Here is a 121,896-nt window from a genome sequence, read left to right as displayed (position 1 = left end):
ACAAGTTGTCGGCATCAACAGCTCAGATGTTCCATTTTGTTTCATCCATCTCTCCCCAAACTCGCTGTTCTTATTAAATGCCTTTAATCTGAAACATTAACCTTTCAGCTTTCCATGGATGCCACTTGATTTTTCCACATTTTGTTTTAATTATTCTCTATTGTGGAGTTAAATTTCACTATTGCAGTATTCTTCCAGACAGAATTATTGCACTTCTTGGAACTAGCGTCCTTTTTTGATTAAAATGAATAAATTTTCGATTGAAATAGGTACTTCAGGTAAATTTGACAATTTTCATAAACCCATAAAATCCAAATATAGATTTGATCTCAAAGGAAGCACAGCTGACATGAAAGGTGACACTGGAGGAATGCGCAAGAAAAACATTTTCTCAATTCTACATTAGAAACAAAAAAAACCCAACAAAAACAAATATAGGAAGTTACAATATGAAAAATAAGCAAGGCAAAACAATTAATCCATTGTACTAATGCTACAAATGTTAAGCTACAAAAATGTTATGCTACAAAAGGTACTGTCACACAATCTATAAAAATCCAAACTACTATGAAACTCATACATCCATGTTTAGCTTCCTTTAATTTTGTTTGGCATTTTACAAAAGGGTATTTAGAAACTTAAGAGCAAAACATCACAAAATGTACTTAAATTTGATGCACAAGCCCTCACTGTTCCAAATTCCTATAACAATTTTTTGAATAAAAATTAGGATGATATCACATTTGGATTGAAGTGAAATGCCAAAAACAGGGTTTTCAATTCATGTTGAATTGGTTATTACTTGAGGAAGATTAAAAACTAACGTTAAACATACTTCTCAGAATATCTGCAAGTTCCAGTTTATTATTACTATAGTATTCTATCAAAACCCTCCAAATATTTCGTCAACTCTAGTTCTAAACCACAATGTGGTAAGAATTAGGTGCAATTCCAGACAAGATATTAAATACACATTTTACATGAAGTGGAAGAATGCTGCATTAAAATTTTTCACATTCAGCAACATTTTACTGTTATCTGCAGGAAGTAAACTCGTAAAATAACGGACTTAGGTTGTATTTTAGTGAATGGGAAATGAATAAATGATAGTTAAAAATGAAACGTTAGGTGGGATAGCTGTCCATTGCAAACTTTAGTTCACACAATGTGATGCGTATTTAAATGAACGTAGGGAAAATTTTATACAATGATTTCAAAGACATAAAATGTAGGTCATCCTAACTGAGTTTTTCTGAAACCACCTCCATCCAGTCTGTACTCATCTGAACAGTGAGACATCACAGTATACTGTTCCATTCACTAATTCCCAAGCTTTGCCCTTTAATCACGCTTCAAACCAAATGTTTCATACATTAATTCCTACCACTTTGATCTATATTTTAATTAACTGTACATAGAAAAAATAGTAAAAGTATGATCACATTGAAATCTTGATAATATGAAAGAAACTTTGTCGTTGAATCCTATTTAGCACTGATGTTTTAAGTACAATTGATCTCAATGGTTCCTTTTATTTTATTTTCAATACTCTCGCTCATTGTTGTTAAAATAATATGTTGTGAAGAACATTACTGATTTTTTGTACAAAAGTGAACACCTTAAAAAAAGCTAAACTTAAAGACTTCATTGATAAAGTATATGGAATGTCAATTTATATGTGTACCATTATACATTTCGGGACCAACTGCCATTTTAAATACATTGATGATATGGCACTATCTTGTGAAATAAAAGAACATACTCGACAAAAGATGGCTCAAAACAAAATAAGAGCATAATAAATTAATTTACACAGAAAACAATGTTTTTATTAAAGTAACATATGCCTAATGTTAGATATGTTTGTTTGGGGAACTTCAGCCTTTCAGAAGGCAAAGGAAAAAAACAGGGCAAGCTCAATCTGGTCTAATAGGAAATTACTTCACAAATGGTTTGTGCATGCATGCAAACACACTTAAACTGCACAGCCAGCTATGGTAATAAAATGTAACCACATCAATTAGAAAATAAAATAAAAAATACTGAGTATCTAAATGCAGAATTTCCACAGTTGTTTTGACACATTAAAATAAAAAAAATTGGCAAAGATTTTCTGGCTAAAGGTTTTTGCTAAAGCCCAAAAAAATGTCAAAGTACTTCATAAATGTTCTAACCCTGTGCTGTTGGATTAGAAGCATTTGTTTAGTTGTAATACCATGGGAGTGTGTTTAAAAAAAAATTCAAGTAAAATGATAGAAAGTTTCAATTGATGTAGTTCCAAAAGTTCTTAGCATTCCAGTGATTGGCTTCTGGTGACCACAGCTCAAATTAGTAGGGAAGTTTCTGTAATAGGATTTTGTGAACCATTTGATTTGAAATTTAAATGGCTCTTGGCCGCTTCGGATTGATTTGCCGACTAGCCTGTTCTTCATCCCGAAGAGTTGTACGAAAGGCTTTCACTTTATCTGGAATACAAAAAATATAAGTTAGCTGTATGCCAATAAAATTAAATTGTGTTATTGGTCATGGTGGGAGTTGAAAAAGCAAATTAGGCTAATTTTGTTTCATACCATCAGCAAAACTAAAAATTGAACCCAATGTATTCAGTAATGTGTGCACGAGCAAACTTACATTTGATAAAACAATGACATTAATTAATTAATTTGACCTCCCAGGTCTGAGTGTGGCCTAATCAATCGTTTATATAACAGCTACACAATGGCTAACTCTTGTACTCATTGCCTCAGCTAATGAGGGCAAGCATACCAGAAATATGACTTGCCAACCTGTGTACTTGCTGAGGGAATGATGTACTCATATTCCAAGGTCTCTGTGTTCAACAACACTCCCCAAGGCCCTGCTAATCACTGTGTATGACCTACTCTGGTTTAATTTCCCAAAATGTATCCACCATAATGACCTACATTGAATTTTGACCGACAGTTCATTCAGTTTGTTCCTCCTGTACATGTCTTGGAATAAGGAATCCTTATTTGGGTCACACGCCCTAATTTGTCCTGGTCCAATGTTTTATGTGGGCATTTGGTATTTCTCTCCTTCTAACATATATCTAACATATTTTTCAGTCTTTTACCTATAGTACTCAAACATCAGCTGTATTATTAAGTAGTACTGATGTTCATGTTGGATTTTATCAGGACCATTCAAGTAGTAGATTTTATTTCAGCAAAGAAAGAAAGGGGACTTGATTTGAAGCAAACAAGGAAATGGGAGTTGATGTGCTGAGGGGGACAATAGTACAAAGTATTTTTTGACCTTGTGGCACTAAGTAACCGTAGTTTACAGACAACACCACTGTTGAGGACAGGATCTCAAACAATGACAGAAGGGAATATAGGAAGGAGATAGAAAGGATTAGTATTATGGTGTCAAGACACAACCTCTCCCTCAATGTCAGCAAGATGAAGGAGCTTCAAGAAATATGGTGAAGTACGTGCTCCAAAGAGCATGGATGGTGCCGAAGTGGAAATAGTGGAGAGCTTCAAGTCCCTTGCCGTAAACATTACCGACAATTTGTCCTGGACCAACCATGTTGAGGCTACAGCCAAAAAAGCATGCCAATGCTTGTCCTTACTCAGGAGACTAAGAAAGTTCTACATGTCTGCAACAATGCTTCCCAACTTCTACAAATGCACCGTAGAAAGCATACTTCCGGGTTGCATCACAGCTTGGTTTAAGAACAGGTCTGTCCAAGAGTGCTGTGGATACAGACCAGCCTCCCCACCATCAACTCCATCTATCCTTCGTACTGCCTTGGAAACGCAGCCAATATAATCAAGGACCTTTTTCACCCTGACCTTTCCCTCTTTATCCTCTCCCATCAGGCAGAAGATACGTAAGCTTGAAAACACATAACATTAGATTCAGGATTAGCTTTTACCCCCTCTACTATCAGGCTATTGAACGGATCTCCCGTAAGCTAGGGCGTAGTCCTAATCTTCCAACCTACCTCATTACGAACATTGGACATTCTCTGTAACTGCAATGCAACAATGCTGTAAAATTATATTCCACATTTTGGTATTTTTCTCTTTGCACTTCCTGCAGTACTTGTGTATGGCTTGATTGTACTAACAATCTTTGTTAGAAATCTATGGCTTGATTGTACTAACAATCTTTGTTAGAAATATTGTAGAAATTACTTTGTAAAATGATTTGTGATATGACATGGAAAAACATTGTCTGATGCTGACAATTTGAAACAGAAATACAATAATGAAGTCAAACTGCATTTATCAAGAGACCACATCAATATTTCAGATAATGAACCAGTCTCATAAATGGAAATGGCAGGGATTTGAAAACACACACAAGTAAGTGCATATGAATAGAGCCAAATAGCATGTGAATTGCACAAAATTGACAAAAAATACCGATCTGATCCAATCTAGTTAAAAATGTTAAGCAATGGCAGTTTAATCTTCTGGTGGAATGTTGCAACTTTTCACTATTAATACTAAATTTCATGATAGACTTTGATGTACACCATTTCTTTAAAATAGTAGTGTACCACTGATGTGCTGTTATTTTAGAAGATTGAAAGGGGAGAGTGGTTAGGTACTTGGAATAGATCACAATCCCTTTCTTCAGAGAGGTCTGCATGTATCCAACCTGTTTTTTTCATTATACCACATAGTTCTGCCACATTGTCATCCCCTTTTATGTTTGTAATTGGCTTCCATATCTTATCACTCATTGTTCTTTTGTCTCATTTTTCATTATTTCACCATAACACAATCATGTATTCCAACACATTAACTGCATCCTCCAAAACCTGTTCCAATCAGAATATTGCAAGTTTTGTTTTAAATTGAAAATGGACTTTGTTTAAACCTACCCCTCAGTTCAGTCAGAATTTCAATCTTTTGATCTAAAATTGACTCCAGTTGTGTGGAGTATGCATCCACATCATAATCCACCTCTTCAGTCATCTCCAAAAGTGCTTTTTCGTCCTCCAGCCATCGGATAGACTCCTGTGGATATAAATAAAGTTGCATGTTGGTAGTACAATGACCAAAGCATGTGATGTATGCTACGTTTCAGGCAGGCCTTCTAAAATAATTCAGTCTTTACACTGATTTGTTTTTATAAATATTTAAATAAAAGTAATTTAAATCAAAATAATTCAACTAATCTAGCTGCCCCATTACATCGCCTATCTATAATTACATATAAAAAAGCTTTTGGAAGCAATTTGAATTTTCAAAATCTATATACTGGGGATGCTACCAATTTATAATAAAAGCAGCAAGCGTCAGAAATGCTCAGTGGGTTAGGGTTAGGCAGCATAGGACATTTTGAAATGGGAAAGTGTTAAGGAAGCACGCATTCGTGGAAATTCTAGAATGAGATTATTATCCAGATATTTGCTAGAGTTACTTCGGAGTGTTTAGACTAGCAGGAAGGGTGAAACCCAAAGAAGTTTAAAAAAAAAGCTAGTTCAGTGGACAGGTCAGGCAGGAGGGAAGTCTGATGGTATAAACTGCATTTATTTTAATGTAAGAGATATGTCGGGTAAGACAGATGAACTCGGCATGGATAGGAAAATGCGACTGGATAATACAGCCGTTACAAAAACGTGGCTGAGGGAGGTACAGTTCAATCTGTGTTTCCACTTTGAAGGAAATTACCCGAAATTCAGGAAATTCTGGTTGTCTTCGGGTAATTTTAGGGAAATTAAATAATTTTGGGAAATTTTGGCATCGCGGGATGATTTGGGGAGAAAAAGTATATATACGACCATCCGCACCTGCGCAGTTGGGAGAGGCCCGCCCGTCAGCCGCGTCACAATTGAAAATGGTGCCGGTGACGCAAAATGACGCCATCTCCCCGCGCGTGCGCAGTTGGGGCGGCAGTCGGACATGCGCAATTGGGAAATTTCAGGAAATACCATCAAATTCCAGGAAATTTGGGATTCTATTTAAGGAATTTTTTTTTTTTTTTTGAGGTGTGTAAGCACTGAGTTCAATGTTCACGTTACAAATGCTACAGGGGGGGGGGTAGAGGTGGAGTTAAGAGAGGAGGTTATTTTACTGGGAGATATATAAAATAATGAGCACAGATAAAATCAACAGCAACAGGGTAGGGATGTCAAAAAACAGAGGGCATGTGTTAAGATGAGAGGAGAAAGATTTAAAAAGGATACACAGGGCAACTTTTTACATAGAGAGGGTGGTGAATAATGGAACGAGGTGACAGCGGAAGTGGTAGAGACTGGTACAATTATGGCAGAGGTACATGGATAGGAAAGATGTGGTGGGTAGGAAGGATTGGCCAGGTGCAGGCAAGTGGGACTATTTTTGTTAAGCAATAGCAGGCTTGGACGTTGGGCTAATGGGTAATGCTGTACACATCTGGAATCTATGACTCCAACTTCAACATTATTATAAAATTCATATAGAAAATTCAGCAAAATTAATATTTTACCTGAAATATTGCCCTGTGCTCTTCCACAACCTGTTCCTCCATTTCCACCATTTGAGACACAGCTTCATGAAAAGTAAACAACTGAGGTGAAACTTCCTCCTCCTTGAAACAAGCAAAGGTCTGAATCAGCCATTTTAATCAAAAGAATATCGGCTAGAAAATGTGCATACTAACATGCATATTATTTCAGAGATGACTATGTACCTCTGGAACTAAGACCTGGTCTGGGAGGTTGTATTGGCAACAATCTCTAGTCCTATAAATTTTTTAATTTACAATTACAATTTATTTCACAATTTAAAAACTGACATGCTTGTGCATTTCAGTTACCGTCAAGAAAGAAATTCAGAGCCTGAAAAACAAAAATATTCCAACCGACAAACACAAACTATGCACAACTCACATGCAGCATTTCAATACAAGTTTTAACATTTCTGGGAAGCATTAACTTTCCATGTTGTGTTGAAGTTTGCTTGCTGCGCCTTGCTGGAATCTTGGGCAGAGCATCCAGAAAGCAAGCTGCATTAGCTCAGTCCAGTCACAACACCATAAACAAAAGAGATATTTAAGTGAAACTTTAAGTAATGCAGGTATCAGATTCTAATTTTAGTATCCTCATTCCAGTATAATTTGTGAATCACGCTAATTCTGTGCATTTATGAACAATTATACTTTATTATGTATTTTCAAGAGTGTTTTATTGTCATATTATGTCATAAGGTCATGTGATATGAGCAGAATTGGGCCATTCAGCCCGTAGTCTACCAGGCCATTCAATAATGGCTGATCTATCTCTCCCTGTTAACCTCATTCTCATGCCTATCTCTCCCCATAACCTCTGACATTTGTACTGTCCAGAAACGGAAAAATGAAATTATTTCTTACAGCAGCACAGCAGGTATGTAATGCTGAGGGTCTGTAAGGTGCTGGTCAGGCTGCATTTAGAGTATTGTGAGCATTTTTGGGCACCATATCTGTGGAAGGATGTGTTGGCTCTGGTGATGGTCCAGAGGTGGTTTACAAGAATGATCCCAGGAATAAGTGGGTTAACACATTATGAGCGTTTGACGGCACAGGGCCTGTACTCGCTGGAGTTTAGAAGGTTGAGGGGGGGCATCATTTAAACTTACTGAATAGTGAAAGGCTTGGATTGAGTGGATGTGGACAGGATGTTACCAGTGATCGTAGCCTCAGAATTAAAGGACGTTCCTTTAGCAAGGAGACGAGGTTGGAATTTCTTTAGTCAGAGGGTGGTGAATCTGTGGAATTCGTTGCCACAAAAGGCTGTGGAAGCCATGTCAGTGGATATTTTTAAGACAGAGATGGATTCTTGATTAGTATGAGTGTCAAGGGGTTATGGGGAGAAGGCAGGAGAATGGGGTTAGGAGGGAGAGATAGATTAGTCATGATTGAATGGCAGAGTGGATTTGATGACCAGAATGGCCTAATTCTGCTCCTATCACATGATCTTATGATCTATGTAAACATAACACTCAGTAGATACCATAATAAATAACCAAAAAGTAATAAAAAAAGTAAAGCTCGAAGTCCATAGTTCTAGAAGACTGTCCCTAGAAGGTAGTTTGTAGTTCAGAGCTTAGTTAGAGTTCGTAGTGTTCAACAGCCTGATGGTTGGTATGAGATGTTCCTGTTACAGTTTTCAGTCTCCTATACTTTTGTTCCCAATGGCAGGAGTGAAATTAAGAGCGTGGCCAGGGTGATGTGTGTCAGGGAAGATGCTGGCTGCCTTTGAGGAAGAGCCTCCTGTAGATCACTTCAATAATGGGGAGGTCAAAACCCATGATGGACTGAGCAGTGTTCACCCCTTTTTGTAATTTCCTTCATTCCTGGGCGTTCAGGATGCAACTAGTCAATATGCTCTCTACCGCACACCTGTAGAAGTTCAAGAGAATATTTGTTTATATATCGAGTCTCTTCAATCTTCTAACAAAGTATAAATGTTGATGGACTTTCTTTGTGATTGCATCAGTGTGCTTGGTCCAGGACAGATCTTCGGAGATATGCACACACAGAAAGATTAAGTTGTTGACCACCAACCCGCTGATGAAGACAGGTTTGTGCACCCTCGGCCTTCGTCTTCTTAAGTTAGCAATCAGTTCCTTGGTTTTAATGATGTTGAAGGCAAAGTTATTCTGTTACCATTCAATCAATATCCCTACTATACTCTGACAACATTATTCATTCAACGGCAGTGGTGTCATTTGCAAATTTAAAGAGTTGGAACTGTGTTCAGGTATGCAGTCACGGGTATAGAGCAAGTAGTGCAGGGGGCCGAGCACATTGCCTTGAGGTGCCTGCGCTGATGGTTATCGAGGAGGAAGTGTTGTTGCCAGTTCGTGCCTATTGTGTACTGTTGATAAGCAAATCGAGAATCCAGTTGCAAAGGGATGCATAGAGACGCAGTTCCCCGAGCTTGGTAACAAGTTGAGAGGATGATGGTGTTGCATGCTGAGCTGCACTGTATGAGTAGTTATTGTCCAAGTTGTCCAGTGCAGAGTGGAGAGCCAGCGAGATCGCTTCCTCCATTGATCTATTGTAGTTGGTCCAGATTCTTGCTGAGTTGGGAGCACCATAACCAACCTTTCAAAGCAATTAATCACTACAGACATCAGCGCCACTGTCTGGTAGTCTATGGCCTTTATCACATCATGCAATTTATATGATCATCTACAACCATGAACTGTAAGAGACAAACCTAAGCGTTCATTTTTAAGACATCAAACATGAAAAAACTTAATTTAATTAACTGAATCTTTTAAGCGAATTTGAGTTAGTTCAGGCAATCACAATTTACATATATTTCTACCCGTCTTCACCGATTCCAAAATGGAAAAAAATTCTACATTTAATTAAGATGCTAATTTATAGCAGCTGTTGGTCTCAAATTGGTCCTTGATTTATCGCAGAGCAATATATTCTGGTTATTTGTTTTCCTCTTTTATTATGTGGTATTAAATATTGGTTCCAAAATAGCATTTATTTTAAAGTAATATTTCCAAATGCAAATATACACAAGTTTTTGTAAATGTTAATTCTATTAATCCTAATGATAACTATTATATTCACAAAAGCAGGGAGATTTAGTAGCAAAACACATGTTACAAACATACTTCAACACAGAAGTTTTCAAAAAAGTAACATCCCACTTAGGTCACCATTTGAAACCAGTCTCTCATCCTAATTAACACTCGGCAGGTTGGTTTGCAAGATGAGTTAGATTTAGCTCTTAGGGCTAGAGGAATCAAGGGATATGGGGGGAAAAGCAGGAACGGGCTACTGATTTTAGATGATCAGCCTTGATCATATTGAATGGCTGTACTGGCTCAAAGGGCCGAATGAACTACTCCTGCACCTATTTTCTATGAAACTAGGCCAAACAGTGCAGGACTTTTATTTTACCAAAAGAACAAATAACAATGCTTTTTAATTAAGAACTAAACAGTAGTCATTTGATATTACAGATACACATAGGATTGTCAAATTAGGAAAACATTTCAGGTTAATAACATTTTCCTGCAGTAATGCCAATATTTAAAAAGGACTCATTTAAAAAAATAAAATAAACACACTTACATTTTGTTCACAAAGCAATTTTAGATCATCCCGTTGAGGAGAGCTTCCAAGTCCCCATTGCGCTTCTAATGCATCAAGCTGACTTGGTACCAGGATATTTGCCCGCCCTTCTCCAGAACCATTTTGATCCACAACCAACTCTTTCACTCTAGATCCAAAAATAAGTGAGGGAAGAAGAGAAAAAAAGATTATTGTTTCGAATAAATTCTCAATTCTAGATTTAACATTTATGGTTGTTATAATCTATTTACTAATGTCCTGATAAAGTTATAAAATCAAGATGATGCATTTACTGTATACAGGTGCACAACCTTTTATCCGGTGTTCCAGAAACCGAAAAGCTCCGAAAACCGGCCATTATTTCCAGATGTCGTCTGCGCACCAAAGCTCGCGTTTGGCGCCAAACTTGACCCAAAATGACCCACGGTCAACCCAGGTCTGTACTACTGTAGCGGCTGCCTCCTCCCTGGAGACCGGGAGACGCTTAAACATCTGTAAATCATTGCTTAAATGTTAGTCAGTTAGTTTGGAGGGCTTTTATGTGAAGGGGGGTGAAGGGGGGTAAACTTTAATTAGTCCCCTACCTGGTCGGAGAGGCGGGGAGCGGTCAATGCCTTACCGGGTCGCTGTGCAGTAAGCTCCGCAGCGCTGTGGCCGGTCTGGCCGCGGGGCGGCGGCGCCGGTTGTAGCTCCGACCCCGGCAACTCTACCCCTGGCTGCGAGGCGCTCCAAATCCAGCGCGGCCCGCGGCCGGGACGTCCCAGCTCCGAGAATGTCGGGAGTCGGCGGCGTCGCGAGCAATGCCTTACCGGGTCGCCGTGCGGCAAAGCGCTGAGGCCGCCGACACACAAAATCGCGGAGCGTCGCTGGATTTGGAGCCGCGCAGCCAGGGGTAGAGTTGCCGGGGTCGGAGCTCCAACCGGATCCGCCCGCGGCCGGAGGAGCCCCCAGCTCTTCCAAATCCCCGACGCTCCGCGAATGTCTAATGCATCAAGCTGACACGGCGACCCGGTAAGGATATTGCTCGCGATGCTGCCGACTCCCGACATTCTCGGAGCTGGGACGTCCGGCCGCGGGCCGCGCTTTTGGATCCACCACCAGTTGCTTTCAGCTCCAACCGGCGCCGCCCGCGGCCGGACGGAGCCCCCAGCTCCGCGAGGTTGGGAGTCGCCGACCAGGTAGGTAGGGGACTAAGAATTAAAGTTTCCCCCTTCACCCCTACACCACCACCACCACATAAAATCCCTCCAAACTAACTGACTAACATTTATGCAATGATTCTCCCAGTCTCCGGGGAGGAGGCAGCTGCTCCAGACTTTTCAAGCCGCCCGTGCTACCTACCTAATCTACGCTAAAAATCTTCCATTCTGAAATCCGAAAATGTCCGAAATCCGACAAGTGTCTGGTCCCAAGGCTTTCGGATAAAAGGTTGTGCACCTGTACTACAATCTTGATTTAACAAACAGAGAATACCCTGTTTTTCCATTGTTTTGGATGAAGTTTTATCTCCAAATACAAATGTGAACTTTCAGAATTTCAAGAAATGAGAGAAAAATAATCAGGGATTATCATTCATGTCTTTGCAATGTTCATCAAATTATCTTTTTATACTAAATGCCATTTAACTAGCCATATTGGATCGACTAACCCTTTCATTTTGTAAACCAGATTAATGCATTGCTTTAATCTACCATTAGACAAACTACTGACTGGAAATAATCTTCCCTTCAGCTGACAATGATCCATTCTACATTTTCCTTGAACTTCATCCCCTTTGATCTCTCCTGTTCACGCCTTACACTTTGCATATCTCCATGTCTCCCTCTCGCCTGACTCTCAGTCTGAAGAAAGGTCTCGACCCGAAATGTCACCCATTCCTTCTTTCCAGAGATGCTGCATGACCCGCTGAGTTACTCCAGCATTTTGTGCCTATCTTTTGGAAATAATGTTATGCCTGCTTCCTCTTCAAAACTTGCAGCTCTTTATTTTACCACAGGAGGAGGAAATCAATACCCATCTTTTGGATAGTGTCTACTCTCAATTAAGGTTACCTCCTCGAAGTCATTTTGCCTCAGTCACTTCACCTGAGAAAGTCCGATCTGGACCCGCTACAATTTGCCCACCGCCACAACAGATCAGCGATCTTGCTGGCTCTCCACTAGACCATTTGGACAATATGAACACACAATCCAAGCTGTTGTTCATCGACGACAGCCTGGCTTCAAACACTATCATCCCATCCAAACTTGCAACCAAGCTCAGGAAACTGGGTCGCTGCGCATCCCTGCAATTACATCCTCGACTTCCTCAGCAACAGAAAACAATCAATATGAATTGGCAGCAACACTTTCACCTCGATAACCAACAGCGCAGGGTCACCTCAAGGCTGTGCGCTCAGTCCTCTGCTCTACACCCATGACTGTGTAGCTGGACGCAGTTGAAAGTTAATCTTTAAATTCACTGACAACACCTTCATTGTTGGAGGAATTATGTGTAATGAGTCAAGGTAGAGGACATCAACAACAACCTTCCTCCCAACATCTGCAAGACCAAAGAGCTGATTGTTGACTTTAGAAGAGAGAGGACACCAAACCCACTCCATCACAGGTACTGGCCTCCCCACCATCGAAGGGATTTATAAGAGGCACTGCCTTGAAAAGGTAGCCAGCATCACCAAGGACCTACACCTCCCTAGCAAATGTTCTCAATTCACTCCTGCCATCAGGAAGAAGACATTGGAGTCTAAATGTTTACAGACCAGCTGCCGCAAGTATGAATTTAATTGCTCCATTTTTCTGTAAACCTATGCCCTTTAGTTCTTAATTCCTCTACCTTTATCTATTCCATTTGTGATTTTATATACCTCTTCATTTGATGAGGCATACAAGTCCCCATGATAGTTTGATTCAGGAGATACATGGGGATTAACAGTGACTTGGTCATGTGGATTTTGAATTGACCTACTGATAAAAGGTTGTGGTTGAAGGACAATATTCAGGCCAGAATTCTGTGACATTTGGAGTTCCCCAGGGATCTGTGCCGAGACCTCTGCTGTTTGTGTATTATAGATCACTTTTGGACAAACGTAGAGGGATTGGTTAGTAAGTTATCGGATGGCAGCAGGAATGCTGGGGTCAAGGACCGTGAGGAAGACTGTCAAAGTATACAGCAGGATAAAAATCAGCTACAGAAGTGGGTGGAGAAATTGAGTTTAATCTGAGCAAGTCCTGCACTTTGGGGGTTCAAATGTAAGGGGAAAATATATACAACAAATGACAAGACCATTAGCAGTATTGAAATTCAGAGGGATCTTGGGGAGCAAGTTCATGACCCCCTGCAACACAGGTAGATAAGAGTGGTAAAAAGGCATACAGTACGCATACCTTCATTGACCAGGGCATTAAGAATAAGATTCGGGCAGTCATTATGCAGGTTCATTAGACTTTGGTTACGTCGCATTTGGAATATTGCATGCAGTTGTGGTGTCCTCACAACCAGGTTTGACAGACTGAACACAGACACCCCCTCAATAGCCCCCTGCAACCCCACGGACACTGTCTTTCAGGTGACACCCACACAGGTCCTGAAAGCTCTGAGGCAGGTGAACCCCCACAAGGCTGTGGGACCAGATGGCGTCCCTCCTAAAGTTCTGAAGGCCTGTGCAGAACAACTCACTGGAGTGTATGTAGACATCTTCAATCCGTCTTTAAACCAAGCAGTGGTCCCCCGTATTTTTAAATTTTCCACCATTGTACCAGTTCCAAAAAACCCAAACCCATCCACCCTGAATGACTTCAGGCCAGTGGCACTCACGCCAGTTGCCATGAAGTGTCTAGAAAACCTGGTTCTCACACATATCAATCACATGGTCCCGGGCACGATGGACCCCCTCCAGTTCGCCTACCGCCCCAACCGCTCAGTGGACGACGCAGTGGCCATTGCTCTACACCACATCCTGCAACACCTGGACAGCAGAGGAACACACGTCAGAACGCTGTTCCTGGATTACAGTTCGGCCTTTAACACCATTCGCCCGGGCAGGCTGACTGAGAAGCTGACAGACCTCGGCGTCCCGACTCCCACCTGTAACTGGATCTTGGATTTCCTGACTGAAAGACCACAGGTGGCGAGGATGGGAAGGAGGGTGTCTGCAGAGCTCACCGTCAGCACAGGATCACCACAAGGCTGCTGTCTCAGTCCCAAACTTTTCACCCTGTACACACACGACGGTGTCTCCACCCAGGAAAATACCATCATTATTAAGTATGCGGATGATACCACCATCCTGGGCCTCATCAAGGGGGGGGACGAGTCGGGCTACAGGAGTCTGGTGAACGACATTCTTGCCTATGGTGAGGTGAACGACCTAAACCTCAACACAGACAAGACAAGAGAAATAATAATGGACTTCAGGAAAAATCCACCCCCCCTGCAGCCCCTCATCATCAAGGGGACTGTGGTGGAGAGGGCTGACAGTTACAGATACCTGGGATTACAAGTAACATCAGATCTGAACTGGACTTTGAACACTGCTGCCACAGTGAAAAAAGCCCAGCAGAGACTGTACTTCATCAGGCTGCTCAGAAAAGCTGGTCTGCACTGTCGCCCTCTCACCCAGGTCTACTAAGGACTGATAGAGAGCATCCTCACCACAGGCATCACGGTGTGGTATGGAAACACCACACAGACAGAGAGGAAGGCTCTGCAAAGAGTCATTAAGACTGCAGAGAGGATTATCAGAACAGAACTCCCCTCCATGGACACAATCTATACACAGCGCTGTCAAAAAAGAGCAGAGAGAATCATCAGACACACTACATCCAGCTCACTCCCTGCTCAAACACAAAAACTGCACATACAACCTCAGGCACAGACGAGCGGACAGCATCGTCACAAACAGAACACGCTTTTTTTAAGAGCTTCTTCCCTGCCACAGTGAGACTCTTGGCCAAAACAAAATGAACTGATGTCCTGACCTACCTCATAGCATATCATATTATATTATATTGTCTCCTGGGCCTGCGCAATTTACAATGCAATCGACACTTTTTATATAGGGTTTGTGCAATTTACAATGCTCTCACTTTCCCCTTTATATAGGGTTTTAGGCATTTTCTTTCCTTTTTAGTTCTAGAGAAGTATATGTTTTTATAGATTATGTGTCTTCTGTGTGTCTTTTTAACTTGACTTGACTCTCTGAACAACCGCACAAGAGTTCCTATGTGTGTAAGCACAAATGTCAAATAAAGTTTTTGACCTTTTGACCTTTGACATGAAGGATGTGGAGTTTTTCTAAAAGGAGAGGTGATTTACCAGAATTATGCCTGGATTAGGGGGCATTCGTTACAGGGAGAGGTTGGGCAGATTTGGATTGTTTTCTTGGGAACACCAGAAGTTGCAGGGGGACCTGATAAAAGTACATAAAATTATGAGTGGTATAAATAGGGTAGCCAGTCAGAACCTTTTTCCCAGGATGGAAAAATCAAACACTAGAGGGCATAGCTTCCAGATGAAAAGGCCAGAGTTTAAAGGAGATGTGCATGTTTTTATTTTAGAGTGTAGTGAGTGCCTGGAATGCACTGATAGGGGTAGTGTTTGAGGCAGATACGAGAGGCATTTAGATGGCATATGGATATGCAGGGAAAAGAGGGATATTGATTATGTGCAGGCAGATAAAAGTTGGTCTTGGCATCAAGTTTTGCATGGATATTGTGGCCGAAAGGCCTGATCTCGTGCTGTACTGCTCTATGCACTAGAAGATCACTCCTCAGTCTCCTCTGCTCCCAGGAATAGTCCTAACCTGCCAAATGTCTCCCTATAATTCTGTCCCTCGAGGCCTGGCAACATCCTCATAATTTTTTTCAGGGCGACCAAAACTGTACATAATACTCCAAGTACAACCTCATCTACGTCTTGTATAACTGCAGCATAACAACCTCTCTCTATAATAATAATATAATAATAATCTTATTTATATAGCACATTTTTAGTCAACTTGCATTGACCCCAAACTGTACACATAATTACTCCAAGTACAACACAACGACAGTATGCACTCCAAGCGGGATTCGAACCGGCTACCTTCCGGTCGCCAGCTGAACACTTAGCCCATTGCGCATCTGTCGTCCCACGGCCTTACTGCGCCATCTATAATCCCTTGGCCTTACTGATGAAGGCCATTCTGCCAAAAGCCTTTTTCATCATCCTATCTACCTGTGACTCCACTTTCAGAGAACTCTGTACTTGTATTGTTAAGTCCCTATGTTCTGTAAAATTCCCCAAAGCCATAATTGTGAAAGTCATATCCTGGTTTGGTTTCCCAATATGCAACACATCACATTTATCTGATATTACCTCAATTTGCCATTCTTTAGTCTAGCTGTAACACTATATTCTGCACTCTTTTGTTTCCTTTCTCTTTTTACAATACTTGCTGTACTCATTTATGATCGAATGGACTCGCATACAGAATGATTTGCCTGGATAGCATGCAAAACAGTTTTTACATTCTTTCAAACCTCAACGATCCAGTAATATCTCAGCTGGGCTATACACTTAGCCGTTAATGGCCTGAAAGTTTACATTGTCATGATAATCAAGATGTTTTCTTGTTCAAAGTGAGGAAGGGATCCAGGAAAAAGAAATAAACAGTTAAGGGCCTGTCCCACTTGCCGATTTTTTTGCCGACTGCCAGCATCATTGACTGACGTATCAGGTCACCGAGAAAGTTGCGTCGAGATGCAGCGGTGAAACACGGTGTTTTTGTCACCGCTGGATTTTGAAATATTCAAAATCTTTGGGCGACCCTGATATGACGCCGGCAATCGCCGAACAAAATTGCCAAGTGGGACAGGCCCATTAGTCAAAAGCTCGTTCTAAATTTAGCTTTCCATGATGGTTCTCGACGACATAAATCAACTAAGTCAACTGTGAGACTGTATTTTCACAAACTGAAGAATTGGAAATCAGGTTTATATAATTGCATTTAGTTTGTTGCTGATACATAGCAGGGTTGCAGTGAGAATTGTTACGAGCTTGGTATGAGAGGGAGAAGTGCCCTTGGGTGAACTGGATTTACATTACATCCTGAAAGTTAATGCACTAATACAAGCAATTTGGAAGGTACATAGAAACATAGAAAACATAGAAATTAGGTGCAGGAGTAGGCCATTCGGCCCTTCGAGCCTGCACCGCCATTCAATATGATCATTGCTGATCATCCAACTCAGTATCCCGTACCTGCCTTCTCTCCATACCCCCTGATCCCCTTAGCCACAAGGGCCACATTAACTCCCTCTTAAATATAGCAATGAAGTGGCCTCAACTGTGGCAGAGAGTTCCAGAGATTCACCACTCTCTGCGTGAAAAAAAGTTCTTCTCATCTCGGTTTTAAAGGATTTCCCCTTTATCCTTAAGCTGTGACCCCTTGTCCTGGACTTCCCTAACATCGGGAACAATCTTCCTGCATCTAGCCTGTCCAACCCCTTAAGAATTTTGTAAGTTTCTATAAGATCCCCTCTCAATCTTCTAAATTCTAGAGAGTATAAACCAAGTCTATCCAGTCTTTCTTCATAAGACAGTCCTGACATCCCAGGAATCAGTCTGGTGAACCGTCTCTGCACTCCCTCTATGGCAATAATGTCCTTCCTCAGATTTGGAGACCAAAACTGTACGCAATACTCCAATCTCACCAAGACCCTGTACAACTGCAGTAGAACCTCTCTGCTCCTATACTCAAATCCTTTTGCAATGAAAGCTAACATACCATTCGCTTTTTTTACTGCCTGCTGCACCTGCATGCCTACCTTCAATGACTGGTGTACCATGACACCCAGGTCTCGCTGCATCTCCCCCTTTCCCAATCGGCCACCATTTAGATAATAGTCTGCTTTCCTGTTTTTGCCACCAAAATGGATAACCTCACATTTATCCACATTATACTGCATCTGCCAAACATTTGCCCACTCACCCAGCCTATCCAAGTCACCCTGCAGTCTCCTAGCATCCTCCTCACAGCTAACACTGCCCCCCAGCTTAGTGTCATCCGCAAACTTGGAGATATTGCCTTCAATTCCCTCATCCAGATCATTAATATATATTGTAAATAGCTGGGGTCCCAGTACTGAGCCTTGGGGTACCCCACTAGTCACTGCCTGCCATTGTGAAAAGGACCCGTTTACTCCTACTCTTTGCTTCCTGTTTGCCAGCCAGTTCTCTATCCACATCAATACTGAACCCCCAATGCCTTGTGCCTTGTACGTTACATATTGGACTTGATTAGAACAGGACTTCAAGTGAAGAACGTAGATGGCACACTGCAATTAAACGGGGCCTTGCTAAATATTCTATTAATCCACCCAGCGTGTGTGGGAAAGCCTTTTGGGACCAGTGACCACAGTTCGATTAGGTTTAAGATAGTTATTGATAGGGACGGAGAGGGTCCACATGTTAAAATGCTCAACTGGGGTAAGGCCTACTTTGAGGGTATGAGAGAAGGTCTCGCTCAAGTTGATTGGAGCAGGTTATTTGAGGCGATAGGAACATCGGCCACATGGGATGTTTTTAAAAGTGTACTGAAGAAAGCTCAGGATGTGTATGCCCCCGTTAGAGTGAAGGGAAAGCAAGCAAATGTAAGGGAGCTTCTGACGAGGAAAATTGAGACATTAGTCAAAAACAAGAAGGATGCATGGGACAGGTATAGGCAACTGGGATCAAGTGCATCCTTGAAGGAGTTACGGGAACTAAGGAGTAAACGAAAAAAGGAAAGCAGAAGGGCAAAAAAGGGCCAGGAGATTGTTCTGGTGGGTAGCATTAAAGACAATCCAAAAGATTTTATAATTACATAAGTGGGAAAAGGGTAACTAGAGAGAGAGTAGGACCTCTCAGGAATCACAGGAGATGGGCAAGGTCCTCGATGAGTATTTCTCCTCTGTATTTACCGAGGAGAAACACAGTAGGACGGAGGAAATTTGAGCAGTAACTGGAAGTGTCTTGAGGGCAGTCAGGGTACTGAAGGTATTTTGTTTGAAGGTAGACAAATCTCCAGGGCCTGATTAGATATATCCGAGGACATTGTGGGAAACTAGAAAGGAAATTGCAGGAGCCCCGGTTGAAATTTACGAGTCGTCCTTAAATTCAGGAGAGGTGCCAGAAGATTGGAGGATGTTGTGCCTCTTTTCAAGAAGGGCTGCAGGGAAAATGCTGGGAACTCTAGGCCGGTGAGCTGCACATCTGTAGTATTCTGTGGCTGGAGAGTATTCTGAGGGATAGGTTATACAGGCATTTGGATGGGCAAGGGCTGATTAGGAATAGTGAGCATGGTTTTGTACCCAAAAAGGTTGAGGGCAGAACTGTAGATGTTGTGTACATGGACTTCAGTAAGGCGTTCGACAAGGTTCCGCATGGTAGGCTGCTCTGGAAGGTTAGATCACATGGTATCCAAGGAGAGAGAGCTGAATGGACAGCAAATTGGCTCCATTGAAGGAAGCAGAGGGTGATGGTGAAAGGTTGCTTCTCGGACTGGTGGCCTGTGACTAGTGGTGTGCCTCAGGGTTCGGTGTTGGGCCAGTTACTGTTTGTTATCTACATTAATGATTTGGATGAGAACATATAGGGCAAGATTGGCAAGTTTGCTGATGGTACAAAAGTTAGTGGTTTTGCAGATAGTGAAGATGGTTGTGAAAAATTACAGCAGGATCTGGATTGAATGACCAGGTAGGCAGAGGAATGGATGATGGAATTTAATACAGAAACATGTGAGGTGTTGCATTATGGGATGTCGAACAAGAGCAGGACCTACACAGTAAATGGGTAGTGTTGTAGAGCAGAGGGATCTAGGAGTACAGGTGCATGGTTCCTTGAAGGTCGAGTCACAGCTACAGAGCCCTCCATAATGTTTGGGACAAAGACCCATCATTTATTTATTTGCCTCTGTACTCTACAATTTGAGATTTGTAATAGAAAAAAAAGTCACATGATTAAAGTGCACATTGTCAGATTTTAATAAAAGCCATTTTTATACATTTTGGTTTCACCATGTAGAAATGAAAGCAGTGTTTATACATAGTCCCCCCCATTTCAGGGTATCATAATGTTTGGGACACAGCAATGTCATGTAAATGAAAGTAGTCATGTTTAGTATTTTGATGCATATCCTTTGCATGCAATGACTGCTTGAAGTCTGCGATTCATGGACATCACCAGTTGCTGGGTGTCATCTCTGGTGATGCTCTGCCAGGCCTGTATTGCAGCCATCTTTAACTTGTTTTGGGGGCTAGTCCCTTTCAGTTTTCCCTTCAGCATATAAAAGGCATGCTCAATTAGGTTCAGATCGGGTGATTGACTTGGCCACTCAAGAATTTACCATTTTTTAGTTTTGAAAAATCTTTGTTGCTTTAGCAGTATGTTTGGGATCATTGTCTTGCTGTAGAATGAACTGCCGGCCGTGGATTCTTCTCCATGGATTGTCACCTTGTCGTGGTGGAGAAGCGTGTGTGGACCTGAGATACTGAGAGCGATGCTGTTAGGAGCTATGCTCCTGGTAGGGCCACCCAAGGCAGTAAGATCGAGGGGGAGGTCTCTGACAGAGAGCAGTCAAACCAAGACCTCAATGGTGGAACAGACAGAGAACGATGGCCGACCTCAGTGGAGCGTCACAACAGCTGGGAAGGCGGATGAAGGCTGCAACAGAAAAGGGTCTCCGGTCGTCTTGGACTCCATGCCACCGGATCCTGACTCGGATCTTTCAATGACCGTGGGGTACCAATCTCCCCACGTTAAACGTCACGCACATGCGTCCTCCATATAGCACCCTAGAGGGGTGGAGGAAAACACCAAATGCAAACCTCCACTGCCTTGTGGCTATTAACTTATTCAGGAAAGGTGAAGACTGGATCCAGCTGAATATGCGGTGGAGACCACCATTTGACGGGTAGGAAGGTGGATCCAGCAAAGCCTCATGGAGCGCAATTAGGGCACAATGTTCATGTAGAACACTGGTGGCCATCCACTACATCCTGAGCTATCGCCAGCCATTTTGACGATGTCTTGTCACTGGATCCTGATAAGCCGGGACGAGAGAGTGAAGCTGACGATTTGCGCAACTCTCCCTCACTTTAATCCAAGTCAAGCGCAAGTCATGACTTCAGGTGGTATGCTTTGCGAAGCAAGATCACCACAGGAGTGCGTGCAGCTGAGAAGAAGCGCACCGCAGAAGCTCAAAAGAAACGCACCGCAGAAGCTCGAAGGAAACGCGCCGCGCGCAAGGCTCGAGCCACTTCAACTTCTACTGCAGCACCCACCCACTGTGTCCCATATGCGGGCCAGCCTTCTGGGCCCGGATCAGTCTCACCAGTCACCTCCGGACCCACAAACAAAACCACTGAAGTCAATAATAATAATAATATTGTCATTGCATTGCACATTTGTGCAGCGAGATTTGGTATGCAGCTTCCATCCGATGTCATAACTTAAACAACTAATAAAATTTAGATTTAGATACCCCGAGAAACATGATTTATAAAAAGAACAGTAAAACAGTCTAAAGGTCAAATGTGTCTGTGCCGGGTCGATGACCATCCGAGGGAGACAGTTCACTAAGCAGAGCCGGTTCATAGCAGCTATATCTCTGGGGATGGTCTTCTTCGACTATGAAGGACGAACAACAACAACAAACAACAAGAATAAACCGCCAGCCAATGAGATTTGAGGCATTTGTTTGAAATTGAGCAGATCGGATGTGTCTGTACACTTCAGAATTCATTATGCCACTAACATCAACAGTTGCATTATCATTGAAGATAAGTGAGCCAGTACCTTCAGCAGCCATACATGCCCAGGTCATAACACCCCCACCACCATGTTTCATTGATGAGGTGGTATGCTTTGGATCTTGGGCAGTTACTTCTCTGCTCCATACTCTGCTCTTGCCATCACTCTGATAAGTTAATCTTTGTTTCATCTGTCCACAAGGCCTTTTTACAGAACTCTTCTAAGTACTTCTTGGCAAACTGTAACCTGGCCATCCTAATTTTGCAGCTAACCAGTGGTTTGCATATTGCAGTGAACCCTCTGTATTTCTGTCATGAAGTCTTCTGCAGACAGTGGTCATTGACAAATCCACACCTGACCCCTGAAGCGTGTTTCTGCTCTGTTGGACAGGTGTTTGGGGATTTTTCTTTATTGTAGAGATAATTTTTCTGTCATCAGCTGTGGAGATCTTCCTTGGCCTGCCAGTCCCGTTGCGATTAGTAAGCTCACCAGTGCTCTTTTTCTTCTTAATGATGTTCCAAACAGTGGATTTTGGTAAGCCTAATTTTTGGCTGATATCTCTAACAGGTTTATTCTTATTTCTCTGACTCATAATGGCTTTGACTTTCATTGGGACTACTTTGGCCGTTATGTTGATAAACAGCATAAAAGTTACCAAAGGTGATGGAATGACTGGGGGAAAGACAAGATGCTGAGAGCTCTCTTATACCTGCATTAAAGAGGCAATTAAACACACCTGAGCAATTACAAACACCTATGAAGTCATGTGTCCCAAACATTATGGTGCCCTGAAATGAGGGGGACTATGTATAAGCACAGCTGTAATTTCTACATGGTGAAAACAAAACGTACAGAGGCAAATAAATAAATGATGGGTCTTTGTCCCAAACATCATAGAGGGCACTGTAGATATGGTGGCCAAAAAGGCCTTTGGCATTTTGGCCTTCATCACTCAGAGTATTGAGTATGGAAGTTGGGTGGTCACGTTGCAGTTGTATAAGACGTTGGTGAGACTGCATTTAGAATATTGTGTTCAGTTCTGGGCACCATGTTATAGGAAAGACATTGTCAAGCTTGAAAGGGTTCAGAAAAGATTTATAAGAATGTTGCCAGGACTACAGAGTGTGAGCTAAAGGGAGAGGTTGAGCAGGCTGGATCTCTATTCCATGAGCACAGGAGGATGAGGGGAGATCTAAGAGGTTTACATAAACATGAGAGGAATAGATCGGGTAGATGCACAGTCTTTTACCCAGAGTAGGGGAATTGAGGACCAGAGGACATAGGTTCAAGGTGGAAGGGAAAAGATTTAATAGGAATCCGAGGGGTAACCTTTTCATGCAAAGGGTGGTGGGTGTATGGAACAAGCTGCCAGAGGAGGTAGTTGAGGCTTAGACTATCCCATCATTTAATAAACAGTTAAACAGATACATGGATCGGACCGGTTTGGAGGGATATGGACCAAGCGCAAGGCAAGTGGGACTAGTGTAGCTGGGACATTGTTGGTCGTGTGGGTGAGTTGGGCCTGTTTCCACACTGTATCACTCTATGACCCCTATCAGGATACATCCTCACAAATTTTCACCCAAGTTAGTTGGTCATGACTTTTCCTTCACAGGTTTCTGTCTCATCATTGATTTATACAGCCTTTAATTTTTATTTTCAGTGATTTGCCAAGCACTGATGTCCAGCTAACAGTTTATCACTTCCATCATATTTACACAATATAAGAATTATAAAAAGCAAGAGCCCTTTTTGTCTATATTGCTATTCAACAAGATCATGGCTGATATTTTATCACAGTATTTTCCTGTACTATCCACATATTCCCTGAATGCCTTAATGTGCAAAATTTGGAAGCCTCCGTCTTAAACATACTCAACAATTAGTCCCCCGTTGTCTTCTTGAATAGAGAATTCTTAAGACTAACAAATGGAGGTATTCTTCTTATCTTAGAAAATAGATGCAGGAGGAGGCCATTCAGCCCTTCGAGCCAGCACCGCCATTCATTGTGATCATGGCTGATCATCCCCAATCAATAACCCGTGCCTGCCTTCTCCCCATATCCCTTGACTCCACTAGCCCCTTGAGCTCTATCTATCTCTCTCTTAAATCCATCCAGCGACTTGGCCTCCACTGCCGTCTGTGGCAGGGAATTCCATAAATTCACAACTCTCTGGGTGAAAAAGTTTTTTCTCACCTCAGTCTTATGTTTCTCATCCTTCTAAACTCCGGTGAATACAAGCCTAGTCTTTTCAATCTTTCCTCATATGACAGTCCCGCCATCCCAGGGATCAATCTCGTGAACCTACGCTGCACTGCCTCAATCACAAGGATGTCCTTCCTCAAATTAGGAGACCAAAACTGTACACAATACTCCAGGTGTGGTCTCACCAGAGCCCTATACAACTGCAGACGAACCTCTTTACTCCTATACTGAAATCCTCATGTTATGAAGGCCAACATTCCATTAGCTTTCTTCACTGCCTGCTGTACCTGCACGCCAACTTTCAGTGACCGGTGTACAAGGACGCCCAGGTCTCGCTGCACCTCCCCCTTACCTAACCTAACCCCATTGAGATAATAATCTGCCCCCTTGTTTTTGCCGCCAAAGTGGATAACCTCACATTTATCTATATTATACTGCATCTGCCACGCATCTGCCCACTCACTCAACCTGTCCAGGTCATCTTGCAACCTCCTAACATGCTTTGTGTCATAAACTTGCTAGTGTTGCTCCTAATTCCCTCTTCCAAATTAATACAATACCATATGCTCTAATGTTAGTCACTAGTCTCCCGTGCGGGACCTTATCAAAGGCTTTCTGAAAGTCTAGATACACTACATCCACTGGCACCCCTTCATCCATTTTACTTGTCACATCCTCAAAAAATTCCAGAAGATTAGTCAAGCATGATTTCCCTTTCATAAATCCATGTTGGCTTGGACTAATCCTTTTACTGCTATCCAAATGCCCCATTATTACCTCTTTAATAATTGACTCCAGCATCTTTCCCACCACCGAAGTCAGGCTAACTGGTCTGTAAATCCCCGTTTTCTCTCGCTCCTTTCTTGAAAAGCGGAACAACATTTGCTATCCCCCAATCCACAGGAACTGATCCTGAATCTATTGAACATTGGAAAATGATCACCAATGCGTCCACTATTTCTAGAGCCACCTTCCTGAGGACCCTGGGATGCAGACCATCATGTCCAGGGGATTTATCATCATTCAGTCCCATTAGCCTACCCAATACTATTTCTCCCCTAATGAAAATTTATTTCAGTTCCTCCATCCCCTTAGATCCTCTGTCCTCCAGTACATCTGGGAGATTGTTTGTCTTCCTTAGTGAAGACAGATCCGAAGTACCTATTCAACTCTTCTGCCATTTCCTTGTTGCCCATAATAATTTCACCCGTGTCTGCCCACATTTGACTTTGCGACTCTTTTTCCCTTAACATATCTAAAGAAGCTTTTACTGTCCTTCTTTATATTCCTGGCCAGCTTCCCTTCGTACTTCATCTTTTCAGCCCGTATTGCCCGTTTTGTTTCCTTCTGTTGTCCTATGAAAGTTTCCCAATCCTCTGGCTTCCGGCTACTCTTTGCTGTGTTATACATCTTTTCTTTTAGTTTTATTCTATCCCTAACTTCTCTTGTCAGCCACGGTTGCCTCCTACTCCCCTTAGAATCTTTCTTCCTTTTTGGAATGAAATGATCCTGCGTCTTCCGGATTATGCACAGAAATTCCTGCCATTGCTGTTCCACCATCAATCCTGCTAGGATCCCTTTCCAGTCTACCTTGGCCAGCTCCCCTCTCATGCCTTCATAGTCCCCTTTGTTCAACTGCATCGCTGACACTTCCGATTTAACGTTCTCCTTCTCAAATTGCAGATTAAAACTAATCATGTTATGATCACTACCACCAAACGGTTCCTTTACCTCGAGTTCTCTTATCATATCTGGTTCATTGGACAACACTAAATCCCGAATTGCGTTTTATCTGGTCGGCTCCATTACAAGCTGCTCTAGGAATCCATCTCAAAGACATTCTACAAACTCTCTTTCTTGGGGTCCTGAACCAAACTGATTTTCTCAGTCTACCTGCATATTGAAATCCCCCATCACCGTAGTGGCATTACCTTTGTTACATGCCAGTTTAACTCCTGCTGCAACTTACACCCTACATCTGGGCTACTATTTGGGGATCTGTAGATAACACCAATTAGTATCTTCTTGCCTTTACAATTCCTCAACTCAATCCACAGTGACTCTACCACGTCAGTCCCTATGTCTTCCCTCGCAAGGGACTGAATTGCATCCCTCACCAGCAGAGCTACCCCCCCTCCTCTGCCCACCTGCCTGTCCTTTCTATAGGATGTATAACCCTGAATATTAAGTTCCCAGGCCCGATCCTCCTGCAGCCACGTCTCAGTAATCCCCACAATGTCATATCTACCAACCTCTAACTGAGCCTCAAGCTCATCTACTTTACTTCTTATACTTTGCGCATTAATATACAATACTTCAAATTCCTTACGCATCTCACCTTTCACATCGATCCCTATTACACTTGGCCATACTCTCCTATCCCTTTGTGAGCTTCCTTTCCCGTTAATTCTGGAGTCATTAAACATCCCTTTACTCTCTTTCCCTTTAACTCCGTCCTCGACTATCCCATTTGACACCCCACCCCCCTTATTCAGTTTAAAACCACCCGTGTAGCAGTGGCAAACCTGTCCTGCCAGAATGCTGGTCCCCCACCTGTTAAGATGCAATCCGCCCCTTTTGTACAGTTCCCCCCTTACTCCAAAACAGATCCCAGTGGTCTAAGAATCCAAATCCCAGCCCCCTGCACCAGTTCCTCAGGTTCACATTCAGGTCCTGTATCTCCCTATTCCTGCTTTCGCCAGCACGAGGAACTGGAATCAAACCGGAGATAACAACCCTGGAGGTCCTGCTTTTCAGCATTTTTCCAAGCTCTCTAAAGTCACGCTGCAGAATATTCATCCCCTTCTTTCTGACATCGTTTGTGCCGGCATGCACTACCGCTTCCGACTGTTCACTGGAAGTATAAGGCACTCAAGCATCTGCATATATTCCATAGGTTCATATATTATGATGAACATAAGTATATAACAAACGTATAATACTTTACGAAAATCAATATTGAAAATAAATTTAACCAATGGCAATGAAATTAAGCACCTTTAAAGAGTTCAAAATTAACATTTTAGATTGAAACAAGTGAATATAAGAGATGATGAATGGAGTTGGACTGTTACCAGTTTAATTAAGGGGTAAATACAAATGCAATTTGTGCAAGGAGGCCCTGTCCAACAAACGTTAAGCAATGTCTTTAACATAAAGTAGAATTTATACACTCTCATAATATTCTATGAATATAGCTTTTTTTTTAAAACTATTATAGCAACATACAAGTTTCTGGTCTTATTTAGCATTCAGTCTTAATTTTGAGTCATGTAGAAAAATTAATTTGATAAAATATAACGCCTTGAAAATTACATTACAACCATGCATCACCATACAACACTGCAAAAAAAAAAAAAGGAAAATAGGAAGAGTATTTGAATATTTTACAAATATTTATTCAATAAAACCAAGGCACAGTTTGGAAAACTGAAGATTTAAATGATCCAAAATGGGAAGGCTGTATGGAAGTAGGAAAATGGGGTTGGAAGATGAGCGTACGGAATGGAATTGATAGAAAGACATAGACCTGGTCGGTGAAGGAGGGAAGTCATCATAGTCGAGGTAGGTAGGAGAGAGGTCAGAACGGCTCCCACCACCTTGCTGAAAGGGAATGTCCGAGGGACTTATTCCAAACTCCTTTACTCTGTAGTATTAAGCAAACGTGTGAACAAAGAGGAAGGAGGAAAACTCATCAGGAAAGAACAATACAGTTACAATTTGACAGATTACCTGCCTAAAAATACTGCGTTTTAATTCAAAAAATAAAATTTCTGTGGTGTTCTCCTTTCAATCGAAAAAAACTACAATAAACAGTCGAGTCAATTATGAAAATGAAGCCAGTAAAATTGTACTGAACATTCAAAATAGCCACAATTGCAATATGCCGATTTTAACAACAGAATGCCCATGAACAGCCCACCATTTATATGCCCCCACAGACAACAGCAGAACACAAACAGACATTAAATATTTAATTGAGATTTCAGTGGAGTCCTGACAGAGAACAACAAATGGAGTACCTTTATCCAAGATGAGCAGCAGAGAAAGGCCACATATTTGCAAGCCTATCACTAACATCATCAGCAGGGATGCTATAGGGGGGAGGGGTGGGGGGGGCAAATGAACACTTAGGAAGGTGGGAATTAATAAAGGTAGACAGCATGGCTTTGTAAGGGACGAGGGGATGGGGACGACGACGACGACGACACCACCTGACTAATATGATTAAATTTCTCAGACAGAGCGTGATAATGGCAAGTTGTTTTCATGATTGGAAGCTTGTTTGACCAGTGGTGCATTACGGTGATCATTGCTGGGACCTTTAGCATTTTATAATACATTAATTATTTGGATACAAATTTAAGATACTGTTGATAGTGAGGCTTTAGGGTGATATTGCTTGATTGGTAAAATGGACAGCAGTGGCAGATAGAATTTATTCCCATGTGAAGTGATGCATTTTGGAAAGCTTAACAAATATAGGATAGATTCAAGAGAAGAATATTGGTATACATAGAGGAATACTACGTGAATACCATCAGCTGATACATGAGATTAGCCCAAAGAACTTCTGTTTCCCACTCATTTAATTAAAAACAGAATGCACATACTCACAATCATACAGTTGTTTAATACAACTTAAGGGCCTGTCCCACGAGCATGCAACCTGCATGCGGCAAGCGCGACCAAACCAGAAGCGGAGGCCGCGCGGAGGTCGAGTGATCCCCGTACAGGGCCGGTCCCACCAGCATGCGCCTGCATGCAGCGAGCGTGACCAAACCGGAAGCGGGGGCCATGCGGAGGACGAGTGAGTGACGTGAAGTTCGAGCGAAGTCCGCGGGAAGTTCGCGCGTGACGTACGGCGTCGAGGCAGCCGCGGGCCGGCAGGCCGTTGCCGTGCGGAATTTTTGAACACGGTCAGTTTTTCGGAGCCTCGCGCGATGTCTGTGAGTTTTTCGGAGCCTCACAACTCCATACGGCTCCAGCGATCGAAGTGGGACCGGCCCCGCGAGGCCGTACGGCTCAAGCGACCACGTTAGGTTGCGCTTGCCGCATGGTGTCGCACGCTCGTGGGACAGGCCCTTAAATGGTTTGTCATTTAAAAGAATAAAATTCAATGTCGATGTGGTTTGATAATGGCTCGACCAGGTTTGCCTTCCTAAATTACATCACCGAAACAGTTATATTTTTTAACCAAATTTATGTTTTAGTGATTTTTACTGAAAATAGATTTCATTTCCGATGCTTGTATTCTCAACTTACCAATAATTTATTAAATATGCAAATGTAAGGCCCTCGTTTGATTCAAACTATTGATCCAATATTCAAATGTGCCATGGTCCAAATGAAAAATACATTATAACACTATCAAGACAGGACGTGGCAATTTTTTACAGCCTAAATTTAAATTATGTAAATAATTTCAAAGAAACACAAATTATAATTTTGCAATTATTAAAATATTGGAGATAGCATTTTGATTCATATATATTGCAATTCAAAATCATACCTATTTGCATATCTAAGCGTATTTAGTGTGTTCTCACAAGAGCCCATCCCTGGGGAGATAGTGGCAATCTATGAATAAACACAAAGATTTAAGAAATGCATAAAAACATGTATACATCAACCATTAACATATCATTGAATATTCATGAGTCAATAGTTTAAGATTTCTTTTAGAATTAAAGATTTAGAGGGAAATGGGCCAAATGCAGGCAAAATGGAACTAGCTCAGGAAGGCACCTTGGTAGTCATGGACAATAGACAATAGGTGCAGGAGTAGGCCATTCGGCCAGCACCGCCATTCAATGTGATCATGGCTGATCATCCCCAATCAGTACTCCGTTCCTGCCTTCTCCCCATATCCCCTGACTCCACTATCTTTAAGAGCCCTATCTAGCTCTCCAGAGAAACTGCCTCCACCGCCCTCTGAGGCAGAGAATTCCACAGACTCACACCTCTCTGTGTGAAAAAGTGTTTCCTCATCTCCGTTCTAATGGCTTAACCCTTTTTCTTAAACAGTGGCCTCCGGTTCTGGACTCCCCCAACATCGGGAACATGTGTCCTGCCTCTAGCGTGTCCAAACCCTTAATAATATTATATGTTTCAATAAGATCCCCTCTAATCCTTCTAAACTCCAGAGTATACAAGCCCAGCTGCTCCATTCTCTCAGCATATGACAGTCCCGCCATCCCGGGAATTAACCTTGTAAACCTACGCTGCACTCCCTCAATAGCAATAATGTCCTTCCTCAAATTAGGGGACCAAAACTGCACAGAATACACCAGGTGTGGTCTCACTAGGGCCCTATACAACTGCAGAAGGACCTCTTTGTTATGAAGGCCAACATGCCCTTTGCTTTCTTTACTGCCTGCTGTACCTGCATGCTTACTTTCATTGACAGATGAACAAGGACCCCCAGATCCCGTTGTACTTCCCCTTGTCCCAACTTGAAACCATTTAGATAATAATCTGTATTCCTGTTTTTGCTACCAAAGTGGATAACCTCACATTTATCCACATTAAACTGCATCTGCCCACTCACCCAACCTGTCCAAGTCACCCTGCATTCTCATAGCATCCTCCTCACAGTTCACACTGCCACCCAGCTTTGTGTCATCTGCAAATTTGCTAATGTTACTTTGAATCCCTTTATCTAAATCATTGATGTATATTGTAAATAGCTGCGGCCCCAGCATCGAGCCTTGCGGTACCCCACTAGTCACTGCCTGCCATTCTGAAAGTGACCCGTTAATCCCTACTCTTTGTTTCCTGTCTGCCAACCAATTTTCTATCCATGTCAGCACTCTACCCCCAATACCATGTGCCATAATTTTGCCCACTAACCTCCTATGTGGGACCTTATCAAATGTTTTCTGAAAGTCCAGGTACACTACACACACTCCCTTGTCCATTTTCCCAGTTACAGCCTCAAAAAATTCCAGAAGATTAGCCAAGCATGATTTCCCCTTCGTAAATCCATGCTGATTCGGACCAATCCTGTTACTGCTATCCAAATGTGCCGCTATTTCATCTTTTCGAATCGACTCCAGCATCTTCCCCACCACCGATGTCAGGCTAACTGGTCTATAATTCCCTGTTTTCTCTCTGCCGCCTTTCTTAAAAAGCGGGATAACATTCGCTACCCTCCAATCCACTGGAACGGATCCTGAATCATCGAACATTGGGAAATTATCACCAATGCGTCCACGATTTCTAGTGCCACTTCCTTAAGTACCTTGGGATGCAGACCATCAGGCCCTGGGGATTTATCAGCCTTCAGTTCCATCAGTCTATCCAATACAAGTTGGCTGATAAACTAATTCCCATGCTGTATGATTCTAACACCAATAGCAAACTATTAAAATATACTGTAATTCCAAATATAAATTCAGGATAGTTTAATTCAATAATTATAAACTGATCAATAGTGGTTAAAAACTGAGACGAGATGCTGATTGATTAAATAGATTTTAAAACAAAAAATGTCTACCAATATTGAATAATTAAAAGTTTAAATGTATTAAGCTATAGCTGGCTATACCTATGTTTCTATAAAGATAGAAAATATCAGTTATTATTATTTTGCTGTTTTGTGGGACCCTTAGTGCTACTGCCATTTTCCTGTTTTATAATCATGACTGCACATCAAAGTATTAAACTTGGGCCAACTTGACATTGCGAATGATGCTTTTCGAAATACAATTCCTTCTTTACATAGAAATCAAGTGGATAACAACACAACACAATAACTCTCAAAGATAAGAAAGATATTGCTGATGTAAAGATTGTTGCACAGCAAAATATTTACATTGATGGAGCAGAGGAGAGAGATGATGATAGAGGAGCGGGGAACGGGCAAACCAAGGGCTGGCAACTGCCCATCTCCTCTCTATTCCATTGTCTAAATAGGGTCCCATCTGAAATGTTATATGTCTTTTTCCTGCACAGATGCTGCCTGACCCACCGAGTTCCTCCAGCAGTTTGTTTTTTCAGCATCTGCAATCTCTTGTGACTCCAAAAAATTTACATTGTGCAGTAATTGTAACGTTGCTATATATTACTACTGAGTACCAATTATTTGTTTTCCCCATAATGTTAAATTCAGCTTGCTTAATGCAATAACGAGGAGAATGCCAAATTTAAAAAGGTTACAGAATTGTTATTTTTTGTTAATATTTCTATTGTGATCTATTAACATAAAAAACAAGTTATGTTTACGAGTACAATTGAGTTTTTCTATGTACCATTTACTCAATCTTTAATCTAGTTTCCCATGTGCATAATGATCATCTGTATCGAACAATGGAGGGCCAACAACCTTCTTCAATCGTATCCCAAGTTATCACTGGAAAACAAATTAAATTTCAGATGTTGGAATACGAAACAAAATCAGCAATGCTGAAAGAACTCAACCAGTCAAGCAGCACTGTGGATAGAGAAACCCGTTAACGTTTTTGGTCAAAGACCTTCATCAGGACTTCCCAAAACCTTCAGCAAAATACAGTGAATGAAAATAAACTGATTAGTTAAGTCCAGTCTGGTGGAGCATACTATCTTGCTTTAAATGGACAACAGGTGGAAAGAAATGCAACTTACCATGCAAGTTCTTGAGTTCTCTCCTATAAATGAATCCCTAAGCACTTGAGTAAGTTTACTGGCTCTGAAAGGGGTATGAGGTTTGTTTCGACCCAAGGCTCGGATACATTCCTAAAATTACACAAAATGCATTTTTCCATGAGACAAACAGACAGCACAGAAGAAGGAATAAACATGCAAACCCCATGCATTCATGTCGAGCATTCCTTGTCCTTCTCACCTGACAAATCTGGCATCAATTAAACTTTAAATTACTTATTTTTAAAGAATGTTGGAAGCACTGTTGCAAGCACTGAGTTGAGAAGAAATATCTTGATTTGTGAGTCTTAAGAATTCTCCATCCGATGACAATAGGGACAAATTGCTCAGTATATTCAAGGCAGGGTTATATATTATTCACATTAAGGGTTTCAGAGGATATGTAAAGGAAATTGTTACTCAGATAAAATATTAGCCATGATCTTGTTAAATGGCAGAATAGGAACAAGGGACACTATTGCTATTTCTAATTCTGCTATTATTTAAACAGGATGAAATAGGAAAATAATCATCTGGGGCAGCAGTGCTAAATCACTAGAAAAAAATATCAAAGACAGTATAAATCAATGACAAGAGGAAAGTCATGTCTGGGAGGGGGATGGTGGACTGGTAGAATATTTAATGCAGGCCAGATGGATTTTAACAAAATGCTCGGCTAAGTTACACATGATGTCCTGGCTCAAGACTTAATCAGCTTGCAGGTAGAACAAGAATTAGGAAGGCAAATGAGATGTGTCTATCTAAAAGTCTCTTACATGCCACTTTTGATCAATTTCCAGATTAATTTATTAAACTGAATTTAAACTCCCCAGCTATTGCTAGGATTTGAATCGATCAATGATATAGGACTCTGGCTGCTGCTAATTCAATGTTAACCATTGTCCTTTATTTATCAACTGTACCCAATTGCCCTTAAGGTGGTGGTAGTGAGCCACCTTCTTAAACTATTTCAGTCCTTCTGAAGGTCCATAATGTTTCCAGGAGTTCCAGGATTTAGAACTCGTAATGATGAGGGAACTGCAACACATTTCCATGTCTGGATGGTGTATGTATTATGAGGAACACGTGAATGTGGTGGTGCTCACATATGACTGCCACCCTCATCCTTCTTGATTGCTGAGGATGCGGATTTAGATAATGCAGTTGGAGTAGCTTGGGCATAAACCGCAGTGTGTTTTGGGGATTTGGAAAATGCAGTTAGAATAGCTTAGGGAAGTAAATGCAATGTGTTTTGCAAATTTGGAAAATGCAGCTAGAACTATAGTGCGTTTTATTAACAAAATATCACTTTGTGATGAAGTGAAGGGAATTAATGTTTAGGCAAGTGAATGCGACATCATTCAAACAGACTGCTTAATCCTTGATAGTGAGGCCAAAGATTGCTTGCCAATTATTAGCCATGAGGGAATACTGTCTTGTTTTCCTGCCTGAGTAGTTGTACATGGTACTGAATGCTATGCAAATGTTTGCAAATTTTGTGGGCGCAAGATACCATCTCAGGAACTACTGCAATGACATACTGGGCTGAAGTGACTAACACAACCCTCCCATGCCAAAACACAGCAGCATCTTTTCTTTATGCAAGGTATAACCTTCCTGATGCTAAACTCAGTCAAAAGACAAAAGCTATAATGAGATCCAGAGCCAAGTGAATTTGTGCAAATAAGAAAGTATAAATTCAACTGGTCAGGCAGGCATAAAAATAGGAAATAAAATTCAGTCTAAAGAATAAAAGGCAATGCATTTGAGGAGGAAAGCAAACAGGACAAGGAACTCACAGTGAATGGGGGTGAACTATGAAGTACAGAGAAACAGAATGAAAGAGCATGTTTGCAGACCCCTTAAGGTAGCTAAAACAGATAAAATGACTCGGGCGAATGGAATACTTATCTGTTAAGGCAAACAATTTAGAAGCAGAGGATCTTACCAGAGTAAAGAACCATTGAGCTATTGATTGAACCATTGAGTAGTTCCAGTCAACAAAATATAGGATGTATAAGGTGCTTAAAAGATTAGTGAAGATGCTGTTCAGAATGGAGAACTAGTTACAAAGAGAGATTGACAACATTTTGGTTATATTTTCTTTGGAATAAAGATGACAGGGATTAACTGAGGTGTAGAGCTGAAGATGTCTAAAAAGTAAACAAGTAGTGCAAATATCACAGGAGCACAGATTTGTTAATAAATAGGGTGATTAGAGGGGTGTTAAGAGTTATTTTTAATCAAAAGTAGAGTTAAGTCAAAAATTCTCTGGTCAATAAATGTGGAGGAATAAATCATCATCCCCATTTAAAATGTCTTGAAAACCTTATATCCCACAAGGTTTTCAGCTGTAAAATGGGGTTGGGTGCATTATGCCCTCTGTGCTGTTTAGTTCCACAATCTAAGAAGTTCAAACAAAATCTTTTAACCACCTTGGCTGGCTTGCATGATACATTAAAATTTGCCATGTTTTAGGTGGGGAAAATAGTTTTAATTAATACTGAAATTGTTGCTTTACATTACCTTTAGTGCTAAAAGACTCTTGTTAATTTCAGCACCTTCAAGACGCGTCTGTCGATCTGCACTAGAGGTGTCTGCTCCCCTCTCGTTTCCTGCCAGGTCTATTAAAGAAAACTTTCCATGCATTTTCCCTTTTCTGCGAAGAATTATCTGGAATACGGCATGGCTTCTTGAAGAGTGAGCGTTTGCAGAAGTCTGACCTGATGTTCTATGTTTGAATAAAGAATTAAAGAGTATTTCCAAAACACTTACTTGCAGCATTTGATGGCAAGAATAGGCTGCTAAAACATATAGAATTATTTAAAAGACCCAATATTCAAAAACAGAATAAAAGCTTTATAACTTTCAAAGAAGAATGCTGTTCCCAAATGTCTAGGTGAGGGAAAGTAAAACTAATTTATTTCCTCCTCCAGCATCACTACTTTTAGATCTGCCACATAAACCGTGGAAATGCAAGACTAGTTATACATTTTGTACTGATTGCAAAAAATATTTAACAATGACCTTTGATCGAACAGTAGCTCTGTTGTTCCAATAGATAATTATACTGCATCATTTAGCAACACATGGGCACTTTATAATCATATTAAAATACATATCCCCGGGTCATCGAATTAGCTTAATTGCAATAAGGGAGAAAAATACTTGGTCATTTTTTACAAAAGTACCCAACTTCTTTCTAATAGTCAATAAACTGATGATTAAAATTGTATCAAGTAAAGGACTTCTAGATGATAAGTGAACCTGGTGAAGTCAGCATCAATGTTAAGAGTTTTGGGTGTGAGCTCACATCCAAACACAGTTCCTGGTGTTTGAGCAGAACTTTGAGCAGCAGTTTTATTTTCCTCTCAGGGTTACATAGATCCGAGGATGCATCTTCAGAAAAAACGAACTAACTAAAAGAACAAATTTTCAACCAAGCACCCTTTTGACATGACCGCAATGTGTTGGGCTGTCATCAAAAAGCTAGACATGTTTTAAATATATATATAATGTAAACATTTATCACCTTTAAAAAGTTTAAAGCAGGAAAACATTTCAGAAATGCCAAACATTGTATATGTCTAAAAAGTTTAGATTTTAAAACATAAAAGTAATGCATGTAAGGGAGACTCACCTGCAGCTATTACCAACTTCAATTAGTTTTAAAACATCTTCTGTACATTTAACATCTCGTTCTGAAAGCCCTACCACCTGAACTTGTTGCTTGCCATCCTCCAGTACTCTTAGCTTAGTTTTTCTGTTAAGCAAGTCAAATACCTGAATAATACAATACATCAGAGTAAGTGTAGGAAAGAACTGCAGATGCTGGTTTAAATCGAAGGTAGACACAAAATGCTGGAGTAACTCAGTGGGACAGGCAGCAGCTCTGGAGAGAAGGAAATGGGTGATGTTTTGGGTCGAGACCCTTCTGTCTAAAGTTGAGGCCAAGTAAACAAAAACACTATATAATCCGTGCAAGAATGGAATGGTTTTAAGAAAGGTGTTATGTTACTGATGCCTCTCAAATCTGCTTTTTTTTTTATCCCCTTATAGTTTTTAGATTATACCTCTTCGGATAGACCCACAATTGGATGAAGTGTAGCTGCATTCAAAGAATGATGCCCCAACTATGCGAATAACTTTCTTTTAGAAACATGCTACAACTTTTTTCTTTTGTCTAAGATTGTTAATTGCAAAAATTAATATCTAGTAATGTTTAGATTTGAATTATTTCAGCTGAACTAATTATGTTGAATTTCACTTATTCTTCTGCATTCAGTTATCCTTCTGTCTGAAGAAGGATCTCAACCCAAAACATCACCCATACCTTCTCTCCAGACATGCTGCCTGTCCCGCTGTGTTACTCCAGTATTTTGTGTCTACATCAGATTAAGTTCTTGTCTATGCAGAAGAATAACTGAAATTCAACATAATCAGTTCTGCTGAAATAATTCAATACCTGAAATAACAACTTTGACCATTTGTTCTGTAAGTCGTCCATTTGTAAAACTAGCTCAGCTTTTCTTTCTCCATTCATACAGCCTGACCTGCTGGCTATGTTCCGCAGCCCTGCTACTAGCAACGCATTAAGGCCCTGTCACACTTACGCGTCCTTGGAACGCAAATTACACAACCTCGTCGTCGCGATGAGGCGCACGGGCATCATGTGGCTGCGTGGGGCCGGTCCCACTGAGAAGCGAGGAGGGGTATGTAGTTGTGCGCGATATCGCAGGGCGCTCTGAAACTTTGTAGCGAACGAAATCATCGCGCGCCTCTGGCCTGTCGTGTAACTGGCAGCCAAAGTGGGACAGGCCCAAGACCCTGGCGCGACGTAACGTCTCACCTCCAACAGCAGCAGAAGCAGGCAAACGATCGTCGAACTGGGGCTCACGGCCATTGCGGTCCGGATCCGCACCAACTTCTCCTCCCAGAGCGGGGCCAAAAAAAATTGTAGACACAAAATGCTGGAGTAACTCAGCAGGACCGGCAGCATCTCTAGAGAGAAGGAATGGATGAGGTTTCGGGTCGAGACCCTTCTTTCAGACTGAAGAAGCATCTCGACCAAAAACATCACTCATTGCTTCTCTCCAGAGATGCTGCTGGGCCCGCTGAGTTACTCCTGCATTTTGTGTCCATCTTCAAATGACGTCACGTGCTCCAGACGGCTGCGCGGTCGAATGAAGTCGAGCGCGACCTTCGCGGGACTGTCGCGCCTCAACGCGACCACGAGGTCGCGTAATTAGCGTGCCAAGGACACGCAAGTGGGACAGGGGCTTTACACAACATTGACTGGATGATCCCTGCAACTCATCCCCACAGCAACTCAGACTTTATCCTATCACAATTACTATCTTCGCCTTATACATTTCTCCTGCCCCCTACTCTGCAGATTAAGACCACAATTTTATCTCCCTTTCCCAGTTCTGGAGAGGGTCCTTAATCTGAAATGTTAATTCATTACTACATTTAATTCAACTGATATTTAATTTCACCTCTCTCAACAGATGCTGCCCAACCTGCTAAATTCTCAGCATTTTCTGTTCTTGGGTCAAAGATTGTGCATGATCATATGGAATAGCTAAACAGGCTCAAGAGAATTGGTCTACTCCTGATTCGTACTTTTCATGTTAAAGAAATTAAATATTCTGCATTAAATTAGACAATGCAAGAAGTTAATCTGTTTTCTATGTTGTGTTTCATTATGCAAACCTGATACCTATTAAAGTGAAATTTTGAAATATATATAGATAAATCTTGGAGTCTACAAGGAATAATTGCGTTCTGAAAATTTAAAAATAATTTCAGTTATGTATTATCAAATGTAATAGCAAAGTGCTGGAAGTGAAAATTTTCTTTTACTTACCTTGCCACTGTAAATTTCAAAAAATGTTGCATACACTTGAAGTTCTATTTTCCTGTAATTTGGTTTCTTTAACATTAGAAAAACATCCCGAGCTGCAATGTTGAAATAAATGGAGAGATTCAAATCAAAAATGAACCATCAAAATAGTAACACTTGAAATAATTATAGAGTGATATAGTATGGAAACAGGCCCTTTGGCCCAACTTGCCCACACCGGCCAACATGTCCCAGCTACACTAGTCCCATCTGCCCTCATTTGGTCCACATCCCTCCAAACCTGTCCTATCCATGTACCTGTCCAATTGTTTCTTAAATATTGGGACAGTCCCAGCCTCAACCAAATCCTCTGGCAGCGTGTTCCATATATCCATCACCCTTTGTGTGAAAAAGTTACCCCTCAGATTCTTATTAAATCTTATCCCCTTCACCTTAAACCTATGTCCTCTGATCCATGATTCACTCACACTGGGCCAGAGATTCTGTGCATCTACCCGATCTATTCCTCTCTTGATCTTATACATCTACATCTGATCACCCTTCATCCTCCTGCGCTCCAACGAATAGAGTCCCAGCCTACTCAACCACTCTCTATTGCTCAGGCCCTCTAGTCCTGGCAACATCCTCGTAAACCTTCTGTACCCTTTCGAGCTTGACAACATCTTTCCTATAACACGGTGCCCAGAACAGAATACAATACTCTAAATGCGGCCTCTCAAATGTCTTATACAACTGCAACATAACCTCCCAACTTCTATACTCAATACTCTGGCTGTTGAAAGCCAACGTGCCAAAAGGCTTTTTGACTACCCGATCTACCTCCAACTCCACCTTCAAGGAACCATGCACCTGTACTACTAGATCCCTCTGCTCTACTCTATCTTGAGCCGTACCATCCACTGTGTAGGTCCTGCCCTTGGTAGATGTCCCAAAATTCAGCACCTCACATTTCTCTGCATTACATTTCCATCAACCATTCCTCAGCCCACCTGGCCAATCGATTAAGATTCTGCTACAATTTTGCACAACCATCTTCACTATCTGCAAAACCACCCACTTTTGTATCATTTGCAAACTTGCTAATCTTGCTGTGTATGTTCTCATTCAAATAATTGATGTAGATGACAAACAGTAATGGGCCCAGCACTGAACCCTGAGGCACACCACTAGTTACAGGCCTCCAGTCTAAGTAACCTTCCATCATCACCCTCTGCTTCCTTCCATGAAGCCAATCTTCTATCCATTCAGTTATCTCTCCTTGGATCCCATGTGATCTAACCTTCCAGAGCAGCCTACGATGCGGAACCTTGTCGAATGCTTTACTGAAGTCCATATATACACATCTGCAACTCTGCCCTCATCAACCTTTTTGGTCACGTCTTCAAAACACTCTCAGATTGTGAGACACAACCTCCCACAGACAAAAACATGCTGACCATCCCTAATTAGCCCTTGCCCCGTCTAAATGCCTGTATACCCTATCTCTCAGAATACTCTCTAGTAACTTTCCAACTGCAGATGTTAAGTTCGCTAATCTATAGTTCCCAGCATTTTCCCTGCAGCCATTCTTAAATAGAGGCACAACATTTGCCACCCTCCAGTCCTCTGGCACCTCTCCTGCATTTAAAGACGACTCGTAAATTTCAACCAGGCTCCTGCAACTTCATCTCTGGCTTCACACAATGTCCTCGGATATATCCGACCAGGCCCTGCAGATGTGTCTTTGTTGCTTTGATATAAAAGTACTCTATTATTTAAATGTGATTTGTTAAAATGTTTACCTGCCAGTGCATAAATTCCTTTAGAACAATCTTGGTTTTTTCCTGTGAAGTCACCACCCATGGTCTAAATATGAAATCAGAAAAATATATAATTGGGGGGGGATGAATTTAAACACTAAAGGCACAATTCTGAAATGAACTGCAGTTTTTTTTTGTAGAAACATAGAAAATAGTCTGTCTCCTGTGATGGTTATGAATGAGCTCTATGTAAATAACTATCAGTCAAAATAATTATCAATCCGCCTGTTCATAATTCCCAGTATTAACATAGAAACATAGAAAATAGGTGCAGATCTAGGCCATTCGGCCCTTTGAGCCTGCACCGCCATTCGATATGATCATGGCTGATCATCCAACTCAGTATCCCATTCCTGCCTTCTCTCCATACCCCCTGATCCCTTTAGCCACAAGGGCCACATCTAACTCCCTCTTAAATATAGCCAATGAACTGGCCTCAACTACCTTCTGTGGCAGAGAATTCCACAGATTCACCACTCTGTGTAAAAAATGATTTTCTCATCTCGGTGCTAAAAGACTTCCCTCTTATCCTTAAACTGTGACCCCTAGTTCTGGACTTCCCCAACACCCCTGAAGTTGTCAAAAATGCACAAGACAGTAAGTGCTAACAAACTAATGTTACCTTTTCTACTCTTTGAACTCAAGATTCTCTTACCATAATCCTACTTTAATTTAATGCAAACTAAATCCAGATTTTATTCCTTTATCTGATGCGTCCTTCTGAGGTCCTATTGTTTAATGTGTATATTAGATCCTCTTAGGAAATTACAATTTTCCCCCCATTCTTAATGTTATTTTAAATAGTCTATTCAATTGTTTATTAAGTCTAACTTGTCGCCATTTCGAGCATGTCTGGAATTATTATTTTCCACGTCTGACATAATCCTGATAAATGCCTAATCACTTTCACCTGAACTCCTTTATATATATTTGGGTACTATACAATTTATATTATTTAGTACCCAAAAATGTATCTGGTTTATTTTGTGGCTTTCTCTTGTCACACACATTATTAAGCAATTATCTGCTAGATTCATAATGCATGCATAACCTTCACATTATTTCATTGAGCATATGCTTCAAATATTTAGTCTTTCGGTCCAAAATGTGTATAATTCTACATTCATACCACATTCCAATTTCAATAAAATGCGATTTCGTCAATGTCTGGACAATATTGGCAAATTGTTGTGCCATGAACATCTCAATGATGGATTTTCCCCTGAACTGCTCAGGGTGTTATGGACATAACCTCTCCTTTAAACAATGACTTGGGACTATAATGCCTGGGTTTCTCTCTACTTCCCCTCTTAAATAAAGGAACAACATTAGCTGCTCTCTAGTCCTCTGATACCTCGCCCGTGGCTAGAGAAGACTCAAAGATCTTCAGGCTCCTCTCTTACTTCTTTCAATAACTTGGGATAGATCCCATCAGATCTGGGGATTTATCCACCTCATTACTCTTCAGGAGCCCCCAACACTTTCTCCTTCTTAACCTCCAACTGCCCATGCAAATTAGTATTCTCCAATTCTGGCCTTGTCAATGATGGTTTGGTTTGATTGATTTATTGTCACATGTACAGATATACAATGAAATGCTTGGGCTGCATGCTATCCAGTCAAATCATACTGTGCACGAGTACAAAAATCCTATCCTGGTATAGCATGCAGAAAGTCGCCTCACTACAGTATCATCTTGCGACTTTCAAGTCTCTGAAAAGTTCGAATTCGGCCCATGATATTCAATTTCTGATTTTCTCACTTTAAGATCCGGTGTCCGGGTGACACTGAATTGATGAAGTGTGCAATGCCATTGGCTCCTTCCACCGCCAATCCGTACAGCTGCCACCGGCTACTCAATCCACTCGCTCTCTCAGCTGCTAGAGATGTCTGCTACCACATCCGCAAACAGCAGGACCCATAACTACTGCAAACATGCAGCCCATCGCCTCCAGCAGCCATCCCTCCACTTCTGTGCATCAAGGTCGGCCTACCGCAGTTCCCGAGCGGGCCATGGAGCTTCAGGTCGCTTTCCAAGGGCATGACGCAATTTTGCAGACTGTTCACAGCTGCCGACTTCCCCCTTCACTTTCCATTGCTGCCATGTTGGAATTTCCTCTTCTAGCACCTTCACATCTGGAGATAGGTTTGAGCCCTGGCTAACAACATTGTCATTGTTGCTTGCTCTAAACCAGTACCTCTTACATAGTGCACAGATGAAATCCCATGGATTTTTTGAGGTTTAAGGCACAAATATTAAACTGTGTCGATTATTGTCTCTTCTTTGGTCCTTAACCAGAAAAATTCCTAATTAATCCAAGTACCAAACAGTGTGTATGTTGGAAATCTGAAATATAAACTAAAATGCTGGAAAGATATACTGGGTTAAGAATTGTGGAGAGACGATGAAAGAACAGTTAATGTTTCAGGACAACGATCCTTCATCATCACTAATCCCACTGCACCGCTCCCTGCAGTCTTCAGCATCCTACACTCTTTTAATTCCACTGCTCCACTCTTTCCCATAAAAATAAGAATTGACTCGTGTTGTGACCTTTAGAACCGAGTCATTTGGAGGCTGAAGCTGCTTAATTTAAAACTCTTTATTCGTCAATGAAATCAATGTTCTCTTGTAGACCACCTCGGTTGGACCTGGACAAATTAAGAAATAAGAAAATACACTCTACCAGATAATGAAACGCAAATGTCACTCGTATGATTTACAATAAGTTGCTGAATGCATTACTGCTAGAATGACGAAGTAAAATAATTTCATGTTCAATATTTGGATAAAACATAATCAAATTGTTCTTGAATATGAATAGAATTTTATTCCAACTACAATTACCTCTGTCAAACAACTATTTTGCAAAAAATAGAGCACTTACATGCGTTTTTCCACTTCCAGTCTGACCATACGCAAAGCAAGTTGCCATTCCTCTATCAAATATTGTTTCTACCAGAGGTCTAGCTGTAAATCTGAAGACCAGATAATGAAAGTAAGAGTGTGCACTCAAAAATTCTTCACTTTATCAACAACAATTCATATTTGCATAGTGCCATGATGAAGCACAACATCCCAAACTTCCCAAATGCATAACAATAACTTCCTCATACAATGGTCACAGGCTTGGTCAAAGAGATAAGTTTTAAAACGTGCCTTCAGGAAAGAAATGGTAGAGGTTTATGCAAATAATTCCAGAGGTTATTATTCATTGACAGCTGGTGGAGCAAGTAAAATATCACAAATGACAAAGCATAAATATCTTTGGTGAAGGGAGGCAGGGTTATTATTGCAGTTACATGCAATTATAAAAATAGTTTTATAGTATATATTATTTCATAGCTATAACTGTTATAATAGTTTTATAACAGTGGGGAGACCATATAAGGAAGTGAAAATAAAGTTAAATGTTTTAAAATTAAGGTCTAGCATAATGTTCACCAGCAAGCACATGGTGATGGATGTGTGGTTCGAATATGGCCAATAGGCATATAAAAATAGGAGAGGTTGTTCCTTTCACCATAAAACAAAATTCAAGTGGGTCAGAAAAGTCAAGTCCAGAGGTGACAAAAGCATGGGTAAGCATACAGCGTGTTAGTGCTAATTTTACTACAATAAAATGGTTGTGTGTGAGGATACTGATGCTTTAAGGCCGATTCAAGGCCATTTTTAGTTTTGATGCACTGACTACAACATAATTGATATAATTTATGAAAATACCCTGCTCCTTTCCCCTTCTCCGTATGCTTATCTCTCATGCCTCCCACATCCATCTCCTACTCCCTATTTTTCTTTTATTCCCTCCTCTTTCTCCTCCACCATCCCCTTCCTCATATATCCCTCCCTCAGGATTTGCATTTCACCTTTCTTCTTTCATTGTCGGACATGCCTTTGTCTCCTTTTCACCTCTAGCTTTGTCATTATCTCATACATCTGCCAATCACCCCCCTTCACCTGTATCCACTTATTATTTGTGTAGGAAAGAACTGCAGATGCTGATTTACATCAAAGATAGACACAAAATGCTGGAGTAACTCAGCAGATCAGGCAACACCTTGGAAGGAACTGCAGATGCTGGTTTACACCAACGATAGACATAAAATGCCAGAGTAACTCAGCGGGTCAGGCTGCATCTCAAAAGTTGCAGAGTTGCTACCTGACCTGTTGAGTTACTCCACCATTTTGCATCTATCCACAGTCATAGAATGATACAGTGTGGAAACAGACCCTTTGGCCCAACCAGCCAACATGTCCCAGCTACACTCGTCCCACCTGCCAGCATTTGGTCCATATCCCTCCAAACCTCTCCTATCCATTTACCTCTCTAAATGTTTCTTAAATGTTGTGATAGTGTCTGCCTCAACTACCTCCTCTGGCAGCTTGTTCCATACATCCACCACCCATTGTGTGAAAAAGATACCCCTCAGATTCTTATTAAATCTTTTCCCCTTCACCTTAAACCCCTGTCCTCTGGTCCATGATTCACCTACTCTGGGCCAGAGATTCTGTGCATCTACCCGATCTATTCCTCTCATGATCTTATACACCTCTATCTGATCACCCCTCATCCTCCTGCGCACCAAGGAATAGAGCCCAGCCTACTCAACCTCTCCCTGTTGCTCAGACTCTCTAGTCCTGGCAACATCCTCGTAAACCTTATGTACCCTTTCCAGCTTGACATCATCTTTCCTATAACACGATGCCCAGAACGGAACACAATACTCCAAATGCGGCCTCACTAATGTCTTATACAACTCCACCATGACCTCCCAACTTCTATGCTCAATACTCTGGCTGATGAAGGCCAACGTGCCAAAAGACTTTTTGACTACCCGATCTACCTGTACCTCCACATTCAGGGAACTATACAGCTGTACTCCTAGATCCCTCTGCTTTACAACACTACCCTGAGCCCTATTTATCATTTGTCAGGTTTGGCCTCACCCCCATTTCTTCTTTCCACCTTTTCCTCCCCTCTACTCCATCAGACTGAAGGTTCCCATCCCGAAATGCCTTCCGAGTCTCATAGACCTATTGGCCAGTGTTCCAGTATTTAGATTTAGGTTTTTTTCAGGTGTACTGAGGTACTGTGAAAAGATTTTGTTGCATGCAACAAAAGATTCAGCAATGATGATGCTCAGGCAACATATTTCCAAGTTAGGAAGATGAGACCTGGAAAGAATCTGCAGGTTACTCTGCAGTATTACTCTACCTCGGCGGGTAGATGCCATGGGTTGGAAAGTGTGGTTGCAGTAGCCTGGGCAAGTAATTGCAGCACAATTTGTACCCAATCAACACATTTAATAATCTTAAACACTTTAATTACATTTTCCTTTAATATGCTGTACTCGAAGGAATCAAAATAGTGTATAAAATGAGCCATTTTAGCCCAAGAAGTCAAATGCTCTGAGTTTCCATCTGGAAGTCCAGATGATCTAAAATAGTTGATGTGCCTTTAAATCTTTTCTCTGCAGTCTCAGCCTACCCTTTTTTTAGATAAGCAGTACACTGGTGATTCAACCCAATGATTTCACAAAATCTAAAAAAACAGCGAAAATCCACTCTGCTAAAGTTAGTATATCAATCTTGTAAACTGGTATGCTATCCAACTGTAGGATTTATTAAGCCATCAAAATGAAAGAGGAAGGGGAAATGAAATCAAACAGAAACTAGACAATAATGGGGAGAAGTAGGAAGTTTGGATTAAACAGTCAAAAGGGATTTGGTCATTTTTAAAGAGAAAGATCAATAGGCATAGGGGGGGAAAAAAAATAGCTAATGACTTGGGTCTTTCAAAAAGATGGCCAAAATGAACCATTGCTGATTTTGTACCGAGTGATTCAACAAACTGCATTATAGGCTGAAAACTAAAACTGAACACGCATGTGTACGATGTCATATAGCAATAATGGCAGGAGAGCTGATAGCATGGAGCAGTGGGCATGAATGGAGCAGTGGAAATACTGGAGAAAAATAAATTCCCAGTACAGTACATACAAATAGTTCTGGGATTAGAAAAGTTCTTTTGAAACAGCAAATACTAACAAAGCATGTAGCTTTTTTGATTAATATACACAAAAGCAATAATATTTTAAAAAATCATTATATATTCAAAGATTTAACTTAAAGCAATAGCATGGAGATCAATTCATTTAATTTCAATAATCTGCTTTGCCTCATGTCTAGTATTTTTAGACTTGGTATTACTATAAAAAGGCACGCTAGTTAATAGGTAAATTTCCATCCCCCCCCCCCCATTACCTGTAAACCATTTCATTTGTAGCAGTCTCATCAAAGGCATAATCAAAACGAAAAGTTTGATTTTCTAAGTACTTTGTTAAATCCACCTTTTGCTTTGGTTCATGAACCATTACTACGTCCTTACTGGGAATTGTAAGTACATCCAGATCTCTTATTACATTTTCTGAAAAGAGATTAAGGCAGAGAGTTACATTTCACCAAAGCATGTGTACATTAAGTTACCTGAATAATTTTATAAAACAAGCATGTTAAATTACATTTCAAGTTTGCTAACAAGTGATGACATTTTGTTTGGTCAAAGTTAACAGATGACTAGCTTTGTCCAAAGTGCCATGTTCCATTTCACTTCAACTGACAAGAATCACAGTACTAAAGTTGAATCCCTCCAGCATTGATCAAGAATAGAACGTGTAAACAAAACATGATGAGCTGGAGGGTGACAGACAAAATACCAGTTGGACTTCTGATGATGATATGGCTTCAAATACCTGGGCCTAGGAATCAGCATCCCCATCTGCAATTGGATCCTCAGCTATGACAAGTATAGGAAGGAGATAGAGACCTTAATAACATGGCATCAAGACAACAACCTCTCCCTCGCCCTCGCCTAGCCCAAAGGAGCTCATCAGTGACATCAGAAAATGGGTGATGTACATGCCCCAATCAGCATTGATGATGCTGAAGTGTAGATGGCCGAGAGCTTCAAGTTTCTAGGTGTAATATCACCAATCATATGTCCTGATAAAACCATAACTAAGAAAGCACACCAATGCCTCTACTTCCCAACGACAAAGAGAATTCCGCACAGTGCTCTCACTAGCAACAGGTGAGGTCCTGATCACATAACGTACCCAATTATGACTATTGCACTTTTCTTTATCTTCACTTATTCTATAGCTAACTGTAACACATTAAAACATAAAACGGTACAGCACAAAACAAGCCCTTTGGCCCACAATGTCTGTGCCTAACGTGATGCCAAGACATCTCTTATCTACTTGCACACAATCCATATCCCTCCATATCCATATCTAAAAAAACCCGTTAAATGCCGCTATCATAAATCTGCCTCAACCACCACCCCTTGCAGTCTGTTCCAGGCACTCACCACCCTGTTTAAAAAAAAATCTTGTCCCACACATTTCCTTTAAGTTATACCCTTCTCACTATAAAGCTATGCCTTCTAGTGTTTGATTTTTCCATCCTGGGGAAAAGGTTATGACTGTCTCCATCGTCTATGTATCTCATAATTTTATATACTTCTATCAGGTCTCTCCCCGCAACCCTCGGCATTCCAAAAAAACAAAAAAAACAATCCAAGTCTGTCCAACCTCTACCTGCAGCTAATGCCCCCTAATCCAGTCATTCCAGTAAAAACTATTCTGATATCTGGTTATTTTTCCTATTTACCAATGTATGATTTGACTGTACTTTGACCGGATAGCATGCAAAGGTTTTCCACCGTATCTTGGTACACATGACGATAATAAACCAATACCAATAGTTAGAATGTTGATCCCTTTTTGGGAAGCTGTCAGTTAAGTGGGCTGTGCCGAATTTTGGGAAGTCTCTCCTGGGTAGGATCTTCACAGTGAACAGTAGGGTCCCGGAGAGTGATGTTGAGCAGAGGGATTAAGTACAAGTACATAGTTCTCTGAAAGTAGTGTCGCAGGCAGGCAGGTTGGTGGCGATAAAAGCTTTTGGCACACTGGCCTTCATCAAGAAGAGAATGGAGTATAAAAGTTGGGATATTATATAACTTTATGTACAAGATGTTGGTGAAGCCCAAACCCAGAATACTGTGTTCAGATTTCATGTCACATCAGATGGGAGTAGATGATCAGATAGGACTATTCTGCCCATCAAGTCTACTCCGCCATTCAATCATGGCTGAACTATCTCTACCTCCTAACCCAATTCTCCTGCCTTCTCCCCATAACCTCTGACATGCGTACTGATCAAGAATCTATCTATCGCCGCCTTAAATATATCCACTGACTTTGCCTTCACAGCCTTCTGCGGCAAATAATTCCAGATTCACCACCCTCTGTCTAAAGAAATTCCTCCTCATCTCCTTCCTAAAAGAATGTCCTTTAATTCTAAGGCTATGACCTTTAGTCCCACTCTCCCACTAGTGGAAACATCCTCTCCGCATCCACTCTATCCAAGCCTTTTACTATTCTGTACGTTTCAATGAGGTCCCCCTCAATCTTCTAAACTCCAGTGAATGTAGGCCCAGTGCCGTCAAACGCTCATCATATGTTAACCTACTCATTCCTGGGATCATTCTTGTATCCAGTTTTGGTCACCCTGCTATAAAAAAAGATGTCATTAAGCTGGAAAGAGCGTTGAGAAGATTTACTGAAAGACCTGTTTCCACATGCTGTGGTACTCAATCAGTAAATTAGGTTTAAGTGCACTGTATTAATGATTAACCAAAACTAACGAGAATCCTGGTCTCTCTCTCTCATACCAGCAAGGCTCATTACATACAAATTACTCTTCCTACTTTTCTTCTCGTCTCATAATTGTTTGGCGATCAAACTTCTGATTCAAGGTTGAAATCTTTTTGAGTGTTTTTGGGTCCAAATCTTGACCAATATTTTAAGGAGCAATAATCTAAATATAAACAGAGAGAAACTACTAACCACCACAGTAGCACACATAAATCTGAAATTAAATTTCTCTCGGGTGGTATGAAAGTCAGCATTGGTGGAGTCGGCATCCATAGTTGACGGACTATGTCATGAGAAACTACCTGATGTACGGCTGTTATACAACACTGAATTTCCCATTTTTAAGACCATTAATCGGGCTGAATATTTGAGTTTGACCAAATCTGTGGCATGATCCAAATTCAATACCACAGATGATTTCCAAAGAGACAATCAATCTCATCTGGCAGCAAATGGGTTTATTTATCACATTAAAATATACATTTAAGCTAATAGGATTATTACTCTACTTGGCACTTAATGTGGAAACCAAGTTGATATCTGAATAGGAGATGGAACAATGTAAACAAATACAAGTAAAGAAAATGAAAAAGATTGGAATGGCTAATGTGCTAGAGAATAGAAAAAATAATTCCACAATTAAACCAAAAGATTTGGTACCACACAAGAAAATAAAATGCACTTCTTAAAAAATACATTTGGACAGATATGGATAGCAGGGGCTTTGAGTGTTACGGCCAAAGGCAGGCAAATGGGACCAGCCAAATACGGCAACTGGCCAGTATGGACAAGGAGGGGCGAAGGGCCTGTTTCAGTGCTGTTCAGTTCTATGACTTTATGCTGCAAATTTAATTCCCTGCTCCTCTACTCGTAAGTGTTCACTCTATGGTGAATTAGCTTTGAACTGTTTTCATTGGATATTATCCTCCTCTGGATCCTGCTACATTTTTGGTGCTTTTTGCCTCCTTCCTATTTTCACGTAATTCATCTCCTTGCTGATATGCTGGATCTGCTGGTGTGAGCAGTGCAAGATTTGATCCAATGTGCTTTGTTGGATGGCGAGGGAGGATGGAATTGATATCACCCTGACGCTGATATAGTTAGTTTAACTGTCTACACCAAACGTTAAGGCAGGCTAGTATTAGATCAATAACTATCAATACTGAAAGAGATTGTAAGTAACATTACCTATTCCAATGTTGGGCAGTAAGCATGCACACAAGAAAAACTTTACAAATAAAGCAACTGTTGGAAAATACTTTGATATGTTTGACGATTAAGTTACAGCATTCTTTTGTCTGAGCCCAGTCTTTGAACAAAAAGTAGCTGTGTCCCATTTCCAATGCAAGCATGACTCGCCATTTTGTTCATTTAAAAGCTATTTAAACCTCAATGGTCTGGTTACTGATGTTGGAGGCATGACACCATGTACACACTATGTTAATTTGAGCATCAAGATTTTATTTTTAAAGTTCTATATGCTACATGAATATTTTATGGAATTGTGATTCTAGAATATCACCTGAGTTTGCAAATGCTTCAGCTCCTAACCACTTACATGGATCAGTATTTTTAAATTGTGTTCTATAGGAGCATCTCGGCTGTTTAACCAATTAATTAAAAAAAATTACTTTACAAAGCGCATAAAAATTAGATTATTGACATAATAATGTGGTCAAATTAACTCCTATTGATCAAAGATAGCTTTGACCAATGTTTCTGGATAGGAGTAATAAATTGAAAAAATTAAAATAGCTGATAGTGGCATTAATACAACAAAATGTGTACAGTAAACATTCTAAAATTGATTTACTTTCAGAATATCTCTGGAGAAAATTAAGTTGGTACATGTACAACCTCTTTAAATATCACACCGCCATCAAATTTCAAGGCTAATAGATTTCCAAAAATATAACCAATTATACACCAGTAAGAAAACTTGATTCTTCTCAATTGGTGGCTAATTATTCTATCTACTACTCTCGCTATTCTGCTACCTGGTTAGTTCCTGCCTGCTACCTGATGGAGTTATGCCTGCCTCCTGGTTCCTTAAAGCCTGCTGTCTCCAGTTGCGTCTTAATTTTCTGAGGGGCACAGTTTCTGGAAGAGGGAAGGCGAGCATATCATTTTTGAACATTTTTATCAGCAACTACATTACTATTCTTTAAAGTTCCAAAATACCCAGCTTTGACTTCTATAACAACTTATAGTATACATTTAAAACAGAATAAAATTATTGTTATTTTTCATGTTGTTAAATGTGCTCTCAATTAGTTAGGAGGATCTTGTATTTAGTATTGATTTGGATTTTGGACACACAGTTGTATTCTAAATATGCATATATCAATTAATGGTGTATAAAGAAATAGGAAGTCTAAGGCATACAGATAGAACGAATGGACAAAACTATGGTGAATAGTTCAATGAAACAATGTAAGGAAGCAGTCACAGAAATATTTCCAGTATAAAACTCAGAATTAAATTAGTCATTTTGCTATAGAAAACGTAGGAACTGTACACATACAAACTATAATACCGCAGGTATAAGTGCAGAGCTGCCAAGTTTTGTCAGAGCATTTCAGTATTCTACGCAGTGCCATTTTGCTGAATGTTTTTTTTTAAATGTGCGGTCATACCCATCTAAGAGTACAAGAATGCATAACTTTGCTACCAATTGACATGTCTTTTACACACCTTACTTGACAGTGCATTCATTGCCATCACTTTGTATACTTCTATTTGAACGGCTGCTTCCTGCTTTTAGCACCAGATGATGATGTTGAAGCCATTTTGAAAGCCACCCTCTCCCTCACTCGCTCTCTCCCTCCCTCCTTTCTTTCTCTCCCTCTCTCTCTCCTTTCTTTTTTTCTCCTTCCCTCCCTCCCTCCCTCATTCCCTCCCTCCTTCTCCCTCTCTCCCAACTTTTATTCACCCTCCCTCTTATTAACTCTCTCCTTCCTTTTTTTCTCCCTCCCCCTCACTCTCTCTCTCCTCCTCCCTCCCCGAACAGTCTGTGACACATAGCGCTATGTGTAAAGGCAATAGCGCTCCAGCTGATAACACTATAATTAGAACCCATAGCGCTGTTCCCACATGCTAAACTGACAGCGCTGTTTAAACCTGTAGCGGGGCAGGCAGATCAAAGCCTACAAAAATAATCATCCAGATCTTGAAATTTAAAATACTAATAGGTTTAATCTGCTATAATTTTTAATTACAGTATGACTTTTTATATCCTTGCATCTTTTAAGCAGCAAGATGAAACAGGAAGTCGGTCGAATTTAAAAAAAATCCGTATTTTACAAAGAAGATCCGTACATCCGTATTCTTATCGCATTTCCATACAAAATACGGAAAATCCGTACTACTTGGCAACTTTGTAAGTGCAATAGCACTAATAAGAAAGAGTAACCAAAATCTATGGTGCAAATTAAAAAAAATAAAAATCCAAGTTTCATGCTCAAATGTTAGGATTCTTGGAAATAAAATGTGATTACAGGTTAAAATAGGGATATATTAAATGACATAAAAGGAGATAAATTGGTACCAACAGCCTTTTGCACAGAACAATACAGCACAGGAACATGCTTTTGGCCAAGAAAGTCCATGCCGAAAAGTTAAATTAATCTCCTCTACCTGCACAAGATCCATATCCCTCCATGCCATGCATATCCATATGCTCATCTAAAAGCCTTTTAAAAGCCATTATCATTTATTCCTCTACCGCGATACCAAGCAGCACATTCTAGGCATTCACCACGGTGTAAAAAAATACCCTGCACATCGACCCCATGTCTCCTCCATCAATGCCTCGCATAATTTTATATACTTCTACCAGATCTCCCCTCAGCCTCCGACATTCCAGAATATGCAATGCAAGTATGTCCAACCTCTCCTATTGCTAATACCCTCTAATCTGGGCATCATTCTGGTATATCTCTCCTGCAACTTTGCCAAAGCTTCCACATGCTTCCTGTGATATGGTGACCAGAACTGCACACAATACTCTAAATACGGCAGAACCAAATCCTATAAAGCTACAACATGATTTCCTGACTCTCATAACCCAATCTAAGAAGGCAAGCATACCATATGACTTCTTTACCATTTATCTATTGCTGTTGCCACTTTCTAGGAGCGATAGATTTGGAGCCCCATATCCTTCTGTGAAGTCGAACAGAAGCAATACATTTTAATGGTGCTCCAATAACTTATGTCCAGGCTTCCTTGGGTTTTACTTGGTTCTTGTTAGGAGCTGTTGAAAGCTTTTGCACTTATTGAATCTTCATTTTTGCGACATATAGTACCCTACCCAAAGCATTTACTTAAATTGACATGTGAATCTAACAACGTACACTGACCTTCAAAATCCCTGTACCTAGCTTTTGGTCAGAACTCTCATTATTTATATTCATTGATTACCACGCAATCTTCATATCCTTCCATGGCTTGTATCTACATTTCGTACAATATTTAATTTTGGCAAACGTGTGCAGTCTTTTACTTATGGCCATGAGTGGAATAATATTGATAATCTATTGCTGTGTTTGCCATTCAAAAAACAAAAAATATAGTCCCAAAGTATATTGTCAGTGGCATGGTAATCAACATGTAATAGTCAATAGAAGGAGAAGCAGAAACATTTCTTTATACAGAAAGAGATGTTTGTGCATTAATTTTGTACCGTTAAAGTATGGTTGTGCATGTCATTTAAAAAAGAAACAAAAAAAAAATCAAATGTACTGAACGTACTGAAATGTCTTATTGTCTCTGACTACATTCTATCTCTGTCCCACGCACTCCTCTAACATCAGTCTGAAGAAGGGTCTCGACCCAAAACGTCACCCTTTCCTTCTCTCCAGAGATGCTGGCTGTCCCACCGAGTTATTCCAGCATTTTGTGTCAACCTTAGAGCTCATTCATAGATTGAGTTCAAGCTTTAGTTCAGGGATATAGACAATCAATTGTACCTTGGAGATGTGCCTTTTGAATTTCCGTATAAGAGATGCATTATTGTTATTTGTAAATGTTTTGCTTTTATTGTGCAGTTATTTTGTATGTTTTATTTAATAAATATTTCCAGTGCTGCACAACCCGAACCATACTAAATCAAACAACCAAAAGCATAGAGAAAAGGGGGTTTGATGTATCCGACAGGAAAAGCAGAACGATAAAGATTCTTTAAATTCTCTGTTCAGCCCTTAAGTGTTGCTAAACTTACCTGAGAATACAGCACATTCTGGTTGGTAGCAGTTGGAAGCCCACAATAAAGAGTGATCTGTGACAACAAACTCAAGGTACAAGCTAGGATAACAATCATAAAATGTAAAGAGTTCTTTAATTTATAGTCCCAACTGTATGGCATGCACTCTCTTTTCGAGCACTGTACTTTCTGATGTTCTTGAGCTAAAAGAAGTTTTGATCAGAAATCAATTAAGAGTTTGAATAAAAAGTAAACAAATTATAGCTTAAAAGAAAGTAAACTAAAATTGACTTTACCTTTCTTGTTTAGTGGTCGTTTTCTTACACAAACACATATTCTTTGTTCATCAATCTAAAAAAAATAATGAAGTTTAGCTGCAAACAGGTTGTTTTAATAATGCATTCTGCTAGATTATCAAATCAAACCAGAGGACAATCAATGCACTCAGTTAAAATCACTTCAACATCAATATTATACAGCTGAATAAATACAACTTTGGTCAAATAATCTAACACTTGGCTTGACCTTGTAGGCAACTAGCAGTTATATTAATTGGATCTCACTGGTATTTAACGACATAAACTAAAATTTCAGATTTCAACAGATCTTATATCAAATGCACACATTCAGGGTTTACTGAAAAACATGTGACCTCTGGTTTTTTGATTCCCCTACCCTAGGTTAAAGGCTCTATGCATTCACCCCATCAATCCCCTTCATGATTTTCCCTCGAAAAGATCACCCCTGATCCTCCTGCTCACCAAGGAATAAAGTCCTACACAGCCTGCCCAACCTCTCCCTATAGCTCAGCCCTGTGAGCCCTGATAGCATCCTCATCAAATTTCTCTGTACTCTTTCCAGCTTTATGATACTCTTCGTAAGGCAGGGTGGCCAAATCTGAACACAGTACTCCATGTGGAATATAACATTACGTCCCAATTTCTATGCTCAATACCCTGACTGATGAAAGCTTATGTACCAAAATACATCTTGACCAACCTATTAACCTGTGATGCAGGGAACTATGCACCTGTACTCTGATATCCCTCTGCTCTATAACACTTCCCAGGGTCCTACCATTCAGTGTGGAGGTCCTGCCCTGGTTTGATTTCACAAAATACACTATCCCGCACTTATATCTGCATTAAATACCATTAACCATTCCTCAACCACTTGCCCAGCTGATAAAGAGACTTCTGGAATTTTTGATAACCATCTTCACTACCTATAATACCATCCATTATACTGTCATCTGCAAACTTACAAATCATGCCATACAATCTCACTCAAATCGTTGATATAAACCACAAACAGTAATGGGCCCAGCACCGAACCACATCAAACCCCTCATCACAGGCCTCTAGTGCGAAAAGCACTCTCCTACCACCACCACCCTCTGTTTCTTTCCATTAAACCAATTCTGTATCTAGTTAGCTAGCTTTAGTGAAATACTGAAACAATTGACTTGCTTAAACATAACTTACTGGATCAGTAGCTGTAAGCGGTCGGTAGTCAAGACTTGATCTAAATTCTCGAATCATGCACATAATTTCCCAGTTTGGATTCGTAGAATCAACTTCCTATTAAAGATACAATTTGCCGAAGTAAAAGTACAGTAAAAAGATTGACTGTAGAATGAAACATTTGGCAGCAGTGTTTTTAATTTTCTATAATACAGAAAATGATTTGTAAAAGTAAACTCAAAAGCATTTAAGCTTCACAAGAAGATACATTTGCTTATAGCTGCTATTAGGGCCCTAAGCGTGTGCTGGTCTGGTCAGTTTGGATAGTCAGTATCTCAATAATTGGAGAACTGAGGTGAACTTAATATTTACAAAATAGTTAATCCTTTGCTCACTTCCACTGGGCTCATTAATTTTGGATCCAGCTTACCAGTTTCATTAGCTTTACATGAGCTTTATTAATATTAACTTTATTAATTAACCTGTTATGTGGACTATGTGAAAGTTGGAGATAGGTAAGATAAGCATTTTGTGTAAAAAATACAAACCTGAGCCCTTTTCTCCCTCATCTCTTGTTGCTGTATTCGTCGCTTTTCACGTTTTTCCTGGAGTTTTTCAACTTCTTTAACACAACTTGATTTTCTACGTGCTGAAAAGTAAATTAACCATAGGTTAGAAGACAAACACCAAGGGATGTTGGTTCTAACCCTATGGAGAAGATATTAAAAAACTAAAACATTTCTTTAACATTGATAAAAGTAGATACATTATTTGGGACAAAGACCCATCATTTATTCATTTGCCTCTGTACTCCACAATTTGAGATTTGTAATTTAAAAAAAATCACATGTGGTTAAAGTGCACATTGTCAGATTTTAGTAAAGGTTTTTTTTATTTTTTATTTTTTTTACACATTTTGGTTTCACATGTAGAAATTACAGCTGTGTTTATACGTAATCCCCCCATTTCAGGGCACCATCATGGCTTCACAGGTCTTTGTAATTGCTCAGGTGTGTTTAATTGCCTCCTTAATGCAGGTATAATAGAGCTCTCAGCACCTAGTCTTTCCTCCAGTCTTTCCATCACCTTTGGAAACTTTTATTGCTGTTTATCAACATGACGACCAAAGTTGTGCCAATGAAAGTCAACGAAGCCATTATGAGACTGAGAAACACGAATAAAACTGTTACGAGACACCATCCAATATCCGAGACATCATTCATAGCAATAGGATTTGAGTATAAGAGCAGGGAGGTTCTACTGCAGTTGTACAGGGTCTTGGTGAGACCACACCTGGAGTATTGCGTACAGTTTTGGTCTCCTAATCTAAGGAAAGACATTCTTGCCATAGAGGGAGTACAGAGAAGGTTCACCAGACTGATTCCTGGGATGTCAGGACTTTCATATGAGAAAAGACTGGATAGACTCGGTTTGTACTCGCTAGAATTTAGAAGATTGAGGGGGATCTTATAGAAACGTACACAATTCTTAAGGGGTTGGACAGGCTAGATGCAGGAAGATTGTTCCCGATGTTGGGGAAGTCCAGAACGAGGGGTCACAGTTTAAGGACAAAAGGGGAAATCTTTTAGGACCGAGATGAGGAAAACTTTTTTCACACAGAGAGTGGTGAATCTGTGGAATTCTCTGCCACAGAAGGTAGTTGAGGCCAGTTCATTGGCTATATTTAAGAGGGAGTTAGATATGGCCCTTGTGGCTAAAGGGATCAGGGGGTATGGAGAGAAGGCAGGAACAGGATACTGAGTTGGATGATCAGCCATGATCATATTGAATGGCGGTGCAGGCTCGAAGGGCCAAATGGCCTACTCCTGCACCTATTTTCTATGTTTCTATGTAAACCTTAGGCTTACCAAAATCAACTGCTTGGAACATCATTAAGAAGAAAGAGAGCACTGGTGAGCTTACTAATCATAAAGGGACTGGCAGGTCAAGGAAGACCTCCGGAGCTGATGACAGAAGAATTCTCTCCATGATAAAGAAAAACCCCCAAACACCTGTCCGACAGATCAGAAACGCTCTTCCTGGAGTCAGGTGTGGATTTGTCAATGACCACTGTCCACAGAAGACTTCATGAACAGAAATACAGAGGCTACACTGCAAGATGTAAACCACTGGTTAACCGCAAAAATAGGACGGCCGGGTTACAGTTTGCCCAGAAGTACTTAAAACAGCAGCCACAGTTCTGGAAAAAGGTCTTGTGGACAGAGGAGACGAAGATTACATATATATGGATGTTACTGATTACGAAGATTACTGACGGAGTGTACTGATATATACAAATAAAAATGCAATGTTTGTAAACTAGCCATTCATGACATACCCACCTATGAAATCTTAACGAAAAGACTGGGAAAATAAATGATTATATACAGTTTATTGCTGTTTAGTGTGTCGAATTGAGTGTTACTGAGTTTATAATCTTCCATTAGCTGGATCAAGATGTTATATTTGTTTTTTTATCAACTCAATTCTTAACCATCTGCTGTGCATTTCCGGTTTATGACAATCAAGAAATGTGCCAATCCCACATCAAAGAACAAAACACATTTTGGTCTTACTTCAACAACATATTGCTCTATTGGGAGCTGGATTCCGTGCTGTGGGCTATTTACTTCTTGGCTCAGGGAGATCTCATAATGGGGGGGGGGGGGGGGAAGAGAGAGGGAGGCTGCCGGGCAGGCAGAAGGTGCTGAGGTGGTGGCTGGTTACAGGGTTGGGAATCATTGCAGCAACTCTCACTGCTGCCGCGGAGCTCTGGGTGCAGAGCCATCGCATTGTGGCCGGGGAGGGAAGTAGCTCGAGCAGCTGCGAGGGGCCGCCAGGCGGAACCAGCCGCCACGTCAGCGTCTTCTGCTGGCCCGCCCGCCAGCCAACCACGGTGGCCTTCAGTGGAGGTGATGGTTGGCGGGTAGCTACTGGACGGAAGGCTGGCTGCTCTGTTGGGCTCTCTCTCGCCCCGTTATGTGATCTCCCTGTGCCAGGAAGTAAATAGCCCGCAGCACGGAATCCAGCTCCACATAGAGTAATATTAAGCTACCTATTATTGAGCACCAGAGGGCGCTGTTACTTTTTCCAATAAATTTTCTAATTATCTTAATTAATTAGTGTGCAACTTTTGGCACTGACGAGTTACGAATTCCTTCTTAATGATATTTTATCTAAATCCGTGCCAAATTTCAGGTAGATACCAGACATAGGTCACGAAAGTTAAATTCCAGATGCTTTTTCGATGCTCGGCCCACGGCCTACCAGCATCTTCTCCTTTACAATTTAACTAGATTAAGTGGGAGGCCTGGTCCTGGTCAACGCAACCCGTTTCCCAACGCAATAGTCAACCACTCACCCGTCCCCCCCAACGTAATATTGCACCACTCGCGTAATATCACAGACGCACGCAATATTGCACCATTCACTCATAGTCCCCAACCGCGCAGGCATGGCTCATTTCCCCTCATCCCCCAACAATCCCTCCCCCTCTGCTTCACCCTTCCTTTCCCTCCCCCAACTCTCCCCTCCCCTCAGTCACTCCCTCCATAACTCCTCTCCCCTCCCAGGTACTCGGAAACGCATTAAGTTAATGAAACTCGTGAAGTATTTTCAACAGTGATGAAGTACCACGAGTTTGATTTTTTTTAAAACTCGGGAGAGCTCTTGGGTAAACTCACGTCGTGGGACAGGCCCTTTACTGCAATGGCGGCGGCGGAACAGACGGACCCGGGGGGACGGGATCGCCAATGCGGGATAGATTGGTGAGTGATGAGGGAGAGAGACGGGACCTGGGCCTCCACTGAACCATCCCCCAACGCTGCCGGTGGTGGGGGAGATGATAGACAAGTTACTATGAGGAGGGAAAAGAGGAGTTTGTAAGTTGGGACAGGCTGCCGCCGGTGGGGCAGGAAGGGGGGTTGCTGGTCCGGCGGCAGCCTGTCCCAATCCAGTTACCATTATCTTTTAGCTCTTCTACATTTTGACCCTATTCTTCTCTGTATCATTGTTTGCCCTCTCACTTCAAGTTCCTCTCCAATCCTTCCAAACAAATGGCCTTAACTCAAACACTAGTAAAAACAACACAGCCTTTGGTACTAACACATGCAGCGGCAAAGCACTGTGTCTATTCCCTGAAATATACTATTTCCCATCACTGCTTCACTCCTCTAATGTGATTTATCCCATCCACCATTTTACAGTGGTCAATGTGCTCATTGACCCCACAGTCCTTGTTTTTGAGCCAGTAAGAATCAAGCAAATGAAAGGGCTTAGGTTCCTCAAAAGATACCTTCAGGATCCCATTATTTGCCTTTACTGTAACTCTAGGCTCTGTACCATTTTAAAATAAGTGTAATTGAGCAAAATATAGGCACTTTCAATTTCCAAGTCACCAAACAATAATCAAAATTAATCAATACTTGTTACCCAATTAACTCAAGAGACTGGTAGACCACTTGCTTCCACTGCAAATGAAATCTACACAATAAATATTTGAAAAAGTCCACACTACATTAACACTATGTATGTGCTGTGGTAAATCTGCCTTAACTTCACTGAGTCCCAACGTAAAACATTTATTAAGTGCATTTTGTACAAGCTTTACGTAGACATAATCACATTCCACTTACATGGTGGTGCAAAATCTTTTTTTCCAGACTGGGCTGGAGAGATATCTGTAGCACTACCATTCTGATGAGCAGCTGACGAATGCTCTGGAAGCTGGCTAGGTCTTGATCTTGTTGATGCCACTGGGAGAAAGACGAATAAATGATTGCATCAAAGCTTCTCAAGATCAAATTCAACAATTCATAACTGTAATGAATACATTTGAACAAGATGTTTTCTATAATAAGCCACCCACACAAGTAATCCAAATACATGTTATGCAGGTACAGTCATATAGTACAGAAATTGGCTCCCTGGCCAATTACGCTCATACTGCCCATCTATACTAATCCAAGTAGCCATCATTAGGATCATACCCTTCTGTGCATTGCCTATTGAAGTGTTTGCCCAAATGCATCTTTAGTGCAGTGATTGACTTTCCCCTGCAACCCCATGTCCCTACTCTTCCATAAATAACAGGACAGAAAGTTTAAAACATTGAGAAGATTAAGGTTGGGTAAAATCGAGATGGTTGTGAGAAATGAAATGGTCAACACCGAATTGAAGGAATTATATTTGAATGCATGTAGCATAAGGAAAAATGTGGATGAACTTGTAGCACAGTTGGAAATTGGCAGGTATGATGTTGTAGGCATTATGGAGACCAGGCTGCAAGAGTATCGGAGCTGGGAGATGAATATTCAGGGTTATACGTCCTATTGGAAAGACAGAAAGGTGGGCAGAAGGAGTGGGGTAGCTCGTGGTTAGGAATGAATATCAGTCCTTAGCGAGGGGTGAAATGGGATCAGAAGATGTGGAGTAATTGTGGAAAGAGCTGAGAAATTATATGGGTAAAATGACTCAAATGGGAGTTATTTACAGGCCCCGCAAACAGTAGCCAGGACATAAGGTACACGTTACATCAGGAGATAAAATTGGCATGCAAAAAAGGCAAGGTGGTCATGGGAGATTTCAATATGAAGGTAGACTGGGAAAAATCAGATTGGTACCGAACCTCAAGAAACTGAATTTTTATAGTGCCTCCGAGATGGATTCTTAGAGCAGCTTGGAGTGGAAAAGGCAATTCTGGATTTAGTGTTATGTAATGGACCGGATTTGATAAGGGAACTCAAGGCAAAGGAACCATTAGAGGTTGCGACCACAACATGATAAACTGCAATTTGAGAGGGAGAAGGTGAAATCGGATGTGTCAGTATTGCAGCTGAGCAAAGGGGACTACAGAGGAATGAGGGAGGAACTTCTAAAGTTGACTGGAAAGGAACGCTAGCAGGGGTACACGGTGGAAAAGCAATGGCACAAATTTCTGGGAATAATCCAGAAGACGCAGGATCTTTTCATTCCAAAGAGGAAGAAAGATTCTAGGGGGAGAAAGGTGACCGAGGGAAGTCAAGGACAGTATAAAACTAAAAGAGAAGGCATATAACATAGCAAAGCTTAGTGGAAAGCCAGAGGACTGGGAAGCTTTTAAAGAACAACAGAGGGTAACTAAAAAGGCAATACGGGGAGAAAAGATGAAATACGAAGGTGAGCTAGCCAATAATATAAAAGAGGATAGCTAGAGTTTCTTCAGTTATATAAAGAGAACGAAAGAGGCAAGAGAGGAAGTTGGACCACTGGAGAATGATGCAGGAGAAGTGATAATAGGGAATAGAGAAATGGCAGAGGAGTTGAATAACTTTTTTGCATCAGTCTTCACAGTGGAAGACACCAGTAATGCACCTGAAATTTCCGTACCTGAAAAGTGTCAAGGGGTGGAAGTTAGTGGAGTGGCTATTACTAGGGAGAATGTGCTTGGGAAGCTGAAAGGGGTGAAGATGGATATGTCACCTGAACCAGATGGACTGTACCCTAGTGTTCTGAAAGAGGTGGCTTAGAGATTGTGGAGGCATTGAAAGTGATATTTCAAGAATGACTAGAGTCAGGAGACAATTGATTGGAAAATTGCCAATATTACCCCGTAGCACAAGAAGAGAGTAAACCAGAATAGTGAGAACTATAGCAGGGCTCAAAATTAGCGGTTGCCCAGTTGCCAATGGCAACCCACAGTCCCACCGGGCAACCTAAAAGCCATGCCATTTTGCCCGACTTGGCAAGCACCCGGGACACCTGAGCAGGCCCCCTCTCTATCTTTCTCTCTCTCCCCGTCTCCTGTCCGTGACTCGGGTCTCCGCCCGCTCCTCGTCCGCCGGCACGGCCAGCCGCCTTACACATGCGCACAACCACGGCCAGCACCAAAGATCCTATAGCGAAGATCTTTGGCCAGCACATCATCAGCCGTGGTTGTGCGCATGTGCCGCCCTGCACACGCGCACTGCCACTGCAACTGGTCGGCGTCGGCCACTTTCTCCCTCCCTTTGCATGGTGGGAGATTTGGCCGCCATTGCTGTCCACTCGCCACGACCGCTGAAAACCAACGCAGAATCACTCCCTGGAGAAACTCTTGCTTATTGGTTTCCTGGTCCTCAAAAATATTCGAAATGGAATTTAAATAGAATTTAAACACCACCACCACCAAACTCTGAAAAATAACAGCCTATTGCATTTAATCTGTTTTATTTATTGCGTATATACATATATGGTCTACGGTATATAGTCACAGTGAACTTTTATCCCCTGTTCTGTATTATGTTTACATATTCTGTTGTGCTGCAGCAAGCAAACATTTCATTGTCCTATCTGGGACACATGACAATCAAACTCTTTTGACTCTTGACTTGGATTTAAACAAAAAAGGTTTCTTGGGGAAAAAAAGAGCCACCTTAAATTTAATTGCTTCTGGTTGGGTGCCTATAGTAGGGTGAAGACTATTCCATGCTTTAATTGTGCAGCAGAACTCCATGGAGCAGTCAACATCTCTGGATAGAAGAAATTGGGTGACGTTTCGGGTAGAGACCCTTCTTTTGATTTCCTCTGGTTTTAGTGTTTTAGTTTAATTTAAAAATACAACGTGGAAACAGGCCCTTCGGCCCACCAAGTCCACGCCAACCACGTATCACCCGTACACTAATTCTATCCCACACATTAGTGACGCAAGTCAAGAGTGTTTTATTCTCTCAAGTCTCATTGAAATCCTTACTTGCAGCAGCACAACAGAATATGTAAACACAGTACTCTGTAAACAATGTTATAAACGAGAAAACAAAACAGCGTATATTTACATATGAATATATAACTATACACACACACACAATTTCCCTCCTGGGATTAATAGTTCTATCGTATAGTATTGTGTGGGTAGGAAAGAACTGCAGATGCTGTTTAAACTGAAGATAGACCCAAAAAGCTGGAGTAACTCAACAGGTCAGACAGAATCTCTGGACAAAAGGAAAATATTCAGTTTTGGGTTGGGTCTGAAAAAGGTTCCTGCACACCTTTGGAATGTGGAAGGAAACAAGAGCACCCAGAGAAAACCCATGCGATCAAAGGGAAAAGGAGCAAACTCCATACAGACAGCACACATATTCAGGATCAATTCTGGGTCTCTGGCAATTTTAGGCAGCAACTTTATGGCCAATGTACTGCCCCATAGTCTTGAACTGAATTAAAACATACAGTAGCTGTAAAGGGGGACATAGCATCACTTAAGAGATTTAAGACTGAAAATGGATTGTTTCCTTTTTTTTTAGTAACCAAAGTTATCAACATATAATTTTTTGTGTGTTGGAAAATAAAATATAGTGGCACAGCTGGTGGACTTGCTGCCTCACACGCCAGGAATCTGTGTTCGATCCTGTCCTCGGGCACTGTCTGTGTTGAATTTGCACATTCTCCCTGCAAGCATGAAGGTTTCCTCCCACATCCCAAAGATGCATTGGCTTTGTAGGTTAACTTGTCTCTGTAAAATTGCCCCTAATGTGCAGGGAGTGGGTGAGGAAAGTGGAATAACAGAACTTGTGTGAATGGGGAGACAAAAATGCTGGAGAAACTCAGCGGGTGAGGCAGCATCTATGGAGCGAAGGAAATAGGTGACGTTTTGGGTCGAGACCCTTCTTCAAACTGATGTGAGGGTGCAGGGGGTGGGAAGAAGAAAGGAAGAGGCAGAGTCAGTGGGCTGAGGGAGAGCTAGGAAGCGGAGGAGAAAGCAGGGACTACCTGAAATTGGAAGTCAATTTTCATACCGCTGGAGTTAAACTCCCCAAGCAAAATATGAGGTGCTGCTCCTCCAAATTACGGTGGGCCTCATTCTGACCATGGAGGAGGCCCAGGACAGAAAAGTCGGATTCGGAATGGGAGGGGGAGTTGAAGAGCTGAGCCACCGGGAGATCAGGTTGGTTATGGGCAAAGCGAACACCAAGCCAATGCTTGGTCTCACCGATGTAGAGCAGCTGACATCTAGAGCAGAAGATGCAATAGATGAGGTTGGAGGAGGTGCACGTGAACCTCTGCCGCACCTGGAAAGACGGCTTGGATCCTTGAATGGAGTCAAGGGGGGAGGTAAAGCGACAAGTGTAGCATTTCCTGCGGTTGCAAGGGAAAATGCCAGGAGAGGGGGTTGTTTGGGTGGGAAGGGACGAAATGACCAGGGAGTTACGGAAGGAGCAGTCTCTGCAGAAAGCTGACAGGGGAGGAGATGGGAAGATGTGGCCAGTGGTGGGATCCCGTCGGTTGACAAAGCTGGAGAAAATCAGCGGGTGAGGCAGCATCTATGGAGTGAAGGAATAGGCTACATTTCGGGTCGAGACCCTTCTTCAGACTGATGTCGGGAGGGGGGGAGGGGGGGTCGGGAAAAAGGAAGAGGCGGAGACAGTAGGCTGTGCGAGAGCTGGGAATGGGAGGGGAAGGAGGGAGAAAGCAAGGACTACCTGAAATTGGAGAAGCCAATGTTCATACCGCTGGGGTGTAAACTACCAAGCAAAATCTGAGGTGCTGTTCCTCCAATTTGCGGTGGGCCTCACTCTGGCCATGGAGAACGCCCAGGACAGAAAGGTTGTATTCGGAATGGGGAGATGGTGCTGAGCCACCGGGAGATCAGGTTAGTTATTGCGAACTGAGTGGAGGTGTAGTGCAAAGCGATTGCCAAGCCTTCGCTTGGTCTCACTGAGGTTGATCATACGCTGAATAATCCAACCAGAATTTTGTTTGGAAGTGGAAAGAAATAATAGAAATTGCATTCATTGCAACGTGTAAAAGGAGATGGGATACTGTATTGTAATTTTGCTGCATGTCATTGTGGTATATTTCTGTGAAGCAGAAATAATATGTGAATGCTTCATTGACCATAATTCTGACAGGTAACTACGCACTTTGTCCGAGCACATTATCGTACGTGTCATGCAAGCCGTCTTAAATTGCCGTCTAAACTGTCATTTGGCAAACTAAAAAGCTGCCTAGGTTGCCCGGCTGGCAACAGGGAAAAAAAGTTAAGCGAGTTGTTTGGGTGGGAAGGTTATAGGTCAGTTAGTCTGACTTTGGTGGTTGGTAAGATTTTAGAGTCCATTATAAAGGATGATGTTACGGAGTGCTTAGAAGTTCACGATGAAATAGGCCAAAGTTAGCATGGCTTTGTGAAGTGAAGGTCTTGCTTGACAAATTTGCTGGAATTCTTTGAAGAAGTAAATAGCAGGACAGACAGAGTGTCAGTAGATGTTGTTTACTTAAGATTTTCAGAAAGCTTTTGATAAGGTGCCACACATTAGGCTGCTAAGGAAAATGAGAGCCCACGATACCAAAGGGCAGACAGCATGGATAACAGGTTGGCTGGATGGCAGAGTGGCAATAAAGGGGGCTTTTTCTGGTTGGCTGCCAGTGACAAGCGGAGTTCCAAGGGGGTACCTGCTGGGGCCGCTACGCCTCACGTTGTTAACGATTTGGACGAGAGTTTGTGGCCAAATTTGCGGATGATACGAAAATAGGTGGAAGAGCAGGCAGTGTAGAGAAAGCAGGGACTCTGCAGAAGGACTTGGACAGGTTGGGAGAGTAGGCAGAGAAGTGGCAGATTGAATATAGTGTAGCAAAATGTGGAGTCACGCATTTTGGTAGTCGGGATAAAGACTATTTTCTAAATGGGGAGAGAATCCAGAAATCGGAGGTGCAAAGGGACTTGGGAGTGCTGGTGCAGGATCCCCAAAAAGTTAATCTGCAAGTCGAATCAGTAGTAAAGAAAGCAAACTCAATGATATAATTTATTTCAAGAGGGCTCGTATACAAAAACAGGGATGTAATGTTGAGGCTCTATAAGGCGCTGGTGAGGCTGCATTTGGAACATTGTGAGCAATTTTGGGCACCATATCTGAGGAAGGATGTGCTGGCTCTGCAGAGGGTTCAGAGGAGGTTTACAGTGAATGATCCCGGGAATGAGTAGGTTAACCTATGATGAGTGTTTGTCAGCACTGGGCCTGTACTCGCTGGAGTTTAGAAGAATGACGCGGGACCTCATTGAAACATACAGAATAGTGAAAGGCTTGGATAGAGTGGATGTGGATAGGATGTTTCCTCTAATGGGAGAGTCTGGGACTAGAGGTCATAGCCTCAGAATTAATGGACGTTCTTTTAGGAAGGAGATGAGGAGAAAGTCAGAGGGTGGTGAATCTGTGGAATTCTTTGCCACAGAAGGCTGTGGAGGCTAAGTCAGTTGATATTTTTTAAGGCAGAGACAGATAAATTCTTGATTAGTACAGGTATCAGAGATTATGGGGAGAAGGCTGGAGAATGAGGTTAGGAAGGAGATGTAGATCAGCCATGATTGAATGGCGGAGTAGATAATGGGCCGAATGCCCTAATTCTACTCCTATCACTTTTACATGACCTTATGACCAACAGCTCCTCCCTTATCATCATGAGAACTAAACAGCTCTTCCAGATCAGGAAAGGATTCATATGTACCTCCTCCAACCTCACTCACTGCATTCTGCGCTCTAGATGTGGCCTCAGCTACTGTATATTAGCAAGCCCAAGTATAGACTAGGTGATCTTTTAGTAGAGCAGCTACTCTCTGTCCGCAACGGCAATATTGAGCTCAAAGTTGCACACCATTTCAACTCCTCTTCCCATTCCTACACCAACCCATCTGTCTTCAGCCTTCTTCACTTCACAGCAAGGCCAAATGCAAAGCAAAGAAACAGCACCTCGTGTTGAGCCTGCATAGTCTCCAACTCAATGGTATGAACATTTAATTTTGCAATGTTAGGTAACTCTTACCCTTATTCTCTTCTCTCTCCATCACATCCATCCAAGTTCTCTTTATCTGTTTTTTCCAAAATCTCCCTTGCCTGTTATCTAGTTTCTTTCCCCTCTCTTATCTGTTCCATCCCTGCAAAACACACACACTCAACCTACAGGGTCTCTTAACTCTTCTTCCAACTGTCCATTATCCATCCCTTATTTGGTTCCACCTATCACCTTCTCACCTCTACCTCTCCACCTAGCTCCACTGACAGTTTTAATTTCTCTACCCAACGCCCACCAGCTGCTCCTAAATTCAATCCTTCCGAAACCATCTCCAGCTACCCATCATCGCCCATCTCACCTAGTTCCACCTATTGTATACCAGCCCCTACCTCATCCCTCCCTCCCTCTCACTTCTTGACACTGGCCATTTCCTTTCTACACTCAGTCCTAATTCAGGGTCAACAAAAGGATGGAATAAAGGAAATACATAGATAACCTTGTGTGATGGTGTCAGATCAACAACCTACACCTTAAATGCCAGCAAAATGAAAGAATTGGTTATTGACATAAGAAAACAGACAGGGTTGGGGGCTGTGGGGGGGACACAACCCTGTCCTCATCAACAGACCTGCTGGAATGATGCCTCAAGTTCCTTGGCATCCACATACCAGACTGATTCCTGGGATGTCAGGACTTTCATATGAAGAAAGACTGGATAGACTCGGCTTATACTCGCTAGAATTTAGGAGATTGAGGGGGGATCTTATAGAACCTTACAAAATTCTTAAGGGGTTGGACAGGCTAGATGCAGGAAGACTGTTCCCGATGTTGGGGAAGTCCAGGACAAGGGGTCACAGCTTAAGGATAAGGGGGAAATCCTTTACGACCGAGATGAGAAAAAACATTTTTCACACAGAGAGTTGTGAATCTCTGGCACTCTCTGCCACAGAGGGTAGTTGAGGCCAGTTCATTGGCTATATTTAAGAGGGAGTTAGATGTGGCCCTTGTGGCTAAAGGGATCAGGGGGTATGGAGAGAAGGCAGGTACGGGATACTGAGTTGGATGATCAGCCGTGATCATATTGAATGGCGGTGCAGGCTCGAAGGGCCGAATGGCCTACTCCTGCACCTATTTTCTATGTATCACCAGCAACCTAACCTAGACACCAATGTGGTGATCAAAAAAGTGCTTCAGTTTCTTTGGCATCTGAAATGATTCAGCACGCCCACAAGGACTCGCTCGAACTTCTACATATGCACGGTAGAAAGTATTCTAACGGGATGCTGCTGAGCATGGTAAACTAACTAATCTGCTTTATAAAAACTTGAATCTGTAGAGCCCAGTCAAGACTCATCACTCGCAGCCATCCAGGCCATCTTCATGGTGATTGCATCAGGTACGCTGAAAGTGCGGTCAAAGATAGCTGCCAACCTGGCCATTCCTATTTCTGTCCTCTACCTTCTCGGAGAAGAAACAGGATCTTAAAAATCCAGATGTCCAGACTCAGTAACTTCTTCCTACGACCATCAGACTCCTTCTTGGAAATCCCCCCTCACTCTTATCTCCAGCTCATTCAGTTATTTCATTGATTTTTTTTGTACTACTTCAAATTACATGACAATTGTTGCACCATTCTGCTATATTTTAATGATTGTTGTATTTATTGCTGTACTAATTGCATTCATCGTTTACTCTATGACCTTTGAGTGAACTGGGAATTTCATAGCACCCTGATGTGTATGACAATAAACTAATCTGAACTTCTAGGTGTGTACCCAAAACGTCAACTATTCCTCTACATCCACATATTTCACCTTACCCACCAAATTCACCCAGCAGATTGATTTTTGCTCCAGATTACAGCATCTACAGTCTCATCTGTCCCTAATAGCCTCACTTCACATTTTTCTCAGTATTACATCTACCGTCTATCTGTCCATTCTACCAGCCTATGATTGGCTTTAAAATAAAATAAATTAAAATAATTAATATTAATTTGCCACGCTTCCTTTGACATATCCTCTTGGAATTAAATTATCAAATTGCCAAAAAACATACTTCAAAATTACCTCGGTTATCTTTGGCAGGAGTTTCATTCTTAGCAGCCACAGTTCGGCGATTCTTCAAAATAAAGCACAAGCAATGTTATCATTTTAAAGGTGGAATTAGAGATACATAAAAACAATAACCAACCATCAAGCTCATTCTTTCTGAAAGGGAATACCAGTAACTGTGGTTTCTTTCACTGCTATAAGTGATGGCAGCGGATTGAATAAGTAATGCGGATGGTAAGTAAGGGGAAAGGCTGCCTTTTGGAGGCAGCAACTCCGATAAATCCCTTCGATGGTGGGGAGGTCAGAGCCGGTGATGGACTGGGCAGTCTGCACAACTTTTTGCAGTCTTTTCCGCTCCTGGATGTTCAAGTTGCCGAACCAGGCAATGATGCAACCAGTCAATATGCTCCCCACTGTGAAGTTCAAGAAAATCCTGTTTGATATACCGAATCTCCTTAATCATCCCAGGAAGTAGAGACACTGATGTGCTTTCCTTATAATTGCATCAGTGTGCTGGGTCCAGGAAAGACCTTCGGAAATATGCACGCCCAGGAATTAGAAGATTTTGACTCTCTCCAGCATCATCCCATTGATATAAATTGGATTGTAGGTCCCCATCCTCTTCCAAAGTCCACAATCTGGTTTTACTGATATTGAGAGCTAGGTTGTTGTGCTGCGACCATTTGGTCAATCGGTTGATCTCACTTCTATACTCTGACTCATCGCCATCTGTAATTCGTCCCACAATGGCGGTGACGTCGGCAAACTTGACGATGGAGTTCGCACTATGTCCGGCTACACTGTCATGAGTATAGAGTGAGTAGAGCAGGCAGCCTTGAGGTGCTCCCGTACTGATGTTAATGATGTCTGCCAATTCGAACAGACTGTGGTCTGTGGATGAGGAAGTCGAGGAGGAGAACTACTTCAAAGTAGACAAACCTTGAGGAGATTTTGCAGTGGAGCGGACAAAATGTGCAGGAAAGAACTGCAGATGCTGGTTTAAACATATATCTCCGGTTTCTAAATATTTAATTATCAAATCCTTTCTTGATTGCATCTTGCGATGAACCTCAATAGGCCAACTGGTTACAGAATTGGTCAGTGTCATACAGCATAGAAACAGTCTCTTCAGTTCAACTAACCTATGTTGATGCCTCATCTAAACTAATCAAATTTACCTTAGGTTAGAACTAAGTTGGCACCTGTCTGTGGCGACATGTTGCCAGCAGCACAGCATCAAATATAGTAGTTTTCAGCTTACCTGTATAAAAGAAACAGCAGAAACCAGCAATGCAACTGACAAGCTGCTAATGCGTTTATATGCATTAATGCTATTGCGATCTACCGGTTGCAATGGAGCTGTCGACTGCAAGGGAATTCCCGATCGCAGGGGAATCCCCGACCTGGCGGAGGATCGCAGGAACAGCAAGTACTGTACCTACAAACATCGGAAAGGCCTCCGTGTCTCAAATTATCATAAACTTCCGTAAGAACAGTGCAGCCCCCAAACCCCTATTCATCAATGGGGACTGTGTGGAAAGGGTCTCAGACTTCAGATTCCTGGGCACACAAATTACGGAGGATCTCTCCTGGACTACAAACACCACCACAGCAGTCAAGAAGGCCCAGCAGCGACTCTACTTTCTGTGGATCCTCAGGAAAAACAACCTGGAGGAGAAGCTGCTGGTGTCCTTCTACCGCTGCTCCATCGAGAGTGTGCTGGCGTACTGTATAACCACATGGTATGCCAGCTGCTCTGCAGCAGACAGGAGAGCCCTTCAAAGGGTCATCAACACCGCACAAAAAACCACTGGCTGCCCACTGCCTTCCCTGAAGGACATCTTCAGCTCTCGCTGCCTTGGCAGGGCAGCCAACATCCTAAAGGACCCTTCCCACCCTGGACACAACCTGTTCCACTTGCTGCCCTCTGGCAGACGGTACAGGTCTTTCAAAACTCGCACAAACAGACTCAGAGACAGCTTCTACCCCATAGCCATACGTGAACTTAACAATGCAAAATAAGAAATAACACTCACATTCAACTGAATGGTTCTACCTCAGCTGCTATTATTATTTATCTGTAATTTTTTTTTTTTAATATGTATATATTTTTACCTTTTCTTATATATTTAAAATTGCTCTTGTGAATCGCACCGTGGGATTGACTTTTAAATTTCGTTGTACCATGTGCAATGACAATAAAGAGATTCATTCATTCATTCATGGTGTCCAGAAACGTGGCCGGCGGGTAGGACTATGAGTCAGGCTGAAGCGTAGGGGACTTTGACCCCCTCTCCCTACCATCCTACTAGCCAATGTACAATCACTGGAAAATAAAGTGGAGGACTTAAGGTCATTGCTTTACCAAAGGGAGCTGAGGGAATGGTTTGTGTTCTATCTCACAGAGACAAGGCTCACCCCCAGCTCCCCAGACTCAGCTGTCCAGCCTGAAGGTTTCTTCATCCACCATGTGGACCGTACGCAGGCATCTGGGAAAGGGTGAGGCGGGGGCGCCTCCCTCATGGTCAACTCTTCGTGGTGCTCAGACGTGGCATTCTGTCAAAATCCTGCTCTCCGCACCTGCAACATCTGGCGGTGAAGTGCCGCCCCTTTTACCTCCCGAGGGAATTCACCTCCATCATCCTGACTGTGGTCTACATTCCACCCAGGCAGACGTCTGTCTGGCATTGGAGGAGCTGCACGCCGTGGTCAACAAGCACCAGACAGTGTACACCGAAGCGTTTACCACCATAGCCGGGAACTTCAACAAAGCCAACCTGAAAAAAATCACTCCCAAACTACCACCAACATGTCGCCTGCAGCACCAGAGGATTAAACACCCTTGACCACTGCTACACGACCATCAAAGATGCCTAACGCTCTATCCCTCGCCTTCACTTTGGGAAATCCGACCAATCAGCAGTGCAGCAACTGAAGAGCGCACCCCCAGAGATGAGGACAGTACAGAGCTGGTCTGGGGAGGCAGAGGAACAACTACAGGACTGCTTGGAGTCAGTAGACTGGGAAATGTTAAAGGACTCAGCAACAGACCTGAATGAATACACCACAATTGTTAGGTTTCATAAGGAAATGTGTGGAGGACTATGTTCCTACAGAAACCTTCCGAATGTTTCTTAACCAGAAGCCTTGGATGAACCAGGAGATCCGCATTCTTCCGAGGACCAGATCCCAGGCATTTAGGTCTGGTGACGCAGAGGTCTATAAGAAGTCCAGTTACGACCTTGACAAGGCCATCAAAAAGGCCAAAAGGGATTTCTACCCAAAGCTGGAGGATGGGGCGGATGTTCGGCAACTGTGGCAGGGTTTGAATGCCATCACCTCTTACAAGACGAAACCAGGAGGCAGCTCAAGCAACAGCAACAGCGAAGCATCACTCCCTGATAAACTCACTGTGTTCTACGCAAGCTTTGATATGGAGAACACTGATGTGCCTTACCAAGCCTCCATATGCTCTGATGGTATTACAGTCACAGTCACAGAGGCCAACGTTAGAAGATTCTTCAATGGGGTGAAACCTTGGAAACCGCCTGGACCTGATGGTATACCCGGTCGAGTTCTCAAAACCTGCGCAGACCAACTGGCTGGGGTTTTTGCAGACATTTTCAACCTTTCACTGCTGAGGTCTGAGGTTCCCCCCTGCTTTAAGAGGGCATCAATAATACCGATGCCCAAGAAGAGTATGGTGACGTGCCTCAACTATCGAGCAGTGGCACTAACGTCTGTGGTGAAGTGCTTTGATAGGTTGGTTATGGTGGGTATCAACTCCTACCCCAACAAGAACCTCGACCCACTACAATTTGCCTACCGTCACAACAGGTCAACGGAGGATGCGATCTCACTGGCTCTCCACTTCGCACGGGAACACTTGGACAATAAAAACACGTCAGGCTGTCGTTTGTAGATTACAGTTTGGCGTTCAATACCGTCATCCCCTCCAAGGTGTTTACTAAGCTCATAGAACTGGGTATCTGTGCATCCCTCTGCAATTGGATCCTCAACTTCCTCATCCACAGACCACAGTCTGTTTGAATTGGCAGAAATATTTCTTCCTCATTAATAATCAGTACGGGAGCACCTCAAGGCTGCATGCTCAACCTCCTGCTCTACTCACCCTATACACATCTTCAAGTTCGCCGACGACACCATTGTTGTTGGACGAATTACAGATGATGATGAGTCAGAACATAGATGTGAAATCGACTGATTGACCAGATGATGCCAGCACAACAACCTGGCTCGCAATATCAGTAAAACCAATCAACTGATTGTAGACTTTGGAAGAGGAAGGATGAGGACCACAATCCTGTTTATGGTGGAGAGTCAAAAACTTCAAAATTCTGGGCGTCCATATTTCCAAAAATCTTTCCTGTACCCAGCACACTGATGCAATTATAAATAAAGCACATCAACACCTCTACTTCCTGAGAAGATTGAGGAGATTCGGTATGTCCAAGAGGATTCTCTTGAACTTTTACAGGTGTACAGTAGAGAGCATATTGACTGGTTGCATCATGGCCTGGTTCGGCAACTTGAATGTCCAGGAGCGAAAAAACTGCAAAATGTTGTGAACACTGCCCAATCCATCACCGACTCTGATGTCCCCACCATCGAATGGATTTATTGGAGTCTCTGCCTCAAAAAGGCAGCCAACATCATCAGAGACCCACACCATCCTGGCCACACACTAATTTCACCCCTGCCATCGTGAAGGTACAAGAGCCTGAAATTTGTAACGTCCAGGTTCAGGAACAGCTTCTACCCTACAGCCATCAGGCTATTAAACACTACAACCTCAAATAAGCTCTGAACTACAATAGACTATTATTATTATTATTGCACTATTGTCTGTGTTTTAGTGTGTGTGTGTGTGTGTGTGTTTGTGTGTGTGTGTGTGTGTGTGTGTGTGTGTGTGTGTGTGCGCGCGCGCGCATTTTGGGTCAGGATCCTTCTTCAAACTGATTGTGTGGGGGGGGGGGGGGGGGGGGGGGGAGGGGCAGAAGAGGGGTGGTAAATTTCAAAAAAATGAAATTCTTATTTGACCAAAGAAGAATTGCAAAAATTAATCGGAGTCACCCTCTACACAGCCTCCTTACCATAGCCTCAAGGTAAAGCTTCAATACATCACCTCAAACACAGCTTTCCCCAAAATGGCCGGTTTCAATATGATGCCCCAATAGTTCATGTATTTCTTTTATATTCCACCAGGAGCAGTCACTGCTGGACACTAGCAACACATTTTAAATCTTCCGCAAGTAAAACTAACCTGGCCTTGCACTAACTGGTGCTTTGAAGCAACTTTTAATTGGATCATAGCAGGTAACAATGAGTCAAGTCAAGTCAAGTCAAGTCAAGTTTATTTGTCACATACACATACGAGATGTGCAGTGAAATGAAAGTGGCAATGCTCGCGGAACAACAAAACAACCAAACAAATTATAAACACAATCATAACACACATATTATTTTACATAATAAATAATAGAAGCAAAAACGTTCTGTACAGTTAGTCCCTGGTGAGAAAGGCGTTTACAGTCCGAATTGCCTCTGGGAAGAAACTCCTTCTCAACCTCTCCGTTCTCACTGCATGGCAACGGAGGCGTTTGCCTGACCGTAGCGGCTGGAACAGTCTGTTGCAGGGGTGGAAGAGGTCTCTCATGATTTTGTTTGCTCTGGAGTTGCACCTCCTGTTGTATAGTTCCTGCAGGGGTGTGAGTGAAGTTCCCATAGTGCGTTCGGCCGAACGCACTACTCTCTGCAGAGCCTTCTTGTCCTTGGCAGAGCAATTCCCGAACCAGATGGAGGGAGATTGATAATCTGATTGCATGGTGTCAGAACAGCAATCTTGCTCTCAACATTAGCAAGGCCAAGGAGCTTATTGTTGACTTCACCGTGGGAAAGCAAGGAATCCATGAACCCGTCTTTATCGATGGGGCGGTGGTAGAGTCAACAGCTTCAAGTTCCCGGGCCTGCCTATCTCTGAAGATCTGTCCTGGGCTCAGTAGATCGATGCAATCACAAAGAAAGCACACTTATACCTTCGAAGATTGAAGAGATTCAAGATGTCGATGAATACATCAAACTTCTGCAGGTGTACAGTGGAGAGCATATTGACCATATGGGTAATTTGAACGCCCCAGAAAGAGTCCACAGAAAGCGGTGGACTTTGCCCGGTCTGTTCCAGGTACTGACCTCCCTGCCTCACAAAGGCAGCAAACTTCATAGAACCATACAAAATATGAACAGGACCCATGGTCCACGCCTGTGCCAAATGATGTCAAGTTAAACTAATCCTCTCTGGTAGTGCAGTTCTTTGACCCATACAATCCTAGCCAGGTTTTTATTTTGCTATCATCAGGAAGAATGTAGTAGTCTGGAAAAAAGTGACCACAAGGTTTAAGAACAGTTTCTTTCCAGCATCCATCAGGTTCTTGAACACTGCAGAACGTTAATCATGTCCTCAGCAAATATGATCTATCGACTGTGCCTTTGATTGACAGACTTAATTTAGAACTATTATGAAAACCTAGTATTATAGTAATTAATTTGTGTTATTGATTATTATACATTTATCTGTTCAAATGCATTTTAATGCATTAAAGGGCATGTTAGATCGCAAGGGTAAGAATTCCATTGTTCTATTGCTGGTACATATCAATCTATCTATATACTTTCTGTGTGTGTGTGTGTGTGTGTGTGTGTGTGTGTGTGTGTGTGTGTGTGTGTGTGTGTGTGTGTGTGTGTGTGTGTGTGTGTGTGTGTGTGTGTGTGTGTGTGTGTGTGTGTGTGTGTGTGTGTGTGTGTGTGTTGTGTGTGTGTGTGTGTGTGTTGTGATTTTGCCTTTGCAACGTACCAGACGCAAAAAAATCGCGGACATTTTTACAATTTCGGTGTGGATTTATCTTATGAGTTCAGAAATCCACTCCTTATTCAATTATTTCCCCAGATTTTGAATAAAATTGATCACAAAACTCACTTTTTTTAAATATATAATCGCCGCTTGAGCTGCTGACATCACAATGTCCACATTCCCACCAATCGAGGCCCACCTGCCTCCAGGCCCCGCCCCCGCCGCTGTGGACTAAAGCCCCGCGCCCAGCCCAAGTATGCTTGTGCCACGCCTCCCCAACCGCTCCTTTCCCCCCCCCCCCCCCCCCTCCTGCTAACTCCAACCCCCCTTCTCAAAATGCTCTGCAGGTCGGGAGGTCACAGCAGGTTACAGCTGGTCACTGGAGGCCACCGGCTTGCTTCTAAAGCCACTCCGTCTCCCGTCTAGTATATTTATAAAACTCTGATCTTGGATGTGGATGTATTTGTGTGTGTGTTTTTATGTGATTCACGTCTCCTCGAAAACACGACACGCTAAACGGTGAAAGTTTTGCATATTCCATTAGAGATTTACCTCATGATCTCGAAAATCGCCTTAACTGAAAATTTGAGTCATTATTTCTTGAGTTTTTTTAATTAAAATTGTTCACAAATCTGAGATATTTTTTAAAGCTAACGAGCTGATGACGTCACAATGGCTCTGCTCCTCACGGTCAGCTGCGCAGAGTTTTCAACACGCAGCCTGCTGGGCACAATTTATGCACGAGCAGCGAGTTACGTTAACCCCCCCCCCCCCCCCACTCGCAGTCATTTTGTCGCCTCCCGCTTGCCGTTGACTCGCCACGGCATGTTTCAATTAGGTTACCTAATGATGATGTGTATGTGGTGAAGTGGTTTGGCAGAGCCTAACGGCAGCGGCTCGACTGCAGTCTGTCTGTCTTTTTTTTTATTAAATTTTTGTCTCGTTGAAAGTATGTTTGATTCTAGTTTTATTTTTTATTTTTTTGCTGAGTATATGTGGGGGGTGGGGGGAAACCATTTAAAATCTCTTCCCTGTTCAGGGACCCGACTGTCGTTGGGCCTAACATCGTGGAGCCGGCAGCAGCCTCCGGTCGGAATTAACCCGAGGGCTCCAGTCGGGGAGCCTGCGGATCTGCCATCGCGAAGTTGGCCGACTTCGGAGCGGGCGGAGCTGTGGTGGCGCTCGGCTGCAACCCAACTTCGGAGCTACGGAGGCTCCGGCCGCAGGCCCAGTGGACAGCAACATCGGGAAATCGCAGGTCCCTGGTGGGAGACTGCTTTTTGGAGCTCCCGCAACGGCAACTTCTCCCGCTGGAATCGCGGGGTTTAAAGGATTCTGAGCAGGGCCTAATGACCGCAGGTTTGTTTGTAATTGTTAAGACTGTAGAAAATGCAATGTTGTTCAAACCAAGCTGTTTGAATAACAATAAAAGGCATTCTATACTATTCTACCTGCCATTCTAGAGCATTGGCCCATCCTGCCAATGCTCTTTACATACAATAAACTGCCATGTAGTGTCTCGGTCATTTCTGTGATCCACATCTTCACTGTGGGAACTGTTATCTTTTTCCAGAATTTAAGTATGTTTTTTCGCAGTTATTAAACCATAGTCAAGGAAGCGTCTTTGAAATATCGTTAGATTAGGGCAGCCCTCTGACATTCCTAATATTATTAGGTTTGAATTAGACTCCAATTGAATTTTAAGTGTTTTAGAAATTATATTGAATATTCCCGTCCAGAAGTTTTGTATTTTTATACAGGATACAAAAGAATGAGTTAGGGTGGCTGCATCAATTTTTGAAGGGTGAATTTGAGGAACTATGGGGTAAGAGCAGAAGAGTGGGGCAATGGCTCATTCAATAGACAATAGGTGCAGTAGGCCATTCCGCCCTTCGAGCCAGCACTGCCATTCACTGTGATCATGGCTGATCATTCACATTCAGTACCCCGTTTCTGCCTTCTCACCATATCCCCCGACTCTACTATCTTTAAGAAAAAAAGTAAATAAGTTTATTGGCCAAGTATTCACATACAAGGAATTTGCCTTGGTGCTCCGCCCCCAAGTAACAACATGACATACAGTGACAGTTACGAATGACTCAGAAAACACTAATAATAAAACATTAATTTAAAAAGTAGGTTAAAATGATGTGTGCGTGTCCTAAATGGTGGGTTTTTGCAGAAATTGTGGTTATACCACATCGGCCTCTTGTTTGCCAATCCACCAACGCTATTTGAGATGTTTGCCATTTTGGCCATAGACAGGATGTTCAGCCTCCCCTTGACAACTCCATTCTTCAGATCCTACACCAATCTGTTCCTGCAGCAGACTTTTACAAACTACAGCAATGATTTGCGAGTAAACCTTCAGTCACAATTCTATGTTTGCAATCAAAGAATGCATGTGTTACATAGATGCCTAGAACAGATAAGAGTCTCTGACAGCTTGATAAATAATTTCATCAGTGATATCTTCACTGGTGAAAACATAGAAACATAGAAATTAGGTGCAGGAGTAGGCCATTCGGCCCTTCGAGCCTGCACCGCCATTCAATATGATCATGGCTGATCATCCAACTCAGTATCCCGTACCTGCCTTCTCTCCATACCCCCTGATCCCCTTAGCCACAAGGGCCACATCTAACTCCCTCTTAAATATAGCCAATTAAGTGGCCTCAACTACCCTCTGTGGCAGAGAGTTCCAGAGATTCACCACTCTCTGCGTGAAAAAAGTTCTTCTCATCTCGGTTTTAAAGGATTTCCCCTTTATCCTTAAGCTGTGACCCCTTGTCCTGGACTTCCCTAACATCGGGAACAATCTTCCTGCATCTAGCCTGTCCAACCCCTTAAGAATTTTGTAAGTTTCTATAAGATCCCCTCTCAATCTTCTAAATTCTAGAGAGTATAAACCAAGTCTATCCAGTCTTTCTTCATAAGACAGTCCTGACATCCCAGGAATCAGTCTGGTGAACCGTCTCTGCACTCCCTCTATGGCAATAATGTCCTTCCTCAGAAAACCGATCTAATGCTCTTGTCATTCAAACTTTCTCAGCATTTTCCAGGGTTTAAAGAACATCATGACAAATTAAAATTGCAATTTTATAGGAAACACAGTGAATGGCACTTTGAAAGTAAAATTAATCTCCAAGACCTATTATCACCAATATTGTAGCACTGCAGTTACAACAAGCAGCAGAGCATACAAATACCCAACTAAAAGAACAATTATTCAGCTGCTATTCCCCTACTTACAAAAATCAAAAAGAGCAAGTTTCCTCAGAATCATACAGATCTCATAATTCTGTCCATCTACAATCTAGATTCACTTCAAAGGAACATTATGAAAAAATAATGATATATTAAATTAATTACTAGTGTACACATATTGTTATGGAATTAACATACCTTTGCTATCTTATTAGTTTTGATAGTAGGCGTTGGAGGTGGTGGTGTTTCAGGGCTTGCCTCAATTTCTTCATCAGGTGCAAGGTCTGGGTTAAGTGCAAAAACACTTTCGAGATCAATCTGTTAAATTGAAAGATTGTGCATATTATACGTCAAAAAACGTTATTCATACGACTCAAAATTGTGCATTTTAAATCTGATGTCCATACAATGCTCTAATAGCTTCCATAGTGCAAGAACAAGTTACTTGGACAACCTCAATTCTTTGTGCTAAGTTGATTGATCTCAGTCACTGTGGTGTGTAGTAGTGCGTAGAAAAATAAAATCTACCAATAATCCAGAAAGCCCTGCCAAAAATCTTGGAATTGTGTTAAACCATGATTCCCATAAATTAAAGTTGTTCTCAGATACATATCTGTGCAAAATTTAAGGACGGCTAGTTCTTAAACTACACTTCTACATAGAAGGCAGGAATTACAATGAAAAATGTCATAAAGGTTAGAAAAAATTGACCTTCATTAAATTATGTATTGTCAATTTTTTTCAGTAGTTTGCAATGGAGTAAAATGATTCCGAATTTTGAGCTAGAGCTATTGAAAATATTTTATATTACATCTACAACTATTTGTAACATGATACCTGTTCCTTGCTTGTTTACTCTAATTAGAGAGAATTATCCTTTATACAGGAACTTTTTGATGATTTTTTGATAATTGAACCTTGAAATGCCACCTTTTCCTTGCTTGTTTACCCATAATTTATACAATCACAATAATACTTTATTAGCCATATACATCATACGAGGAATTTCATTTGCCAAGTCAGTCATAGAAATAAAAAGCAACAGAACACACAAAACACATTTTAACATTAACATCCTGCACATCTTCTCGAGTATTGTCCAAATTAACCAGACTAAACCTCCTCTTAATATTATATAATTCCTATCCCCTAAAAAAAACAGACATCACGGTATAACGGCAAAATATCATATAATCTCCAATCTCCCTTCCTCATTTTGGCTTCCCTCGCTGAAATCGCTCAATGTTTTCTTCATTGATGATTTTTGCCACGTCCACACTTGAATTTCTCCCATCTAATATCCATCACCTGAACGATGAACACATCCGGCAGTGTGCTCATTTTCCTCAGATTGCCTTCACTGTGATCGGATTAATAATTATCATTAGTCCCCTCTGCATCACTACCCAGCTGGGACTGCACTCTCATCGATCATGGGAATCTTTTCCAATGGATTTCCTTCCGGTTCCCGTGCTGCTAACACTGGAACTCAAGGATCAATCTTTAGCAATCTCTTAATTCTTATCTGTATGTTGCCCCAAAGCAAAATAAGTCAAAGAGACAGCATGTTTAAGATACAAGATGATGACAACTAGCTCCATCTCATCATCAGTTCTTACATTTCCTCAACTGTCTACATCCAGTTGCAAAAGAGTATACATTTTATTCAGAAGGAAGGCAGTACTGCTGACATGCTGTCATTAAGCATTATAACTACAGAGGGAGTAGGACCCCTGTGGTAAGCACTATTGGAGAACAGTCATTATCAAAAAAAATCTGACCATGAAAAGGATAGATTCAGAGCATGGAAACAGGCCCTTCAACCCCACTGTTCATCCACCTTACTCGTCAGGCCTCTTGAATTTAAATAAGTACAATTTACAGGTCACATGGATTGCACTTCAAAAGAGCTTGGGTGAACCTCCTTACAGGAAGGTTCAGTAGCATGGTTGCAGGGTGGATGTTTAAAATAAATTTAGCAAGAATTGTACACAGGAAGATAGCATTGAAAATGAGAACAATAAAATCTGCATAAAAAAAGATTGGCAGAGACAAATAGCACTGGATCAAAAAACTAGAAGATTTATGGCAAGAAAGGATGGGCTGCAATGTTCAACATACATGCAATATAAACCTCAACATGCAGGCAACTCTATGCACCAGGTCATGCTTGCAAGCTGAATGAAGGTGCTCTACAAAACAATCACCCAATCTGCTGTTGTTTTCCAAATATTTAGTTCATTACCATGGAGTCCAGAATACGGGATCGTCATCTCAGACTACTTAGAATTGAAATGAGGAGAGATATCTTCATTCAGAAAGTGATGGATCATAGGAATTCTTTACTTGGGAGTTGGGTAAAGATTTATGGGATAGAGTACAATTGGTCACCATCTCAATCAATGGCTGAGCAGATTCAAGGGGCCTGCTTATGTTCTTTCAGCCACAAGAACCACCATCATTTTCATCAGCACTCTCTTCCTGTGACAGTCTAACACAGATATCATGGTTTTCTCCCCTTCTTCATCACCCCGTCCTACTTCTCAGTTCTAATGAAAGGCCGGAAGTGGCGGTGCTGTTGAATGGCTGCGGCTCGCCTGCAGTCCGTCTGTCTTTACTTTTTTTTTGTTTTCTTTGTCCTGTTTTAGTTAAATTTTGGTTATTAGGTTGTGTTATGTGTGTGGGGGGGGGGGGGGGGGGGGGGGGGGGGGGGGGCTGAAACATGGTTTTCTGTGTGTGGACGACATCGTCGGGAGCTCGCAGATCACAGGCTGGTGCCTGTTTTCCGGAACTCCCGCGGCAACAGCTGCGTCCGTTGTACTGGAGGGCAGCAGCTTCGACCACCCCAGGCCGCGGAGCTGGACCGGCCCGTTTATGGAGTTCGGTTGAGCCGTGGGACTGACTACCATCGCCCGGTGGGGTAACATATCGCCTCAGCGCAGAGGGAGAATGAGGAGGGAAAAGACAGTAACTTTAAGACTTTTGCTTCCATCGCAGTGAGGAGGTGCCTGGTGAACTCACTGTGGTGGATGTTAATTTGTGTTTATTGTGTGTTTTGCTGTTATTATCATATGTATGGCTGCAGGCAACGACATTTCGTTCAGTCCGAAAGGTCTGAATGACAAATAAAGGATCTAATCTAATCTAGGCCATCAACCTGAAACTTCAACGCATTTCAAAGGTTTGTTATTGGTTTTCCTCTCTGCAGATACTGCATGGCCTGGTGAATACTATAAACAGCTCCATTATTTTGTTAATCACAAATTTCCAGTATCTGAATTTTTTTTAACATACAGTATATTTGTTAAAGATACTATTTTCAAGTATTGTTCTTATAACTTTAAACAAAAAAAAATCACTTTTTTAAAAAACTAATAAATGTATAGATGCCTTTGTATCATAAATGCATTAAATTATACAATACAATTCAAAACATTTAAATTGTAGAAACATATGGGACTTGCTTACAGCAGAAGAAACAGGGCAAACATTCTAATGATATCCAGTGGCCTAAACTTGAGGTTCCAGGCAGATTCAATTCCACAGTGTTGACAACCTCAAATTAGAACAGTATAATAATTACAAATAATTATTCACCATTTCAGTAACCATCCTAAAATAGCTTACAAAAGCATAATGTAAACACATGTTTATGCAGGGGTTAAGTGTACCTCCTTTCCTTTTGTATCGCCATTTTCAATCCATTCCACAGTCGCACTTTCATTATCATCATTTAATGATGTCACCATTGCCTCGTGTATCCTTCCTGAAAGATTACGTCAGACAAAAAAAATCAAAATTTCATAAATTATTTAATGCAAAATCACCTAAGATATCACAATCCACCTGTGAATCACAGCAGGATCTTGAGCTGGGCAACTGCGCTGGGAAATGACTATTGGCGATAAATTCAGATAAGTGTGATATATCGCACTTAGGGAAGTCAATTCCGGCCAGGACCCTCAGTTATAGTTGGACAAGATGTTATTAAGCTGCACTACTGCAGTATGGTGTTCGGTTTTGGTGGGTATAGAGAACGAGCCTGCAGCGGATGTAATCAGGACAAAACAATTGCAACATTTAAAAGACACTCGGACAGCTACTGTTTTGGGGAATATAGGCCAAACTGGACTAGTTTAGATGAGGCATCTTGGTTTACATGTACCAGTTGGATCAATGGATCTGTTTCCTTCCAGTATGACTTTAACCAAAGGGACTCAAGCAGAGGATACTCCATGCAAAGGAATGCATCTAAATTTATGATGGGTAACCATCTCACCCCAAGAATATCAATGTATAACCCTCTCAGGGCAGCACTTCTGCTGTTTCAACATTACCATTTCCCCCCAACATTACCATTTCCTCCCTAAATGTTTACTGATTATTGACTAATTGATTATAGCGTTCCATTGACCATACTTTAAAAAAGTAGTCTAAGCATCAATACACCAAGACCTGGACAACATTGAGGCAGGGCCAAGTAAAAAAAGAATGACACCACAGAGGCCAGGCAATGTCCAGCTAGCACTTGCAAGGGAATAATCAACCATTTACTCCTGGTATTCAACAACATTACCATTGCTGGATTTTAAATGCTCACCACTGATCACATCCAAATGGATTCCCAAATAGGTGGCTTAAAACAGCAAGGTAAGAAGCTAGAAGGCATACTGCAGAAAGTGGCTTAGCTTGTCCGCACAAAGCCTTTTCATCAAAGATACTAGAGCGGACAAGATTGTCCACTCGACAAAAAAGCCGTAAGGTCATGGGTAATCTTTAGCACCATTTCCGTAACCGGCTTCCGTCTCCGCTCTAGTATCTTTGCTTTGGTCATGGTGTCTACATATTGCTATTATTTTACCAAATACCACACAAATCATCTTTTTTTTTCTCAGCTGCGGGTGATCATTTTGATATTCCTGCCTAGTCTTCCTTATTAACTTTGAACATACAAAATATTGCCATTAGGAAGGAGCTCCAGAAAACCCTACACACATTCAAGCCATCCTGCCACCCCCCCCCCCCCCCCCCCCCCCCCCCTGCCGATATGGACACGGAGCGATCGCCGCCCCCCCCCCCCCCCCCTTTTTTTTGTTTAAACATCTATTTCCTTCGGGTGTTTTTTTAAATTTTTATTTCCCCCTTACCATTTCCATACTTTTTCGATAGCTGCTATGACCAGTTTGATGCCATCCTTCGCCCTGCTCCTGGTCTTGGCCTGCACCGATCTGCCGGACATGCTGTGTGTGTGTTTGTTTGACCGAGTCTGAGGGGAGAAGCGCCGGCATCCTCCAGCCTTTTGTGTCTGTCTTTGGTTTAAACCAGCATCTGCAGTTCCTCCCTGTACAAGGTATGTGCTGTTTTAACTGAACCCATAACTGAAGTCGGATCGGGTCATAGACAGGGTCGGGTTTGCTGAAATGGCGGAAGTTACGCTCCGTTGCGTACTACATGTCAGTCCATTGGATTTTGCAGGAGTGGTCTATCTTGCTCTGCTCTAATATCTTTGCTTTTCATCATCTACAGAAACAAACCAGCACCTTCACATGCCCTGATATGTGCAGTTCCAAAAAACCCAAAGCAGCTTGCCGTCAGTTTAAAACAACATTCTTGATTAACACCCATTTACTACCTTAAACATTCAAGTTCACCACAGGAAACAATTGCTGCAGTACATTCCACTAACAACGTGCACCAGATTAATTCACTAAGGCGTTTTTGACAGTACATCTAATCTACAAACCACAAAGACTAAAAGCAGCTGGAGTTTAGGAACGCCATTACCTGAGGAATTCCTCTCAGGTCACACATATTGATTACTGGGGAATAAATCATTATTCTTTCTTTGTTACTCAAAATCTTGGAACACCCTATTGAATAGCAGTTTGGGAATACCTTCACTTCAAGGACAACAGCTGTTCAAATAGCTCGCCACCATCCTCACAGAATAGATGAAAGATGGGGCAATACATGCTGGTTTTTGCCATGGATGTTCACAGGTAATTAATTAAAAAACAACTAGAAAGATAAATGAGATGTCACTTAAAAAAGGACAACGGATAACCCATTAGCTACAAACTGATGACTTATCGGCAATGAGAAGAGTACACTATTATGAAAGATGTGCAGGTTGACTATGCAGCTGATTATTGCGTACAATGTGTATTGCATAATATGCACTGTACAATAAGGCTGATAACGTGCAAAGAAAAGGGAAGCCTCCAATGACTTTCAGAACTATTGTTCCTAAGAAACCTGTGCATGCTATTCCGATCATATCATGTTATATATCACATACAGCATCCAAAAATATTGATTCTTGCACATTACTTACATGATTTATATGGAAATAGGTGTCTTCTTTATTTACTAACAATTCTCACTGAAACACTGAAACATTAAATATGAATTTGCCTTTGTTCCAGTATAGGTTATGTGCTCAGGTCCTACATTAGTTTAGTTTAGAGATACTAAGCAGGCCCGTCGGCCCTCCGAGTCCATGCCACGAACACTATCCCACCCACGCTAGGGAAAATTTACAATTTTACCAAGCCAATTAACCTACAAACCTGTACGCCTTAGGAGTGTGGGAGGAAAACGGAACTTCTGGAAAAAAACCCATGCAGGTCACGGGGAGACCACACAAACTCCATACAAACAGCACCCGCAGTCAGGATCAAACCCAGTTTCTGTTCAGTTTAGTTTGTCATGTGTATCGAGGTACAGCGAAAAGCTTTTGTTGCGTGTTATCCAGTCAGCAGAAAGACAATACTATAAACCATTTACAGTGTATAGATACATAATAATAAAGGAATAACGTTTAGTGCAAGGCCAACAAAGTTCGATCAAGGATAGTCCAAGGGTCACCAAAGAGGTAGAAAGTATTGAAATAACCCATGTTGTTAAAAGGGCACATCGGGGACTGGATCTTATACCTCGAGTAGCTTGACCAACCTTTTCATTTCTACAAATTATATTTGCAGTTGGGTGGAATACTTTGCACTTGCTTGGATGAGTATAGCTCTAAGAAAATTAATGGATTGACAATATTTAGATTGAGGCAGTATGCTTGATATTTCCCATCTACTGTCCCAAACTTATTGGATTATATCCCTCTCCCATTTGTACATTTTCCTGGCTGGGCAAGTTACACCATGTGCAAAATGCAATCATTTGCCTAGGCCGCATGTCCGAAGTCATACTGACCATTACATTTGAAGGACAACTGTAGTAGTGCATGGGAAAACAACTATCTGTAGTTCCCCTCCATATCACATAATATTGTGACTTTAAATTATTGACAATCTATAGTTGCTGAATCCAAATCCTGGAGCCTCCTGCGCTGCCCGATAGTGGTTCGTCACCACGGTTTTGAGGCTAAGCGGGAGTTGGCAATAAATGCTGTCCTTGCTAGCATTGTCCACACTAACTAAATGAAAAAAACCTTCATTATGGTGGTCAGATAAGATGAATTTGAATTTCACAGTAAATTAGCAGTTTGTGATTGTAGAAACAAGCTAATGGTGGTGGAGATGTAACCCTGTTTTGTTTCCATATTCCTGGAATTTGCCCTTTGTTTAATCTCTGAATTGTAGTACTTGTACAAAGAAACCAAAGCTTGATAATTTGGAGGAGGCTGTCTATGAGACGCCATTGCTGAAGATACACTGACTATTGGAGAGAAGGTAAGATTTGGACAAACCGTAGCAAAATGTAGAAAACAAAGTAGTGCTGTGAGGATGGAATTGGGAAAGTTTCTGAAAGTTGTACAAAATGTATTTTTTAAATCACCAGTGTAATGGTCTATTTTCAACTTTCATTGGAATTACTGTTTCTTAAAGAAGCCCAAATTTAACATTCTTAAAAATTGAACTTGTGGCATAAGCAAAGTGAATGACAGTAGAAATGGAAGATTGGTTGGATTAATGATGATGGATAATCGTTGTAGTTCGGTGCTTATTGCCTGTGAGCTAAAAGTATGCAAAAGTTAAGTTTTGATTGCTGGGGGAATTTTATAATGTGAAGAGTCCATTAAGTAACACACTTTTATAATGTAGGCAAGGTTTTTATGTCAAAAGCTGAATATAGTAATCCATTAGAAGTTCAATGAACAACTTGAACGATGGAAGCATTAAAAGAGTAGATCATTGCTGCTTGACATTAATCTGTGAAAAGCATCTGATGTGCATATGGCAAATTTTTCCACTGGGGCTATAGCCAATGCGTAGGATCCTGAGAGGCATCTTTTCCACAGAGTGGTGGTTATGTGGAATGAGCCTACAGATGAAGAAGTCAAGGCAGTACAAGAGCAACATTTAAGACATTTGGACAGGTACATGGATAGGAAAGGTTAGGGGGATATAGGCCAAACTGGACTGGTTTAGATGGGGCATCTTGGTTGGCGTGACCCAGTTGGATCGGTGGGTCTGTTTCCGTACAGTATGACCATGACTCTTAAAGGGAATCAAGCAGAGAATTCTCCACACAAAGGAATACATCTAAATTCCATGGTGGGTAATCAACTCACCTCACCCCAACAATATCAATATACAAATTTCTCTGAGCAACACTCTTGGTTCAACCATCTATTGCTGTTTCAACCAGCTGATGGAAATACAGCCAATGGTGCCCTTCTACTTCTAAACAGAGTGAGCTATTTCAGATGGGTTTCCTAGTTGTCAGTGGAAATGCTGCATTACTTGAGATGTTCCTTGGCCACATCACTGCATTTAAGCTTTGTCATTTTATTTGCTACTAGAGTGATTTCTAGTTAAAACTGAATTTAACATTCACCTCATTCTGACAGTTAGAGGGGTCAAATGGCCTCCTCTGTCATAATTAGTAAGTAAATAAAAAAGGCCTGACATTAGGTCAGGTTAATGCACCTTTCAGATCATAAATGGATCAATAAGACCATCCTTTATCAAAATAGTCCTAAAATATTTGAAGCTAGGATTCACGAGTACCATGGCTACATTTGCAAAGTCACAAAGCTGAACAGGATAAACTGTAAACTGATTGAGTTGGGTAGACAAGTGGCATGTGAAATCCCCCCCAAAATTTCCTTTGCAACAAAAATGACATAATGGAATAGATTAAATTGTGATGAGTGATTTGGTAATTTTCAATAAACAGGAAAACTGAAATTACTTGATTTTAGTTTTGGGGAATTAAAAGGATGAGATAATGTAGATGTATGCAATTTATTTAGAATAGTAATGGTGGTGCAGCGGTAGAGTTGCTGCCTTACCATGCCAGAAACAGGGCTCTCGCTTAACTTTTTTCCCCTGTGGCCAGCTGGGCAATCTTGGCAGCTTTTTAGGTTACTAAATTACAGTTTAGGTGGTCATTTAGGACGGCTTGAATTAAGCGTGCGATAATGTGCTCGGACGAAGTGCGTAGTTACCAGTCGGAATTATGCTCAATGAAGCATTCACATATAATTTCTGCTTCAAATAGTCACAAACTAAACATATTCCCCAATCAAGACACGATATATACCACAATGACATACAGCAAAGTTATTATACAGTATCTCAACTATTTTTACACATTGCAATTAATGCAATTTCTATTAGTTCTTTACACTTCCAAACAAAAATGTGGTTGGATTATTCAGCGTATGATTAACCTGTGTCAATAAATCCTGGACCATGGTAACATATATGCTTAACCATGCACACTACAGATTGATCCAAGCATGTTTTCTGTGAAGTACCGAAAATTATCATGACATGCCCATAGCATGGATCGTTACTGGTACAGAAACACTCTCGCTTCCCACATAATTTATCCACAACAAAATATACAGTCTGCAAGGAAATTTCTAAAGGCATGTTATGATAATAGCTGTTAAAACCAACTATACCCATCTGACAGGTTAAACATTATACTAACTGACAAGAAATGGCCAAAGGACATAACTGCAGCAAATGTTTAAGAAGGAAATGCAGATGCTGGAAAATCGAAGGTCGACAAAAGAGCTGGAGAAATTCAGCGGCAGCATCTGTGGAGCGAAGGAAATGGGCAACGTTTCGGGCCGAAACCCTTCTTCAGACTGATGTAGGGTGGGGGAGGGGGGGCGGGAAGAAGAAAGGAAGAGGAGGAGCCAGAGGGTTGAGGGAGAGCTGAGAAGGGGAGGAAACAGTGAGGGCTACCTGAAATTGGAGAAGTCAATGTTCATGCTGCTGGGGTATAAACTGCCCAAGCGAAATAATGTGTTCACAACTTTTTGCAGTCTTCTTCGCTCATGAGCATTCTAGTTGCCGAACCAGGCAGTGATGCAACCAGTCAAGATGCCCTCTACTGCACACCTGAAGAGAATCCTCTCTGACATACGAAACATCGCAATCTTCTCAGGAAGTAAAGGCGTTGATGGGTTTTCTTTATAATTGCATCAGTGTGCTGGGTCCAAGAAATCTTCAGACATATGCACGCCCAGGAATTTGAAGCATTTGATTCTCTCCACCATCGTCCCATCGATATTGACAGGTTTATGAATCCTCATTCTTCTTCTTCCAAAGTCCACAATTAGTTCCTTGGTCTTACTGACATTGAGAGCCAGGTTGTTGATTTGGCACCATTTGGTCAGTCGACCGATCTCACTTCTATACTCATCACTATCTGTAATTCGTCCAACAACAGTGGTGTCGTCGGCGAACTTGAAGATGGATACACAGTCGTGAATACAGAGTAGATCAGGGGGCTGATCACACAGCCTTGAGGTGTTCCCGTACCGATTGTTATTAAGGAAGAAGTGTGTTTTTGCCAATTTGAACAGACTGTGGTCTGTTGATGAGCAAGTAGAGGATCCAGTTGCAGAGAGATGTCCAGCTCCGTGAGCTTGGACCAGCTTGGAGGGGATGATGGTATTGAACACCAAGCTGTAGTCTATAAACAACAGCCTGATGTAAGTATTTTCATTGTCCAAATGGTCCAATGCAGAGTGGAGAGCCAGTGAGGTGGCATCCTCCGTTGACCTGTTGTGGCGGTAGGCAAATTGTAATGGGTCAAGGTAGGAGTTGATATCCCCGATAACCAACCTCTAAAAGCACTTCATCACCATGGATATTAGCGCCACCAGTTGATAGTCATATCACTTTACTCTTCTTGGCCACTGGTATTAGTGATGCTCTCTTAAAGCAGGTGGGAACATCAGACATCATTAATGAGCGGTTGAAAATGTCCGCAACAACTCCAGTCAGTTAGTCTGCACAGGTTTTGAGAACACGACCAGGTATACCATTAGGTCCAGATGCTTTCCGAGAGTTCACCCCTCTGAAGGATCTTCTTGCGTCTACCTCTGTGACTGTAATACCAGATGCATGGGGGCTCAGGATGGCGCATCATTGTTCTCCTCCTCATAGAACACATTGAGTTTGTCAGGGAATGATGCTTCGCTATCTCTTGAGCTGCCGCCTGATTTTGCCATGTAGGAAGTGATGGCATTCAAGCCCTGTCACTGTTTCTGAGCATCCGCCTCATCCTCTAGCTTAGAGCAAAAGTCCCTTTTGACTTTTTTTAATGGCCTTATCAAGGTCATATCTGGATTTCTTGTACACCTCTGCGTCATCAGACTTGAATGCCCGAAATCTGGTCCTCAGGAGAATGCGGATCTCCTGGTTCACCCTAGGCTGCTGGTTAGGAAACACTTGGATGGTTTTTGTAGGAACACAGTCCTCCACACATTTCCATATGAAGTCAGTAACAACTGTGGAGTATTCATTCAGGTCCGTTTCAGCAACTGGGTACTGCGGACCAACATCATACTAGATGAAACAAACCCAGAACATGATATTGTCAGGATGTTTGACAAACTGGTCAGTGCAGCATCTTCTCACCAGCTCTACGAAAATGTTGGCTACTTTGGCCCTGAACCAGGAAATGCAGAACTGTCAAGTTTTGTCAAGAGCATTTCAGTATTCTAATACCTGAAAATCTGTATTTTGCTGAGGAAATCAGTGTTTTTACGCAGTGCCATTTTGCTGAGAAAAATGTTCTTTTTAATGTGCGGTCATACCCATGTAAGAGTACAAGAATGCATAACTTTGCTACCAATTGACATGTCTTCTACGCACCTTACTTAACAGTGCATTAATTGTTATCTCTTTGTAGACTGCTGTTTGAACAGCTGCTTCCGGCTTTTAGCACTAGATGGTGATGTAAAAGACATTTTGGAAGCCTCACTCTCCCTCCCTTGCTCCCTCTCTCTCTCTCCTTCCTCTCTCTCCCTCCCTCCCTCCATCCCTCTTTCTCTCCCTCCTTCCCCTCCCACCATCCCTCTCCTTCCTTTTTTTCTCCCTCCCCACCATCCCTCTCCTTCCTTTTTTTCTCCCTCCCGTTCTTATTCCCTCCCTCCCCTCTCCATTCTCTCCCTTTATCCACCCCTCCCTCTCTCCCCCTTGAGCCCACCCCACTGTTCTGTAAAATCAAGGCTAATCCCAATGTAACTGCAATCCCACTTGTAACCTTTCACCACTAGGCTTATCAGAATTCTACCACTGCCTGAAAAATAATCAAAGGTTCAATGAGAATTCCAAAGACTCATTGTTATACGAGAATTTTCCTGAACAGTTCGTGACCCAGAGCGCTATGGCCATAGCGCCATGTGTAAACCCCATAGCGCTCCAGCCGGTAACGCTATATTTAGAACCCACAGCGCGTAGCCGACGTTTAAATTCCCACGGGTTAAACTGACGAGTGCTCTGGAAATGGCTTTTGTTACTGAATCACACCTTTTCCCAGTGTCACAGGTCCAATCTTTATTTTTTAAGGTCCACAAGTATCACTACTTCTTCAACACTGCAGTTAGAAGTTGTTTTTTCACAAGTCTTCCAGCTGTACATCTGACTTTAATGCGGCATTAGCACATGGGTACTTGAACTTATCGAGACTCCAAATCTTTTTTCAGGGCATTGCTTGTCTTTCTCAGATTCTTCTTGTTTTCCAAAATCAGCAAGACATCTCTTGGAGTCATCGTCTTTTTGCGGCCGCCCCTGCGTGTCCTCTTGGGCGATAGCAAACAGGTTTCAGACCCTTGCTTGACAATCCTGGATACAGAAGCTTAGCTTACACCTACCAACTTTGTGATCTCTCGCTGTGACTTTGAGCAATGTTAATACAAGGTTATGTTCTTTGTTTGCCGCCTTGGATGAGTTTTATGAATTGCTTGATAGCCATTTTGTGAATTGCTTGACGAGTTCTTCTCAATGATGATAAAATTACTGGAAATAAAAACCCAGAGAATGAAAAATGACCAGAAGAACTTCTTAAGAGAAATGTATAGGATTTCAGAAAAATACAACAAATGGCAGAAATACAAACTCATCATATGAAAAAAAATAGTCAAATCAGCCCGTGATTCAATTAATTTGCACAAAGGTGTATGCAAGCAGTATTTGCATAATACAGCTCAGCTACAGAAACTGGAGTGACACTGTGATTAAGCCTGTGTGAGATTCATTAGATACAAATGGACAAGTAGAATAGAGGTAGATTTCTGAAGGCAGCCAAATTTGAGTAGAATGTTTCACTATCCCTCTCAAGTGTGCATCAAAGGCTTTAGTACAGTCAGAAATGGTGTCCATATAAGCTAAAGATGCTCCCTGCATGGAGCGAGGAAATTAGTTCTAATGTTTGTAGGATTTAACATATGTACCCAAGTCAAGACTTTTGAATTTAATAATATTAAGCAAGCTTGTTTGTGTGTGAAATGTCCATATGTTGGGCATTTGTAACCAGAGGATAACCTGTAAATCACATTTTCAGTTAAAATAATGCTTCAGACTTTGAAGCTTCCTCTTTAAAACATTCTTCCCTCCAGAAATGATTACAGCTCTTTTAGAAAGCAAGCTTCTCTAGCACAAAATGACCACTCCATTACATATTCCAATTGGTGAGAGATTTGTTGATTCCCATCAACAATTTTGTCCTGCAACATAACAGTTTAAAAATCTATGGCAGAACACAAGAACTTATTGTACAGAGAAGCAACCAATCTGAATAATTTCCGAAGAAAAGCAAGTGACTACCCTTGACACCCAGGCAGCACTTTCCTAATCTGGCATGGAGGAACCTTGGTAAAACTTAGTCGGCATCAAGGGAGAAAACATTCCAATGGTTGCAATCAGATCCCATAGAAAGAAATATGGGAAATGGGGAATGGGAATTGGAAATGGCGACACTGTAATAGCGCGGTCCCCTGCAGCTTGTCTGCCTTTTTTTTTTTAATTTTTGACCCGTTTGCTGTGGTTTTTTTATTTTTATATTGTTTTTAACTGTGTATATGTGTGGGGCGGGGGGTGGGGTGGGTAAACTTTTAAATCTCTTCCCTGCACGGGAGGCCCGACCTTTTCCCTGTCGGGTGTCCTGTCGTTGTCGTTGGGGCCTAGCACCGTGGAGCGGCCTCCAGCCGGAACGACCTGGGGGCTCCAGTCGCGGAGCCTGCGTGGGGCTAGCCGGTCTCGGGGCGTGGAGAGCTGTGGTGGCGCGCGGCTGCAACCAGACTTCGGGGCTTCGGAGGCTCCAGCTGCAGGCCTGTGGACGGTGGCATCGGGAGCTGGCGGGTCCCTGGTCGGAGTCCGCTTTCCAGAGCTCCCGCGCCGGCAGCTTCTCCTTTTGAAGACTCGCCATTTCAGGACAATGGTGAGACCTCATCTGAAAGAGTGCCCAGTTGCAATCTCCATTCAGCGATAGAAATTGTTTGGAATGGTACAATGGTGAATATCTCTGCTCTGATATTTAATTTATTTAAATATTATAACTAATATTTAATCTCAGAACCATTTTCTACATTAATCCCATATGCAATGGTTTACTTATGATATAAAAATGTATTGATCTATATCCTGAATAGATCCAGGACTGAACCATCACAGAGCTCATGGACAAAATCCTCCTCTTTTGACAATGACATTTCTTTTCACCTCATTCCCCAATAGCTAACCCCTTATTTTGAGACTGTGACCCCTTGATCCTGACAGCCCATCTCATTCTTGCTTTTACCATGCAAGGCCTTGTATTTTTTTCATCATTTTATAGAAATCACCTTTCTTCCAAAAGGAAGACTTAAGGTTCAGTCTTGCTTAATTTCTCATCAACCAGAACAGACCATAACATTTTAAATGGGGCCTCAAAAGGGTTCTACAGACTTCAGCAAGAAATCTCTACTGTTACACTCTAATCTTCTTGCAACAAAGAAAGTGACACTTGCTCAATGTACTTGCACATTAACTCCCATATACAAGGGCACCAAGATCAGTAAACATCAAAAACTTTCAATAATTCAATTAAAGATAAGTGTTTTTATTTTTTCCACCAAACCAGATGACCTCATATTTTTCCACAATACCTCCAAAGTTCTTACTCCTTTATTTAATCTATTTACACCTCATGGAAATCTCTCCATGTTCTCCTCACAGCCCAGTCATACAGCTTTGTATCAACAACTTGAATAAATAACATGGTGATCCCTTCATCCCAATCACTGATAAAGAATGGAATTCCAACATCCATCGATATTAATTTATTGGAGTCATATGTACTGCGAGATAAGTGGAAGAAATTTGTTCTGCGTGCTATCCAGGCAAATCATAGCATACACAAGTACACTCAAACAACATGAGCATAACAGGCAGTGTAAAAAGAGAAAATAAGCAAGAGTGCAGAATATAATGCTACAACTACAAAGTGCAATTAAAATACCGTATGGGCAGGGGCAGCAATGAGAACTGTATTTTGCACTCAGTATCTCCCCCTTTGTTCTATCATCTGTACGTGAATTTGGCTTGATTGCAATGTGTAGTATCCGATCTGTTTGGGTAGCATGTGAAAGAAAGCTTTTCACTGATCATAAGAACAGGTGACATTAATAAACCTAAACCTGATCATCGGGAATAAATGTTTAGCTTATGCGAGGATTGTTCAAAAGTCTGGTGACAGCAGAGAAGAAAGATACAAAATGCTGGAGCAACTCAGAAGGTGAAGCAGCATCTCTGGAGAAAAGGAGTAGGCGACATTTCAAGCCAGAACCCTTCGAGAAGAAACTGTTCTTGCCTCTGGTGGCATGTGCTTCTCTGGCATCTGTCTAATCGCAGCCTCCCAATCTGAAAATGGTCCATGCTACAGTTCTCTATTAACCAATCCTCAACCCATACTAGTATAGTGATTTCTGTAGTTTAATGTTTGTTTAATGACCTTTTGCATGGTACTTTATCAAAGGCCTTCTTGAAATTCAAATACATCACACCAACTGGTGCCACCTTGACTGAGCAAGATGATCACTTAAGTATAAAAAGGAAAGGAATCTCATTGAAACATGATAAGTTCTCAGAAAGGCTAACAAAAATCCTGACAGCTATATTCTCTTACTGCGCTATCTAAAACCAGAAGCCCTGTGAAAGAACGCAGACCTAGGCATTTAGAACTGAAATGAGGAGAGATATTTTCAGTTAAATATATTTTTAATTTTCTACTCCCAAGCCATTAAGAATATTCCAGTATCAATACTCCTTTTAGACACTAAAGTACTTGAGGGATGTAGGGATCATGTAACATCTTAAATCTGAAGGAAAGAAAAGCCACGTCTTTGTTGTGCGACAGACTAAGTGCTCCCAATGTTTTAATGGCAAATATGCTTCTAAATATGCCTCACGGATTGATCCTGACCTCGGGTGCTGAATGTGTGGGAAGTGAAGAAAGCAAATGACATGTTGCCGTTCATAGCGAGAGGATTTGAGTAGAGGAGCAAGGAGGTCCTACTGCAGTTGTAGAGGGCCTTGGTGAGACTGCACCTGGAGTATTGTGTGCAATTTTGGTCACCTAATTTGAGGGAGGACATTCTTGCTATCGAGGGAGTGCAGCGTAGGTTGACCAGATTAATTCTCGGGATGGCGGGACTGACATTGGATGAAAGAATGGATCGACTGGGCTTACATTCACTGGAAATTAGAAGGATGAGAGGAGGTCTTATAAAAACATATACAATTCTTAAGCGATTGGACAAGCTAGATGCAGGAAAAATGGTCCCGATGTTGGGGAAGTCCAGAACCAGGGGTCAAAGTTTAAGAATAAGGGATAAACCATTTAGGACTGAGATGAGGAAAAACTTTTTCACTCAGAGAGTTGTGAATCTGTGGAATTCTCTGCAACAAAAGGCAGTGGAGGCCTATTCACTAGATGTTTTCAAGAGTTAAGTTTTAGCTCTTAGGGCTAATGGATATGGGGAAAACGTAGGAACGTGCTACTGATTTTGGATGATCAGCCATGATCATATTGAATGGCAGTGCTGGCTTGAAGGGCCGAATGGCCTACTCTTGCACCTGTTTTCTATGTTTGAGTTGTGAGTGTGGAATTCTCTGCCTCGGTGGAGGTCGGTTCTCTGGATGCTTTCGAGAGAGAGCTGGATAGGGCTCTTAAAGATAGCGGAGTCAGGAGATATGGGGAAAAGGCAGGTACTGATTGGGGATGATCAGTCATGATCGCATTGAATGGCGGTGCTGGCTCGAATGGCCTACTCCTGCACCTATTATCTATTGTAAAAGAATACGCTTTTGTGGCTGTAAAATTGCAGCAACAACATAATACACATGACAAGGTTTACGCACAGGGTTAATAAAGGCCAAGATGCCAGTCACCGGCACTTGACGGAAGGTGAAAGCCTAACACTGTAATGTGCCCCTCCAGCTGCCTCACGTCTTGTGGGAATTGGTACCAAGAGCCCATCCTGTCAGCTCATGGGAGCGGCTCGCGGCGCATGCGCAGTCCGCCCCGTGATCGCGCCCGCCCGCCCGCCCGGCCGGCCGCACCGTGGGGAGGGGTCGCGCGCGCGCGAGCATCCCCGCCCCGAGCAGATCAGTCGTTTCAAAGCGACAAACCTCGGTGTCAATCGCCACGGTGAAAAAATAAATATATATATTTTGTTTTTAAAAGAAGCGGTGGCTTCTCTCTTTTTTTTCTTTCCCCCCCCCCTCCCTTTTATTATTTGTATTCAAAAGTAAACGGGCGCTGGCAGCAAGCGAGCTTTCCCGCGTGCGTCCCCTGTCTGCGCCCCCTCGCCCGCCCGCCCGGTGCCTTAGTTCCCACTTCCGCACTCGCGCCGCCGGCCCGCCCGCGCCCCCCACCAGCCAACGGCCGCTCCTCGCGCCACCACCTCCCCCTCCCCAGGGGCGGAGGGTGACGCCGGGCCGAGCCGCTCCTTACCCCCCCGTCCCCATCCTCCAGGGGCGGGCAGGCGGAGGGTGACGCCGGGCAGGACCTCAACTCCCTGTCCCCATTCTCCAGGGGGGGGGGTGACGCGGGACCGGGCTGGACCTCAACCCCCTGTCCCCATTCTCCAGGGTGACGCCGGGCCGCCGAGCTGGGGCGTTATTGTGACGGGAGAATATGCCGGCCTTGAAACCCAACACCGGTGAGAACACCCGGCGCCGTTTCCGAGACAACCAAACAACTGCACGTTTCCTTTTCACAAAATACTCGCGAATCAAGCCTTCACTCTCTGTCTCTCTCTCTATCTCTGTCTGTCTCTCTCCCACCCCCCGATCTGGGAAGAATATTCCGGACACGTCCCCCTCCACCGCCCTAGCGCAGAGCCGGCCGTTGCTAATGCTTGATGGAGCGTCGCCCAAACAATGATCCTGAAAAGAGGCGGTCGGAAAAAAATACACCCGCTTCACGGCTTCCTCTCACCATCGCTCCGCTTGATTTCGACGTAAATCCCGATGTGGACTCTTCCGAAATTGATTGCCATACTTTATCGCCTACCATTCGTCGCACGATATCGCCGTTGATTTAAATAAAACCGTTTAATCGTTGATTTCCCTTGTAAGTTTCCAGACACTTCCCCGTATTCTCTCTGTTCTGTTGCCGGGTGGCGACCGCCAGAGAGGCAGAGCAACTGCACTGCGCATGCTCAGTCACTCGTCTCCTCATTAATATAAAGGCAAAGGGGTTTCTTATGAAGCTTGATTTAAGGCTACGCCGACAAAAATAACACGATGGCCTCCCGCAGAGACTAATATTTGCATGGCACCTTCAGTTTATCAAGCAATGTGTTTGTTGAGCTTTAGTGGTAAATGATAAAGTAACATAAGAATCAGGAGCAAGGATAGGCCATCTGACACTTTGACCCTGCTCCACTATTCATGGAGATCATTGCTAATGTTGTACCTCAATACCACAATACTCAATCTTGCCACATTAATCACGTGCCTTAATATACAAAAATCTATCAATTTCTGTTTTAAGTGAGCAGCCCTCCACAGCCCCCCTTGGCAAAGAATTTTAAAGATTTGACAATCTCGCCCTCACCCTCACTTTGGTAAATCCGACCATACCGCGGTGCAGCTTCTTCCTGCCCACAGGCAGCAATTGCAGAGTGCACCCCCAAAGGTGAGGACTGTATAGAGCTGGTCGGATGGGGCGGGGGCAGAGGAACAACTCCAGGACTGTTTGGAGTCTGTAGACTAGGCAATGTTCAGGGACTCGAGAACGGACCTGAATGAATACCCCACAGTCGTTAGACTTCATAAAGATATGTGTGGAGGAATGCATCCCTACAAAAACCTTCAGAGTGTTTCCCAATCAGAAGCCTTGAATGAACTTTGAGATCCGCACTCTTCTGAAGACCAGACACCGGGCATTCATGTCTGATGATACAGTGGTCTACAAGAAGTCCAGATACGACCTTGATAAGGCCATCAAAAAGGCCAAAAGGGACTTCTGCTCCAAGCTGGAGGATGAGACAGATGTTCGGCAGTTGTGGCGGGGCCTGAATGCAATCACCTTCTACAAGGCAAAATCAGGAGGTAGCTCGAATGTCGGCGAAACATCACCCCCTGACGATGTTTTACGCATGCTTTGATAGGGAGAACACTGATGTGACTTCTCGAGGCCCCATTCGCTGTGATGGTATTTCAGTCTCAGTCACAGAGGCCGATGTCAGGAAATCCTATCTCCTGTGATGGAGAAGGTGAGATCTAGAAACAGTAGGGAAATGTCACAGATGGTCCAAGTGAATCTGAGTATCGGATGGACATTAGTCGTGAAGTTGATGAAGTCCATGAGTTCTGCACGGGTGCAGGAGGTAGCACCGTTGCAGTCATCAATGTAGCAGAGGCAGAGTTCTGGGATAGGGCCAGTGTAAGTCTGGAACAGTGATTGTTCAACATACCCTAGAGGCAGCCATAGCTGGAGCACACTTTGATAGGGAGAACACTGATGTGCCTTCTCGAGCCCCCATTCGCTGTGATGGTATTTCAGTCACAGTCACAGAGGCCGACATCAGAAAATCCTTCAGAGGGTTGAACCCTCGAAAAGCGCCTGGTCCTGATGGTATACCCGGTCGTGTTCTGAAAACCTGTGCGGACCAACTGTCTGGAGTTTTAACGGATTTTTTCAACCTCTCACTTCTGAGGTCTGAGGTTCCCACCTGCTTTAAAAGGGCATCAATTATACGGGTGCCCAAGAAGAGCAAGGTGATTTGCCTCAACGACTATCGACCAGTGGCACTAATGTCGGTGGTGATGAAGTGCTTTGAGAGATTGATCATGGGGCAAATCAACTCCAACCTCGACAAAAACCTGGACCCACTGCAGATTTCCTACCGCCACAACAGATCAATGGTGGATTAGCTCTCCACTCCGCTCTGGACCTCTTGGACAACAAAAACTCATATGTCAGACTGTTATTCATTGATTACAGCTTGGCATTTAATACAATCATCCCCTCCAAGCCGGTTACCAAGCTCTCAGATCTGGGACTCTGTGCATCCCTGTGCAATTGGCTCCTCGACTTCCTCATCCACAGACTGTTCGTATTGGTGGAAATGTGTTAGCCTCGAAAACAATCTGCACGGGAGCAGCTCAATGCTGTGTGCTCAGCCCCCTGCTGTACTCACTCTATACTCATGATTGCGTAGCTGGTCATAGTGCGAACTCCATCATCAAGTTCGCTGACAACACCACTGTTGTGGGACGTATCACTGATGGGGACGAGTCAGAGTATAGAAGAGAGATCGACCGACTGACCAAATGGTGCCAGCACAATAACTTGGCCATCAACACCAACAAAACCAAGGAACTGATTGTGGACTTTGGAAGGGGTAGGATGGGGACCCACAGTACCGTTTATATCAACGGGTGGAGAGGGTCAAGAGTTTCATAATTCCTGGGCGTGCATATTTCTGAAGATCTCTCCCGGTCCGAGAACACTGATGCAATTATAAAGAAAGCACATCAGCGCCTCTACTTCCTGAGAAGATTACGGAGAGTCGGTATGTCAAGGAGGACTCTCTAACTTCTACAGGTGCACTGTAGAGAGCATGCTGACTGTTTGCATCGTGGCTTGTACGGCAACTTGAGAGCCCAGGAGCGGAAAAGATTACAAAAAGTAGTAAACACTGCCCAGTCCATCATCAGCTCTGACCTCCCTACCATTGAGGGGATCTATCGCAGTCGCTGCCTCAAAAAGGTTGGCAGCATCATCAAGGACCAACACCATCCTGGCCACACACTCATCTCCCTGCTACCTTCAGGTAGAAGGTACATGAGCCTGAGGACTGCAACTTCCAGGTTCAGGAATAACTACTTCCCCACAGCCATCAGACTATTAAACTAAACTGAAACAAAACTCTGAACATTAATAGACCATTATCTGTTTATTTGCACCTTATCTGTTTATTTATTCATGTGTGTATATATTTATATAATGGTATATGGACACACTGATCTGTTCTGTATTCATACCTACTATATTCTGTTGTGCTGAAGCAAAGCAAGAATTTGATTGTCCTATCTGGGACACATGACAATAAGCTCTCTTGACTCTTGACTTGACTAAAAAAAAATGATTTTCACAGTCTTAGATTGCCTATGCTGGTTGTGAAATGTGTCCCGAGGAAACAACCTCCTGCATACACCATATCCAATCCAGTAAAATCTATTTTTTCCACTGGAGTTTTGTCTGTTAACATATCCTCAATTCATATCTGTAAATGACCTCTACTTTTATGTGCTCTAACCTTTTCAGCCTCCTAAGCAGGACTTTATCAAAAGCTTTCTGAAAATCTAAATACAGTCATAGAGTGATACAGTGTGGAAACAGGCCCTTCTGCCCAACTTGCCTACATATGCCCAGCTACACTAGTCCCAGCTGCCTGCGCTTGGTCCATATCCATCCAAACCTGTCCTATCTATGTACCTGTCTAACTGTTTCTTAAATGTTGGGATAGTCCCTGCCTCAACTAACCCCTCTAGCAGCTTGTTCCATACACCCACCACCCTTTGTGTGAAAAAGGTACCACTCAGATTCCTATTAAATCATTTCCCCTTCACCTTGAACCTATATCCTCTGGTCCTCAATACCCCTACTCTGGGCAAGAGACTCTATGCATCTACCCGATCTATTCCTCTCATGATTTTATACACCTCTATAAGATCACCCCTCATCCTCCTATGGTCCAAGGAACAGAGACCCAGCCTACTCAACCTCTCCCTATAGCTCAGACCCTATAGTCTTGGCAACATCCTCGTAAATCTTCTCTGAACCCTTTCAAGCTAGACTATATCTTTCCTATAACATGGTGCCCAGAACTGAACACAACATTCTAAATACGGTCCCACCAACATCTTATACAACTGCACATGACCTCCCAACTTCTATACTCAATACACTGACTGATGAGGCCAATGTGCCAAAAGCCTTTTTGACCACCTTATCTACCTGCGACTTGACCTTCAAGGAACCATGCACCTGTACTCCTAGATCCCTCTGCTCTACAACAGTCCCCAGAGGCCTACCATTCACTGTGTAAGTCCCGCCCTCGTTAAACATCCCAAAATGCAACATTTCACACTTCTCTGTATTAAATTCCATCAACCCTTCCTCAGTCCAACTGGCCAATCGATCCAGATCCTGCTGCAATCTTTCACAACCATCTTCACTATCGGCAAAACCACCCACTTATGTATCATCATGCAAACTTGCTAATCTAGCCCTGTATGTTCTCATCTAAATCATTGATGTAGATGACAAACAGTAACGGGCCCAGCATCAAACCCTGAGGCACACCACTAGTCACAGGCCTCCAGTCCGAGACGCAACCTTCCACCATCACCCTCTGCTTACTTCCATGGATCCAATTTGCTGTGCATTCAGCTATCTCTCCTTGGATGCCATGTAATCAAACCTTCCAGAGCAGCCTACCATGTGGAACTTTGTTAAATACCTTACTGAAACCCATGTAGACAACATCTACAGCTCTGCCCTCATTGCTGTTTTTGGTCACATCTTCAAAAAAAATCTATCAGATTAATGAGGCACGACCTCCCACCTACATAACCCTAATCACCCCTTGCCCGTATAACCTATCCCTCAGAATACTCTCTAGTAACTTTCCAACTACAGATTGTGAACTCACCAGTCTATAGTTCCCAGCATTTTCCATGCAGCTCTTCTTGTAAAGAGGCACAACATTTTCCACCCTCCAGTATTCCGGCACCACTCCTGTATTTTTCAACCAGGGCTCCCGTAATTTCCTCTGGTTTCTCACAATGTCCTCGGATATATCTGATCAGGCGCTGGAAATTTGTCTACCTTCATACATGATATTACCTTCAGTATTTCTTTGATGGTAACATTGACTGCTCTCAAGACACTTCCAGCGACTGTCCTAAGGTTCCTCTGACCTCCTGTCTTTCAACTCAGTAAACACAGAGGAGAAATACTCATTGAGGATCTTGCCCATCTCCTGTGGCTCCACATAGAGGTGACTGCTTTGATTCCTGAGAGGTCCCACTCTCTCTCTAGTTACCCTTTATCCCCCTTATGTCTTTATTACATATTTTGGAATTGTGTTTAATGCTACCCGCCAGATCTATCTCCTGGCCCCTTTTTGCCCTTCTGATCTTTTTCAGCTTACTCCTTAGTTTCCGAAACTCCTCCAGGGATGCACTTGATCCCAGCTGTTCCATGCAATTTTCTTGTTTTTGACCAATGCCTCAATTTCCCTCATCAGTCAAGCTTGCTTTCATTTGTCTGCTTTGCCTTTCACTCTAACGGAGACGTACATATCCTGAATTTTTGTTTGCACACTTTTAAAAACATCCCACTTGGTTGATGTCCCTTTTCGCTCAAATAACCTGCTCCAGTCAACTTGAGCAAGACCTTCTCTCACACCCTCATAGTTGGTCTTACCCCAGTTGAGCATTTTAACACATAATTATCTTAAACCTAATCGAACTGTAGTCACTGGTCCCAAAATGCTCCTCCACAAACACCTCATTAACTTGCCCTTCCCAATTTCCCAATACTAGATCCAGTGTTGCCCTCTCACGTGTGGGGGCCTCTACATACTGCTTGAGAAAAACTCTCCTGAACACTTTTGAGGAATTGCATCCCATTTAAACACTTCACACTATGGCTTTCCCAGCCAATATTGGGAAAGTTAAAATCCCATACTACAACAACCTTATTTGACCTGCAGCTGTCTGCAAACTCCTGGCATATTTGTTTTTCAAATTCCCGTTGACTATTCGGGGGTCGTCGTACATCTCATAAACTGGTTCCTGTTTAGCTATCCACTGGTCACATCCTCAAATAAATCCGATAGATTAGTTAAGCATGATATTCTTTTCATGAATCCATGTGAACCCTGCTCAATTCTATTTTTCTTTTAAGTGTGTTCTATTATTACATCCCTTTTTATATATTTCAGCATTTTTCCTGCTCCTGAAATACTCCTTCATTTCTTAGATAGTGGGTAACTATTCCACAATCAGTAGAATTTGGAAATATTGATCATCTAAGTGTCTGGAATTTATCAGCTTTCACCAACTATGTCCCCAACTAAATTCTCCTTTCTCTGTCTAACAGATTTACATTTGCTATCATCGTCTATTCATTTTTGCCTACCAAGAAAAGCTCTCACAATTTGTTTGAATGTTTATCATAAATTTACTCTCAGATTCTATTTCCCTCTTCATTAAAGTCTTGATGCATTGAAACACAGGTAATAGAATAATTTAAACCATGGAAATTAGAATGAGGGAAGCCATGGAAATGTTTTTGCAATAGTTAAAAAAAGAGGTAGCAAAGGCATATAGTAAATCATGAGTCGTAGAGCCATACAGACCCTTTGGCCCAATTTGCCCATGTCAACAAACATGCCCCATTTAAATTAGCCCCACCTACTTGCATTTGGTTCATATCCTTTTCTTGACCCGAAACATCACCCATTCCTTCTCTCCAGAGATATTGTCTGTCCCGCTTTTTGTGTCTATCAAATTATAGTACTTGTAGATTTCAGCAGCAGATAAAATGAGACATCTTGGAAACAAGTATGATACCAAGGTTGTAAAGAACGGTAACAGTGCTAGCCAAATACGAGGACTAGTAATGGAATTGATGACTTTAAAAATTGAAATTGTGGCAAGGACAAAGGCTCTAGTTTCCCATTATTTATTTAGAAGCAATTTCTGCTCATCCACTACTGGAAAGCAGACAAATAGTCTGAAGATTTAAAGACAATGTTGAAGTCAGGAGTAGTAATGTTGAGGTAGAGCTCACTTTCCTCAGCATAGATGTGGAAACTGATATGTGTTTTTTTACCTATGAGCAAGAGATATATGAACATATAGATTTGGGGTAGGCCACAACCTCTTATACTTAATTTGTCATTCAATAAGGTCATGGCTTATATGATTGTAATCTCAACTCTGCATTCTTGTTTGTCCACTGTAATCTTTTACTTTTTTCCTGCTAAGTAACCTTACCTTAAAACTATTCAGTCTCTGCTTCTGCCAGTCTTTGAGGACGTGCTCCAGAGACCTACTACCTTCTGAGAAAAATAGAAAACAAAACCTCATCTATCTCATAAAGGTTCAAAGGTTATTTTATTGGTCACATACACCTAGGTGTTGTGAAATGCTTCTTGCCAATGCAGCACGTAAAGAAAGAATACAGACATAACAGCAATAAAGAATTTAAACATAAAAACATCCCCCCACAATGGTTCCCATTATGAGGGAAGGCACAATGTCCAGTCCCCATCCCATGTCCACCCATAGTCGGGCCTATTGAGGCCTCCACAGTTGCCTTTACGGAGGCCCGATGTTCCAGGCCGTTCTCGCCGGGTGATGGTGCTCCGGTGTCGGGAGAATCCTCTCAGTGGCATGGGACACCTGGAACGGCCGCTTCCCTTATCGGAGACCGCGGCTTCTGAAGCCAACAAGGCCGCGCCGGTTGGAGCTCCACTACTGGCGATCTCGTCGCTAGATCCCAGGCTCCTGGTGAAAGGTTCAGCGCCGCCGTCCGCAGCTGGCCGCTCCACAGACCCGCAGCCATACTGGATTGCTTATCGAATCGCACAGAATAAGAAATCTCACACCATCGGTGAAGAGCTAATCAAGCCATGCCTTCTCGAAGCAGCGAAGTTGGTGCTAGGGGTACAGTTGTCAAACAAGTTCAGGCAGTATTCCCTTGCGAATAACAGATGCCCCCTTATTTTTAAACAATGATTCCTATTTATAGATTCTCCAAAACCAGGAAACATATTTTCCACATCCACACTGTAAAGATCCGTCAAGATCTTAAGTGTTTTAATCAAGTCACTTGTGATCTAAACTATAGAAGACTTAAGGAGATGCAAACAGCAGATAATATCTTGCCTTCCTCTTCCCCTCACCCATTTCTATCTGGTATCTCCCCTCTACCCCATCAGTCTGACGAAGGGCTCGGACCCAAAGGATCATCTCTCTATTTCCCCCTACAGGTGCCGCCCAGTCTGTTTAATTCAGCAATTCTTAACCTGGGGGTCGTTTGGGGTTTTTCTGGGGTCATGAAGGGGTCATAAATAACATATCAATTTGTTGAGCCAATTTTTAGGGACCTAACAAACGTACATACCACAGACAGTATTTTTTTTTGTGTGTGCGCCTACGTATATGCATACGAACTGTGTGTGTGTTGTGAACCATGTCTGCCAAGAAGTGCAGGTATAGTGAAACATTTCTCAAGTTCGGCTTCATAAGCATTGTCCAAAAATCCGTGGTGAAGCCGCAATGTGTTATCTGTGCCAAGGTTTTGAGCCATGAGAGCATGAACCCGGCCAACTGAAGATCCATTTGGAGTCTTGTCACAGCGACCTGATGGGGAAGGGCGTGGACTATTTCAAATGAAAAGAAGGGCTCCCGCATCGATTAGATGGGTCACTGCGCTCGTCAATTGAAGCAGCACTGGAAGCTTCATACTGGATTGCTTATCGAATCACACAGACTAAGAAACCTCACACCATCGGTGAAGAGCTAATCAAGCCATGCCTTCTCGAAGCAGCGAAGTTGGTGCTGGGGGTACAGTTGTCAAACAAGTTCAGGCAGTATTCCCTTGCAAAAGACACAGTCAAAAGACGAATCTCGGATACGAGTAATGATATTCTGCTGTAAGTAGTGAGTGCTGTGAAGAGCAGTCCAGTGTATTCACTGCAACTGGATGAGTCAGTTCCCAGCTGCTCATCTACTTTTGTTATCTGGGTCAACCTGGGCCTGCATATCATCCTCCAGCACCTAGACTGCCAGGGGACCTATGCGATGATTTTGTTTGCTCATTTTAGCTCTGCATTCAACACCATTGGGTCAGAGCTACTACACTCCCAACTTTCCGAGTTGACTGTGCCTGAACTCCGCTGTCGGTGGATCGGCAGCTTCCTGACAGACAGGAAGCAGAATGTAAGGCTGAGAAAGCACATCTCGGACTCGCAAACCCTCAGTATAGGAGCACCGCAAGGCTGCGTACTCTCTCCTCTCCTCTACTCTCTCTACACCAATGACTGCATCCACAGACTCCTCTGTCAAGCTTCTCAAGTTTGTGAATGACACAACCCTGATTGGACTGATCCAGGATGGAGAGGAATCTGCCTACAGACAGGAAGTGTCACAGCTGGCGTCCTGGTGCCATTGCAACAACCTGGAGCTCAATGCTCTTAAGACAGCGGAATTGATTGTAGACTTTAGGAGAGCTCCCCCTCACCCCACTCACCATCAACAACACCACAGCCACATCTATGGAGTCTTTTAAGTTCCTGGGAGCCATCATCTCCAAGTGGGGGGCTACCATCGACTCCACAGTCAAAAAGGCACAACAGAGGATGTACTTCCTACAGCAGCTGAGGAAGCACAATCTGCCACAGGCAATGATGGTCCTATTCTACACGACCATCGTAGAGTCTGTCCTCACCTTCTCCATCATGGTCTGGTTTGGCTCAGCCACCAAGCACAACACCCGGAGGCTGCAGCGAATCGTCCAATCAGCTGAGAAGGTTATTGGCTGCAACCTTCCCTCCATTGACAAACTGTACACTGCAAGGGCCAGGAAGCGAGCGTGTAAGATCATCTCTGACCTCTCTCACCCTGGCTACAAACTCTTTGAATCACTTCCCTCTGGAAAGCGACTCCGGACTGTCAAAGCTGCCACAGCCAGACGTAAAAACTGCTTTTTTTCCACGAGTAGTAGCTACTCAATAGCCAAAAATCTGTAGCCTCCTTTTGTTCTGGTATTTTGTTTGGTTCACATGTTTGATCAATGGTGTTTTATTATTAATGTTTAGTGTTTTATGTGTCATTCGTGACTGTCACTGTATGTCATGTTGTCACTTGTGTGCGGAGCACCAAGGCAAATTCCTTGTATGTGAATACTTGCCCAATAAACGTATTCATTCATTCATTCATTCATGCATTACCTAGCCATGAAGGAGGAGTACCTGTTCTCGGATCCATTGGTCGCGGAGAAGATGTGTTCAGAATGCTGGAAGCCTTCCTCATGAAAAATGAGCTTGGCTTGGAACGACTTGCCAGGGTGTGCAAAGTTGAGGCACCTTCCATGGTCGGATGCAGATTCAGCTTCAAAGCCTTCATAAAGGATGTCGCTCCCCATGTCTCCTTCACCCACTGCATGATATATCGCCATGCCTTAGCGATAAAGACTCTCCCTCCTGGTCTTCGAGAAGTGCTTTCAGATGTGGTGAAGATTGTGAACCACATCCGAGGGAGCGCAAAAAACTCAAGAACCTTCAAAGCGATGTGTGAAGAAATGGGCACCGATTTCACTGTTCTGATATTCCACACAAAGGTGTGCTGGCTTTCCCGTGGCAAAGTTCTCAATCGTGTGATTCTACTTCAAGAGGAAATAGTGCTGTTCTTGGAGAGAGGGTGTACCGAGAAGGAGAATCAACCATGAAAAGATGGAGGATGAACTGCTCGTGATGAAGGTTGACTTCTTCGCCGAGGTGAATTCCTTGAACCTGTCACTTCAAGGAAACCTCCCAATGCTACACACGGCTCGTGACAAAGTGGCAGCGTTCAGGAGGAAGATTCACTTTACCAGAGAAGAGTCCAGGACGGTTACACGACTATCTACCCTGAGATAATGACTCTCCTGGATGCTATGCCAGATTCTGAATGCCACTTCCACAAGGACATCTCAACCCACCTTCTGGCAATTAGTGAAGCCATCGAACATTACTTCCCCGGACTGGATGACCACTCTCGTGATGAGTGGATCATCCAACCCTTTTCCATTGAAGACGATGCTATCAGCGATACTGACGTGGCTGCGAAGGTTGAATTTCACCGAATTCATGAAGACGCGCAGCTCAAGAGTGACTTCATGGAACAAGAGCTTGCCACGTTTTGGCTGAAAGTGATGGACTGTCCTGTTCTTTCGGAGAGGGCCCTGACCCTATTGGTCCAGTTCCCCTCAACCTATCGCTGTGAGGCTGGATTCTCAACCATGGTAACTGAAAACGAAGGCACGCAATAGGCTTGTGATCGGCGCTGACATGAAGTGTTGCCTGTCGAGCATTTGTCCTCGTTTTGATCGCCTGATGGCTGCAAAGCAATTTCAGTCATCCCATTGACTGTGTATTGGCAGACATGTTTTAATAAATCGGGTTGTTTCCTTTTTCAATTTCAGTTTTGGGTGTCACGTTACTGACCAAGAATGGCTGATGGGGTCGTGGGGCCAAAAATGTTAAGAACAACTGGTTTAGTTAATCCAGCAGTGTATTTTTAATCTAGAAGACACAAGCTCATCCAATCTTTCCTCACAGGCCTACCTGTCCATTATAGGTAAGAATTGAATGAACCTCTCAACTGTTTTCAACCCATTTACATCATTTTTGGAAATAAGACAATGACTCTACACTGAATTCCAGGTGTAGTCTCACCAACACCTTGAGGTATCACCTTCCTACATTTGTGTTCAGCTATCCCTATAATGACAATGACATCCATTAACTTTCTTAATTACTTGATGCATTTAAATAATATGATTTTGTTTTACTTTTCATACCAAAATGGATAATTTCAGAATCTCACATTATAGCCAGATTACCAGACCCTAGCCCTTTCAGTTGACCTATCTCTATTCCTATATAGCCTTCTTCAGTCCACTCCACAATTTAATGTTGTATCAATCTTTGTGTTGCCACGTGATAGATGGGAACCAAAAATAGATCCATATAGACACCAGATACCTGTATTCATGGGCGGAAATCCTGGGGGGGACACACGTTCGCGGGGCCTTTCAGCGCCTCAGGCGCATCTTAAAATCAAACAGCTACATCGAGACGATCGAAGCTCCCAAAGTTGAAGCCCCGCCGGCTGATGAAAGCCCCCGCGATCGGGCCGATTCAAGCCCCTCGATTTGGGGCGGATGAAGCTGCTGTTGCTGGAGTTTGGAGTCGGTCACCAACCAGGTCAGCTTCCGATGTTACCGTCCACAGGGCCCATGGCCGAAGCCTCGCGTGTGTGCGCATGCGCGCGAGTGTGTGTGTGCGTATGCGCGCGAGTGCGTATGCGCGTGAGTGAGTTAATTAGAAGCAGTGTTTGAAGTTGAAAGGCACTTCTTACTGCAAATGGTGGTTTGGGTGCTTTGGCTTGGTTGAAAGGCACTATTTACTGCAAATGGTGGCATGAAGTTGAAAGGCACTACTTACTGCAAATGGTGGCTTGGGTGCTTTGGCTTGAAGTTGAAAGGCACTACTTACTGCAAATGGTGGCTTGGGTGCTTTGGCTTGAAGTTGAAAGGCACTACTTGCAGCAAATGGTGGCTTGGGTGCTTTAGCTTGAAGTAGAAAGGCACTACTTACTGAAAATGGTGGCTTGGGTGCTTATGCTTGAGGTTGAAAGGCACTACTTACTGCAAATGATGGCTTGGGTGCTTTGGCTTGAAGTTGAAAGGCACTTCTTACTGCAAATGGTGGCTTGGGTGCTTTGGCTTGAAGTTGAAAGCATTATTTACTGCAAATGGTGGCTTGGGAGCTTTGGTTTAAAGTTGAAAGGCACTGCAAATGGTGGCTTGGGAGCTTTGGCTTGAAGTTTAAAAAAAAAATCACCATTCTATCTGCTGCACCTGCTGGAGGGAGGGGGAGGGACTATAAAACCAGGAAGTGGTGTGCCTCACTCACTCTCTCCACAAGATGGATGAAGCCAAGGGTCACGTTTTTTATGAGTTCTGAATAACACTGAATAAATGTCTACACAACTGTGAGTACCCTTAATGTGGTTTGAAAATGAAAATATGGTTTGTTTGAGATAAAAAGGCACTGTCTGAAAATGGTTGTTTGGCTGCTTTTGGCTTGAAGGTGAAAGGCACTACTTACAGCAAATGGTGGCTTAGGAGCTTTGGTTTAAAGTTGAAAGGCACTACTTACTGCAAATAGTGGCCTGGGAGCTTTAGCTTGAAGTTGAAAGGCACTACTTACTGCAAATGGTGGCTTAGGTGTATTGGCTTGAAGTTGAAAGGCACTACTTACTGCAAATGGTGGCTTGGGAGCTTTGGCTTGAAGTTGAAAGGCACTACTTACTGCAAATGGTGGCGGGTGATTTGCTTGAAGTTGAAAGGCACTACTTACTGCAAATGGTGGCAGGTGATTTGGCTTGAAGTTGAAAGGCACTAATTACTGCAAATGGTGGCTTGGGTTCTTTGGCTTGAATTTGAAAGGCACTACTTACTGCAAATGGTGGCTTGAGTGCTTTCTTTGAAATTGAAATGCACTACTTACTGCAAATGATGGCTTGGGTGATTTGGCTTGTTGTTGTAAGGCACGTCTTACTACAAATGGTGGCTTGGGAGCTTTGGCTTGAAGTTTAAAAAAAATCACCATTCTCTCTGCTGCACCTGCTGGAGGGAGGGAGAGGGACTATAAAACCAGGAAGCGGTGTGCCTCCCTCGGTCTCTGCATGATGGATGAAGCCAAGGGTCACGTCTCTCTGAGCTCTCAATAACTGAACAAATGTCTACACAACTGTGAGTACACTTAATGTGGTTTGAAAATGAAAATTTGGTTAGTTTGGAGTAAAAGTCACTACCTGCAAATGGTTGTTTGGGTGCTTTGGCTTGAAGTTGAAAGGCACTACTTACTGCAAATGGTGGCTTGGGAGCTTTGGCTTGAAGTTGAAAGGCACTACTTGCTGCACATGGTGGCTTGGGTACTTTGGCTTGAAGTTGAAAGGCACTAATTACTGCAAATGGTGGCGGGTGATTTGGCTTGAAGTTGAAAGGCACTACTTACTGCAAATGGTGGCGGGTGATTTGGCTTGAAGTTGAAAGGCACCCCTTACTGCAAATGGTAGCTTGGGTGCATTGGCTTGAAGTTGAAAGGCACTACTTACTGCAAATGCACTTAATTCCTGTTTACACTGTATATTAATTTAAGATAAAATGTTACCACTTACGGCTGTGATTTTTGGCCATCTTACTCAGTCCCCCCTCCGCTGAGCAGGTGCAGAGAATTCTTCCCATCAATTAAAAATAAAAATGTTATTAGTATTTAAAAAATGTTGAGAATCTCTCTCCTGCCAATAACGCCCCGAAAGCCACACCTTTTCCGGTGGGAGGTGGAGGGTTTATAAAACCCGGAAGCGTGGGTGTAGCTCAGTCTCTGCATGATGGGGGAGGGAGAGGTCATGACTCTGTCTGAGCTGTGAATCAACTAAACACATTGAATGTCTACTGAACTGTGAGTTTGGTGTTTTGTGTGGTTTTATGGTGGTTTCACCCTGCATGAAATGGTATGAAGCTGCATTTGAATTATTGGCCTTCGAGCCGGCTTGAAGTGGAATGAAACTACACTTGAATTTGGCGGCCATGGATCCAGCTTGAAGTGGTATGAAACTGTACTTAAATTTGGTGGCCTTGCACCCTGCTTGAAATGGTAGGAACATTGATTTGAATTTGGTGGCCTTGCACCCTGCTTGAAATGGAATTTCAAGGAATAGTCATGAGTCAACTGCCAGCCCACCAGCCGTGAGTTAGCTGCCAGCAGGTCAGGCTTGAGGGACTGAGTTGCCACCCCAAGAACCTATACCAGCACTCCAGAAAGCCCCCCCACTGGCCACCAATATTGGACTTGGTGGAAAGGTGGAATATTGCATCGGGGGACCAGCCCTCCCGTGTGAACATGGGACCCAACGGGTCCCACTTAGTCTAGTTTTCTATGTGAAGCACTGCAAATGGCTTTTGGTGGTGGAAACTTGACAACTTCCTGTTTGCACTGTATATTGATTTTAAATAAAAAGCTACCACTTACGGCTGTGATTTTTGGCCATCTTACTCAGTCTCCCTCTGCTCATCAGGTGCAGATGATTCTTCCCATCAATGAAAAATAAAAGTGTTTTAGTGATTAAAAAATGTTGAGAATCTCTCTCCTGTCAATCGCGCCATGAAGGCCACACCCATTCCGGTGGGAGGGGGGAGGTATTATAAAACCAATGTGGGTATGGTTCAATCTCTGCAAGATGGGGGAGGGAGAGGTCACAACTCTGTCTGAGCTGTGAATCAACTGAACACACTGAATGTCTACTGAACTGTGAGTGTGGTGTTTTGTGTGGTTTAATGGTGGTTTCACCCTGCTTGAAATGGTATGAAACTGCATTTCAATTTGGTGGCCTTGCACCCTGCTTGAAGTGGTATGAAACTGCACTTGAATTTGGTGGCCTTGCACCCTGCCTGAAGTGGTACAAAAGTGCACTTGAATTTGTTGGCCATGCACCCTGCTTGAAGTGGTATGAAACTGTACTTGAATTTGGTGGCCGTGCACCCTGCTTGAAGTGGTCGGAGACTGCACTTGAATTTGGTGGCCTTGCACCCTGCTTAAATTGGTAGGAAACTGCACTTGAATTTGGCCTTGCACCCTGCTTAAATTGGTAGGAAACTGCACTTGAATTTGGTGGCCTTGCACCCTGCTTGAAATGGTAGGAAACTGCATTTGAATTTGGTGGCCTTGCACCCTGCTTGAAAAGGAATTTCAAGGAATAGCCATGAGTCAACTGCAAGCCCACCAGCCATGAGTGAGCTGCAGGACATCAGGCTTGAGTGACTGAGCTGTCACCTCAAGAATCCATTTCATCCACAATGGGAGCAGAACATTCAGGGATATTCAATATTCAGGAGGGATAGACAGAAAGGAAAAGGAGGTGCGGTAGCGTTGCTGGTTAGAGAGCAGATTAACGCAATAGAAATAAAGGACATTAGCTTGGAGCATGTGGAATCGATATGGGTAGAGCTGCGAAACGCTAAGGGCAGAAATCGCTAAATGTCACTAAGGAAGACTTAAATAATCTGCTGGAAATAGCAGGGGGCAGGAGGTCAAATGGAGAAACTGAGTGAAATCCAAGTTAGCCGGGAAGTGGTAAATTGAATGGATTAAAGGCTGATAAATCCCCAGGGCCAGATAGGCTACATCCAAGAGTACTTAAGGAAGTAGCCCTAGAAATAGTGGATGCATTAGTGATAATTTTTCAAAACTCTTTAGATTCTGGAGTAGTTCCTGAGAATTAGAGGGTAGCTAATGTAACCACACTTTTTAAAAAGGGAGGGAGAGAGAAAACGGGGAATTACAGACCAATTAGTCTAATATCGGTAGTGGGGAAACTGCTAGAGTCCGTTATTGAAGATGGGATAGCAGCACATTTGGAAAGTGGTGAAATCATTGGACAAAGTCAGCATGGATTTATGAAAGATAAATCATGTCTGAAGAATCTTATAGAATTTTTCGAGGATGCAACTAGTAGAGTGGATAAGGGAGAACCAGTGGATGTGTTATATCTGGACTTTCACAAGGCTTTCGACAAGGTCCCTCATAAAAGATTAGTATGCAAACTTAAAGCACATGGTATTGCGGGTTCAGTATTGATGTGGATAGAGAACATGGCTGGCAGACAAGAAGCAAAGAGTGGGAGTAAACGGGTCCTTTTCACAATGGCAGGCAGTGACTGGTGGGGTACCGCAAGGCTCAGTGCTGGGACCCCAGCTATTTACAATATATATTAATGATTTGGATGAAGGAATTGAATGTAACATCTCCATGCTTGCGGATGACACGAAGCTGGGGGGCAGTGTTAGCTGTGAGGAGGATCCTAGGAGGCTGCAAGGCGACTTGGATAGGCTGGGTGAGTGGGCAAATGCATGGCAGATGCAGTATAATGTGGATAAATGTGAGGTTATCCACTTTGGTGGAAAAAACAGGAAAGTAGACTATTATCTGAATGGTGGCCGATTAGGAAAAGGGGAGATGCAACGAGACCTGGGTGTCATGGTAAACCAGTCATTGAAAGTAGGCATGCAGGTGCAGCAGGCAGTGAAGAAAGCGAATGGTACGTTAGCATTCATAGCAAAAGGATTTGAGTATAAGGGCAGTGAGGTTGTACTGCAGTTGTACAGGGTCTTGGTGAGACCACACCTGGAGTATTGCGTACAGTTTTGGTCTCCTAATCTGAGGAAAGACATTCTTGCCATAGAGGGAGTACAGAGAAGGTTCACCAGACTGATTCCTGGGATGTCAGGACTTTCATATGAAGAAAGACTGGATAGACTCAGCTTGTACTCGCTAGAATTTAGAAGATTGAGGGGGGATCGTATAGAAACTTACAAAATTCTCAAGGGATTGGACAAGCTAGATGCAGGAAGATTGTTCCCGATGTTTGGGAAGTCCAGAACAAGGGGTCACAGTTTAAGGATAAGGGGGAAATCTTTTAGGACCGAGATGAAAAGAACTTTTCTCACACAGAGAGTGGTGAATCTGTGGAATTCTCTGCCACAGAAGGTAGTTGAGGCCAGTTCATTGGCTATATTTAAGAGTGAGTTAGATGTGGCCCTTCTAGCTAAATGTATCAGGGGGTATGGAGAGAAGGCAGGTACAGGATACTGAGTTGGATGATCAGCCATGATCATATTGAATGGCAGTGCTGACATCTAGAGCAGCGGATGCAATAGATGAGGTTGGAGGAGATGCAGGTGAACCTCTGTCGCACCTGGAACGACTGCTTGAGTCCTTAAATGGAGTCGAGGGGGGAAAGCAGAGCTGAAGTCTATGAAGAGGTAAAGCGACAAGTGTAGCATCTCTTGCGGTTGCAAGGGAAAGTGTCCGGGGAGGGGGTGGTACTGGAGGGAAGGGAAGAATTGATAAGGGAATTACGGAGGGAGCGGTCTTTGCGGAAAGCAGACATGGGGAGAGATGGGAAGATGTTTACTTTTTGTATGTGACGGCTGGTGGGGTGAAAGGTGAGGACTAGGGTTCCTGTTCTGTATATTGATTTTAGAAAAAACGCTGCCACTTCCAGCTGTGATTTTTGACCATCTTACTCGGGGTCCCCCTCCGCTGCGCAGAACAAGAGGATTTTTCCCATTGAAGAAAAATAAAAGAGTTATTAGTGTTTAAAACGTGTTGAGATTCTCTCTCCTGAAGGCCACACCCCTTCCAGAGGGACTATAAAACCAGGCAGTATTGAGTGACTCAGTCAGTCTCTGCAAGATGGGTTAGTGAGAGGGTGACATCTCTCAGTCTGAGCTGTGAATAACACTGAACACATGTCTACTAAACTGTGAGTGGTTTTACTGACCTGTCAGTGCCCTTAATGTGGTTTGAAAATATAGTTTGGAAATGCTAAAGCTGTGTTGCCTTTGGTTTGCAAATACAAAAGCTGTGTTGCCTTTGGTTTGGAAATGCTAAAGCTGAGTTGCTTTTGGTTTGGAAATGCTAAAGCTGTGTTGCCTAATTAAAGTTGCCTTGCCTAATTAAAGTTGCCTTGCCTAATTAAAGTTGCCTTGCCTAATTAAAGTTTAAAGTTGCCTTGCCTAATTAAAGTTGCCTTGCCTAATTAAAGTTGCCTTGCCTAATTAAAGTTGCCTTGCCTAATTAAAGTTGCCTTGCCTAATTAAAGTTGCCTTGCCTAATTAAAGTTGCCTTGCCTAATTAAAGTTGCCTTGCCTAATTAAAGTTGCCTTGCCTAATTAAAGTTGCCTTGCCTAATTAAAGTTGCCTTGCCTAATTAAAGTTGCCTTGCCTAATTAAAGTTGCCTTGCCTAATTAAAGTTGCCTTGCCTAATTAAAGTTGCCTTGCCTAATTAAAGTTGCCTTGCCTAATTAAAGTTGCCTTGCCTAATTAAAGTTGCCTTGCCTAATTAAAGTTGCCTTGCCTAATTAAACCACGTATGGCTGAGATATTTGGCCATCTTACTCAGTCCCCCTCCGCTCATCAGGTGCCGAGGATTGTTCCCCCTTGGGCAAGAGTGGCCCCTTGGGCAAGAGTGACCATAATATGGTTGAGTTCTTCATTAGGATGGAGAGTGACATAATTAATTCAGAAACAAGGGTTCTGAACTTAAATAAAGGTAACTTTGAGGGTATGAGACATGAATTGGCCAAGATAGACTGGCGATTGATTCTTAAAGGGTTGACGGTTGATATGCAATGGAAGGCATTTAAAGACTGCATGGATGAACTACAACAATTGTTCATCCCAGTTTGGCAAAAGAATAAATCAGGGAATGTAATGCAACCGTGGATAACAAGGGAAATCAGGGATAGTATCAAAGCAAAAGATGAAGCGTACAAATTAGCCAGAAAAAGCAGCCTACCAGAGGACTGGGAAAAATTCAGAGTCCAGCAGAGGAGGACAAAGGGCTTTATTAGGAAAGGGAAAATAGATTATGAAAGAAAACTGGCAGTGAACATAAAAACCTGATTGCAAAAGTTTTTATAGATATGTGAAGAGAAAAAGATTAGTTAAAACAAATGTAGGTCCCTTGCAGTCAGAAACAGGTGAATTGATCATGGGGAACAAGGACATGGCAGACCAATTGAATAGCTACTTTGGTTCTGGCTTCACTAAAGAAGACATAAATAATCTGCCTGAAATAGCAGGGGACAGGGGTCAATTGAGATGGAGGAACTGAGTGAAATCCAGGTTAGCCGGGAAGCGGTTAGGTAAATTGAATGGATTAAAGGCCAATAAATCCCCAGGGCCAGATAGGCTGCATCCCAGAGTACTTAAGGGAGTAGCCGCAGAAATAGTGGATGCGTTAGTGATAATTTTTCAAAACTCTTTAGATTCTGGAGTAGTTCCTGAGGATTGGAGGGTAGCTAATGTAACCACACTTTTTACAAAGGGAGGGAGAGAGAAAACGGGGAATTACAGACCAGTTAGTCTAACAACGGTAGTGGGGAAACTGCTAGAGTCAGTTATTAAAGATGGGATAGCAGCACATTGGAAAGTGGTGAAATCCTTGGACAAAGTCAGCATGGATTTATGAAAGGTAAATCATGTCTGACGAATCTTATAGAATATTTCGAGGATGTAAGTAGTAGAGTGGATAAGGGAGAACCAGTGGATGTGTTATATCTGGACTTTCAGAAGGCATTCGACAAGGTCCCACATAAGACTGATCAGCCATGATCATATTGAATGGTGGTGCAGGCTCGATGGGCCGAATGGCCTACTCCTGCACCTATTTTGTATGTTTCTATGTTGACACCGGGTAAAGATAGGAGATCTCATTCTTCCTCTGGCATCGCCAGTAGACATGGTAATAAAAAAAAACGGTGATGACCAATGTCTGGTAAATTTTTGTGGTAATCTAGCTGATAGCTCAAATGGAGATGGGCCAGTTGGGGTAAGTTATAAGCTATCTCAGCCCTACTTATCCCTAAAAAAGAAATGGTTTGGTGAGATCCCTATCTCAACTAAACCAAACTGTATCTCTAAACTAAACTAAACTAAAGATGGGAGCACAATTAATATTTGCAGTGGTGGTGTTATTAGTCATAGTTGGAGTGCTGTGTGTAACTTTAAAATTGCTGGAAAGAATAAGGAAATGGGCAGGGATGGAGAAAAGACACCAGCCCCTAGAGGTGGAGAATGGTGTTGAGCAGAAAGAGGGAAATGAGGGACCTGTGCCTATAATACCAAAGCCAGTGACAGCAATATGATGGTAGATAAAATGCTGGCGAAACTTCAGACCCTTCTTCAGACTGATGTGGATCTGAAGCAGGCTCAGGGAAATGAGTCCTTCACACTGATTGGCCCATAGAGGAAAGGAGGCTATAATGAGGGGAACAAGAAAACATAGTGATATAGGGGAGGTGGTGAGATGTTTGCAAAACAAAGGCGAGACAATCCCAGATTTTATAGCCCGATTTAAAAGTAAGTTGTGAGTTGTGAATTTATGGAATTCCCTGCCACAGAGGGCAGTGGAGGCCAAGTCACTGGATGGATTTAAGAGAGAGTTAGATAGAGCTCTAGGGGCTAGTGGAGTTGAGGGATATGGGGAGAAGGCAGGCACGGGTTATTGAAAGGGGACGATCAGCCATGATCACAATGAATGGCGGTGCTGGCTCGAAGGGCCGAATGGCCTCCTCCTGCACCTATTTTCTATGTTTTGATGTTTCTAAGTGCGAGGAACATGCTGGAGTGGAGCCAGCTGAAAATGGGCCTCCAGCTATTCAAACATTAGTAAATTGTTTGCTGCCCCGACAGGCTCAAGCTTATAAATTGGTTGATCTAGAATGGCAAAATAAGTCATGGGAAAATGTGATAACAGCATTTGTGAACATGGAAAGGGAGAGACTGTTTGTGTAAGCTCAAGAGCTGAAACCCAAAACATTGGGCCAGTGTTACAGGGGGAGAGGGGGCTGGGGAAGAGGAGGAAGTTGTAGAGCGGAGAGCAGAGGAAGGGGACAATGGCAAATAAAAGACACAACACGAGGTACATGCTGGAGATGTGGTAAACAAGGGCATTGGGCTCGAGATTGCAGATGTTCCCTACAGCTAGAGTGAGGGAACGCCCAACAGGGAGGGCATCCAGACCCTTACAGATATTTTTCTAATCTCTAGAACAGCCCCACTCCCGTTACTCGGAAGACAAGCTCTGTGCAAACTGGGAGCAGTCTTGCACTGTACTGCAGATGATTTGTTTATGGAACACCCTCAAATGCAGACACATCATTTGTTAAATTAAGTAGGAAGAACAAGGGCAAAAGATGCTCATCCTATATTGTTGGCAATTGAGTAGCAATCTGTACAGTCAATTGGTTAATCAAATCCATTATGCTTTGCAAAGAGTGCAGGATTCAAAAGGCCAGTATTTACAGTATCTTATTGAAACCAGCCAAGAACATAAGTAAACGCATTGTATTGCATTATATATGTGCCTCCCTAATCCCGGATTCCAGGAAAGAGTCTCCCCCTGGTTGAATCAACTCGAACATTTAACAGTGACCCTATAGCGAGCCATGTGTTGTGAGTCAATGTAATCTTTATTAAGGCAATACAAAGTGCGGCACACACGCGACTGGGGAGGGTTTTCCCAGACTTCTGAATATATTCCAGGGCACGCCCCTTAACCACATGACGACTCCTTCCCGCCAAACAGTCACGTGACCCTGCCAGCCCTAGTTCCGAGAGCTCACTCATTACGTGGCCTAACCACCAGGTGGCACCACAGGACAACCCCTACCCCCCCAGATCCGGAGGCACGAAAACGAACCGGCAGATGAACGAGGTGCTGCCCCCTCACATCCACCAACAGGGATTGAGCCCAGAAGAAATCTGCGCCCAGAAGTGGCTGGGAGATGTCGGCAACTGTAAAAGTAAAATGAAAGGGGCCAAAGATGAACGGGACCATACGAACCCCATACATCCGGATGGTGCTGCCATTTACCGCGGTGAGAGAGGGCCCCCACTTGCTGGAACGAGTGTCAACCCCCGATGGGGTCAAAATGCTAACCTCTGCAGCTCCGTCATCTCGAATGTCGGTTCCAAGCGTTGAGGCAGCCGCCACAGCGACTATTGGTGGCCGTCATCGGCATTTCCCAGGTACGAGTACGGTGGATGGCACTGACGGGCCGTGGAACCCCAGCGCCTATGATAGAAACACCACTTCCCTTTACCGGTGTCGCCCTCGACCAGTTCCACACCCGAACCCCCGGCGGATACAGGGCCTGGTCGCTCGGCCTTCCAGGGCACTGCCGACATCCGACCGATCTTAGTGCCACCCTGCTGCTTGGACTGTCACAGCTCATCCACACGCTCCGCTAGCTGCAGGGGGTCAGCAAAGTTCTCACCTGCGAGGAGCAGGCTTCTGAAATCCGGCATCTGCTCCAGGAAGGCGTGTTCAAAAAGGAGGCAGGGCGGATGAACGTCCATTAGGGGGAACATTTCACTCAAAAGCACAGATGGCTTGTGATCGCCGAAACCGCCCATGTGCATAATCCTCATTGCGCGGTCACGGCGGCTGAGACCAAAGGTACGGAGGAGGAGTGCTTTGAGGCCTTTGTGCTTGTCCTCCGCCGGTGGTGCATGTAGGTAATGGACGAGGCGACTGGCCATCTACTGATCCAGCGCGCCGACCACATCGTAGTGCTTGGTGTCATGAGCCGTGATGCCTCTAATGTGGAATTAGGCCTCGGCCTGCTGGAACCACACTTGGGGCTGGGATGTCCAGAACACGGGCAGCTTAAGAGAGACGCCATTCTGCTGGGCTGGATCGACGGTGATTTTGTGTTGCTGGGGTACATCGTTGGCTGTGTCCATTTTGCAAATCCAAAATAACCGTTTTGGATCATCGGGGTCACCACTATAGCGAGCCACGTGCTGTGAGTCAGTGATCTTTATTACGGCAATACAGAGAATAGCACACACGCGACTGGGGAATATTATGGACTGCAGAAAGAGACCAGGCATTGAGAAATCTAAAGAACTCTATGGTTATTGCTCCAGCACTGGGATTGGCAAATTATAAAAAGCCCTTTCAACTTTATGTAAATGAACCAAAGAGGTTTGCAACTGGGGCCCTGACCCAAGACCGGTAGCCTATTATTCCGTGGCTTTACCAGCTGTAGTAAATGGCATGCCAGCCTGCTTGTGAGCTGTAGTGGCGACGGCTACAATGATAGAAAAATCAATCCCCATCGTTCTTGATCATCCGTGTGCAGTGACTGTTATTATTGAACTGCAGAGCATTTCACAGTTTTCACAACCACAAACGAAAATGTATTTTATTGGGATTTTATG

The 121,896-nt window shown here is 42.6% G+C and overlaps 1 protein-coding gene across 2 annotated transcripts; it reads right to left on the bottom strand.

The window, feature by feature from the left end:
• Positions 1 to 583: 583 nt before the first annotated feature.
• kif2a (kinesin family member 2a) lies at positions 584 to 98,485 on the bottom strand. Of its 2 annotated transcripts, XM_055634913.1 has the most exons (21): positions 98,243 to 98,485; positions 83,230 to 83,324; positions 79,757 to 79,876; positions 69,499 to 69,550; positions 60,325 to 60,444; positions 56,239 to 56,339; positions 55,712 to 55,807; positions 54,524 to 54,578; positions 46,569 to 46,731; positions 43,192 to 43,282; positions 40,286 to 40,349; positions 38,508 to 38,599; positions 36,279 to 36,421; positions 35,165 to 35,369; positions 32,621 to 32,731; positions 29,529 to 29,596; positions 27,546 to 27,662; positions 10,042 to 10,189; positions 6,448 to 6,549; positions 4,859 to 4,994; positions 584 to 2,465 (listed from the first exon to the last, which is right to left on the bottom strand). In XM_055634913.1, the coding sequence occupies exons 1-21, from the start codon at positions 98,301 to 98,303 to the stop codon at positions 2,380 to 2,382; spliced, it is 2,226 nt and encodes a 741-aa protein (XP_055490888.1). In that variant the 5' UTR covers positions 98,304 to 98,485; the 3' UTR covers positions 584 to 2,379. The 2 variants fall into 2 exon arrangements, with proteins under 2 accessions (XP_055490888.1, XP_055490889.1); XM_055634914.1 differs by lacking the exon at positions 27,546 to 27,662 and having other exon boundaries at positions 98,243 to 98,484.
• Between the last annotated feature and the right edge of the window lie 23,411 nt (positions 98,486 to 121,896).

Source organism: Leucoraja erinacea, chromosome 1 (genome assembly GCF_028641065.1).
Source record: "Leucoraja erinacea ecotype New England chromosome 1, Leri_hhj_1, whole genome shotgun sequence".
NCBI classification, from domain to species: domain Eukaryota; kingdom Metazoa; phylum Chordata; class Chondrichthyes; order Rajiformes; family Rajidae; genus Leucoraja; species Leucoraja erinaceus.
This window is presented reverse-complemented; position numbering and strand designations above follow the sequence as displayed.

Excerpts from the sequence above, each read along its gene's own strand:
- kif2a (XM_055634913.1), bottom strand. The coding sequence starts at position 98,303 with ATGGCAATCAATTTCGGAAGAGTCCACATCGGGATTTACGTCGAAATC. Across the intron at positions 54,579-55,711 it reads CGCTTACAGCTACTGATCCA|ATTGATGAACAAAGAATATG; the intron begins GTAAGTTATGTT and ends TATTTTTTTTAG. Across the intron at positions 43,283-46,568 it reads ACAAATGAAATGGTTTACAG|ATTTACAGCTAGACCTCTGG; the intron begins GTAATGGGGGGG and ends TCTGGTCTTCAG.